Source organism: Pelodiscus sinensis, chromosome 17 (assembly GCF_052426305.1).
Source record: "Pelodiscus sinensis isolate ZL-2025 chromosome 17, ASM5242630v1, whole genome shotgun sequence".
Classification (NCBI taxonomy): Eukaryota; Metazoa; Chordata; order Testudines; family Trionychidae; genus Pelodiscus; species Pelodiscus sinensis.
Genome location: NC_143068.1, coordinates 27,297,722 through 27,441,596, shown reverse-complemented (window position 1 = coordinate 27,441,596; position 143,875 = coordinate 27,297,722). Strand labels below are relative to the sequence as shown.

At 46.5% G+C, this 143,875-nt stretch overlaps 1 protein-coding gene across 2 annotated transcripts; it reads left to right on the top strand.

Annotated features, from left to right (window-relative positions):
- The first annotated feature begins 50,694 nt into the window (after positions 1-50,694).
- On the top strand, positions 50,695-142,854 carry TOP1 (DNA topoisomerase I). Of its 2 annotated transcripts, XM_006121884.5 has the most exons (21): positions 50,695-50,871; positions 51,599-51,623; positions 87,196-87,298; positions 102,680-102,806; positions 103,688-103,743; positions 108,746-108,841; positions 110,273-110,348; positions 112,631-112,731; positions 117,449-117,564; positions 121,032-121,153; positions 122,777-122,899; positions 124,645-124,832; positions 125,510-125,654; positions 126,723-126,866; positions 130,843-131,028; positions 133,642-133,710; positions 134,549-134,663; positions 135,815-135,942; positions 138,385-138,479; positions 139,550-139,699; positions 141,432-142,854. In XM_006121884.5, exons 1-21 carry the CDS (start codon positions 50,839-50,841, stop codon positions 141,532-141,534), a joined length of 2,301 nt encoding a protein of 766 aa, XP_006121946.1. In that variant the 5' UTR covers positions 50,695-50,838; the 3' UTR covers positions 141,535-142,854. The 2 variants fall into 2 exon arrangements, with proteins under 2 accessions (XP_006121946.1, XP_075757442.2); XM_075901327.2 differs by lacking the exons at positions 50,695-50,871; positions 51,599-51,623; positions 87,196-87,298; positions 102,680-102,806; positions 117,449-117,564 and having other exon boundaries at positions 103,692-103,743.
- Positions 142,855-143,875: the final 1,021 nt, after the last annotated feature.

Here is a 143,875-nt window from a genome sequence, read left to right as displayed (position 1 = left end):
TATCCTTTAAATCGGCTTCCGTACCTAATGACTGGAAGGTAGCCAATGTGACACCAATATTTAAAAAGGGCTCTAGAGGCGATCCTGGCAATTACAGACCGGTAAGTCTAACTTCAGTACTGGGCAAATTAGTTGAAACAATAGTAAAGAATAAAATTGTGAAGCATGTAGAAGAACATAATTTGTTGGACAAAAGTCAACATGGTTTCTGTAAAGGGAAATCCTATCTTACTAATCTATTAGAGTTCTTTGAAGGGGTTAACAAACATGCAGACAAGGGGGATCCAGTAGATATAGTATACTTGGATTTTCAGAAAGCCTTTGACAAGGTCCCTCACCAAAGGCTCTTGTGTAAATTACATGGCCATGGGATAAGAGGGAAGGTCCTTTCTTGGATTGAGAACTGGTTAAAAGACAGGAAACAAAGGGTAGGAATAAATGGTAAATTTTCAGATTGGAGAGGGGTAACTAGTGGTGTACCCCAAGGGTCAGTCCTGGGACCAATCCTTTTCAACTTATTCATAAATGATCTGGAGAAAGGGGTAAGCAGTGTGGTAGTAAAGTTTGCAGATGATACCAAACTGTTTAGGATAGTCAAGACAGAAGCAGACTGTGAGGGACTCCAAGAAGATCTCACCAAACTGAGTGATTGGGCAACAAAATGGCAAATGAAATTTAATGTGGATAAGTGTAAAGTAATGCACATTGGGAAAAATAACCCCAACTATACGTACAGTATGATGGGGGCTAATTTGGCTACGACAAATCAGGAAAGATCTTGGCGTTATCGTGGACAGTTCTCTGAAAACTTCCACGCAGTGTGCAGCGGCGGTCAAAAAGGCAAATAGGATGCTAGGAATTATTAGGAAAGGGATAGAAAATAAGACCCAGAATATCTTACTGCCCCTGTATAAAACTATGGTATGCCCACATCTTGAATACTGTGTACAGATGTGGTCTCCTCACCTCAAAAAAGATATTTTGGCCTTGGAAAGGGTTCAGAAAAGGGCAACTAAAATGATTAGGGGTTTGGAACAGGTCCCATATGAGGAGAGGCTAAAGAGACTGGGACTAGTCAGTTTAGAAAAGAGGAGACTGAGGGGGGATATGATAGAGGTCTATAAAATCATGAGTGGTGTGGAGAGGGCTGATAAAGAAAAGTTATTTATTAGTTCCCATAATAGAAGAACTAGAGGACACCAAATGAAATTAATGGGTAGCAGGTTTAAAACTAATAAAAGGAAGTTCTTCTTCACACAGCGTGTTGTCAACCTGTGGAACTCCTTGCCAGAGGAGGCTGTGAAGGCTAGGACTATAATAGAGTTTAAAGAGAAGCTGGATAAATTCATGGAGGTTAGGTCCATAAAAGGCTATTAGCCAGGGGATAAAATGGTGTCCTTGGCCTCTGTTTGTCAGAGGCTGGAGAGGGATGGCAGGAGACAAATCGCTTGATCATTGTCTTCGGTCCACCCTCTCTGGGGCACCTGGTGCTGGCCACTGTCGGTAGACAGGATACTGGGCTAGATGGACCTTTGGTCTGACCCAGTACGGCCGTTCTTATGTTCTTAATAAATTTTGCTACATTGACCAAGGCATGTGTGGATGTGCAACACCAGTAGAAACACATGCTGCCAGCTGTGGTGCTCTGCTAATCTGTTAGGAGGCACCCGAATCTCTCCTGCACTCAGCTTACAGGGAAGATTTAATGGCACACCTCCGTGTGGCTCACGTGGAGCTTGGTTCAACACTGGTTAGATGCCCATTCCTGCATCGCTCACCCCATTGGCTAAATCTCACCATTTTGGACTCCAGGCAGCCTTCTTCGGGACTTCCCTGCTCCCTCCTCATGACCTAGCTCTCTCACCAGATCACAATAGCCCTCTCCTTCTAGGGCAGGAGTGGGCAATAATTTTTGACCAGGGGACACTTTAGATATTTTTGAAGTGGCTCTGGGTCACCCTGGAAGGGGCGGGGCCTCAGGCACAAGGGGCTGGGCCAGGACACTTCCCTGATTCCCCACCTACAGACCCTGATTAGTCTGGGGTGGGAGAGCAGGGATTAGGGGTCTGGAGCATATGACCTACGAGGAGAGGCTGAGGGACTTGGGTCTGTTTAGTCTGCAGAAGCGAAGAGTGAGGGGAGACTTGATAGCAGCCTTCAACTTCCTGAAGGGAGGTTCCAAAGAGGATGGAGAGAGGCTGTTCTCAGTAGTGACAGATGGCAGAACAAGGAGCAATGGTCTCAAGTTGTGGTGGGAGAGGTCCAGATTGGATATTAGGAACAACTATTTCACTAGGAGGGTAGTGAAACACTGGAATGGGTTACCTAGGGAAGTAGTGGAGTCTCCATCCCTAGAGGTGTTTAAGTCTCGGCTTGACAAAGCCCTGGCCGGGTTGATTTAGATGGGATTGGTCCTGCCTAGAGTGGGGGGCTGGACTTGACGACCTTCTGGGGTCTCTTCCAGTTCTATGATTCTATGATAAGGGGATGGTTGGATGAAATAACATGATCATGGTAACTAATTGACCATTCATTATCAGTTGGAAATAGGTCAATGGAGGGATGATAGGAGTTGCTATAGGGAACTTTCTGGGTGTCTGGCTGGTGAGTCTTGCCCACATGCTCAGGGTTTAGCTGATCGCCATATTTGGGGTCAGGAAGGAATTTTCCTCCAGGGTAGATTGGCAGAGGCCCTGGAGGTTTTTTGCCTTCCTCTGTAGCATTGGGCACAGATCACAGCTGAAGGACTCTCTGCATGTTGGGGCCTTCAAAGTATTTGAAGGCTTCAATATCTGAGACACAGGTGAGTGGATTATTCTAAGGGGGTGGTTGAGATTCTGTGGCCTGCACTGTGCAGGGGGTCAGACTAGATGATCATAATGGTCCCTTCTGACCTTAAACTCTATGAGCACGTGAAGTCTTTGCCCCCGCCCTCCTCCAGAGGGAACCACCAGCTGTTGTGAACAGCTGGTGGTTCCCTATAGGTGCCCATGCCCCTGGCGGTGGGAGGAGACTCCATGCACTGCCCACCTGCCCTCAGGTCGGTCATGGCCTGGGAGAGGTGGAGCACATGAAATATCTTGCTCCTTGCCCCCACCCTGCAAGGGAGCACCACACTTAGTCAACCACCAGCTGAGTATGCAAAGTCACTCGCTCCCTGCTCTCCAGTACACAGTGCTTAGTCAACTGCCAGGGTTGACGCTAAGCCCCACACGCTCCCCTGTCCCTAGGCCCTGATTGGCCTTGGAGAGAAGGAGCAGCAGGACCTCCACAGGCCGGATCAACCCGCTTGGTGGGCTGGATCCAGCCCATGAAGGCCCTTTTGGCCACCCTTGTTCTAGGCTCTATTAAAGGATCTCGGGATGAGTTGTCCTCTGTACATGGGCTGTGCTACTAGCCTAGTGGCTTGTAGGGAAACTCAGGCCCACCCTCTGCTCCAGGTTCCAGCCCAGGGACCCCAAGCACCATAATCACAGTCTGCTTACTCTCAGAGCTAGTTGCTATTTTCCTGAGTGCTAGCTTACTCCCTCTTTCTTTCCCCTAGGTCCGTGGTCACCAACCAGTTGATCGTGATCAATTGGTTGATCATGGAGGCATGGCCAGTCAATCGTGAGGCAGTTTTCCCAGTCCCCCGTTGGCCCACTCCCACCCCCAATAAGGAGCTGGTGCTACAGCCTCCTGCAAAAATAGAGCTAGTCCCGGCTTCCTGCAGTGTGAGGGGGAAGTCCCATGGCTCTGCGCCAAATCTGGCTCCAGATCTGGCACGGAGCCTCAGGACTTCCTTCCCCCCCCCCCCCCTCCCCCCATGCCACAGGAAGGAAGGCAGGCAGCACAGGGAAGGAAGGGAAGACAAGAAAACACGTGTACAACCCCTGCCGACAACAGCACGCATGCTTTCTTGTCTTCCCTTCCTTTCCCATGCTCCGGGAAGATAGCAGGGAGGGGGAGATAGTTAAGATGGAGGTGCAGGATCCAGAGTGGCTGGATTTCCTAAAGGAGCCACGCGTGCATGTCTTCAGCGCTACCTGCAGATCCTGCCCCAGAGATCCTCACCCCTGGAGAGCTCCAGATAGTGGCTGATCTATTCCTGCCCACTCTCCCCCTGGCCAGACCCCCACCAGTACCCTGGCCAGACCCCCACTAGCACCCGGGCCACAAGCCAGATACCCACCAGCACCTTGCTCCTGCCCCCTCCCTCCTGACCAGACACCTACCCCTATCTTGCTTCTGTACCCTACTTTCCACCATGATTCAGTGGCCCCTGACCCAAAACAGGTTCCCGCACTTCCCATAAATAAAGACAATTCTGCAATGTTTTGTGTTGGACATAATATTTTATTTAAAAATGAAGCCTGGACAACAAGCCCCCAATCGGGGCCAAGCCCACATCTGGCCACAGCGTCATAACACTCCTGCACCCCGCGCACACCCAAAACCTGAGCCTATCATATACCTGAACCCCCTTTCCTGAGTCCCTCACATCCCCAAACTCCTGCACCACCCACATCTGCACCCTTGTGCCACAACTCTCCTGCACCATCCACACACTGCAAACTGGTGCCCTGAACCCATCATACACCCAAACCCCCAGCCCCGAGCCCCTCATATACCCAAACTCCTGTACCCACACATCCACAAGCCTGTGGATTGCTCCAGTGCCCCAACCCTCCACCTGACCCCAACATTGTCCATCCTGGAGCCCTCTCCCTGATCCTGCATCCCCTTCTCCACCTCCTCCTGCACCCAAATTCCTTCCCAGAGCTTGCACTTCTCACCCCTTCCCACACCCAAATCCCTCATTCCCACCCCAGAGCCTGCACCTCCTGTCTCAACCCAGTGAGAGTGAGTAAGAGCTGGGGAGAGAGGAAGGGAAGGGGGAGTGCTGGGCCTCAAGGAAAAGGTGGGAACTTAGGGAAGGGATGGGGTAGATCTTGGCTTGCCCTGACATTTAAAAGGTGATCTTGAGTATAAAAAGGTTGGAGACCACTAGTCTAGCTGGACTGGGAGCCTATACATTTGTACTCCAACATTGCTTAGCAATTGGACTCCTGCTGACGTTAATGCAAATTTCAGGGGTTTATTGCAAAACAGATTGGCCCTTTACCATGAATTACAATATGTCACCACCACTGAAAAGCAGCCACATTTGGGGGAGAATGCAGCAGCTGTATAACAGTACAGTGACCACAAAACATATTTCTCTAGGAAGTGATGAATTCCTTAGCCAGTTGAAAATACAGGAAGAAGCTGGAGACAAGGCAAAATAGAATTAACCAAATTATATCATTTACACAAAGCAAGTTAGTTCCCACTACTGCTTTGGTCTTCGAGGCTAGGACAGATGCCACTCTGACCCAGGGAGTAAGAGACTAGAACCAGACATCAACTCCAGTTATCCTGCTCTCCTGTACAGATGTCTCTGAGGGGTAGCCGTGATGGTCTGTATCTGTAAATACGAGGAATCCTGTGCCACCTTACAAACTAACTGATTTATTAGGGAATTCGTGGGTAAAACCCACATCATCAGGTGAATTGGGAGTGGAGTTTACAGAGGCATAGAGGGTTATTTCAGTAGGAGCTTGGTTGCTTTCAGGTTGGTTTAGCGTTGTGATTCATAATTTTGTCCACTAGATGTCTCATTTCCCAACTTAATAAAGGTGCATTTGATCGTTGCCAATCTATCAGGCAGGCTATGGGTGTCATAGAATCATAGAACACTAGAACTGGAAGGGACCTTGAGAAGACATCAAGTCCAGTCCTCTGCCCTCACGGCAGGACCAGTATTGTCAATTCGCTTGCACGTTTCAGGAAGGGGAGAAGCTAAGATCCACCTAACCACCGGGATTTGGGGAGATGTCTCAGGGCTGCCTCAAATCATTGGATATTTGCTGCCGTATTTAGTGGATGTGGCTAGTGCTGTAACCCTGAAAACGGCGTTGGACACCAGGCGACAGTGGGCCAGATCCTCAGCTGATGTAGATCAGCTTAGCACCTTTGAAGAAATGGTCCAGAGAGTCTGTTCAGGCTGCAAGAGGGTAGGTGCTCAGTTCTGAAGCCCCACCACAGCCCGTATTTGTTTCACTTCAGGGATAGACTATTCCTCATTAAAAAAAATAATTCTGGGGAGGTTTTGCCAAGAGGCGACTTTCAGTCGTGATGGCTGTAGACAGAGTTCATCCAAATGACGGGTGTTTTGTGCCTCATTCACTGGCAGGTATTCCACCCCCCTCACTCTGTCCCCAATTTATAGTGAAGAGGAGAGTGCACAGGGAGAGGACACCAAACAGTTGGTGAGTAGGAGGGCTCAGTTGGCACCAGCCACAGTGAGAATTTGCAGGTAGGGAGCTAATGTTCAGCAGCAGCAACTCGTTCCAACACAAAGGATGGGTAGGGCGAGATTATGAGCAGACGCCATCCATGTCTGTTTTGAGCCACCATCTGAATGTTGAGCAAGTGAATGCACTGTTATCTCACCGTCTCCTTGGCCGTTTAGAGCCTCTCCCTCCATGCACTCTTCCGCAGAGAACAGCGTTAGGCAGTCAGTATTCTAGTGACATGGCCAAAACACTGTAATTGGCATGTTCTGATGATAGTAGGCTTGCACTGTTCTTTCAGTCATCTATCAATGTTGTCCTTTCCTAATCTGTGCAGCCTTGTTGCCCCTAGGATACAAGTGCAGACACCTCCGTTCAAATGTTTGCAGCTTTTGCTCCTGATGTTGTGTTGGTACCCACATTTCCCGACCTTCAAGTAATGTGGGGGCAATGAGCGTTGTATAGAATCTGGTTTTAGCTGTCATTGATGCTGCTTTAAGGCTTCAAATGCTTCTGTTCAGGTACGCAAACTTTCTGCTGGCCGAAGCTATCTGCCTGTCAGTGGCACCTTCGTGGCAGTTGTTGTATGTTATGGTGGAACCTAAGTAGCAGAAGCAGACTACTTGTTTGGGGTCTGCATCACTAGTTATTGGTTATTATTGGTCTGGGCTTGTGGTCATTCATTTTTGTCTGTTGTGCACAGGTTGTATCCCCCCATAGTGGATGATATCGAAACAATAACCTAAGTCAAGGTAATTGGTAATTTGTCCCAATATCCTGCAGCCTCCACCAATGTGATTAAGGGAGTTGAAAAAGATCTTGCTAAAGATAAATCAAGACATATTGGAGTGAGTACACATCCTTGATGACTCCACTTTGCACTTCAAACCTCTCTCAGATCACAACTGACTCATACCACACATCAAGCTATGCTATCTGCTCTGCAATATTGGAATCAACTTGCTGCTAAAATAGTACCACTTGAGCATCTTCCACCAAGTCTCTCTGTTAATGGAGCCAAATGCCATCTTAAAATCAACACAGACACAACACAGAATTGTGGAGGTCTGTCTCTAGGATTTGATGAGAAACACATGTCAAGGCTGTTTCCCACTCTGGCACAATGAATGCAGAAGTGGGGGCCCACGAGAGCACTCCAAAATCTTACCTCTATAGGCTCTAGTATAAAAACTTCCCCCCAAAATCCTAATACCCAGATTTTGGGGAATCCGCTGCCACCCCCAATTCCAAGAAAACCAGAGAAGAGATCACTTGAGAAATCTCCCTAAGGTAAAACTCTTCGCCTGCCCCAACCTCCGTTTTGCTTTGAGTTGGAAAAAACAGGGGGTATTCACAGAGAACAATGGACTCTGCCTTTGTAACTAGGCGCTGAGTCCTAAGGACACAACAATTAACCAATCCTGGTTAATTAGAAAAGAAAACAATCCTTTATTATAAAAAAAAAAAAACTACAGCTGCAAGCATAGTAAAGTGGCTAGATAGGAAGAGCCACCAATGGATATAGATACTCAGGGAAACCCCCAGGGCTAAAATTTAGGGTATATCTACACAGCAAAGTTATTTCGAAATAACAGCCGTTATTTTGAAATAGCAGTTGGCTTGTGTAGATGCTAGGAAAGTTATTTCGAAATTAATTTGAAATAGTGCAGGGCTTATTTCGAATTTGGTAAACCTCATTCCACTAGGAATAGCACCAATTTCAAAACTGCTATTTCAAAATAAGCGCTGTGTAGACAATTATTTCTAAATAGGGGGCCTCCAGCCCTTCCCAGGGTGCCCTGCTGGCCACCCTTGCCACAAGGTAACTTCTGACCTGATGCCCTGCTGGAACCAGTTCCAGCTGGCCTTAAATGTGATTCAGCGTCCAATCAGTGTGGATGCGCTATTTCAAAATAGCAAAAACCTATTTCAAAATGCATTTTGTGTGTAGACGTGTTATTTCAAAATAAGATATTTTGAAATTACTATTTTGAAATTAGATATTTCGAAATAACGCTGTAGTGTAGACATACCCTTAGTTACAAAGATAAAAACCACAGTTAACACTCAGACATTATCTCCAAATCCCCAAACAAGGAAAACAACAAATCCTGATGAACTATCTAAACTTTTCCCTACTTACAACTTGTAAGAAGTCTGTTCTTGGAGAGAGAAATGTCTCTCCTCTCACTCAGTCTTGGAAGAAACTGCTCTGCCTCTCAAACACAGAAGAGAGAGATAAAACCCCTCTTTTCCAGTTTGAAATTCCTACCTGCAATGTTATTGGCTCACCACCTGATACCTGGCTAACTACAGGGTTAATTCCTTAGTCACCAGGTGCCGGTCAGCACTCCTGATTCTGACACCATATATCTGATTTATGGAGGAATATCCAGGTCTAAAGCCAGCTTGTGACCAGAAAGATTCCTCTGCTCTACTTTGAATTCAGCCAAGAACCAGTCTACAAAATAGGCAGCTAGGAATGTTCATCAGATTTATCAGGTAATCCTCGAGAGTTGCCATGATCTGCCAGGTCACCTTGCTTGAAGAGTGGTATAATAACAGAGGGTATGTCTACACTACCCTCCTAGTTCGAAGTAGGAGGGTAATGTAGGCATACCACACTTGCAAATGAAGCCCAGGATTTGAATTTCCTGGGCTTCATTTGCATAAGCCGGGCGCCGCCATTTTTAAATCCCGGCTTGTTCAAACCCCGTGCCGCGCGGCTACATGCGGCACAGACTAGGTAGTTCAGACTAGGCTTCCTAGTCCGAACTACCGTTACTCCTCGTGGAATTCAAATCCTGGGCTTCATTTGCAAGTGTGGTATGCCTACATTACCCTCCTACTTCGAACTAGGAGGGTAGTGTAGACATACCCTGAGTTCTGGCAGATTTCAGGAACTTTGTCCTTTGTCCAAATGAGGTTAAATAGTTTGAGACATTTCAGCTGGCGTGTCATCTGGGCCAAGCACCGTGTTGTTTTTCAGGGATTTGTGGTTTCAATTACTTTGTTGCCTTTGCAGATAATAGGCTCAAAGACAACTGGGTCCACTTGATGATTCACATCTAATAGCTGATACGAATATTCTTTCCATCTTTCAGTCTTTCTCCTGGAGAGTTCCCCAGAGTGCTGTGTCGCTGGCTGGTGACAGGGGTTAGGTTCTAAGCTAGGACAGGCAGTACCCAACTTACGTGGATCCGACTTATGTTGGATCCCTACATACGAAGAGGGCTTTTCTCGCCGCGAGGACGCGGGCGGTGGGACCGCCCACATGCGCAGCTGTCGCGCCACCCGCATCCTCCGCGGCAAGAAAAGCTGCTCCACGTCTCCCTGGTCTGCTGGGGAGGGGGCGCAGCTAGTGCGTCCCCCCCCCCCCCCCAGCAGACAAGGCTTTTCTCGCCATGGAAGACGCAGGCAGTCCCACTGCCCGCGTCCTCTGTGGCGAGAAAACCCGCTCCGCGTCTCCCTGGTCTGCTGGGGGGGGCTACCAGCAGACCAGGGAGACGAGGAGCAAAGCCGCAGTGAGAAAAGCCACTCCGCGTCTCCCTGCTCTGCTAGCGGGGGGGCGCAGCTAGCCCCGCTCGCAGGTCCGACGCCCCGCCCCGCAGGCAGGAGCAGCACATTTGAATGGGGCTCGTCAACAGCTCACTGGCAAAGCCGACGCCCCGCAGACTGCTTGGCCGCAGTCTTTCTGCCTCTGCCTCTGCCCTTCCGAGCACTCATTCCCTTTCTTGATTTAAAAAAAAATAAACATAAAATTAAAATGAAAAAAAGCAGCGGCTTGCCAACACTGCCTTTGAAAAAACCTCCCACAGGAGACAACGGAGACGGGGAGCAAAGCCGCGGTGAGAAAAGCCGCTCCGTGTCTCCCTGGTCTGCTGGGCCCCCCCCCAGCAGACCGGGGGGGGGGCCCCAGCTGACCAGGGAGATGTGGAGCAATGCCGCGGCGATGGCTACGGTAAAGGAGAAGGAAAGAAGCCTACCCTGAAGTCGGGACAGCTCACCGCCCGCTGCCCTCTCCTCGCTCACGGCGACCGCACCGAGACCGACCGACTCACCCACCCCGCGTGCCTCCTCCAGCCTCCCCTCCCTCGCAGCAGCGAGGCCCGGGTGGTGGTGGGGCGCCGGGCGCCCTCTGGGCGGCGCCCCGCTCGCCTCCCTCCCTCGTTCCTCCCTTCCCGGCAGCCTCCGCCAGGCCCCGGGCTCATCTGCATGCGGGCTCCTCCCTCTCTCCCCCTCGCTTACCCGGCCTGCTGGCTGGCTTGCCCGCTCGCTCGCTCCGACCAGTCTCGCCTCGCCTCTCCTGTAGAAGCGGCTAGTCTAGTGTTCAATGGGGCTCGTCAACTGCTCTCTGACAGCCCCGCTTGCGGGTCAGACGCCCCGCCCCGCAGGCAGTAGCGGCAGGTGTGAATGGGGCTCGTTAACAGCTCGCTGGCAGGGCGGACGCCCCGCAGACTGCTTGCCCGCAGTCTTTCTGCCTCTGCCTCTGCTCTTCTGCGCGCACACTCCCTTTCTTGATTTAAAAAAAATAAACATAAAATTAAAATGAAAAAAAGCGGCGGCTTGCCAACACTGCCTTTGAAAAAACCTCCCCCAGGAGACCAGGGAGACACGGAGCAAAGCCGCGGCGAGCAGGGAGCAGTTGACGAGCCCCATTGAACACTAGACTAGCTGCTTCTGCAGGCGAGGCAAGGCGAGGCCTGTCGGAGCGAGCGAGCGGGCGGGCTAGCCAGCAGGCCGGGTGTCACGTTACTGGATGTTGAGGGGAGCAGCCAGATTGCTGCTGCACCCATAGGTGGGGGTGTTGGCCCCAGAAAATGGTATAAAGGGGGGCCATGTGGGGTGTTGAATAGAAGCTCACTGTCTGCTAATCCTATGTACGCTGTTTATGTGTTTGTATAATGTCTGTGTGTGCAATTATAAGCATGTGCTAGTATGGATACTGAGTATTTCCCTGCATGTGGTTGAGCAGTGGGCAGAGCCCGGCCTATGGACATGCTAATCAGCAAGGCCCTGTGAGACAATGGCACTCAATGGGCCAAGGACACACCTAAAGAATGAGTGGTGACTCATACCTAAAGACTACCAGCAGTGAACATAGGAATAAGCCGGGGACCAGATCACCTGCGATAGCCAAGAAGAGACGAGGAAGGAGGGATAAATAGGCCATGCAGTGGTCTCCATCTTGTTCTCAGATCAGCATTTCATCCCAGAGGCAGCAATGCAGGGATCGAAGAGCCGGAAAGACCTGTGAACCCATCCTGATTCTAGGGTGTGCAACAAGGACTTTTAAACCAGCAGCTGACACATCTCTGCTAGAGCCTGCATCGAGGACTGGGAGATTCGATGCATGTAATGTACTATTCTTTAACAACCTTACTCTCATGCTTTTCTTTATTATAATAATAAACTTTTAGATGTTATGCTAAAGGATTGGCCCAGCGTGATTTGTGGGTATGGTCCAAAGGGTAAATTGACCAGGGATCTGTGGCTGGTTTCTTGGAACCGGACAGAACTTGTTCGGGGTAGGTGGGATTGGGTGCTAGGACCCCCCACCTGTGTATGAGGCCCGGGGCCATCTGGGGCACGGATATTGCTGGGGTGTCAGAGGGGTTTTGCTCGTGAGGCTTCAGGCAGGCAGCTGAAGCGCTCTGTGGGACTGGTTTGTGGCCTGTTTGGAGAGGTCACCAGTCTGGGGGCTGTAAGGAGCCCCGGATTTGAGTAATTTGCCCTGAGCGGATGCCCTCAGCTGTGCCCAGACATGGCCCAGTCCGTCACAGTGGCGTAGTGGTACTGAGAGTGCGGTTGGGTAAAGGGCAGCTGAAATGAGTCAGCACCAGTATGAGAGCCTAAGTAGAGAGGCTCTGAAGGATTTGTGCTTGGGGAGAGGCATTGCCTTTAGGAAGAGGGCCTCTAAACTAAATCTGCATGTGTTGTTACTAGCCAGAGATGTGGCTGAAAGGGAGCAGATTGCTTGCCCACAGTCTTTCTGCCTCTGCCCTTCCAAGCACTCACTCCCTTTCTTGATTTAAAAAAAAAAACAAAATTAAAATTAAAAAAGCGGTGGCTTGCCAACGCTGCCTTTGAAAAAACCTCCCCCAGCAGACCAGGGAGAAATGGAGCAAAGCCGTGGCGAGAAAAGCCGCTCCGCTTCTGCCTGGTCTGCTGGGCCCCCGCCCACGGAGCCCCCTACGAAGTCTGATGGTGGCGGGGAGACAACAGACCGGGGAGACGCGGAGCAATGCCGCGGCAACGGCGATGGTAACGGAGAAGGAAAGAAGCCTATCCTGAAGCCGGGACAGACCGACTATATACTACACTCCATCCCAGCCAAAAGGCTAAGAAACGGGGCCGTAGCCGGGGCCGAGGCCGGGGCCGTGGCCTCCCTCCCCTCCCCTGGAAAAAGGCCTACCTTGCCTCACTCCCGGCGCACACAGACGTACTCTCCCGCTCCCAAGGCGTCCTCCAGCGTCGGGGAATAGAAATTTTCTAAGTCCCGCCCACTCGCTCACCGCCCGCCGCCCTGTCCTCGCTCACGGCGACCGCACCGAGACCGACCGACTCACCCACCCCGCGCACCTCCTCCGGCTTCTCCTCCCTCGCAGCAGGCGCCAGCCCCCGGGCTCATCTGCATGCGGGCTCCGCCCCCTCTCCCTCTCGCTTACCCGGCCTGCTGGTTGGCTGGATCGCCCACCCACCTGCCCGCTCCGACCAGCTCTGCCTCGCCTCGCTTCGCCTGCATAAGCGGTTAGGCTAGTGTTCAACGGGGCTGGTCAACTGTTCCCTGACAGCCCCGCTTGCAGGTCCGACTCCGTGCCCCACCCCAACCCGCAGGCAGAAGCGGCAGGTGTGAATAGGGCTCTTCAACAGCTCAGTAGCAAGGCCGACGCCCCGCAGACTGCTTGCCCGCAGTCTTTCTGCCTCTGCCTCTGCCTCTGCCTCTGCCTCTGCTCTTCCGTGCACTCAGTCCCTTTCTTGATTTAAAAAAAAATAAACATAAAATTAAAGCGAAAAAAAGCGGCGGCTTGCCAACGCTGCCTTTGAAAAAACCTCCCCCAGCAGACCAGGGAGAAGAGGAGTAGCTTTTCTACACTCCATCCCAGCCAAAAGTCTAAGAAACGGGAACGGGAAAAGGGCCGGGACCGGTGCCGGGCCGGGGCCTCCCTACCCTCCCCTGGAAAAAGGCCTACCTTGCCTCACCTCACGGCGCACACAGACGTACTCTCCCCCTCCCAAGATGTCCCCCAGCGCGGGGGAATAGAAATTTTCTTAAATCAACAGCTGCTCTCTCCTTTTTGCTACACTGGATCCTCTGCTATCGGCTGTGCATCTGCTCCGCTGGATCTGGATCTGGATCTGGACCTGGACTTGGACCTTCCTGCTGCCTTTGGACCTGCCCCTGCCTCCTGCTCCTACCTCCTGAGACCTGCTCCTGCAACCTGCTCCAGCCTCCTGGAACCCGCCCCTACCTCCTACCTTTTCTCCGCGTCTGCCTGGTCTGCTGACCCTCCGCCCCCCCCCCCCCGGTCCACTGCCCCCCCAGCAGACCAGAGAGACGTGGAGCAAAGCCGCGGGGAGCAAAGCCACTCCGCGTCTACCTGGTCCGCTGGGGGGAACCCCCAGTGGACCAGGGAGACACAGAGCGGCTTTTCTCGCCGCAGCCTTGCTCCGCCTCTCCCTGGTCCCCTGGGGGAGGTTTTTTCAAAGGCAGCGTTGGCAAGCCGCCGCTTTTTTCATTTTAATTTTCTGTTTATTTTTTTTTTTTTAAACCAAGAAATTGAGTCAGGGCTCGGAAGAGCAGAGGCAGAGGCAGAAAGACTGCAGGGAGAGGGGGCGGAGCCCGCATACAGATGAGCCCGGGGGCTGGTGGAGGCTGCCAGGAAGGGAGGAAGGAAGGCGGGAGGGAGGGAGGCGAGCAGGGCGCCGCCTAGAGGGCCTCCGGCACCCCACCACCACCCGGGCCTCCCTGCTGCGAGGGAGGGGAAGCCAGAGGAGGCGCGCGGGGTCGGTGAGTAGGTCGGTCTCGGTGCGGTCGCCGTGAGCGAGGACAGGGCGGCGGGCGGTGAGCAAGCAGGCAGGACTTAGAAAATTTCTATTCCCCCGCGCTGGGGGACGTCTTGGGAGGGGGAGAGTACGTGTGTGTGTGCCCTGAGGTGAGGTGAGCTCGAGTGTAGTATCCGGACCGGGTTCCTGTTTGAAGATCGCCTGATTAAGCAACGCCATGGGATCAAATCCTTTGCTCCGTGGGACCCGATTGGATCCAGCCCTTTTTAGGGCTTCTGATACCAATACTCTGCAATCAACAGCCTGGCGAAGACCCATAGTCTCCTATAGACAACCACCTAACCTCAAGATGATTCTTACCAACCACCACAGGACATACCACACTAATACCAACCCTGGTACCTTCCCTTGCAACAAACCCCGTTGCCAGCTTTGTCCACATATTCATTCTGCTGATACCATTATTGGACCTAACCAAGTGAGTTATAAGATCAAGAACACATATTCCTGCGCATCCAGAAATATAATCTATGCTATCATGTGCCGAAAGTGTCAGTCTGCTATGTACATTGGACAAACATCTCAGACACTTCGCCAAAGGATTAATGCCCACAAAACAGATATCAGACAAGATCACAAAGAGAAAACAGTTTCTTGCCATTTTAACCAGAAAGGACACTCTCTAAATGACTTAACCACCTGCATTCTGCTACAAAGACCTTTTACATCTGCACTTGAAAGGGAATCCTCTGAACTGTCATTCATGTTAAAATTCAACACTTTCCAACAAGGACTTAACAAACATTTGAACTATCTCACCCATTACCAAGATAGTTTCCCCAATTATCACCTCTAATACCATTAACTCACAAACATCCCACTCTCCCTACCTCTAATATCATCAATTCCCAGACACTTACCTTCCTTCCTCCCCCGCCCCTCCCGCATCCCCCTCCTGTTCTGCAATGTGATTTGTCCTTTTCATATTTGTTCATTTTTTTTAATGGTATCCTTTGGTATATATGGTTGTGACTACTTTCTTCCACTATTTGATCTGAGGAAGTGGGTCTGGCCCACGAAAGCTCATCATCTAATAAACCATCTTGTTAGTCTTTAAAGTGCTACATTGTCCTGCATTTTGCTTCAACTTCTCTAGTGTAGCTGAGAGACGTTGGTGAAAATTCCAGTGAGAAAATGGAATTCTCTTGCCCGTGTGTCTTTTTCTTTCTGGTAGAATTCACTCGTGGTTAAGGTGCAGGCGTAAAGCCTCTGCGATGGGCGAGCGTTTGGGACTGCCCGCCCCTGTGCCGGGAGGAAGGGGAGACTTCACGACCGAAGACACCGGCCCTTTCTTACTTTTGCTCTCTGTGACTTTTTGAGTCAAGGCTCTGGTGATAGACCCAAAACGTTGTGCTGCTTCTGATCACTGAATCCAGTTGTAGGAGAGACTCTGCTGGATTGAAATTGCTGTTCAAGTGGTTGCAAAGAGTTGGGATTTTCTAAGCGTCAAGCGTGTTTGGAGCTGAGAGCCCTGCACGGTGCGTGCGGGTGCTTTCTGTGTTTCTTGTGCCGTTGTCATTAAACGCTTCGTTGCCTCAGCATTCCTGGCGTGGTGTGGTTCCCCCTTTGCTGTAAGACACGGGGTGTCAGAAAACGCTTCTGCTCCCCTCACAGCAAATCCAGAAATGTGCCTCTGACAATACACTCCGGGCGTCGGATGGGAAACGGCAGCCATCACTGAGAGTCCCCTACGTGGCTGGCTACAAAAGGTCGCATTTCTGAAGCTCTGCACAATACACAAGCCACCCCAGAGGCAGGCCTGTGATGGGTCGTTCCCCCCACCTCCATCCATGAACTCAGCCAGCTCTGTGCCTTTGTGCTCGTTAACGCGACTGGGGAGTTTATTTCCAGTGTTTTAATCCCTCCCCAAATGCGGCAGTGCCTGCACTCCCTCCACACAGCCCGAACCCCTTCTCCAAAAGGGGGTGTGGGGCAGGGCCGTAACAAGGGCAAGGCGAGTGAGGCACTTGCCTCAGGTGTAGAGCTGAGGGGGCGCAGAACAGACCGTGACTGCACTGCCTTCGCTCGTGCCTCATCAGCACCCTTGTCCGCGCCGAGGACGGTCTTGCCTCAGCTGCCAAATTAGCTAGTTAGGACTCTGGTGTGGGGTGAGGGAGGGTTTAAAATTCACCTCAGAGGCCTGCCTTTCCCAGCCTTCGGTGTCTCCCCTACCCCTGAGCCAGCCTTCCTGTGCCCTGGGGTACTAGCCCCAATTTGGCCTGGTGATCAGGTACAGCTCTGTACAGTGGGGGTCTCTCAGTGGGGGGAAGGGGGTCCAATTAGTGCAATGACCAGCCCCCACAACCCTGTCACAACACCCTTGCCCACCCAGCAGGCAACGCCCTACGTGTCCATGCATCAGTCACACATGCCACGGCATCCTTGGGAAGGTTTCAGTCCCCACCCCACCGGCTCTAGGTAATGCTCCGTCTTTCCAATGCTTGTCCCCTTTCAGCTCCTACGGTGCAGGGGCTACCCCCATGCCCCTGGAGTGGAGCCTTTCCACTCATGTGGCCCTCTTGTTGTCAGGTCTATGCACCTCAGTGAGCCTTATCCCCATTTTACAGACAGGGAGCTTAGGCAGAGAGTGCATCCTGTGATTTACTCAAGGACACAGGGAGTCTGGGGTGAATCAGGAATCGAACACGGGTCTCTTGAGCGTTCATCAAGTGCTATTTCCAACTAGACCAGCCTTCCTCGCTGGGGCCTCTCTCCTGCATTGGAACAGCTGAGCAAGGGAATGGGGGGGGGGGTTCCTTGCTCACCCCATGCCCAGCTGAGCAGGCCCCCTTTGCTGCATCCTCCCCACCCACCCCTGGGGAGCAGGGCCCAACGTGCCAGAAACGGCTGAGGAGTTCCACCGCCAACGGCCGGATTTTCGAGGACCCCGTTGACTTCTGGGGGGAACCGCACATGCCTCGCACCTCCGAAACGTCAGCCATTGACCAATTAGGAACGGTCCCTTGAATCACTCCCTGGTGACCTGGACGCTTTGTTCCTTGGGCCTCAGGTCGCTGCATTGCTATGGTGATCTCTCCGTGGCTGTTCACACGGGCCAGGTTCAGATCAGCATCTGGGTTGGTGGAGTCGCTCCACGTATACGGGGGGTGCCCCCGTCCCTCGGGCATGTCCTGCCCAGTACATTGAGCCAAGCCCTATTCAAACATCCCTCTCACACACCGGGTGCCACGGGCCCTGCTGAATGTGCAAACTGTCCATGCAGGCAGCTTCTAGCTGGCCTGACAGCTCTTACAGGGAGCTGCTGGGGAGATACCAGGCCGGCCCCTCAGCTGCCGCACATCAACACAGAGCCACTGAAATCAATGGCGACACCCTGACGTCCACCAGGCAATGCTTCGGCGAGCACAACTACTTTGCGAAGTCCAGCCGTGGTACCTCGCGTGTGGCTTCTGCCCAACCTGGGCCATGGCTGTGGCAAGCCACACTAGGCACCCAAGGAAGGGCTCTTTGGAGATGTGCAGAAGAAGGCCGGCGCCTCAGCTAGGGCGTATGGCCTAGTGCTGCTGGAGTGTCTCACGCGCAGGCCAATTTACGCCAGCAGAGGAGTCGGCCCGAAATCATTCCTGTCTGTGTTGCCATGGAGACCACTAAAACGGGGAGGGAGGGGTGGCAGTGCAAAGTGCGGTCAGGCCGCTGTTCTGTCGGGTTTCGGAGGAGAACGGCCCATTTACTAACCCTGAGGGGATGGATAAAGCATCTCTGAAAGCAGCAGGGCTGCAGTATCTCCCCCCCCCCCCCCACCCGAATGGTTGGGTCTCTGGACCATATGTTGGACTAGCGGCCACTGCCACCATGTTTCCTTCCACAGCGAGTCAGGCATGTGCACAACCATCCTTCTGTGTCATCCCTGAACCTGTCTGGCTCCCTTCCCGCCTGTGCCGGGCAAAACCCAGTCACACCAACGGGTATGGGGAAGCCACACCAGCAAAAGGAGCCCTAGCGACTCTGAAGTGAATTAGGGACAACCATTCTGGCAAGTCATTTTCTCTCTGCTTGCCCAGTGCTGGCTGGCAATTTGCACGTACTATCGCCTGCTTTGCACACGCAGCGGTGGCAGTCGTGTGCGTAAATTCAGAGCCCCCGGTGAACCTCAATTTGGAAAATCTGCCTGGGATTCACACACATAGTCTGAAAGCGGCCCGGAGTGGAGCAGTGAAGAGACGGGTGCCCTAGGGGAAGATGGCACATTTTAAAAAATGTTTGCTCTTGTAACCATATTTCCCAGAGCTGCACGTACTGGCAGCCCATGAAAACAGTTATTAGAGGCAAAAGCCTCAGCTATGGGCCTGGCTATGCTGATCTGACGGCCGGATAGCTTTGTTTGGAAACGTGTTTCCCCGTGTTGCGCGATGCACCTGCACGCTAACAAAAGGCTTCATCTCAGCAGGTAGCAACCGTTCAGGTGGATGAGGACAAAAGCACCATTCTGAGTGGATGGCAGCGTAAGCTGGGAGCTGAGACTCGGTGCCAGTTTCTGAGTGGGTAGGAGCTGCCTGTAGAAAAGGCTTTGGTTCTATCAGTGACCCGATGGAGGCTGCGGAAACTGCAGATAAGCTTCAGGAAACACGTCTCAGGTTGAAAGTTTAAGAACATAAACCTCCCTCAGAGCTTTCCCTGAGCCCATCCTGCCCCCTCACCCCCCGGCCGCGGGAGGGCCCCGGGCAGCCTGCAGACGCTGTGGTTCTGCACATCAGAGCTGGCTTTCAGCCGTGTGCTGCTGGGCTCGTCATGGGCAGGTTACCGGGGGACTTAGCGTCTTGTGTGGGGGCCATTTCGTTTGGTTCTCTGACATGGCCTGTGCAGAACAGACAAGACAGGAGCGAAAAGCAGCTGCCAGAGCCGTTTGCATGAGAGGACGGTTTGCATGAGCTGCTTTGGGAGCTCAGGGTGTGTCTACATGGCAATTGGGCTTCCGCATCGGGCCCATGCCGGCTGCCTCAGGCTCGCGGGGCTTGGGCTGAGTTGTCGAACTGCAGGGTGGCTATTCTGGGACCCTCACACCTTGTAATGTGCGAGGTCCTGGGGTCTAGCCCATGCCCAGTGTCTACAGCACAGGGAAACAGCCCCTCAGCCCGACTGCACCTACAACTACAGTGTAGACACACCTTGAGAGCACGTTAGCTTTGATCTGGCTCTGCCGTTCTCTCTGAGCCTCTGAAATCCACATGGGCAAAATCGAATGTGCAGTTGCTGCTGCAGTTCACGGAGGGGTTACAAATGCGGTTTGGGACGACGGGATGTTTCATGCAACTTGGTGTCTTAGCAGCCAGCCCACAGGCCAGGCGCGGATCGTCAGAGAGGGGAATAAATGTAAAGACATAAACAATTGCCGCAGCTGCACCCAAGCGTGGAGTATGCGCACACATGGCGCCGTCTATGGGGCAGTCACAAAAGCAAGGCGCCGAAATCTACATTTTGGGTCCGATTGTTCCAAGGAGCTGCCAACACGCAGCATCTATGAGAGTCAGGCCGCGCCTCTATGGCTGCAAATACGGCATGAGCCAGGGCCTTGTTCTCCGCCGTCACAGCGGAACGATTTGGCCCCTCGGGAGCACTAAGCTGAGCCAGGTGAGTCGCCTGCAGCACAGATCACAGTGACAAGCGTGCGTTTGCATGCCCAAGGGCTGGCCGGCCGAGCGGTCCGTAACCCTTTTCTGGGCTATGCACATGAGCAAGAGGATGGGGCTGGCGGGAACAGGAAACCAGTCCTATTCGGAACTGACCCTGTGTGCTTGGAGAAGCTCTTGGAATGCTGCGTAGCTGCACTGGCTGATTAACCTGGGGTGTATCCGATACCTCTTGCTCAACAGCTCTCCCTGATTTACAAACAATTATTTATATTGGAATATGTCAAAACCACAAACATCCTATTTAGACTCAAGCCCTGATCCCAGCGTTTACCGTGTAGGCCCCGTTCCCACAGCAGCGTTTTGCTATATAAGACCTGCCTTCGCTTTATTTTCAAACACATTGGACTGGGTGCACAAGCTGCTTTGGGCAGCGACTGACCCTCGGGCGGACCACGAGCTGAGCAAATCAAGAACAGCGCCTTTCCCACTCAGGATAAAGTCAGGTAAAGAAAGAAGTGAGCCCGGCGCAGGGTGCTTTTCGTGTGTGGCTAGCGTGGTTTTGACGATTTCATTGTTCTCGTGGTCCCTGCAACGACTGTTATTGAGCTTCCAATGTCTTGGGTAATCCTGGTATGTGTGCCTCATTTGGGTAAAAAAACAAACATCAGAAAACGACGGTTACGGCTATCGTCCCATTGAGGTGAATGAGATTTGGATCAGGTCCAATCAGATGAGACATCAGCCCCTTTATTCCTTTCTCTTTTCCAGCTCACGGGGAGGATGTATTTATTTCTCACTTTCCTGTCCTCAGTTTCCTTGGGACTCCTTGTTCTCGTCACAGCGCAGCTCCCCAGAAGCCTCCCCAGGAATTGAAATTGGGGGGGTGTCCGACTATACAAGGGGGGTGTCAGGGCCAATGAGGGGTGAGACTGTGAGGGTGAAGGTGGGTTGTATGGAACCATAGTTCACAAAACTGGGGGGGGGTTGGAGAAATTCAGGGGGGTATACAACCCCATGCGGGGTGGAGGGTAGGGAAATCCTTGCAGCTCTCCCTCTTCCCCTTTTACAATGTGGCATGGTGCTAACCAGAAATGTTCTCAGCAGGGAGCAGACGCCAAGATGCTGAGGGGTCGGGCCGTCGTCCTCGTCTGTGACCTGCTCACGCTTGTGCTCAGCCAGCTCCCCCACAATGCTGTCCTCAGGGTTCGTGGAACCCGGGTAAGTCAGCTCCCCGTTATCAGCGGGGTACAGATGGAAATGGCCATTGCCAGGGCGCTGAAGCCACTGTGCGGACGAGTAGCACGTGGCCTGTTAGAGTGGGGAAAATGCCTGGCCAGGGAAAACCACGAGGCTAGCGGGGCAGGGAATCCGTGCAAAAACGAGACGTGAGTTCAGCAGACAGATATGTCAGAAAAGCTTCGTGCCTGCACCCTGACTCATGTGCTGTTGGCAGGACAGCACCAGTCAGGCATTTTATTCCGCTTCCCCGAGCAGTAGGCAAATCGCCTGCTCTGCTTCCCCAGAGGGGCCTGGCTGCCCCTCCCCGGAGCGTGGAAAGGTCCCGAATTCCCTTTGCTGGCAGGGCGAAGACAGCGGCTAGGAATTCAAATGTGTCAGAGCCATGGCTAGCACGACGCTTCTGGGATCTACTCACAAGTTAGGGCGAAGTTTCCCTCCTGGGATTCTCCCCGGGCTTGAGCGCAGGGGAGTTTCGGTGGCCTGACGTCCCCCTTTTCAGAATGAAGTCGCCGGAAGGAACAAGGGGAAGCCAGCGTGCCCCCTGCGGAATGCTCACCACGTGCCGTGTTTCCAGCTGTCACAGGCTCGCTGACACGAGGCAATGCCTTCCGGCACGAACTCGGAGGCGCACCGCCCAGCGATGGAGGAGGAGACCTGCCCAGTGCAGGTCTCCTTGGTGGCGGTGGCGGTGGCGGTGGCGGTCTCCTTCGGGGCGGAGGTGGTGACACGCATGGCGGAGGCCCGATACGTGGTGCTGGTGGAGACATCCCGGTGGCTCGAAGGCGTCTCCCCAGAGGCACTGCTGAAGGATTGCTTGGGAATGGGGGCCTGCTTGGGGGCATTACCGGGGGGTTACTTGGTGGAGGTGATGGAGGTGGGCTGCTCAATGGGATCACCGGTGGTTTGCTCGGTGGGGGTGGGCTGCTTGGCGGGATTACAGGGGGCTTGCTTGGTGGTGGTGGAGGTGGCGCACATGCCGGAGGCCCGATAAACGGTGCTGCTGGAGGCCTACCCGTGGCTGCTGGAGGGACACTCCCCGGTGGTGCTGTGGGAGGATTGCTCGGGGATGGAGGCCTGCTCGGTGTCCTTGGAGGAGGAGGCCTGCTCGGTGTCCTTGGGGAAAGAGGTCTGCTCAGCACAGTCCAGGGGCTCACAGGGTAAGGACCACGTCGCTGCACAGTCACGGGCGGGAATGGAGTCGGCTCCGGAGCAGGAGGGAAAATCCGGGAGGTCCTTAGTTAAAACTCATTGGCTTAGAAACCTGCCTGTCCGGGTGGTGAAACACTGGAATAAATTGCCCAGGGGGGTTGTGGAATCCCCATCCCTGGAGATATTTCAGAGCTGGCTGGAGAGACGCCTGTCAGAGAGGATCTGGACTGTGCTTGGCCCTGCCGTGAGGGCAGGGGTCTGGACTCGAGGGCCCTTCCGGTTCTAATGTGCTATGATTCTGCTGCTTCTGGAAGCTCCCAAAATCCAGCAGGAACGTCATGTGCCCAGGGTAGCATCTGGAATGGCATTTCATGGCTTCGGTGATCCTGCCCTGCCGAAAGCAGGCAGCAGAGATATACGCCCAGAAATACGCTGCAGTGAACTAGGGGGGATAATATTCATCCCCTTGTCTGCCAGGTTCCTGCGGTAGGGGCGTGCCTGTTGGGAGCCAGGGGTGCAGAGAATTTGGTCCCTTAAAGCTCTGTCTCTGTCGGGAGTCACATTCCCTCGGGAGAGGCATTTTTAACTGATCGGGGTTACCTGGTTTTGCTCTGCCCTGGAGGCATCACTGACAACCTAGTGTAAGCATTTGAAGAGCCTGGTTTTAGAGGGTGCACCAGCAGAACCCGGAGCCACGTGTCTTGAAACGGTGTTGCCTCCGGTGCCAGGCTCTGAGCAGAAGGGCCGCGGGTTCCGTGTGCCTGCGCCGGTGCTCAGCCGTGTCTCCAGACTCACCCCGCCCCGGGAGTCACTCATTCACGGTCACTCTTTGCACCCCGCAGGTTGAGGATTGTGGAGCTAACCCTCCCCAAAGTATCCGTGCGGCTCCTGCCCGGGGTTGGACTCCGCCTGGACTTGTACACCCGCGTGGCGCTCAACGGGAAGAGGTGAGTCGGATGCGCGTGGGACCACCAGTAAAACCGTCCCTCCCGCTGGGCGTGGCCGGGGGGCAAGGCTCCTGGGGAAAGCCTCGGCTTCCAGGGCAGCAAAATGTGAGTCCCTGAATAACACGAGGAGCTCGGAGTCTCACTCGGTAATGGGCAACCTGCGGCTCACTGGGGTTCCCTCTGCACCCCCCTGTCTGCTCCCTTCCCCATGTGTCTCTTACGCACGGGGGCACCCAAGCCCCACACTTCCTGCACCTCCCCTCCCTCCCAGAGTATGAACAGCCACAAGCACAGCTCTGGAAGCGGGTGAGGAGCAGGGACGGAGCACAAATCAGGGGATTTGTGGCTCCACCAAACAGATGATTGCTAACAGGGAGTTTTGAGAGGGAGTTCTCCAGGTGAAGGAGAAGCAGATACAGGACTCTTGAGGGAATTGTGTGTTTTTATTGGGGCTTTCTTACTGTGTGCAGAGCTTGTGTTGGTTTGGTGTGTGGTGGTGTTGGGTGTTTTTTTTTTTTTTCCTTTCCCTGTTTGAGTGAGGCTTTAGAGGGGGAGTTCTCCAGGTAGAGGAGAAGTAGATACAGGAGTCTTGAGGGAAGTGGGTGTTGTGCTTGGGGCTTTCTTGCTGTATGCTGAGCTTGTGTTTGTGAGTGAGGGTTGGTGTTTGTTTGTTTATTTATTTATTTATTTATTTATTTATTTTCCCCTGTGTTTGAGAGTGAGGCTTTTTTTTTCTGCTCCCCCCTCCCCTTGATTGGCTGTGATGGGCAGGTGGAAACTGTTGGCTTCTAATTAAAGTTTGAATTCTAGAAGCCTCTGCTGATTGGCTGAGCCTTGGTAGGGGGAGGGGCTTTATAAGGCAGTGGGCAAGCTTGCAAACAGGTGATTGCTAACAGGGAGTTTTGAGAGGGAGTTTGGAAGGGGATAGGGAAGGGCGGGAGGTTCTCTTGCCTTTCTTTTTAAATCCCTTTTCCAGGACAGCAGTGATGGTTGGTGATGCGTCTGCTGTTGTTACCTGCACAGCGTGTGCCATGTTTGTCTTCCTCCTGGAAGAAAGAACGGATTTCATCTGCACCAAGTGCAAGCTGGTCGACATTTTGGAAGAGAAAATTAGAGGACTGGAGGCCCACGTGTCGACCCTACGCTTGATCAGAGAGGATGAAGACTTCCTCTATAGAAGGCAGCATTTAATCCTTCAAGCACGGCAGGCAGAAGAGCCAGAGAGGGCAGTACGCGACCAAGAAGAGAATTGGCAGCATGTAACTTCTAGAAGGGGGAAAAGGCCAGCACAGGAATCCCCCGATGCTATAGAGGTAAGCAATCGCTTTCAAGCTCTCTCCACAGGCTCTGCAGTGCTGAAAGCTCTGGAAGGAACCTCACAAGGAAGAAACCAGAAGGGAACACCATCTACTGGAAGGCATCGGATGCGTAGTCCTACGGATGGGGGTTCCACGGCCACCACGCCCAGAAGGAAACAACGGGTGGTGGTGGTCGGGGACTCCCTTCTAAGAGGGACTGAGCCATCCCTCTGTTGTCCGGACCTGGAATCTCGAGAGGTGTGCTGCTTACTGGGAGCTCGCATTCGGGATGTCACTGAGAGGCTTACCAAGCTGATCAAACCTTCGGATCGCTACCCCTTCCTGCTTCTCCACGTGGGAACTAATGATATGGCCAAGAATGATCTTGAGCGTGTTACTGCAGATTATGTAGCGCTAGGAAGCAGGATCCAAGAATTTGGAGCGCAAGTGGTATTCTCCTCCATCCTCCCTGTTGAAGGGAAAGGACTGGGCAGGGATCGTCGAATTGAGGACGTAAATGTGTGGTTGCGCAGATGGTGTCGCAGAGAGGGCTTTGGTTTCTTCGACCACGGGACTGTGTTCCGGGCGCAAGGATTGTTAGGAAGAGATGGGATCCACCTAACGAAGAGAGGAAGGAGCATCTTCGCAGGCAGGCTTGTAAACCTAGTGAGGAGGGCTTTAAACTGGGTTAGTCGGGGGACGGTGACCAAAACCCTGAGGGGAGTGGGAAAGTCCGATACCAGGAAGAAATGCAGAGAGGAAGGGGCAAGAAAGGAGGACCCATGTTTTGAATGGAGAAGATAGGACGATCAACTGGTTACCTGAAGTGTTTGTACACTAATGCGAGAAGCCTGGGCAACAAACAGGAAGAACTTGAGGCCCTGGCCCAGACCAAGAAATATGATTTAACTGGGATAACAGACTTGGTGGGATGACTCGCATGACTGGAGCGCTGTCATGGAAGGGTATAGACTGTTCAGGAACAACAGGCAGGGGAGAAAAGGAGGAGGAGTTACACTATATGTAAGAGAGCACTACGATTGCTCTGAACTCCAGTATAAAGAGGGAGAAAAACCTGTTGAGAGTCTATGGGTTAAGTTTAAAGGAGCAAACAACAGCAGTGATGTTGTGGTTGGTGTTTGCTACAGGCCACCGAATCAGGTGGATGAGGTAGATGAGGCTTTCTTCAGACAATTGAGCGAAGCTTCCAGATCGCAGGCCCTGGTTCTCGTGGGGGACTTTAATCACCCTGACATCTGCTCGGAAACCAATACGGCAGTACACAGGCAATCAAGGAAGTTTTTGGAGAATGTTGGGGATAACTTCTTGGCACAGGTGCTGAAGGATCCGACCAGGGGCCGTGCTCAGCTTGACCTTCTGCTCACAAACAGGGAGGAACTAATAGGGGAAGTGGAGGTGGGTGACAACCTGGGAAGCAGTGATCATGAGATGGTAGATTTCAGGATCCTGACCAAAGGAAGAGAAAAGAGTAGTAAAATACACCCCTTGGACTTCAAAAAAGCAGATTTTGACTCCCTCCGAGATCTGATGGGCAGAATCCCCTGGGATGTTAACATGAAAGGAAAAGGAGTCCAGGACAGCTGGCAGTATTTTAAAGAAGCCTTATTGAAGGTACAGAAAGAAAGTATCCTGACGCGTAGCAAGAGAGGCAAACATGGTAGGAGACCGGACTGGCTTACAGGGGAAATCCTTGGTGAACTTAAGCACAAAAAGGAAGCTTACAAAGAGTGGAAACTTGGACAAATGACCTGGGAGGAGTTTAAAGGTATAGCTCGACAATGCCGGGGGGTTATCAGGAAGGCGAAAGTGCAAATGGAATTGCGATTGGCTAAGGATGTGAAGGATAACAAGAGACGTTTCTACAGGCATGTTAACAAGAAGGTGATCAGAGAGGGTGTGCGGCCCCTAATGGATGAAGGTGGTAACCTAGTGACAGATGATGTGGGGAAAGCTGAAGTACTCGATGCTTTCTTTGCCTCTGTATTCACGGACAAGGTCGGCTCCTGGACTTCTGCGCCAAGTGACGCAAGATGGGATGAAGATGGACAGCCCATGGTGGGTAAATAACAGGTTAGGAACTATTTAGAAAAGCTAAACGTACATAAATCCATGGGTCCGGACTTAGTGCATCCGAGGGTACTGAAGGAGTTGGCAAATGTCATTGTGGAGCCTTTGGCTATTATCTTTGAAAAGTCATGGAGATTGGGAGAAATCCTGGATGACTGGAAAAAGGCAAATGTAGTGCCCATCTTCAAAAAAGGGAAGAAGGATGATCCAGGAAACTATAGGTCGGTCAGTCTTATCTCGGTTCCTGGAAAAATCATGGAAGGGATCCTTAAGGAATCCATATTGAGGCACTTGGATGAGAGGAAAGTGATTAGGAATAGTCAGCATGGATTCACAAAGGGCAAGTCATGCCTGACCAATCTGATTAGCTTCTATGATGAGGTAACTGGCTCAGTGGACATGGGGAAGTCAGTGGATGTTATATACCTTGACTTAGGAAGGCTTTTGATACGGTCTCCCACAATATTCTTGCCAGCAAGTTAAGGGATTGTGGATTGGATAAATGGACGGTAAGATGGATAGAAAGATGGCTAGAAGGCCGGGCTCAGCGGGTAGTGATCAATGGCTCGATGTCAGGCGGTCGGTTTCTAGCGGAGTGCCCCAAGGTTCGGTTCTAGGACCGGTTTTGTTCAATATCTTTATTAATGATCTGGATGAGGGGATGGATTGCACCCTCAGCAAGTTTGCGGATGACACTAAACTGGGGGGGGGAGGTAGATATGCTTAAGGGCGCAGAGAGGGTACAGAATGACTTAGACAAATTGGAGGATTGGGCCACAAGAAATCTGATGAGGTTCAACAAGGACAAGAATGAATGTTGTAGTGTAGACATACCCTAATACTCTGCTGCTACTGCACGGATGTCCATGTCTGTTGCTCTAGCTCAGGGTTGAGATCTATTGAAAGGGCAGGCTGAGTGCCCCGTGGCTAAACACAGAATCACTCCCTGGGGCCATCAGTCCAGTCGCTGTTACCAAACACAACATCCATGCGGTTCTGAGTGCCCTTAAGCATGTGCCAAGGCTGCCAGCACCAGGGGAGGTTTAAGTAAATCCTCAGAAATACCAAAAGGGCATTATTTTCAACTGCCTTCCTCCTGAGCTGCAATCTGCAAACTGTGTATTGTGCATTCTTCCCCACCACTGCATTTGTGGATGCAAAGAAAATTTCCTCGGTTATTCAGGGGAACCCCACACCACTCAGCTAAATAACAATAATAATATACTGAAATTAATACATTAATCCTTTGCCTTTCTATACCGCCCAGTGGAAGCTGGTGGCATATGGAACCAGCGAGGCAAACCCAATGTTGTGTCATTAATTTCTCTGGATTTGAGATCCTTCCTTTCTGCTCCTGTTTTTATTTTCTTACTCCCTGACTGGCACAATCCTGCATGAATTGGAGCAGGATATGCCCAGCCTGATTTCTCTGTACTGGCCGCTTCTAATGTCCCCTTTCATGAACATCTTGTGAGGGGTCCATCATGCTGATATTTTGCTGTCTTAGGGTTAGTGCATGGCTCACACACTGTGTTTATCAGGATCACCACCTCAAAACTTTTCTCACTTATGCACTAATCCTGCATAAGTACAGCATGTGAGATCCTGGCAGAGGCCCACTCCAGGAAGCAATTTGCAGGACTGGAGCCTTAGTATCTTAAGCTGAACCTGCGCTAACAATTTTCAGATCTCCTTAGGATTGCCAGGAGTCCAGTTTTCTACCACACAGTCCAGTATTTGCGCCCTCTGCCTGGTAGAAAAATTCAGAAAATACTGGACATGTGCAATGTCCAGTATTTTCTGAATTTCTGGCTGGACACCGGATGGAAGCCTGGTGGGGGCGGGGGAGTGACTGGAAGGCAGGGCCACGATTGGCACTGGGAGCCCTGTGGTCGTGTGCAAAAGCAGGGCGGGGCGGGGTGGGAGCAGTGGCTGGGAGCCACTCCCCCCACCCGGCTTCTGCACACAACCAGAGGCTCCCAGCGCCAATCGCGGCCCTGCCTCCTGCCCCACTTCCTCCCGACCAGCCTCGCAGCCCCCGACACTCCCCCCCCTGCCAGCCCTGCCTACTGTCCCCCTTCCTCCCGGCCAGCCTCGCGGCCCCCGACACTCCCCCCCCCAATCCTGCCTCTTGCCCCCCTTCCTTCTGGCTAGCCCCACCCCTCTCCCAGCTGGTCCCTCCCTCCCCCACCCACAATCAAGTGTGTCCGGTATTTTGGGAGAGGTCTACCTGGTAACCCTACTTGCAGCTCCACTGGGCACATGAACCAACACAAGCAGCAGGTGTTTTTATCACCATGCTGCCAACATCAAGGGTTAAAAAAAGCCCCACAAACGTGGGTGGCTCCAAAATCCAGGACATTGGCTTAAGAAGAATGAAAGGTAAAGAAATCACACAGCTGGGTTCTCTTTAGTTGCGTTCTGCGGTTTGAGCCTATAGAGCAGGGGCGGGGAACCCAAGGTCCAGGGGCGGGATACGGCCTCTGCTTGCTTGGATCCAGCCTCCAAGGCTCAGGTCCCCCCAGCAATGGGGAGCCCATATTGGTGCTCCAGCCCTCCCCTCCACACCATCCCACCATGGGGCTGGAGCATACAAAATCTACTAGCCTGGGCCCCCCCAGGCTCTGGTGCAGAAGGGGATATAGGGTGTGTCTTTCTTCTCAGTCATGGGCCACGTCAGTGAGGGTTTGTTTTTTTGTTTTTGTTTGCTTCTCATTTGTGTGTGGCCCCTGTGGCGGGTTTTAAGGGTGCGAGCCTCGCACCCCCGAATCCCCCCGGACTGAGCCGGCGGGCTGGGGTGGGGCTCCGCGAACCCACCGCCTTCCAAATGCCCAGTTGTCCCGCCCCCGGGGGTTCGCGGGCAAGTCCGGCCCCGGGTGCGATCACCCCTCGCCCCAAGTAGGGCCGAGGGGGTTCAGCGGACCCGGACCTGTAACGTCCCGGGCGGCCCCCGGCCGGGGGCCCGACCGGGGCTCTTGAGCCGTCCCTCTACTCTTTGTCCCCTTGCTTTGTTGCCCCTCTCCGCGGGGGAGGGGAGGGGTGTTGCGTTCGACCGTCGCTGCCTTTTTGGGGCTTGCGCCGCGGTCGGGGTGTGGGGGGGGGAGTGGGGGACCCGGGCCCGCCCTCACCACCGGGTCCCAGCCCGAGGCCCTAAGTGAGATGGGTGCTTTAAGGCGCTCCCCTCACGGCAGGCGGGGCAGCCGCCCGAAACTCGCCTGCCCACGGGCGCCAAAACGGCCCCGCCTCGGACTCCTTCCACCCCCGATGCTCCGGCCCACTGGGCCGGGGCAGAGTCGGGTCACTTACCCCGTCGTAGCCGCCGGGTTCGTCCCAAAGCGAGCCTCCAACTGCCGGGGTCGTCTCCCTTGGTCGCCCGGAAGGCCGGGTGCTTGGGGTGCCGGGAAGCCAGGGTGGCTGCCCGCTCGCTTCCCACGTCTTGGGCGTCCCGGTGCCCTTGTTATGGGCGCAGCCGGGTGACGTCGGAGCCGTCAGCCCCGCCCCCTCCGGCGGATCCCCGCGCGGCTCCGGCCGGAGCGTGCCTGCGGCTCCTGCCCGGGGTGCGAACCGGGGCGCCCGCGCCGGACGTCTCCCGGGCCCCCGGTGCTTCCCCCGTCCCCTCCGGCGCGCGCCCGCCCCCGCCTTTAGCCGCGGCGGGGCCGGCGGCGCCGCGCCGAGCGGCTTCTGGCCGTCCTTGGCCGCCGCTTCCTGTCGGAGCGGGGGGGCCTCCCCCGCCCCTAGTGCGGACCCTGCCGGGTCCGTCACACACCTCCCCCCTTTGGAAGGGTCGCCGTCCGGGGGGGGTCCTCCTATCCGGGAAAAGAAGTCTGCGTTAAGGTGGGTGGCCCCGGGTCGGTGCACTATTTCAAAGCAATAGGGCTGCAGGGCCAGGTACCACCGCATAATCCGCGCATTGGTCTCTTTCATGGAGTTAAGCCAGACCAGTGGAGCGTGGTCCGTCACCAATTTGAATTTATTCCCCCACAAATAGTATCGCAAGGAGTCCACCGCCCATTTTACCGCCAATGCCTCCTTCTCAATGGTTGCGTAAGCTCGCTCCCGGGGCAGCAACTTGCGGCTAAGGTATAAGATGGGGTGGTCCCCATCTGGTCCCTCCTGCGTCAGTACGGCGCCAAGTCCCACCTCGGAGGCATCTGTATAGAGAATGAAGGGTTCATCAAAGTCTGGCTGCCTTAACACGGGGGCGGCGGCTAGTTTTTCTTTTAGCGTATAAAAAGCCCGCTCCGCCTGCGGGTTCCAACGTACTTTGGTGGGCTCTGAATTTCGTATCAGTTCAGTTAGGGGGGTCGCCACCGACGCGAACTGAGGTACGAACTTTCTGTAATACCCCGCGAGTCCCAAGAACTGGCGGACCTGTTTCTTGGTCGCCGGGATGGGGTATTCCCTCAGTGCCTGCACTTTGCTGAAGATAGGTTTTAGCCTCCCCCTCCCCACCGTGTACCCCAGGTAAGAAACCTCATGCTGCGCGAAGCGGCATTTTTTTGGGTTGGCAGTGAGGCCGGCCTTCTGTAAGGCTGACAATACCGTTCGTAAATGTCCCAGGTGCTCTTCCCATGTCCGACTATAGATGACGATATCGTCGATGTAGGCGGCGGTGAACTCGGCGTAGGGGGCCAACACCCGGTCCATCACTCTTTGGAAGGTCGCCGCTGCCCCGTGGAGTCCGAACGGCATCGTCCGGAACTGGAACAAGCCGAACGGAGTCGAAAAGGCGGTCTTCTCTTGGGCCTGGGGGTCTAACGGAATTTGCCAATATCCCTTAGACAAGTCCAGTGTCGATATGTAGACCGCTTGTCCCAGCCGTTCTAACAGTTCGTCCACCCTTGGCATGGGGTACGCGTCGAACCGGGATATAGCGTTGACCTTCCGGAAGTCTATGCAGAAGCGTGTGGAGCCGTCCGCCTTGGGGACTAATACGATGGGACTGCGCCACTCGCTCACCGATTCCTCTATAACCCCCCATTGCCGCATCAACTGAATTTCCCGCCTTACGGTGTCCCACGCCTTTCGGGGGAGAGGGCGCAGAGGTTCCCGCACGGTTCGGCCTACCTCTGTGACGATCTGATGGACCCCCATCATGGTTCGGCCCGGGCGCGACGTGAGCGTCTCCTGGTACTGGTGGAGGAGGCTCCGCAGTTGCCCCTGCTGGGCAGGAGTCAGTTCGGGGTTCAGGCTAGCCTCTACGGGCCCCGTCTCGGCTCCTCCCCATGGTCCTAGGTCCTCCTCCTCGGACGGGGGTGCGATCAGTAGGGTGTCCCGGGGTACCCATTTCTTCAATAGATTAACGTGAAAGAGTTGGGTCCCCTGGCGTCGGCCCGACAGTCTGATCTCGTAATCGACCTCCCCCACTTTCTTGATAACCTCAAAGGGGCCTTGCCATTGCGCCAGGAGCTTCGACTCTTTTGTGGGTAAGAGTAGCATAACCCGGTCCCCCGGTTGGAACTCCCGACGTCGCGCGTTAGCGTCGTAGTACCTGGCTTGGCGATGTTGGGCGTCTTCCAGGTTCCGTCGGGCGTACTCCCCCAGCCGGCTCAGCTTCTCCCGGAGCTGCGTAATGTACTGCACTGTCCCTCGTCCGGTAGAAGCTTGGTTCTCCCATCCTTCCTTCAGGAGGTCCAGAATCCCGCGGCACCGGCGGCCGTACAGCAGCTCAAAGGGGGAGAAACCCGTGGAGGCTTGCGGGACCTCCCGCACTGCAAACATCAGGCTAGGTAACATCAAATCCCACCCCCGGGGGTCTTCCAGCACGAATCGGCGTAGCATTTCCTTGAGCGTTTTGTTGAACCGCTCAACTAATCCATCGGTTTGGGGGTGGTAGACTGAGGTCCGCAGCCGGTGGATTTTTAACATCTTGCACAACTCCTTAATGACCCTGGAGGTTACATTCGGGCCCTGGTCCGTAAGGATGGCCTGGGGTAGCCCTACCCTAGAGAAGATCCGGAGCAGTTCCCGCGCTAACGTCGGGGCTTTTGTGTTTCTTAACGGGATCGCCTCGGGGTACCGGGTGGCGTAATCGACAACTACCATAATGTAACGGTGCCCCCGCCCCGAGGGTTCCAGTGGCCCTATCAGGTCCATGGCAATCCGTTCAAACGGTACCGCCACTATTGGCATGGGGACAAGGGGGGCTTTTGATACTCTGGCTGGGGCCGTCCTCTGGCATTCCGGGCAGGAGTCACAAAAGTCTCGCACAGCCCTGAAAATGCCGGGCCAGAAAAACCGCTGCAGGACCCGGTCTAAGGTTTTCTCCCGGCCGAGATGCCCTGCCCATGGGACGGCATGCCCCAATTCCAGGACTTCCCGACGGAAGCGGGTGGGGACCACGAGTTGTTTCCGTACCCCCCCTGCGGCCTCCCTCGTGACCCGGTATAGGCGGTCACCCCATACCTGGAACTGTGGTCCCTGCGGTGCCCTCTCTTCGCCCTGCCTTTGCTCGTCGGGGGTGTCCGCTTGGTCCCAGGCATGTTGGAGGGTGGGGTCCATCCGTTGCTCGGTCAGGAAGTCCGGCGCTGTCTCGAGCTCCAGGCAGATCGCTCTCTCCTTCTCTGCTGCTGCCGGCGTCAAGTCGCCAGCCGCCCCCTCTCGGCCTCCTTCCTCCGCCGGAGGGTCCTGTCCTTTTAGGAACAGCTCGAACCCGGGCCAGTCGCGGCCGATGAGGACGGGGTACGGCAAGGTTTTGGCCTTCCCTATCGGCCAAACCCGGTCCTGTCCCCCCCCGGTCAGGCGGAGTTGGACCGTGGGGTACGCCTTCACGTCCCCGTGGACGCACCTCATCCACACGGGCTCGCCTTCTGGGTGTCCAGGGGGGACGAGGTCAGCCCTCACGAGTGTGACGGTGGAGCCCGAATCCACCAATGCCTGAACGGGGCGGCCCTCGAGCCACACTCGATGGACCAAGGGACCCCCTCTGGTTCCCCCGTCCCCTCGGGGCTCGGCCGCCGTCCCCTGGCTTAGGGTGCAGTCCATTAGGGGACATTCCCGCTTAAAATGCCCCTCCTGCCCGCACTGGAAGCAGGGCCCTCTTCCTCCTGGACGGACCTCCCGTGGCCCCCCTTCGGGTCGCCGCTCCGCATCTGTTCTCTCGGGTGGGGGCCGGGGCCAGACCGGGGCCAACCGGGGGGGGGTATCGCGTCCCCTGCGCCCCCCTGGTGAGGGTTCTCCCCCTGGAGGCTTCCCCTGGGGCCGGGACCCCCCTACCTTCGGGGTGGGCGGGTTGGCCCGTCCGGCGCCGCCCTCTTCCCTCTCCGCGAGGAGATGGGCTTCCATCAGCGTGACGGCCTCATTGAGCATTGCGGGCTGGTTCCGGCGGACCCACCTTTGTCCGTCCCTCGGTAAGATGTGGATGAATTGCTCCATCACCACCATTTCTGAGACCTGGCTGCCCGTCTTGTGCTCGGGCTCTAGCCACCGGTTGGCCCATTCTTTTAGTCGCTGGGCTACCGCCCGAGGCCGGTCGCCACCTCTAAACACCTCCTGCCGAAACTTCTGCCTGCAAGTCTCGGGAGAGTGCCCCACCTGATCTAGAATCGCCTCGCGGACCTTCGGATAGTTCAAGGCGTCCGCTATGGCCAGGCTGCGGTAGGCGAGTTGGGCGGGCCCGCTTAAGTAGGGGGCCAGCAGCGTCGCCCATTGGTCCGGCGGCCACCGAGCGGCCGTCGCCACCCTTTCAAAAGTCGTTAAGAATGCTTCTGGGTCGTCCTGAGGTCCCAACTTCGTCAGGCGCAGGGGCAAGTTGGGTCCTTCGCCCGATGTCCCCGGGGCTCCGGCCGGAGTTCCCCATCGCCTCTCCACTGTCTGCCGCCACCGCTCCTGTTGGGCTGCTAATTCTTGGATCAGCAGCCTCTGATGTTCCTGGAACTGCGTGGTCAGCTGTTGGACTAGTTGGGCCTGTTGTTCTTGCTGGGCCTGGCGTTGCTGCTGCTGGTTCTCACTGAACCATTCGAGGAACGGTCGAGGCTCCATCGGGTCGCCCGTTCCTTCTTCGCCCCACGCGGGCTCTGTCGGCCGGTTGGCCTGTTCACGTTCGTCTATGGGGAGGGAACTACCTCGATGCCCACATTCTCCACCAGTGTGGCGGGTTTTAAGGGTGCGTGCCTCGCACCCCCGAATCCCCCCCGGACTGAGCCGGCGGGCTGGGGTGGGGCTCCGCGAACCCACCGCCTTCCAAATGCCCAGTTGTCCCGCCCCCGGGGGTTCGCGGGCAAGTCCGGCCCCGGGTGCGATCACCCCTCGCCCCAAGTAGGGCCGAGGGGGTTCAGCGGACCCGGACCTGTAACGTCCCGGGCGGCCCCCGGCCGGGGGCCCGACCGGGGCTCTTGAGCCGTCCCTCTACTCTTTGTCCCCTTGCTTTGTTGCCCCTCTCCGCGGGGGAGGGGAGGGGTGTTGCGTTCGACCGTCGCTGCCTTTTTGGGGCTTGCGCCGCGGTCGGGGTGTGGGGGGGGGAGTGGGGGACCCGGGCCCGCCCTCACCACCGGGTCCCAGCCCGAGGCCCTAAGTGAGATGGGTGCTTTAAGGCGCTCCCCTCACGGCAGGCGGGGCAGCCGCCCGAAACTCGCCTGCCCACGGGCGCCAAAACGGCCCCGCCTCGGACTCCTTCCACCCCCGATGCTCCGGCCCACTGGGCCGGGGCAGAGTCGGGTCACTTACCCCGTCGTAGCCGCCGGGTTCGTCCCAAAGCGAGCCTCCAACTGCCGGGGTCGTCTCCCTTGGTCGCCCGGAAGGCCGGGTGCTTGGGGTGCCGGGAAGCCAGGGTGGCTGCCCGCTCGCTTCCCACGTCTTGGGCGTCCCGGTGCCCTTGTTATGGGCGCAGCCGGGTGACGTCGGAGCCGTCAGCCCCGCCCCCTCCGGCGGATCCCCGCGCGGCTCCGGCCGGAGCGTGCCTGCGGCTCCTGCCCGGGGTGCGAACCGGGGCGCCCGCGCCGGACGTCTCCCGGGCCCCCGGTGCTTCCCCCGTCCCCTCCGGCGCGCGCCCGCCCCCGCCTTTAGCCGCGGCGGGGCCGGCGGCGCCGCGCCGAGCGGCTTCTGGCCGTCCTTGGCCGCCGCTTCCTGTCGGAGCGGGGGGGCCTCCCCCGCCCCTAGTGCGGACCCTGCCGGGTCCGTCACAGCCCCCAACTGATTTTTCTGTGGGTCAGCGGCCCCTGACCCAAAAAAGGTTCCCCACCCGTCCTTCACAGGTCACATTTTTCAGCTTTCCTCTGCAACCAAGAAAAAAAAAGGAAGAAGAAGAAGCTGAGTGTCACAATTCAAGGAGCTTGAAGAAAAACACCCCTTATCTTGAGACTGGAAAGAAAGTCATAAGAGTCAGCAACCTGCCAAGAGCTGCAGCCCAACCCCCAAAATGCTCCTGCCCATATGCAACTCCAGTCATGGCTCTGTTCACACGAGTCTTGCTCGGCATGTGAGTGTTGGCTGCATGGAGCCCGACCATGGTCACCTGTTGTTTGTGAAGAGGAGCACTGTCTTTTTTCTAAGTGGGAGATTGTAACAGCACAACTGGTGGGCGACTCAGGAACAGGGCCTACCCCCCTGAGATTACTACTCACTTAGGTTTTCTTTATTGACTAGATTGCATGTTGAACTGCATGGCACTTTAAATTTTACTTATGCTCAGTGAAGGCTGCCAGAAATAGAATCCAGGTCTCCTCAGTCCCAGACCAGTGCTCAGTCCAATTGGTCACAGTGACATAAACAGTCTTAAAAACATAAGAACAGCCATACTGGGTCAGACCAACAGTCCATCTAGCCCAGTATCCTGTCTGCCGACAGTGGCCAATACCAGATATCCCAGAGGGAGTGAACACAACAGATAATCCACAGGTGATCCCTCCCCTGTCACACACCTCTAGACAAACAGAGGCTAGGGACACCATTCCTACCCATCCTGGCTAATAGCCATTGATGGACCTAACCTCCATGAATCTATCTAGCTCTTTTTTGAACCCTGTTAAAGTCCTAGCCTTCACCACATCCTCTGGCAAGGAGTTCCCCAGGTTGACTGTGCACTGAGTGATGAAAAACTTCCTTTTGTTTGTTTTAAACCTGCTGCTTATTAATTTCATTTGGTGACCCCCTAGTTCTTATATTATAAATAACTTTTCCTTATTTACTTTTTCCACACCAGACATGATTTTATAGACCTCTATCATATCCCCCCTTAGCCTCCTCTTTTCTAAGCTGAAAAGTCCCAGTCTTTTTAATCTCTCTTCATATGGGACACGTTCCAAACCCCTAATCATTTTGTTGCCCTTTCCTGAACCTTTTCCAGTGCTTCTTGTCCCTCTATCCCTAAGTTGTATTAACCTCCACCTGTATGAAAAGCAGCTCCCATTATGGATTCACCTTGGTAACAGGCTGTCCTGTCAGCACAGAGGATGGGTTGTTTTTCTATTCCTCACCTTTGCCTTCAGCTTCTTGGAGGAGGTCTGGTTGTATAAGAGGCATCTGGAATGAACAGCAAGGTGAGAGGCAGAAGGGGGTGGTGTGCAGCACTAACGTGAGGCAGTGAGCTGAGAGTGCTGGGGTCAGGCTTGTAGCCTGCAGCTGTAATCACAAGTGGGTAGGGCCCTTGAAGCACAGAAATGCACAGAGGTTTCTGACTCAGAGGTTTAGATCATTCAAACAAACTGTGGTGGGAAGAGGGCATCAGAGATGCATATTTAATAAGAGGAACTTTTCTTCCCCTCCTATTCTCCTTCTTCCTACATGGTACTCAATGCTGTACTTCCCTGTAACAACGTAACCAATGTTCCCCTTCTTCCATCCCAACTCCCCCTCAATTCCAGCCCTTGGCCAGCAGCAGTTTTATGAATGAACCCTGCCCCCGCTGTACACTGGGACAAGGTCCCAGAGATCGGGTGTTGCTAATTTCTGCAACGCAGAAGGATCCTTTTATTCTTAAACTGCAGCTAAATGAAGTTTTGGGGTCAGATTCTGCGCTGCAGCTGAGAAGGTTCATAATTCATAGATTCCAGTAGGATCATTTCATCTGACCTCAGTATCAACACTGCACTGAGCAGCTCTGAGGACTGAGGGGGGCACATGCTGTGGTCTGGGCAGCACTCAAGGCTTGTTGCCCCGGACTTGCCCCTTCTGTCTAAGGCTTTGTCCCTTCTATCTAAGGCCTTGCCCCTTCCAGGAGCACAGAGCCGGGGTCCCCATACACTTTGCCCAGGGGCCCAATGCAGCTATCGGCTCTCTTGAATATCCCCCTCTTACATGTCCCAGCGTCCTGTACATACCTCTGTGATGGGGACTGCACGTAGGAGGATGGCACAGCATTGTTCAGCCAGCCCTATTTGAGGGGGGTGGGGGAGGAGAGACCCTTACGGTGTATCTAGACTACAGGGTTTTGTCGACAAAAGTGGACTTTTGTCAACAAAACTATACGTGCATCTACGCTGCTGCTGAGTTCTGTCAACATAACATCGACAGGACTCAGCAGTTTTGTTGACGGCTGTAAACCTCATTCTACGAGGAATAACATCTTTTGTCGACAGAGTTCTGTCGACAGAAGGCATTATTGCATCTACACTGTCCTTTGCATCTACACTGTCATGTCGACAAAGCGGCTTGCTTTGTCGACAGAACTGGATGATGTCTAGACGCTCTTTGTCAACAGAACCTTTGTCGATAGTTTCTGTCAACAAAACTTCTGTCAACAAAAGCCTGTAGTCTAGATGTACCCTTACATAAGGAATGTATCCTAAGGACCATTTATACCCCGTTTACTCCACTAAAGGGCTATAAAGGGGCAGTAGTAGGGGACAGAATCAGGCCTTTCATTTGTCTCTCTTCCTCATCCTCTGTCACTAAATCATAAGAAGCATTCACCCTAACATTCTAGAACAGCTGGTATTTCCTGGCTGGGCTCTAGGTCACCTTAGTAGGGAATATTTCCATGAACTTTTTTCACAGAGAAATGTCAATATATTGAAACTGAAACTGTTCATGCAACAGTCATTTTGACAAATCTCCCAGTTCAAACAAAAGTTGGAAACAACTGTTTTGAAACCATTGAAACAACCTGTTTCCATATTTTCAAATAGGAATGTTTTGTTGTTTAAAGTTAAAATGACTTGTTTCAAAATGTAGTACATTTACACTAAATTTTAAGCAAAAAAAAAATGTAGTGGAGAATGACATGTTTAAAAATTAAACAATATTTTTTACCTCAAATGAGTTTTGTTTTGGTATTTTTTTGTTTTTGTTTGGCATTTGTGGTTGGTGAATTCTTTTTTAAATTTCAAATTTTCATCACAATTAAGGACAGAAAATTTTTCAATGTCTTAAATTTTTTCACAGGGTGGGAAAACTGTTACCTGCCCAGATCTCTTGTTATAGTTCGCCTTGGCTAGCATACACTGATTATAGTTGCTAAATGACTTCAGGTCTAATAACTAGGGCTATGTCTAGACTGCAAGCCTCTTTCGAAAAAGGCTTTTTCGAAAGATACTTTCGAAAAAGCCTCTTTCGAAAAAGAGCGTCTAGACTTCAAGCGGAACTTTCAAAAAAGCAAGCCGCTTTTTCGAAAGGCAGTCTGGATGCTCTCTTTGGAAAAACCCGTTTGCATTCAAGGACGCCTTTTTTCGAAAGAGCACTTTCGAAAAAAGGCGTTCTTCCTCGTAAAATGAGGTTTACCACCGTCGAAAGAAAAGCCGCGTTCTTTCAATTTAATTTCGAAAGAACGCGGCTGCAGTCTAGACGCAGGTGACGTTTTTTCGGAAAAAGGCTCCTTTTTCCGAAAAAACCCTGAGTCTGGACACAGCCTAGGTGAGCACAAACAATAAAAGTCACATGCAGATTTCAAACACCTGAAAGTTGTGTGTTTGGAGTTGGGGTTTCGGTTCAGTCCATTGTAGTGATGGAGACGCAAATCAGGGTGGGTTTTGATTTAGACCATCCCAAATGTAGGGTATGGAAAACTGCCTCTTCAGTTCTAGCCAGTCCTTAATTAACTGTTTTCTTTCACCTGCCAATTATTTTCTGATGAGTTCTCCTTTGGGGCTGAAATTTTCCTGCTTTGGCCTTTAATGGTAGGGTGAATTTTTCTGGAAAGTTTAAAGGAAAACCCCCTCAGTTATTTTTGCGTTGTGCAGATAAGAAAAAAAATTAACCTGAAGACTTGAAGGATTCCAGTAACAATAATCATCACAACTTCATTATTGTAAAAGTGCCTCTCAAAGCATGTGGGGTGCACTGCTGAACACAATATTTAAAAACTAATAAAAATAGGTCCTCCACATCATTAACATTTATTCGGCCCTTGATAGTCTGAAAGCTCTGCGTACACATTAACACCACGGCTACGTCTACACTGGCCACAATTTCCGGAAAAGGGATGCAAATCGGTAAGTCAGGATAGGGAAATCCGCGGGGAATTTAAATATCCTCCTCGGATTTAAATAAACATGGCCGCCGCTTTTTTTCCGGCTTGGGGAAAAGCCGGAAAAAAAGCATCTAGACTGGCGCGATTCTCCGGAATAAAGCCCTTTTCCAGAGGATCTCTTATTCCTACTTTGAAGTCAGGGACAGGCAGCAAACCTGCGTTCCCAGGGCATCAAAGGCTGACTGCCTTTCTCTTGCTCTTTGCGGGGCGGGGGGAACAAGATGGGGTTCATGTCTGGCTACAGCATTTCTTAAAGGGTTCGTGCTGGGTTTTTTTATTTTATTTTTTTGCTTAACAACTCTTGGGGTCCTTTTTTTTATTCTCAACAACTTTGGTCTCCCCCTTTTTTCTTTCTCAACAGAATTTTTTCCCCGGTGTTTTTGTTTGTTTGTTTTGGTTTTGTTTGGGGGGGTTTTTTGGGGGAGGGGGAGATATTTTGGTTAAACCATCTGGCAACCCTAGTAAAGATGGGATTTTGAAACTGACCTAAACTGCTACAAGAACTTTCGCAGACATTGTTAATTAAATTTAAGCCCAGCATCATAAGTCAGTTAGGAATTCACTGAAACTAAACTGTATTAAGAGTGTACAAACAAGAAATTATACTGTTTTAATCAAAGTGATTTAAACAACAATTAAAATTAAATCAGTGCAACTGTGTTAGGCCTTGTCTACATTAAGGGTATGGCTACACTGTGAGGGGGGGAGGTTGAAAGAAGGTATGCAAATTGCGCTCACATTTGCATATCTTCTTCCTATTCTTTTTCTGGAAGAGGATTTTCTGATATTTGGCCCATTTACATGGGGCCAAATGTCGGGAAAAAACCCTCTTTCGGAAGCCCTTGTAAACCTTATTTTATGAGGAATAAGGGGACTTCAGAAAGGGCATTTTTTTTTCAACATTTAGCCCCATGTAGAGGGGCCAAATATCTGAAAAGCCTCTTCTGGCAAAGGAATCAGAAGAAGATATGCAAATGCGAGAGCAATTTGCATACCTTTTTCCAAAAAAAAACCCACAGTGTAGACATACCGTAAGTGTCATTCAATCATGTTTGCAAAAAATAAAAAAAGATGTAAAACATTAGTCTTAAAAATTCTATAAAAATTCTATAACCAAAAGGATAATAAGTTTAAGTTTTTAAATCTCATTTGGGGACCTAACTTACCTAACATATTCTGGAAGAAATACTCCAAAATAGTTTATTTCAAAATAGCACATCTACACTATAGGGAAGCCTCAAAATTAGTCTGAAGCAGACTTCCCTAATGTGGACACGCTACCTCAATTTAGAGCCCCAGGAGGCACTGGAAAGTAATTACTTTGAATGGGCCCAGGGAGGAGCTATTTCAAAATAGCAGCAGTGGAATGTCCATACTACTGCTATTCCGAAATAGCTATTTTGGAAGAGGCATTATTCCTCGTGGAATGAGGTTTACAGAAGTCAGAATAAGCCGTCAGTTATTTCAAAATTATTTTGAAATAACGGAATTGCTGTGTGGAAGCTCGTATTGTTATTTCGGCTTAATAGCCATTATTCCGAAATAATGGTGCTGTGTAGATGCACCCTTGGTGAGCCTCTGGGGCAGAGGATTATGGGGAAAATTTTCCAGTGATCACATGACTTTCAATGAGACTTAGGCTCCTAAGTGCCTAAACCACTTTCAAAAATAGATCAGTAAAGAACGCCCCATTTATTATGTTTAAAACTCTCATGGTTTTATGTCAGTCTCCTGACAAAATGGGGTTTCTGAGGTGGGCAGTATTTTTTTTTCTATTTCTTTAACTTTTGTACATTACTTTCTCTTTGGAAAACAAATCAAGGTTAATCGGTTTCACATGTTTATAATCCGTTTCACTTTTGGGATTTAAAATTCTGTGTACAGGCAGTCCCCGGGTTACGTACAAGATAGGGACTGTAGGTTTGTTCTTAAGTTGAATCTGTATGTTGAATCTGTATGTAAGTCGGAACTTGCGTCAGCCGCTGCTGAAACTGATCAGTTTCAACCGCGGCTGAATCTGGATGCCAGTTCTGACTTACATACAGATTCAACTTAAGAAACCCAGGCGTCCCCAAGTCAGCTGCTGCTGAAACTGAGCAACTCTGCCTCGGGCTTCCTATAGTCAGCCGCTGGTCAGTTTCAGCAGCGGCTGACTTGGGGACGCCTGGGGCAGAGCAGCTGGGGTGCTGCTGGGTTGCTCCAGTAGCGCGGCTCCTCGGCGCTACTGGAGCAACCCAGCAGCACCCCAGCTGCTCTGCCCCAGGTGTCCTGATTCAGTCGCTGCTGAAACTGACCAGCAGCGGCTGAATCAGGACGCCTGGGGCAGAGCAGCTGGGGTGCTGCCGGGTTGGTCTGGAGCGGTGCTGCGGGACCAACCTGGCAGCCCCCAGCTGCTCTACCCCAGGGGTAGGCAAGAAAAGCCTGGTCTGCTGGGGGGGGGGCACTAGCTGAACCCCTCCCCCCAGCAGACCAGGGAGACAGGGGTGGCGGGACCGCCCAAGTCCTCCACGGCTTTGCTCCGTCTCCCTGGTCTGCTGACCTGGGAGACGCAGAGCAAAGCTGCAGAGCACGCGGGCAGCGGGACAGTCCAGGCGCGCCCCGGCTGTCCCACTGCTGGTGTGCTCCGAGGCTTTGCTCCCCATCTCCCTGGTCTGCTGGTCAGACCAGGGAGACGGGGAGCAAAGCCGCGGAGCATGCCCGCAGCGAGACAGCCCGGGCGCGCTTGAGCTGTCCCCTGCGGGCGTGCTCCGCGGCTTTGCTCCTGTCCCTCTGGTCTGCTGGGGGGGTCCAGTAAAGCCGCTGGACCCCCCCAGCAGACCAGGGACACCCAAGCAAAGCCGCCGCTTGGGTGTCCCTGGTCTGCTGGGGGGGGTCCAGCGGCTTTGCTGGACCCCCCCCCCCAGCAGACCAGGGACACCAGGAGAAGCTTTTCTCGGCCCAGAGGACACGGGTGGCAACCCGCCGCCCGTGAGCTCCGGGGCGAGAAAAGCCCCGTTCGTAAGTCGGATCCGCGTAAGTCGGGGACTGCCTGTAGTAATATTTGGGGCACAAGCTCTGCTGGGGAACATTTATATCCCAACTAAAATGGTTTTCATTGGATTTTAACAATTGATGGAAATGCTTCCTTCTATTCATTTGCGGTTTTGTAAAGTTATCTCCTTTAATAAAAAATATAAATACTGGGCCTGAATCAACCTGACAACGGCCTATTAAATGCTCTGATGGGATTTTTTTAAAGGCTTCCTGTAAATATTACTATCATTGAATTTTGGCAGAATCATTACCCTTTTACTAATAATGGGCAGGATCAGTTTTTAAGAACATAAGAATGGCCATACTGGGTCAGATCAAAGGTCCATGTAGAGGAGGGCGAGCTGGGAGGTTGCCTGGGGCTGCCATTTTCAAGGGGCCGCCGACAGAGCCCACTCAGCGACTTTCCCCAGCAGTTGCCCAGGGTCGCCAATTGGTTAGGACCATCCCTGACTTCGGCCAATGCCAGGTGCCCCAGAGGGAATGAACAGGACAGGGAATCCTCAAGCGATCCATGCCCTGTTGCCCATTCCCAGCTTCTGTCAAACAAAGGCTAGGCACACCATCCCTACCCATCCTGACTGATAGTCCTACCCTCCAGGAATTTATCTAGGACCATCCCATACTGTGGAGGGTAAGCTCACAAATACTACTAGCGTGTCCTGAAAAATCTTTTGGAACTGGCACTACATTGTCCTGTTTGGACACTACATTTCAACATGGCAACGTCATGACTAAGCCAGTAGTCCCAAGCCTCAGCTCTGACCTTGGTGTAGGATTCAAGAAAGGGGTAAAAAGATGGCATCTACCTCTTGAAGCCATTTGATACCAGAAGCTGCCATGGGCTTGTTTGGCTCTGTACCCATCTGCAATGACCCCAAGGGGAGCCATGCTCCCTTCTTCAAGACCCCCCTTGATATGCCTGGAGCAGGGGTGGAAATAGTCTGCAGAGCTAGTTGTGGCACCTACGACTTGCTCCTTACCAGTGGTATCAGTGGACCAATTAGCTCCTTTGCCCCAAGGGTGCATTATTAAGGGCCATAGTATCAACTTAATTGTGGCCCATTAAGTCACGAGGCCACTGTGGGACAATGCAAACATTGTGACTCTATTGACAAGTCTCTCCTGCAGAATTAATGGTGGCAACCCAGTAAACAGGCCTTTACATTAATTTACCCTGATGCCCATTTCATCCCAGAAGACAGATAGGAACATTCTGTTAATGCCAGTGGCTCTCCAGCCACACACACTTCATAAGTAACAGCATTTCCTAGGACTCTGACAGTGACCGACAGGATTCCCTCTATTTTTTTTCCATCCATGGGTGGAATAAATGTTGATATGTGCACTGAGGCATGTGCAGATTTGCACTTGTGATGAATGGGGTCTCCCACCTTCTGCACTCAAAGTGCCAGAATGGGGAACAGCCTTGACAGCACCCCCAGTAAAAACACATGCTGCCGGCTATGGATGCTGTGGGCACTCTGCCAATCAGCTGGGCAGCACCTGAGTCTCTTCTGTGCAGCCACCCAAGTGCTCAGCTTACAGGGAACACTGATGACCAGCGTGTACATCATGTGATCAGGGTGAGTTACATCAGGTGTAAAACTGGAGTCAGGAATCAGACCCAGGGTTTTAAACCTGACAATGGGTCTGACGCTCTCTCTGGTTCTTGCCTCGCCCTCCTCAGCTACTATCTGAGCACTACAAAAACTTGTAATGGTTTATATTCACAACAGACATGAGAGGTAGAGGAGTGCTAAATGAGGAATTGCTGCATTGTGTCTCAAACCTTGTCCAGACGTTTTACAGACTGAGCTGCAACTGTTGCGGGTGTTGGGATTTTTTTTCTGCCTATTGTAGATGCAGTTATGCAGCGTAAAAGTGCATATGCCGATGTATCTTAAGTTATACTGATATAAACACTTTTATTCCAGACTGTGTCTAAAGTAGGTAGTGTGGAGGTTTTTTGTTTGTTTTTTGTTATACTAGCATATTTAAAGTGACAAGACCTGAGTAACTTGCACAACTTGAAGTCTCTGGCAAAGCAAAGACATTGATTTAGCACAAGGACACTCCAACTTCTGCCCTAATAACTGGACCAGTCTTCCACTGAACACCTGACTTCCCAGAGCAGTCTTTACTTATTGTGTGATCCCACTGAAGTCAATGTAACTGTTAAATGGGTCAAGAGGCACTTCCTGATTAAGGGCTGCAGGAATAGAGCTCTGTAGCCACTTGAAATGTGAATACCACTATATTCAATCAATTCACAGAACCCTGGCCAGTGAAGGACTGTTCCCTTCAGGTTAACTCCCTCCTTATTGGATGGATTGACCTACAGGCCAACCTGGACATATTTCAAAGCCACAACTTGAAGGAGGTCTTCAGTATGAGTCTGAACTCCATCCCGTTTCTCAAGGCTTACACAGATTTGGCATGCTGACCTCAAGATGTCACAACACGATGACAAACTATAAGAAACAGCCTGTAACTATTTTGGAAGGAGGCTCGTGGTCACAGTTGACTATGGGAAAACCTGTGGGTAAACCAGCCTATCAAATTGCAGATGTTGTCTGTCTGATGTGAGGAGGCTCCAAAGAGCCAGGGCCGGCTTTAGGAAGTGTGGGACCCAATTCGCGGAGGCGGGACCCGATTTGGGGGAATCGGGGGAATCGGCCTAAAGCCGGCCTTGCACAGGGCTAACAGGAAAAGCTGTTCTGTGGACAAAGCATAGGTCTGGAAGCTGGGCCAAATCCCCAGTGTAAAGAAGACCTGTGTCGCCCAATGGTAGTCAACTACTGCTGTAGTCACCTAGAGCAGGCAGACAAGACTGCTATAAACTGCCATTTGCATGGATTAGCATCTTCTATTTTCAAACTGGGGCAAATGACCTTAGTTGGAAAGTTTATCTGTTAAAGGCTTTGTACTGATGCAGCTGCACCAGTAGCTAAAATCCCAGCATAAACCTAGGTTCTATTTTCAGTTCTGACTTGCTGTGTGACCTTGACCAAGTTATTTAAAGCCACGTTTTTGAAAGTGCTCTCTTATTTGAGGTTTTTTTTCTTTTTTTTCTTTTTTGCAGGGAAGTGCCCAGATTGAGACACCTGGACCTACTTTTCAGAATGCTGAGCACCCACAATCCTCCTGGACTTCAGCTGGAGTTTGGCGTTTACAGCACTCTTGAAAATTAGGCCCAAGGTTTCTCACGTTGTGCACTTCAAAATAGAGGCACTCAGATGTACAGGTTTTACCTCCAAAAACTGGCACTCTCTGGTCTGGCAACATCTGTGGTCCAGCAGATGTTTATGAACCAGAGAGCCCAGAAGCCTCAGGACAGGAGTGCCAGCCCGGCTGGGGACAGCGCAGGACTGAGTTCAGAGCCCTGTGGCAGCTTCCAGCAGTCCGTGGCAGTGTGGGGTTAGGGCCCAAGTCCCGCAGCAATGCAGAGTGGAGTCTCTTGGCAGCCCCTTAGAGCATGTAGCTGGGGCACCACAGCACGCTCCTGGGAGCATGAGGTTGAAGTCAGAGCCCCGCAGCAGCCTCCTGGAACAAGGGGCAGGGACCAGGAGCCAGACCCTGTGCCTTCCAGGGAGCCAGCAGTAGCTGGGTGAGCAACCCAACCAGGTTGGGAGAGGGGGGATGAGGCAGGGTGCCTGCTGGGACAGCCTGCCAGCAGCAGGCAATAGGCTTGGGAGCCAGTGGCAGGAACCCCCCCCCCCCTTAGTCCAGGAAATCCTCTCATTCAGGACTGGTCAGGTCCCAATGGTTCTGGGACCATTAGTTTCTCTGATTTAGTTCTCCTAGGTTCAAAATAGGGATATTATGCCCTTCCACAGCATTTTTCACCTAAGGGGGAAATATTAGTCATTGTACTTGGAAGGGACACTGTCCTTAAATAGAGGTACCAAATTTAGGCTTAGGGATTGATAAAAAAATTCATATAAAACCTAATGTAAAAAGAATCTTTAGATAAACATTTCCCTGCAGTGTTGTGAATGTCACAGCAATAGGTGTTACTGCATGAGAAACAGAATGTGAAATTGACTAGGGGGGAAAAAATGAAGTGAAACTGACTAACTCAATTTCAGCCATAAAGCGAGGGAACCATTCTAGGGACACTGATTCAATGAAATGGTTTCCTTGTATTTGTAACATTTCAGCATCGTAATGGAGCCATCTTGTTGCACCACATACATACCATGCAAGAGCAGTTTTTCCAGAGCATTCTGGGATCCCTGAAGTGCCTATTTCATAATGCCCAGTACTGTACTACTGCTGATAGATAGCAGGACCTATGGTGTAGTTTCCAAATATGAGGCTCTGCACTAGGAGATGGAGTTAGGAAGAGTGGCTGTGTCAGCTCATGTTAGGGAGAATCATTTTTATAGGTTAGCAGTAAAGAGCTTGTGACTCTGAAGAGTTTGGATTTTAACCAGTAGAAGGCAGTGTTAATACACACGCACCACCCAGTTCATTACCAAACTACTGAATGTATTTCACAATGTGCAATGCATTTGAAGAGATTCATGACAAATAGCTGAAGATATAATTTTCCCCTCATAATATGATTTAAAAATGTTTGGTTTCATTCCTTTCCTATGTATCCTCTTTCTTTCCATATAGACTCTTGACTCCAATAATAATGGCAACTATGACAGCAAATGCAAGCTTTCGTGTAATAAAGCAAGCCAATATCAGCTATTATTCCCTAACTAGTAATTACCCATGATTGCTCCAAACCTCTCCCTTCCCAGGTGCAACTCAGTAATTAAAACTAGCCTTTGGAAGTTCCAACTCACAATGACATCTGCTAGTTCTGCTGTATTTTGCTTCTGCCCCTACATGTAAACTGTGAATTATTGCAGTGATTTATCAAGGCGGAAAACAAGCAGTGCTTTTGAAAGCACTGTGCTCATTTAGTTTCAAAGCATAATAGGTATGGATATTTCTGAGCAGGTTATTCTAATAATGAATGATGGCAGTTATGTATGTGATTGTTCATCTTTTGTCCAACTCTTTTCTTCTGGTGACAAGCTCACAAGACTAGCTCTGATATGGAATCCAGGAAACCCTGTTAGGGATCTCTAAGCATTATTTTAATGGACGTTGGCAATAGGTACTTGCAGCTTTGACAAATCCAAGCATTCAAAAAATCATGGGTCAGACTCTCCCAGCCCCCTCAAAATTATAAGATTTAATTTTTAAACAAGAAATGCTGGGTTATTTCTCTTTGGCATCTGGTTTCTGTGCTTTTAAGATGCACTTACTTCTCCCTTACAAGCTTTTCACTACAACCACGAGGGTTGGAGCCTTACTTTTTCTTTTAAAACAAAATTGAGATTCTCAAGCAGTCTTTTGATTCTAGTAGCCCAGGCTTTAAGAAAATACACCAAGGCTGAGTCTAGACTGGCAAGTTTTTCCGCAAAAACAAGTGCTTTTGCGGAAAAACTTGCCAGCTATCTACACTGGCCGCTTGAGTTTCCGCAAGAACACTGACGATCTCATGTAAGATTGTCAGTGTTCTTGAGGAAATGCTATGCTGCTCCCGTTCAGGCAAAAGCCCTCTTGCGCAAATGCTTTTGCACAAGAGGGCCAGTGTAGACAACGCGGTATTGTTTTGCGCAAAAAAGCCCCGATGGCGAAAATGGTGATCAGGGTTTTCTTGTGCAAAACCACATCTAGATTGGCACAGACGCTTTTCCACAAAAAGTGCTTTTGTGGAAAAGCGTCCGTGCCGATCTAGACGCTCTTTTCTGCAAATGCTTTTAATGGAAAAACTTTTCCATTAAAAGCATTTGCGGAAAATCATGCCAGTCTAGACGTAGCCCAAAAGTTCTGAGACTTACAGTATAATCAGGAAAGGAGGCAGTTTTATACATATGTATTGTCTCACATGCTTTTTTGCACTATGGAAGCAGGTCAAAGATCTGGATCTGTGGTTTTTTAAATCTAGATTGGATAGAACTTGAGTATTGTGTTCTATTTCATACAATAGATAGAACACAATACTTTTTGCTAAGGCTTTGCTAGAAGATAAGCCTTGTCTCAGGCTCCTTTAAAACCTTTGTGTTGATCTTCTTGCAGTGGTGGTTTTTTGTTTTGTTTTTTAAACTTAAAAAACAACGAATAGTCTAGTCACTTTAAAGACTAACAAGACAACATGAGTTTTGCCCACGAAAGCTCATGATACCATCTACATGTTTGGTTAGTCTTTAAGTTGCTACTAGACTATTCGTTGTTTTTTATGTTTTTTGAGTTACAGACTAAGTTGGCTGTAACTAACCAACTTGACTAACCCTAACCCCCCCTCTGATTTTGAGGGGGAGGGTGTTTGTGTGAGAACATACCTTGGTGCTAGTTTGAGCGACATCACAGAATGTATTAGTTGGTGGTTGGTCCAGCAGTCACCAGCATCGATCATAGCACAAATAATGCATACATCAATATGGTCCTGAGACTGGACAATGACATAATCAAGCAAGTGCCAGTGTCCCGATCGTGGGTATCACCAGGAGAACTTGAAACAATTCTTCTGCCAGAACAGGGTGTTCATTATAACACCCTGTGTTCGTCTTGTTATAACGAACAATCTTAAATAAAGCATAACACAGCAGCAAGCAAAGACAAACAGCTGAAGTGGTGGGCTACGTGTGATACAAACACTCAATTAGTCACAGTCCCTGTCCCAGAGAGTTTACAATCTAATTTATAAACTATGACTTTGGAAATGAGCAATTAAAATTACACTTGAACCCTTCCTGTGCCAGGGAATAGGCACATTGGGAGGGAAAGTTGTGGGATGGGAGATTCCCTGGGCTTCCTTAGGGGATGCAACCCTATATACTCTCATCCACTTCTTGCTATTGTCTCAGCCTGCTTGAAGGGCTCTAATATATTGTCCATCCTGATCTCCCAGCAGATGTGCATCCATGTACTGGGAGCACCCAGCATCTCTCCAACAGCTGTTTGATCTCTGTTCTGTGTACTGGGGGTCAGAGGCAGCTGAGGAGAGCTGTATAGGAAGCAGGTCAGAAAATAAAGCTGTGGCTGCTCTCCAGCTTTGATACCTTGCTCCTCTGCCCTTCTAGTGCAACCCTTTAGTTGTAGCTGACAGTCAGCAATTGGTGATGCTTGCAAAGAAAGGGGCGGGGCTTCAGATGCAAATAAAGCCTCCCTGCAGGAGCGTTTTTGCGCATGAGCGTTACGTGCACCTTGGGACAGGCTTTCATCCTATCCGCCGTGGGAGGTCCGGAGCATTCCCTCCGAGGAGGCGTGGTCGGATATGCAAATCAAAGAGGGACTTCTTGACTAATGGGGCGGGACCGGATATGTAAATTTCCCGGCGTTCTGAAAGGAGGGAAAAGAGCAGAGTACGCAAATAGCTAACCGGCGTTTTTCGTAAATGGCAGAGAGGGGGGGAAAAGGGGCGTGGCTCTCCATACAAATCTAACCTAGAGTTCTGAGAGCAGGGCGGAGGAGGCGTGGTCGAGCAATGCAAATACTGGAATTCACTCCTCTGTTCCACCTCCCTGTCCCAGCCCCTCCTCTGGGTTAAAAGCAGCGGCGCCTGCGCAGTGAGGGGAAATGAGGACTTAGTCTGTTACACAACTGGCTGCCGAGCTGAGTGAGGGGGTTGCAATCTCCCTTCGGCCACAGACTCCGCTGCTCCCAGGCGCCTCTGCTCCTGTGTAGGCCTCCCCACCAGCCGGCATGAGCGGGGACCAGCTGCACAACGACTCCCAGGTGAGGGACCCGTGCGCCCCCCTATGCCCCAGACATTTGGGGCCCTCCAGCCCCCCAATAATCCCTCAGGCAGTTGGAGATGCCCCGGATCCCCCTTGTATCCTGTGGGGCCACGGGGTGCCCCGTCCTCCGTATCACCTTAGTGGGAGAACCCCTCCCCCACCGAGAGCTCTGGATCCCTTCTCCCCTTGGTTCCCCCTCCCCATTTGCCCTCGGACACTCAGGGTGGGATGCCTTGATCCCTGCCCTGGGGCACCTCCGGCCTCTCTGTGATTGGCGATTTCCCTATAAAGGGTCTGTAACTCCCCCGCCCCCCCATGAAAAATCCCACCCAAGCCACATAGTGGGGGAAGGGAATTTTTTTACCCTGTCTTCCCTTTAAAAGCGCGCTCCAGAGAGGGTGGGAAGCTTCCCCCTTTACGTGGGGGGGGGAGGGTGTCGGGTTGAAGGGAGACCCGGAGAATGGGTGCAGAAGCATGAGGGGGGGGGTCTCGAAATAGGTGGGGGGAAGGTTGAAACTTTGGGGCGCTAGGGAGTCTGAATTTCGCCCCCTGCCCTTGGGATGGGGGATACGCGTCTCGATACCAATCGGGGGCTGCTGAGTCGATTTCCTCCTCCTTCGCCTAAAACTGTCCCTGGATCGGGCTCCTGCTGGTTTTGAAAATATCCGTATTCTGGTGTGTGTGTGTGTGTGGTTTTTTTTACTCGCTTCCCCTTGTCCTTACAGATCGAGGCGGATTTCCGAGCGAACGGTGAGTGTGTGCCCCCCACCCCCGTCTTTTGGGGGCGATTTACCCCACTTTGCCTCCGCTTTCGCTCCCCCCTTCTGTGTTCCTGAGGATGGTAAAGGACAGACATGGCGTCCCAGAGACTAAGTCCCGTCTCCTCGCTCACCGGCCCCATTGTTCCCATCGAGCTGCTAAATGCTCCCGCTTCCGAGGGGCTTAGGTCCTACCTGACCCCCTCTTCCCCTAGTGGGGGCAACGCAGGCCCCAGATCCGACCCCTCCGGGGTCCCTGGAGTCCCCTTTGGGCCCCGATTCCTCCCTAGAAAGTCGCCTTATCGACGGTCGGGACTTAGTCTCTGCGCCATTTTCTTTTTCTCTCTCCTCTCTCTTCTGTGTGTGTCTCTTTCTCTCCTTCTCCTCCTCCCCTGACTGCTGAGCAAGAGCCTCCTTCCGAGAAACACGGGAGAAATCGCCACTTCCCGACCCCCATACCCTCCCAGAGAGGGGGAAGGCAAAGTTTTTTTTTTTTTGGTTTTTTTTTAGGTTTAATAAATCACCAAGCTGCTTTTATTCAACCCTCTCCTGCTCAGTTTTATTTCTTTCAGTCAATCCCTCTCATCCTCTAAAATGAAAGGTGGTTGCAACATGTTGCTCTTTAAAAGATTCTGCTGCATCCATTTTAAAATCAATCTTATTTCTTTCTGTGCTGTTTAATTGATTTAACTTTACCTTGTTAGGTAGAGAATTTTAATTGTGGTTTTTTTAACATTTTTTTTTTTAAAAAGCAGTGTAAGCAATTCCAGAACAGTAGACAGCATCACTTCAGAAAGTTTGCAAGTTGGCTGTTCATTTTTGGGGAATAGGTTGTAGGAGCCCTGTAGGTGATTGCATTTTAGGAAGAGGATGATTACTAATTTTTACATACTGTTAGATGGCATATTGGTTTCATTTTTTTCCAGAGCTGGTGGGTGGTATACTTAAAGGTGGGGGGAGGGGTAGTTTACAGCTTGCTTCTGCATGCATATGTCACTGTCAAGCCACTGGCTTTATGTGAAGAACTCTGTCCCCTAAGCAATGGGGGTGGAAGGCTGGGGGAGGATGATGTGCTTGTTACCTGGCTTGAAATATGTAAAAGTGTTTTGAGTTCACTCCACTTATTTATAAATGTGGTTTCATCTTGCCTCCCAGTCCCATTGCAAATACTGTTTTTAGAATACTACAATCTTGATGTTTGTAATCATTGCAGTAGCGTTCTGGACAATATGTTTGATGCCTATTTACTTGTCTAAATGCTATAAAATATTTGTGAATATTTACATGTTATATTTGTGTATGCACATCATTGGTACTTGTGCATATCAATGTATTTTATAGATAATATATATGAATGTACATTTGTGTAACGGTAGTGTGTGTATATGTACAAATATACTATTTATAAACATTCTTTCCCCTACAAAATAATGCTAAGTAAATCATTATTTAAAGGGGGAAGGGAAGAGCCTTCTTTCCCTGGAACTGCAATAAGCATTTTTAGAATTCAGTATAAATTTGTCTATAAATATTTGTAACCTCTTTGTGCTGGAAATATTTGCTTAAAGGTTAGTTTTGCTAGTGGGAAAAAAACTTGCTGATTTTAGATGTGGAATAATTGACTCCTCCAGTCCTACTTCCAGTGGACAGTCTTAACAGGGTTTTCCCCCCCAGATATTAAGGCTAGCTGTACATTGTTTTTATTGTTCCCAATAAGGAGTGGTTTAGGAAAATAGACATTTAATACCTCTTTGACTTTGTGGGTTTTTCTTGTCTTTTCACAACTGCTGATGGGATTCTAGTACACACATCTCAAGCAATATCTGGAGAATCAGATGTGCCTGAAATTCATCAGTCACATGAAGGTGTCATAGAACTCTTCCTCCCCATCTTGATTCCAAGTTTTCCTTTGACTATCATCATTGTCGTTTGTCTTAGGCAACAGAAAGGCAAAGTCCTCTTCTTTGCTCAGTGCTTCATTTGCTAGTCTTTTTAAAGGAGTAGTGCTGTTGATAGTTCATGTCCTTTCTGACCTTGCTACCAAAGCTGAACCTACTTTGGGACCCAGATGTCTCTCTTCACTAAAAGGTCCTTTCATTCTTGCTTCCACTGATCAGTAGGACCTCTCACTTCTGTCAGCCATTGTTATGTGGTGTTCTTCAATAGAGCAGTTTTAATTTTAGGCATGACTATGGGAGTCTAGGGTGTATATCCTTTTTGTCTGGATCCTAGTTGGTTGCAAGAATCAGATATACATTATTCTGAACACTTTAAAATTGATTTGTCCTTTAATGAGCTTGTATGGAGCCATCTAATACTGTTGTAAGGAGGCAGGGCTTGAATAGAAGCTTAGGGCCCCAACTGTTTACACTTAAGATTCTAAGGAAGTATTTAGCTCAGAAAATGTCAATGCCTACATTGACTACTCAATCCACATAATATATCAGCATTAAGCAGAGATACAGTTGGGACAAAGAACTCTTTGTTATTCTATGGCAATTGTCAGTAGTACAGTAGCTACACACTTCTAATATTTTTTATTAGGACAGGAAACTATACTATATGCCTATATTATTGTAATATAATCAATTCAGACGGCACAACCTAAGCAAGGTGGATGTGGATCCTCTAGTAAGGGAGATACCTATGTCCCAGAAATTGGTGGTTCTATTTTTGTCACTGTCTTTTGGTAGGGGCTAAACTAATGAAGCTGAATAATGATAGCATCAAGGGGTTCTAAAATTGAGGTGAAGTGTAAAATGGAAGTGCTGACCATTTCAGGCCCCTAAATATCCATGCCCCTAACAAGTGTATCCCGGACAAATCCTAACACTAGTAATTGCATTTTGTGTAACTACCCAACTTCTGCCTGTTAATTAGGATATGGTATTTTTTTCATCACCCAAAGTGTCTTCTGTTGTTACTGTGCCACTGAAGAATTAGCCATCTTTGATCCTAGAAGCAAGTGAAGTGATTCCTGTCTGTATATCATTTTAATCTGACAGTTGTGTACATGGTGTGCTGTTTAAAACACCAACCTGAAGTGCATAGGTTATCTATAAATGGGATAATCATGTCCTTCTTTGTAAAATGCTTTGAGATCTAAAGATGAGTAGTGCTATAAAAGAGCTAAACATCATTCTCAAGATCTGAATGCAGTGTAAAGATAATTCATTTCTAGTTTTTGAAATATCTTACAGTACATTTATGATCACTTTATGAAAATGGCACCTTCTTTCTCAAAAGCTGTGTACTCTGAATCATATCTCTCTATTTGAGCACAAAGGTATATGTAGTTGTTTTTTAGACTTATTAGCCTATAGAGACAGTCTAAGTATGTGAGCACTAGCTGGATTCATTTCTGGCTTTAAATTCAACAGCAACATTGTTAACAAAGTTCCAGTTGAAGAACCTCTTATTGCTAATGGGCTAGAAGCAACACATCTTGACTTTCAAGTCTCCTGTTGTGTTGGTAGAACATACATTTTGTAAAAGGAACAAACTGGATGTGGAACTTCTAAGATGTTCAGGACACAGTATTTTATTTTTGCAGTATAAAGCCTGCCTCTTATTCTGTGTTCAAAACGTTTATTAAAATTTAATGGAGGTTTTGCATAACAATTGTTAATAAGATGTACTCCCTCTGAATTTCCCCTTTTGTTGATTTAACTAAATACCTTAAGATGGGATTTAAGTCCAACATCATTAGATTAATCAGTGAAATATTAACTGTTCTCCAACAAATTTTGATTGTCTGACTTTGTGGAAGCTGAACGTGCTTGAGTGAGAGATGCTTCTTTTTAATAGCTAACTTTTAAAATGTCAAAAGTGTGGAAAAGCAAGCATCTTATCAGAAATTGGCAGTTTTGTAGTGCTGTCATGAGCATTAATATGACATCTTCAAGGCAGCTTTGTGTTGTGGCGGGAGCACTTGAAGAAGGGTGAGGCATGGAAAAGGGAAATTTAAATTAAATGGCATTGGAGCTGAGCAAATGCTTTGTGAATGATGGAAATTCAAAGGCTTCTTCATGTGTTCTTCCATCTTCCATGAAATGCACATTTCATTTAATCTGAAAAATGTCACTCAACAGAAAGGTAAATTTAACTTTTTTTTTTAAAGAAAAACAACATACTTTATCTTTTTTTTTTCTTAAATCTCTTCTAGTCTTGTGAATAACAAGCATGTTCAAATTAAATATAATCTAGTCTAAACTACACTGGGGAATAATTGTGGCTGGTTAAGAGGAGTAGACTAACACTCAGGACTCCTGCTTGCTAAATCACTAGCAAAGCCAGGAGTAGAAAGTGACCTTTGCAAGTAACTTCATCTCTCTGCCTCTGTTTCTTCATTTGTAAATATGTAGGTGTTAACACTTACCTAGCTTAATCTTAACTTTAAGAATATGGAACAACTCCAAGATTCTCAAGGCCTTATAGGTATCCCATTGACTGAAAATTGTAAGGTACTTCATAGTTATTTAAAAGAATAAGTTTGTACATGACTCTGCTTAGCTGAATGTCTTGCAAGTGTAGGTTTTTTTTTTTTTTTTTTTTTTTTTTGGTTGGCTGGTTTTTTTTAAGAAGAGCAGAACTGCTTATGGAATTTAGTTCTATATATTCCTTAGCAATGCTACTGCGGGCACTATATAGCAGTAAATAAACCTTTAAAAACTAGTAAACTTGAAACCAGGTCTCATACTGGAGTTTGTCTTCCACTCACTGGAGTTAAATTTGCTTTGGTTCCCAAGACAGCATGATGTAGTCCACTGTGTTTTAATGTCAGATGTTCTGGATGGTGATCCAAAAGTCACAATTTTAATGGCATTTTAAAAACAAGTTGTCTTGCTTGTCGGCAGATGCTCTCCTCTCTTCTTTAGGATAAATAATGCACGTTCTGAGTCCTAAAAGTGTAGTGCCATCGCTTCCTAACAGGTGTCTTCACAATGCAGGCACTTATAAGGGCCACACAGATCTTCTATTCAGTCTTGCAGCAGCTAGGGTTGCTTGCAACACTTGAACTGCTCTTTTTTATTATTTTTTTAAAAGCATTTTTAAATGTTTTTGTTTTCCACATCATTGGTTCTTAACACAGTTGCTTAGGATAGCATTATTAGAGTGTTTGGCACTAATAACTAGCATAGCTTTATAAGGAATGCTGTAGCCTTTGTTACAAAATGAAACATAAATGTAGCAAGCTGGTAGTTCACAGCATATGTCTCAGAAATATCAACTGCAAATTAAACTAGTGAAATGTAAATTTTTAAAACTTACTCCTGGTAACATTCTTTTAACCTCATTATGCAGAGTAAAACTGGTGTTTCATTAGAGAGGTTGAAATCTGTTAATTGTTCTGGTGTATAAGTGGGCAGCTTTTTGGCTAAAACTTGGTGCAAGTCTTGGAAGAGAAGAGATTAGCAGAAACATGTATTTCTCAATCGTGTTTCTATTATGTCCCAGCAAATCTCCCAAAACCATTAAAAGTCTGTGTCATGGACTAATGGGTCTGCAGACTTTTTGCTTTGATACAGTGTTAAAAGATTTATTTTTATCAATGGGGGAGACACTGTAAGGTAACTTATTGATCTACAGTATTGACCGTCCCCTTTTTTAATGTCCCAAAATAAACTCGTTGTGCAGCTGAGAAGTCTTTTATGCAAAATTTCAGGTCTGTGCATGACTTCACATTTGAAGTAGACACACAGTTTATCAGGGATTTATAACATACATTCTGATTTAACTTTAGCAAGCCAAACAGCACAACTGTGTCTTCAATTATTTGTTGGGTAGGCCACTGAATTCCAACCTCCTCCTGAGCTGCGCTGTTGCTGTCGGTAGAAATGGCAATCATATGTAATTATAGCAAGTACTTCACATCTCATTGACTCAACTCCTTCTGTCAGTGGCTTCACAGAATACTTGTTAAAGCATTACCTGCTGAAATAACACACACTTCTTGCATCAAGCCACTATTAATGAAAGAGATGTTGAGGCAGATCCTCAGCTGGTGTAAATTATCACTTCTCTGTTCCTTGACTAATGGGGGTGGTCTGTGATGAGATATGGGTGTCTTCATTCTTTATGAAAGGGACAGTTTCAAATGAGAAATATCAGCAAAGATTTGTTCTCAATATTTTGCAGGGTGGGATTATGTCTTGTCTTTCAATTCTGTTTGAGCTCGCTCTGCTCATTTAAAACTAGATATTCTTAATGACTTCATATCTAACAAGAAATATTTTTTGGCTTGAACTACCTTTGTTTTATAAGAACTAGCCCAGATTTTACAGAAAGTCTCACAATTCACATGATGGGAATAGAATACTGTTCAGAGTTATGGCTTTATATATATTCTTAGCTACACTTTTTAAAGAACTTTATGTTGTTTCTTAGTTACCCAAACATGAAAGAGAATATTAATTTCATGTTTACAGCCTTCCTCTTCTGGAGTGTCCTTTTGATTAGATTAACAAAGCAAGCAGTACATAACAAATATGTCCAACTTTCCTTCTCCCCCACATCTCCTGCATGATTTATCAGTTATAACCTGTTCAGCAATGCCAGCATTCATTAGACTTCACAATGAATCCCCCCCCCCCCCTTCCCCGCATTAAGGTAATTTCAGGAGGGGTTTTCAGTTAGTGTTCTTTCAATTTGACTAGCGAGTCAAAAGACGACAGCATTCTGGGTTTTATTGTAAAGTTGGTTTACAGCAAGAAGGACCAGAAAATGACAAATAAAAAGGTAGAATGTTAGTTCTGTCAACGACAATTAAATTTGTGACCGTAAATAGTATTAATGGTTTGCTGTTGTCCTTGGACTCTTACTGACTGTCTGCTCTAGGGAACTTTTAATAAAAAATAATTTACACTATCCATGCCTCTGGTATCTTCCAGCATTTATAGCTGTTAATTAAACTGCTGAAAAGCATGCTCAATTGATACAGTAGTAAAAAACCTCTTTTGGCCAGATCTAGGGAGACTGGCCTCTCTTATGGCTTCAACCACTGGTTCAACTAAACTAGTTGTAGCTCTGGTAAGAAAATTTTGTTTCAATTTCCGGGGTGTGACTAAGTCTATCATATCTAAAGCATTCCCAGTATAATGTTCATAAAACTCCCTGGGCTGGTGTAAATTCAAAATAATGCCTTTGACTGTAGCCCAGTTCAGGTTTATGATACTTGGAGGACAGACTCTGGTCTACACATTGTTCTTTGTGTGCATATATTTTTAAATAGCAAATAATTGCAACTGCTCCTATTCACTGGTAGGGTCATGTGTCCTTTAAGAGGTGACTTGCAAAAGGGGGAGAAAATTGTGATTGGGTCCTCTTGTTGCACTGTGATGTATAAAGAACGGCTGGAAGTCATTGATTGGCTTTGATGTGTGTGCATGCATGCTCATGTTCTTAAATGGAGAAATTCAGCTCTTTTTGGAACTACAGAGATACCACAGTGACTGAGAAACTTCAAATTGTGGCATCAGATCCAAAAGTGAATGTTGAGTAATTAAGAAGAGAAGGGAATTTAACCAAACTCTTTGTTTGTTTTTTGCCAATACCTGCGAAACTGCAGTGACTAAAATTTGGGCTACAAATATTTTAAGCCGCCTTTTGAGTCGTCTATTGCTTATAACATTAATATAAAACAATTGTGTTAGCTCTAACAATAAACATCCTTCTTGGAGATCACCAAAACCAGTGGAGGCCAGACTGGACTCTCCTGATTACTGGCAAGGTGGCCGCAAGTGGCATTGGGGGAGCAGCCTTTTAGACCTTTATACACCAAAGAAGCAAAAAAGGACACAGTCCAAATTCTTTTTCCTTTGTAAACCCTGTTGCAGGTCACCTTTTAACAACTAATATTAGAGATGAAGTGGGGAAGACAAGATCTGGAATGAGGAAAGATGATCAGGGAAGGGACAGTCCTTAAATGAATAGCATTGCCACTGAGAGCTTACAGGTTTCTTTCAAAGACGTGGTGAGAATATTTTGCCATCATATTTCAACACTGATATTAACGTATTGCATTTCTTGTTATCCCCTGTCAAAGAGCAAATTGCAGAACAACAGTACCCCTTAATGTTGTGTTTCAGCGGGGAGCTTCTTTTGGAGAAACTTTGATTTAATCTGTTGCTTAAATTTTGATGGCTTTTTCAGTTGAAAGCAGCCTCTATAGTGGTTCAGTTTGGCTGGGGAAAATTTAGCCTGTCCTGGCAACTGCTGTGAAGTTGGAAACAGCTAGTTTCCAACATGAAGGAATTACAAGGTCAGACAGTACTCGGAGTGCGCTTTACTTTTGCCGTTGGAAAGCTTTGGGGGAAACACAAACTGTTTGAAATACTTAAACTGATGGGATGAGGGCAGTGCAGGCTTGGATATGGGTAGGGAAGTAGTGAAGCCAGTGATTGTTGCTTGTTGTCATTGGGCTTCAGTATACAGCTCTTATTCATGAAAAACAAATCTGAGCATCTAGTTAAACTGTATAAATACTTTTTTGAAGTTGAAGGCAATAATCTATGGAAAACATGATAATTGCAGTGTAGAGAGGAATGCACCAAGTCAATAGAAAGTTGTTGTATTAGACCTGTGGTGTCCAACACACTGGCCACGTGGCTATTTGGCTGCTTGAGTGTGGTTAGTTCACTATATTAGTGGCCACTATAGTGGCTGCTGCTTCAGAACTGGTTGGACAGCATGGTATTAAAGGGTTCCTTTCAGTCTTTTTTGGGGCCAATGATTGCTCCCCAAGCAGATCCTAGTCAGAATCGTTTTGGATTCCTAGTTATTTTTTGGTCATCCCAATCATAAACCCATTTGTGCATTCTCATAATCTGCTCCCATTATTGCTTGTGTGTGGTTTTGTATGCATGCTTTTTAAACTGTCATGTCTACTAGGGATGTTAGCATGTAGCTATTTAAATGATTAACTGATAAGCCTGGGTTTATCAGTTAATCCAGATGACTACATGTAGGGTCCCCATCCCCTGCTGCCTCCCATAGAGGCAGCATCACAGGGGCAGGAGAGAGCCAGTGCTCAGGGGGAGCCGGCTTAAAAGCTGGCTTCCCCATGAGCATTGGATTCTGCAGAGCTGCCTCCCCCTCACCGCCATGCTATTGCCTCAGGCCCCCTGCAGACGGGGTGGCAGGCGGGAACCTGTCTCCTTGGGGAGTTGATTTTTAAACTGGCTCCCCTTGCAGACCAGCTTCACTTGCTAGCCTGGGCTGCTTCCTCTAATACAGAGGCAGCAATGTGGGATGGAAGAGGTCTCCCCAGCAGGGAGCACACTGGCTGTCGGCTTTGACCCCAGGGAGCATTTTAGTAACCGTGTAACCACTAAAAGTTGTTGAGTCCACACAATTGCTAAAATATGCTATCTAACATCCCTAATGTCTACATCAGTTTGATGTAAAAATGATATTCAGCCTTCTTGTCTCTGAGAACCGAAAGTAATATTTCAATGACTTGTTAATCTTCATGGTGCCCTCTGAAGGAGTGAATCTGCATTTTATCGCAATCCATGTAGAGGTTGTGTTAAAGATAGGAGTTTTGTCATACGAATAATTTCATAAGTAGAGCAGTTCTGCTTTTAGCAAATTTCTTTAATATAGTAAATAAAGATCATTTTCTGCTTCAAGGAAGCCACAGTGTACACCCAACTCAACTAAATTCTGTTGCACATCCTGGTCATAACATCTCCTAGAGTCAGATTTCAAGGCCAGAAAGATCATCTAGCTCACACATCAGTCCTCTCAAAAGATATTCTGCATAGTCAGGGTTTATTAGTTAAGTGTGTGTGTTATGTCTTGACAGCTGCAATGTTTAGTGTTGTTTAAAACATGTCAATGTTTAAAGAGTACCTAAAATTTCAGGAAAAACCTAGGGATGGTTTTTCAACATAGATATAGTTCTACAGCTCTTATTTTCTGTACTACTTTTCCCTTACTTTAACGTATTTATATAGAAATAGGATCTCTGTCTCTAGCAAGCACAATACACAGCAGTAGGGGGTGAAGTATTTAAAGTCCTAATCCTTGATTTGCAGCATTTTATAAACTTCCACAGCAATGATTTGGGAATTTCATCAGTGGAGGATTATTCAGTTTGCAGTAGGGAATGAACCATAGGAGTAAATTAATTCTTAGGCCTCATCTACAATGTGAATAAAGCTGTGTATTACACCAGTTACTCTAAAGGTGTCTAAGACCCAGTCAGACTACTTGTATGGGCCCTGCTTGCTAGGCCACCAGGACTAACTATTTAAGACTTCCCAATGTACAGTATAGGAGATCTACTCCCTTTTCTGTAGATGTGGGACTTTTAACCTCTCACTTCCGTGCACATGTTCATAGTAAAGCAACACAAAGAAAGAGCTATAGAATATTTTAATTTTTTCATTAGACATGAACTGTACATTAAAGTGACAGCTGCATGGTAAAAGTTAGCAAAATAATTAATGGGAATTACACAGTCCCTAAGTACATTATGGATAGCTTTTTATGTTTGTTGGCATTTGTCACTTGCTGTGTTCAACAGCCCAATGCTGCTCCTGACATAGGAAAAGTGAAGTTGCTGAGCGGAGACTGTTTGGGGGCTGGTTTTGTCCCTGTCCTGCTACTTTTGTAGGTCTTAATTTAACAATCCCTTTTAAAATTCTGCTTTAATATATAATGTGGAGCTAAATTCTCTTCTTGTCCCCTTCTAAATACTGGCAGGGTTTATATTGAAGATTTCTTTCATAGACATGCATTCTTGGTTGGGCTTTATATTTCAATATTTGAATAAGGGCCAAACTAATTGTAACTGCTGTTCATCTTACTCTAAGACTACAGTTTCTGGTTTGATATATATTTAAGAGCTGGCCTAAATAACCTGCTGCAGGTGGAGATGAGACACCTCTTCAGTATACATTCCTGTTAGAGATGAGTGTGCGCTTTGATTTTTAGATAATTAAAGAAATAATGGAATAACGTTGTGGTCTTTTAATTGGAAGTGCAAGGAATCTGTGGACTTGAACTATTTTTGGTGTTGCATAATAAGTAGCAGCAGAAGGACTTTTGTATTTTTTCTTGTTTGCAAGCAGAAATGGAGGACACAGAAGTACACGTACTCTTGATTATTTGCAATAATCAAAAGCTGACACTGCATAAATACCAAGTAGAATGTAATAGAATATTAACCTGCTTGGGAGGTGGGATGGTTTAGAAGTTGTATGTTCAATTACGAAGTTGCTATTTGGGATTGTCTGATGCTGATTCATGTCAGTTAAAGCTACTCTCATGTCAGATAAAACGACTCCCATTGAACGAAGAATAATAGCCTATATGAAACAAGTCCTGTATCTTCAGTCCAAGTCCAGTTTGTGTGACACTGTTCAGATCACACCATGCCACCGTAGTTTATAGTAGTTGGCCTCTTGTAGACAATATTAGAGTATGTCTCTGCCTACATAGCAAGCAGAAACCTGAAGCAGTGAGTCTTTGAATCTGGGTCTACAGACTTGTACTCATGCTGCAGTTCTAACAATTAGCTGTATAGAGGCTTGGACCCTGAAGTCTAGGGAGGGGAGTGGGTCTCAGAGCCTGAACTAGTATCTACCCAACATACTTTCTACCGGTTCTGTTGCAGAGCCATAACAAGTGAGAGTAGGATTCCATATTAGAGAGCTTAAGTGAAATAGTCAGGGTGGGCACGTTCCAGTTCCAGCTTGCCTGGGAAGATATGTTTACAGGTTAGACAGGTGCAGGCTCCTGGGAAACTGGAAGCATGAGCAATTTGGAGAAATCCATGTGACGCCACTATGATTCATTACAACATGAGCAGCGTACACAAAATGGAGGAATTGAGCAATACTAATGACCCATTCCAAGGTTTGTACGGCAGAGTTAACGACCACCAGATGGGGAGTAAAAAGCCACCTGCTCCTTTGCTGCAGACTCAACATTATCATTTTTAATAGCTTTAAAGATATCTCTTATTGGAGCATTTCCTTATTCACTTTAAGCGTCTTACACATGAAACTGAATCGCTTTTTTACTAGTATTTCTCCTGTTAATATGCAGCTCTGTTGTAGGATTGTACATGAATGACTGTGCAAGCTGAGGGTAGCAGTTAAAATACTCAAGCATTTTGTTTCAGCAGCAGCAGAAGTGGGGGGCAAATCCTTTTCTAATATTTGCATATGCTCGGCAAACAGCTCTAGAGCTAATAAGTCCATGTACTCTTGTGCATGTGCTGCAAGTGGTGAATTTTTTTTTATCAACTTCTCTAAGTGTTGCCCTCCCCTGGACCAGCTAAGTGAGTCTCTCTCCAGCTGGGGGGAGACAGATACATTCAGAGTTGGGATGGCATTACTCCTCTGTGGATGGCACTTACTGGCTGTCATCTTTGAATTGGTTTGGTCCAGCCCAGGAAAGCAACCTCCCCAACTGTTTGTCTGGGATGATTTTGCTAACGAGAGCTGAGTTGCATGAAATTCTCATAATGCATGTATTCTTTTTCATAGAATTGTGGCATTGCAAAGGACCTTGAGGTCCTCTAATCCAGTCCCCTGCACTGATGGCAACACAAAGTAATAGCTAGACCATCCCTGTGAGATGTTTTTCCAACTTGCTTTTAAAAATCTCTAATGATGGAAGTTCCACAGCCTTCAGGATACTTAAGAAGTGTGCCCTAATGCCCAACCCTAGCTGCAATTTAAGCCCATTTGCTTTTTGTCCTATCCTCAGAGGTCAAAGAGAACAATTTCCCTCCCCTTTGTAATAACTTTTTATGTACTTATAAACTGTTATCGTGTGCCCTCTGAGTCATCTCTTCTTCTGACTTGTCTATCTTCCACCACCGCTCAGGAATCTCTTCAAAGGACATAGACGCACATCTTAGTCATATTCCCTGTTGCTTGTGCTGAGTGGCCTTTTATGAGGGACAGCTTGCTATGCTTTATCAAAATACATTCAAATTGGAGGTACCATCTTTTGCTTTTATAGCTACAGAAATGTTTTTAAAATATTCTAGTTATAAAAAAAATTAACTGGTGTCTGACTGTCTCAGGATGCAGATAACATACTTGCATATAGACACTAATCTTAAATGTACATGTTGGTTTATACGGTCTGTTTAATTCAGTGCTGAAGAAGAAATGTGCAAATGCAAATATAAAAAGTGCCAATTACTGAAATACTTGGGTATGTTAACTGTTTTTTACTGGAGGAGAGTGGCCAACAGGGGTGTGACTTAAATTGGCCCCTGTCTGTAGTTGCCACCTCTTGCTGGTGTGCAGAACTGGATCTACTATTAGGTTCTCTCCTTGCTCTGGATCCTGCTGTTGCAAACTGAAGCACTTGAATTTAGGTATGTAAAATCCTGGTTAATCAGTTAATTGGTTTAAATGTTAGGCTAGCCGAACATTTAACTGGTTAAGTGATTAACTGGGATCTCTCTGCTTCAGCCACAACCTGTGGGGCTCCCACACCCAGCCTTGTGTGGGGCAGGCTCCCGGCTCCCAGCCCCCATGTTGGGGCTGGCTCTGGCTCTGGCTCTGTCGCTGGTTCTCGGCTCTTATGCTAGGGTTGGAGTTGGCTCTGCCACTGGCTTCTGCATTGGGGCAGGGGCTGCTGTTGGCACTGGCTGCTGGGGCTGCAGCAGCCCTCCACCCATGGCAGGAATTGGAGGGGGTGTGCGACTATCATTTAACCATTCAAATCCCTACTTGAATTGCTATCTATCCATGTGTGGTTGAAGGCGGAGGTGACAGCTCTACCACCTCATCAGTTGTGCCTCTTATGTCCAACGTCTGTTGTTCCACTCATTTCCTTCATGTAGAATAGTAATAGAGATGTAGTTGTGTTAGTCTGATCTTGCTGAAACAAAAGAGAGGACTACGCAGCACTTTAAAGACTTACAAGATGGGTCTTGTTAGTCTTTAAAGTGCTGCATAGTCCTCTCTTGTGTGTGTGTGTGTGTGTGTGTGTGTGTGTGTGTGTGTTCTCATGGGTTCCTATATATATATATATATATATATATATATATATATATATATATATAAAAAACACATCCTGAAGCAAACACACTCAGAAACACTTATCTTTCTCATGAGCCAATCACATTTTTCTCAGTGCTGTCTTCACACTGAAACTGACCTGTTCAGAGCACGATGCCTTGGAGCATAAGACTGGCCATACTAAGTCAGGCCAGTGGTCCATCTAACCTAGTATCCTATTTTCCAGCAGTAGCTGGTATTAGATGATTCAGACAGAATTACTGAGAACTTCTTATCATATAGTCCCAGCTTCTGGCTGGCAGAGGTTTAGGGACACCCAGCTCTTAGCCATTGATGAGTCTCCTCCCTTTCCTGCCGCCCTCTCCTCCCCCCCATTGATGATTTGGATGTCCCTAAACTTCTGACAGCCAGAAGCTGGGCTATATAAGTCCATAAATGGCTATCATCCATAAACTTCTATACATCTTTTTTTTAACCTAGTTATACTTGTGTTCTTTACAACCTCCTCTGGCAATGCAAACACAGGTTTACAGTGTGTTGTGTGAAGAAGTACTTGTTTGTTTTTAAATCTGTTGCCTATGAAATAACACTCTTTCACTACACCAATCACAATTTTGTAGTCCTGTCATATACTTTCTTAGCTGTGTTAGTGTGTCAATATAGCCTTGTTGGTAAAAGTTGGCACGTGTGAATTCTTTTTGTCACCACTTTTGCTGACAAAATACTTCCACCCCCATCTAGCTCATTTTATTTTGTTGTCAGGAGGCTGCCGACAAAGCAGCATTCACAAGTGCACTTGGCTTGTCATTTGGGGGAGGGAAGATTTAAGCACCTGTGAAGGACAAGAGTTTTGTCCAGCAAGTGTAGGCGTAATCTAAGTCATGTCTTTTCTAATCTTTAGCAGTCTCGGTCTTCTTCATTTCTCCTCCTATGGAAGCTGTTCCATATCCTCAATTATTTTTGTTCATTTTCCTTCTGTATGTCGTATTCTAGGTAAGGGCATACCATGGATTTATGTAGTGGCATTTTTGTTCTTTCCTTCTCTGTACTTTTCTTCAATGCTTTTTGAGATGTGGCGATGAATGCTGTAAGTCAGTGGTTCCCAAACTTTTTGGCATCATGCCCCCTTTTTGATTTTTGAGAGAGCTCACGCCTCCCCCTCCCCCCAATAGCAGCAAAAATTGTTAAGGACTAAAAAAAGGAACTGCCTGGGGCCAAAAAACAAAAATAGCAGCAAAACTTACGGGAGGGAGAGATTAGTGGGATGGGGGGGTCTGGGTTGCCTCGCTTCCCTCCCCGCCCCCTGGAATTTCTTAAAGCCCTCCCAGGGAGGCACCCCCCCCAATTTGGGGACCTATGCTATAAGTAGTAGTCAAGGTATGGGCACAGCATGGATTTATACAGTGATATTTTGATACTTTCTGTCTTCTGTATCTATGCCTTTTATCTGTTCTTATGTGATTGCTGCCGCACAAGGAGTAAATACTTAGCACTCAAAGTTCTTAGTCATCCTGGATAGTTAGAAACTAACTCTAAGAACTTTGAGTGCTAACAATTAATTTAGACCCATCAGTTTGTATGTATAATTGGATTATATTTTCCAGTGGCTTCAGTTTGCACTTAACAATAAATGTCATTTGCAGTTTTGTTGCCCAATAACTGATTTGTGAGTTTGGCTGAGTATCCATAGGATGGACTGTATCAGCAATGAATTCATCAGGTTTTGGATTTAGCCCATAGCTCATCTCTTTACTTTGGTAGAATGGCTAAGGATAATAATTGGGCATTAAGGAAGAACATTTACAAGATCTAGAGCAGTGTTTTTCAACCTTTTTTATGAAGTACCCTCTTAAAAAAATACCACCAGTATCTACAGTTTTCAGACACTCACAAAATTTCTACCATTGCAACACATTTGTTTAAACAACTTAATCGTAGCTGGGCAGGTAATTAAATTTTTGGGCATAAAAAGTACAAAAATAAGAAAGCACTGTAAACCTAACAAATTCAGTTTTCTCCAAATTTCAGTTGTGTTGACATACTCCTTCCCCCCCCCCCCCCCACCTCCTTCCCCTCTCCGACCGGACTTCTCTCGAGTGCCCCTGAGGGTACTCGTGCCACTGGTTGAGAAACACTGGTCTAGAGCTAATGTAGAGATCCAAATAGGGCTTGTATTTCACATTGCTTTTGAGAGAATAAATTAGCTGAACTTGTTCTTATAAAATGTTTTTTTGTCCTTGAGAAATTTATCTTCGTGTAACTGTGTTCAAGATGAAGAAATCCCATTCTTTGCTAAATTCAAGGCTAGTTTTATTCTTTTGGTTTTCCCTTTGTAAATGCAGTAAAACCTGTGCTATCTGGAACTTAAGCATCCGGAAAACTGTAGAAACTAGCAAATTTCTTATCCTGGAAAAAGCAAAAAAAACCCAAAAAAACCAGCCCTTTAAGTGCTCCTCAGACGAATGTGTAGCATGTACCTAGGGGAGGGGCGAACGGCAGCTGGAAGCAAGCATCTCCGCTCCCCCCCCTTGGCTGCTGGCACCCCCGGCAGGCCAGCCCCCCTGCGGCAGGCTGCCCCCGCCATCTCCGCCGCCCAGCTTCCACCCCCCCTCACCAGGCTGCATCTCTTCTGCTTTCTCCCCCCCCCCCCCCCCCCCCTTTGCAGGCCACATCCCAGTCCCTGCACAGCTCCCTTTCCCAAACCACAATTGTTAGGTTACTGGCATGCCCTTATCCCCATGTGTGCCTGATAACACAGGTTTTACTATATGGAGTTTTCTTTATCTTGTTACACTTCTCTACACTGGATTCTAGAGGGCTAGAGGTATTCCAGTGCCCAAGAATCCATTGTTTTAACCACAACCAAAGACAGCAAGCCCCAAGTTAAGCCTGTCCATATCAAATTTGAGGAGGTTTTTTTAAGTTCCTCTAGATTTTTTTTTTTTCCCTCTGATCCTGTGTTTTCAAGTCAAAGTACAGCTCAGGAATTTGAAAATGTCACATACCAGGAATCTGAAGACTGAGCAGTTTAAAAAAAAATTGGGGAGGGGAAGGGAATCTGAAAAATCAAAAGATCACATTGAACAGTGCTGCTGCTATTGGAATTAATGCAATGGGATCTTCTAAATCATGGGTTCCCAAACTGGGGGGCATGAAGAAATTCCGGGGGGGGGAGGGCACGAGGCAACCCAACCCTCCCCCTGCCTCACCCCTCCCCTCCCCCCCCCACACACACTAGCAAGTTGTGCTGCTATTTTTGTTTTTCGGCCCCGGTCAGTTCCCTTTTTTCTCCTCCTCAACAATTTTTGCTGCTATTGTGGGGACGAGGAAGGGTGAGGGTTTCTCAAAAATCAAAAAGGGGGCATGATGCCAAAAAGTTTGGGAACCACTGTTCTAAATCCCTTGGTCTGAATCTCAACTTGTGATGATTGTTCTGATTAATTGAAAAAAGTTGCTGAAAGCAGGTTGATGTTTCTAATAAACATCCATCTGGAAATTGTCAAACATTTCCTTGTTTTGTTTACTCTGAATCAGATGATATAGTGGGAGAAGGTATCAGGAAATGCAGTAAGCTTAGTTTATTGACGTTTCTGCATAGTTTCGGATTCAAAATTAATTTTGTGGTGTGTATATATAGCTCATTGACCGATATACCTTTAGGGAACTCCTAGCTGTCATGAATGCAGCGTTATTTAATATAAATACACTTTTTTTGTATTTAGTCTTGGTGTGTTAGTCTCTTTCTATTTTTTTCCCCTTAGGAAAGTGAGGAATTAATATTGTTTAGCTTTAGAAAACTGTCAGCGGCTATGTTTTCCCTTCATGAAAGTGCATTTTCATATCAAGATACCTATCTTGAGTTAAAAACCACCATTTTTTGTTCTGAAGACAAAAGCCTGCATTTCACCCTTGATTTGCCACTCCAGTCATTAATATTTCTCTTGAGCAGAGACAAGCTCAGATGCTGCAGAATTTGGTGCTGAAATACTATGGTGATGAGCATGCAATAAAAACTGGATGTCTAGTCTACATTAAGGATGTTAAGGACTAATTGACTATTGACTAGTCGATTTCCCCTCACCTTACTGCATCTATCAGAGGCAGCAAAGGGGGGGAAGAAGGGGTACTTCTAAGCAGCAGTGCTGCACAGCTGAGCCGGGGATCAGCTGTGTGACGCTGCTGCTTTGAAACCCCAAGGCAGCGTTTCAGAGAGGCAGCCGCCGCACAGCTGATCCGTGGCTCAGCTGTTCAGTGCTGCCCCTTTAAAATGCTGGAGCACTGTGGAGCCTGGGGTCAACTAGGGACTCCCCAGCTAACCCTGGGTTCCGAGATGCATTTCCCCAGAACCTGGGATCAGCTGTGCTGCTGCTGCCCCTTTAAAATGCTGCCTCAGCGTTTCAAAGAGACAGAGCTGTGGAGCCTGGGGTCAGCTGAGGACTCCCCAGATGATTCGGGGCTCCATGCTGCATTTCAGCGGAACCCAGGATTAGCTGGGGAGTCCCCAGCTGACCCCGGGCTCTGCATGGCATGCAGCACAGCATGGAGCCCGGGATCAATGGGGGACTCTTGAGTCCCCTGCTGACCCTGGGCTCCATGGCTTTGAAATGCACAAGAGCCCTCACTGGGGACTCTTGTACATTTCAAAGCAGGCACCCACGTGTGCAGCCTCATCAGCTGGACTTCCCTCTGGCCCTGGGCTGCATGCGGAGTTCCACATTCCTCCTTTGAAATGTATATCGACTAGTCCGAGTAGTCAGTTAACCGCAATTTAACATCCTTAGTCTGCATTAATTATGTGGTGTAGACAAATGTCCTTTAGAAATGAAGTTTAGCACACTGGACTCTCATTTTTGACCAAAGGGGGATGAACTGAAATCTTCAGAAGTCAAAAAGTTAGTGTTATGCTCTGTGCTGTCACACAGTCTCCTATTTGTCTCTTATTCGGGGAAAACTTTATCTATTCCACTGGGCGGCTTTAGGGATGGGATGTTAAGATAAAAGTTTCAAAGGAGTAGCCATGTTAGTCTATTTCAGCAAAAACAATGAGAAGGTCTGTGGCACTTTAAAGACTAACACATTTACTTGGGTATAAGCTTTTGTGGACTGGAACCCACTTTGTCAGATTTATAACAAAAGTGCTTAACAAAATTAATTTTTCACTTACTGATATTCTAAGAATGTATAAAAAATCCTTTTTATTGTACCCAAATCTCACAAATCACTCCTTCCTGGACCCCTAATATTTGATGTCTATTCCAAAACAATGATCTGAAATTAAGAAACAAGCAGTTACGCTCCACCCATGTACTGGCTCCCACCTGCTGGCCTGCTCCCAGGGAGCCGGTGTGTGCTGGGAGCCCGCCTTAAGCTGGCGCCTGGGACATATAGACTCCTGCCTGCCACCCTGTGCTGCTGCCCTTGATATAAAGATGTTAAGGAGTGGGTATGTGGCTAACTTTGTAGTCAATACAATTTGTATCAACTACATGATCAATTGTTAAGAGGAGGTGCTCTGCAGAGCCACAGTGGGGTAGGTCTGGGCACAAGCTGGGACCGTGGATCCTGGATCACTGTGGCTCTGCATTTTCAATGTAGTAAGAGCTGGGCGCCTATTACTATATTTAAAAGGTAGAGCCGCAGCAGTTCTGGACCCGCATGAGCCGGAACTGCTTAGTCCTGGCTCACACCAGGTCCAGCAGCCTCTGTTCATGGCAACCTCCACAACACCTTCTCTCCCCACCCGCCCCCCGGTGCTGCCTCTGATAGAGGTAGTAGCGGGGAGGCAGCACCACAGAGATGATGCTGGGGGAAACCTGACAACCCTACGACACACTCAGCAACTGGCCCAGCCCCTGGACCCCCTGCTTACCTGAATCCACAGAGAAGCTCTCTTCTGACTTGACCAAGAAAACAAGATAGCTGCTGGCAAAAAGCCTAAAGATCTGAGCAAGGGGAAGCAATGCTTTCCCTGGGTCTTAGTGCTTGACCTTTCCTCTTCCTATCCCTAATCTGACTCTGCACCCATTTAAAGGGGCGGTGCTGTTTTAATGCTGTTTTATTTTAGTTTGTTTGTTTATTTTTGCATAATAAGTCTAGGGGCTTTTTTTGTTTGCTCAACAGCTTTGGTCTCTTCCCCCCCCCCCCCGCCCCAACAGACTTTTTTCCCTGGTGTCTTTTTTTGGGGGAGGGGGGGTGTTCAGTATTTTTGGTTAAACCATCTGGCAACCCTAATCAGGACACTACTTCCCACAGCTCCCATTGGCCGGGAACGGTGATCCCCTGCCAATGGGAGCTGCAAATGGCCAGACCTTCCAATGTACTGGTAAGTAAAGCGCTGGCAGGCAGCCAGCCAGGGGGATAACCCTGGAGAATTGCCTCCCTCTTATTATCTGGCCCAGGGTTAGCAGCTCAAGTGTTGAGTACCCCCTGAAACAGCTAGTACAGGTGTTAAGCACCATCACATAAGTGAGAGGGGCTTTAATGTGTGGCAGTATGGGACTCTGGTTAGGGGCAGTAAGAACAAAAGAAGTCCTGAGTGAAATAGCTTGAGCACTTATTTCCATTACAGAGTTAACTCAGGTTTCGCTTTGTAGGGCTGTCTAGCTCTTCTGGAACAAATGTAAACAAACTTTGGCTCCAGTCAGATCAGCATGTGTGGGTGGCTCCTCTTGTCTGGAGAGTGCCATTGATGTCAGCAGGTTTCTTCATGGATGCAGAGGTCTGCACTAGTAGATTTGGTTGCAGGATCCGAGTGCAAGCTTATATTTCTGGTAGAGAGCAGGATTGACCTGCAAAAAGAAATAAACTTGAATTTGTACTAAACCCATCCTGATCTTTTCACCTCAATTCATAGTTCGATAATGCTCAGCAATGAAGCGATAAGCAATATCCAGTAGAACATCTCCTTGCACCTCTTGAACAAAGCATGTAGGAGACCAGTAATGTCTGAAGCTAAGTCATGCTTACCACGGCCCCTCTGCAGAGAGAGATTAAAAAATAATTACCAGCCCACTATAACCTCTTCACTGGGAATGCTGAAGATATTTCAGCCTGCAGGCTCCCCTATATACATCACTCGTGAAATCCTGACTAATGATTTTCCACTGACTACACTGCTCTGGATTTTACCCTGTGCTTCCTGGTTCACCAGTGAAATTCTTGCTTGGAGGAGAGACTGTTCTGGATCAAGCCCAAGCAATCCAGATGTACCTGATGTATCCTTGTGTTGTGTTGGTAGGAATACAAGCAATATTTGAAGCGATGTTGAGACTCTGCTGCCAACATGGCTTAATGAAAGCGTTACAAACATCTTTTTAATGTGTTCAAAAATGTTAGCGATGTAAGATATTTGTGCTGTGCTGCCAGCAAGTGAAAATATTTTTCTAGTTTAATACAAACATTGTTACAGTGTAACTATTCTTGACAATACAGCAGTTTTTCTGTTGGCTGAAGTAGCGTTAAAACGAAAACTTTCTTCAGATTCTCAGCCAGTTTTGGAAATTAGACTGTATGCTAGGAACTGTGCTGTTTCGCGCTTTTCTAGAGATGTGGTGTGCAGACAGTTACATTACAATGGATAGAAACGGAAAACTCCTGGTAGGTTGAATTTCAGTCTCTGAAACAATAGGGTACACAGTCAGTTCTGGCTGCTTCTTACTATGTTTATGCAGTACCAAATACTCAGTAGTCAATGAATAGTAATAGTCCCTGACATAGGTTGTCAGCTGACACTTCATTAAATCTTAGGTGTGTGGCCAAGAAGCAGTTCTCTTCATCTACTGACCATTTAGTTGCACTAGACTTGCAAAAGTTTTGGGCAAGGGCTCCAGTTTAAAAAATAAAGGACTTTACCTAGTCATTCAGGAACCAAAGGGTTAACTGGGCCATTTTGCTTTTGAACATGATGAAGTAAGGGACACATTATCTCCTGTGGTTGGCTGATTACTCTGAAGTCTAAACACGTCTGTGATGTTGCAATAGCTTCTGCGTAAGGAACACTTCTGGAAAACTAACGAGCAGAATTTTCGTAGATGAGGAAGTGTTTGTAATTATTGCTTGTCATTCTTGCTATGAATGTAATTCCAAATGACTCCTGGCAGTGGCTTTGTATTCCTATTTGCATTTGTATCTTTCTTCCCCTTTCTGTGTTTGAGCTGTATGGAGAAGAATATCACTAGCATGTATTGGGATGTTTTGTCAATGTACGATGTAATAAAGGTTCTTTGCTAAAGCTTTGGCTTTATATTGAGGGCAAATTGCCAAGTCTGTCTGGTCCAATATTGTACTAGCTTGAAATTGAATAACTCTTTCATATTGTTCCACTAATCCCCCAAATTCTATTTTCCTTCAGAATTTAAACTAAAATTCCATTATGTGTGTGACCCTTTAGATCAGTGATTCCCAACTGCCAGTCTACGGACCAGTGCTGGGCTGCGAACTGCTGGCTGCTGGTCTACGGCATCTGCAGGAGCTGAAGCTGGCTGTTCATGGCGGCTCTGAGGCCTGGGGTACATATTTTGGCAGGCAGGCAACACGTTATCTGCATGTTCGTTATTTTCATAATGAATATGCAAATAAAATGACACCAGTCTGCCAAAAGTTTGTAAAAGAGTTTGCCGGTCCGCGGTATAAAAAAGGTTATTAACCACTGCTTGACCCTTGGTTTCTCAGTAGGTATGATTGGTTTTTGCTATGCTTGTTTGCTGCATTTAGCACTTCTGTGAGGGATATAACTTAAGGGGTGAGGCAGGAATTAAATATTCTGGAAAAGATCTGACATTGTGCATTTAAAAAGAAAATTGCCCCCAGAAAGCAAACCTTTAACTTCTGTTATATTCTAGTTGAGCGTGGTTGCTGTGGGTGGTTTTCTTAATACACCTTATTCTTGAGGTAACATTACTGTTCTTGTCCTGGGTTTCAACTGAGCAGAGAACTATGGAACTTACTTCTGCAGGATTTTACAAATAAAGCCAAAAAAGCATGCCTTCATTTTAGCTTTTCTCTTTCATGATGTACACACAGTACGTACGTACGTACGTACGTACATACATACATACATACATACATACTTTCTCATATACAGATACACTGCACAGTCACTTAGATGCAAATAAACTCCAGCTGGGGAAAATAGCTAATCAAGATGTTTTTCCTATAGGCTCAAAAAGAAGGGAAAGAGTTCTTAAAATGAGTATTATAGGTTGAACCTCTCTAGTCAGGCACCCTCAGGAACTGACCGGTGCCAAACCAGTGAATTTGTGGAACCACTGGAGGTCAGTATTGTCTCAAGCATTACCGACACTTCCACTGCTTACTGGGCTCTTAGAGACATTTAGGGTGTGTCTAGACTACAGGGTTTTGTCAACAAAAGTGGACTTTTGTCGACAAAACTAAACCTGCGTCTACACTACCACCAAGTTCTGTCGACATAACGTTGACAGAACTCAGCAGTTTTGTCGACGCTGGTAAACCTCTTTTTACGAGGAATAATGCCTTTTGTCGACAGAGTTCTGTCGACAGAAGGCATTATTGCATCTAAACTGTCCTTTGCGTTTACACTGCCATGTCGACAAAACTGAATGTAGTCTAGATGCTCTTTGTTGACAGAAGCTTTGTCGACAATATCTGCCGACAAAACTTTTGTTGACAAATGCCTGTAGTCTAGACGTACCCATAGGGGTAAACTAGAGCTAATTAATACAGAACACTGAGAGCCAGGACTGGTGACTATAAAACTTTGTGGGACCATGGGAAACTTGGCTATACCCATGATCAGGGCTTGACAAATAATACAATCTACTCGCTCTTGGTGAGTAGATTGTAACCCGGAAGAGCCAAGTTTGGGCGATCTGCGCATGCACAGAACGATCTGCGCATGTGCAGATCGCTGGACAGCGTGGCTGCCGAGCGGGGCTCGCCAAACCGCGGTGAGCCCTGCCCATGATAAGTGGACATCCAGCTAACTAAAATCGTGCCAGACTAGAGAGGTTCAACCTGTAGTGTGTGGTGTGAGGAGTGGTGTGAGGAGTGTGTGTGTAAGTTAGGGATGTTAGTAATCGAATGGAGTATCAACTACTCACTCTTTTTTCTCCCATCCCCACCATGACAGACAGCAAGCGGGGGAGGAACAGGAGCCAGCACTGTGGGGACCTGTCTTAAAAGCTAGTTCCCCCCAGTACTGTCTCCACAGTGCCACCTGCTGCCTCTGTCAGAGTTGGGGAGGGGGATAGTGGAGGCTGCTGCAAAGCAGCCCCTGTCCACAGAGGTTCCAGTGGGGAGCTGCCCCCTCCTCACCCCTTCACAGATGGGTTGCTGCCACCAAGCAGCCCCTGTTCACAGGGACTGCTCCAGCAGCAGCTCCTGTGCGTCGCCAGCCCTGGCTGCTGCAAACAGATTGCTGGACTCAGTGCAAACTGGGTCTGAGCAGTTCTAGCTCGTGCTGGTCCAGAACACTGCATCTCTTCATTTTAAATGTAAGAGCCCGGTGGATCTTACTGCATTTAAAATGCAGAGCCACAGCGCGGGTGGCTCTTGGAACTGGCACGACCCAGAACTGCTCAGCCCTGGTTCGAGCTAGAAGCTGGAGCTACCCCTGCTGCAGCTCTGCAGAGCGGTCCTTATCGACTGATCGTGTAGCCAATACAATTTGAATCAACTACATGATTAGCCAGATAACTACAATTTAACATCCTTAGTGTAAGGACTAACATATTGTGTGGTTTCTTATCATATAGACACATAGGAAGAAGCTTTTCTGAAAAATCTCACTTGCTTCTCGCAATTTATAGCCATTTTATAGCCATTTTTTAGTTTGAACACCTCACAATTTTACTGCACCTCTGTTTACAATAACCATGTAAAGTAGTGAGGTATTTTTACCAATGGAGAACTGAAACACAGAGAAACTAAGTGACTTATCCAAGGTCACACAGAAAAGAAAGTCTGTGGTAGAGCAGGAACTTGAGCCCATATCTTCTAAGTCTTAGGCTAGTGACCTAACCACTTAGGTCATCCCTCCTTTCTATGGATTGGCTGCTCTCCCACTGCATTTTGCTTAAGATACCTGCCTCCTACCTGCTACAAAGTTGTTCAGGTTATTAAAACACCAACAGTAATGTAATGTAACTTCAGCCTTTGGCATCCTGGAGTCACATACAGGGTGAGTTAGTGATCGTTGTGGCTTCTTTATTTCTGGCCATTTAACCCAATCCATGTTAAATGGTAGGCATGTCATGTTCTACAAGACGCAAATAAATCTTTGAGTAACCAGACTTAGTTTGCAGAGCGAATTGACTGTGAATAACTTTGCTTTAACCATTTTGTTGAACGCTTGTCAAATGCTTCAATTCTCCTCTTACAACCATGCTACTGATGAACAGCTGCCATCAGATGAGAGTTCTTATAGAATGCAGAGGATATCAATACTGCATGGTACATTCTCTTTTTCACTTTAAGGTGCTGTATAAACACCCTTCTTTTTTGGTGTTCACTTTATTTAAATTTTCCTGCCAACGTGTTAGTGATTATTACAAAAATTTAAACAGATGAGTGTAAAAAATTTACTTCACTGTTTTTTGTTAATATTGGGGAATGGAAGGATCGGGGGGGGGGCGGGGAGCACCACACAGAGAAAAGTAAGCGTGCCTTTGACCCTACTTTCCTCTGGGGAAGGAAAGGAAACTTGGGAATACCACATTACTGAACCACTTTCTCTACTTTGAGAGAAGGTTGGGAAGCGGAGCCGTCTCCTTATGCTGCCTCTTCCGCTTCTGGGCTCGCTTCAGAAGGAGTGATGGTTGCTTATTTACTTGGAGTGCCCAGGTTACTGAGCTGTTAACTCCTTCTGGAGTGGACAGCCAGTCTGGGAATTTTTTTTTCCAGGCTCCCTCAATGACATACACATGTGCATGATTTTTTTTTTATTGTTCACTACTAGGGATGTAACTGATTAGTTGACTGTCTGATAAGTATATGCTTATCAGTTGACTAGTGACTTGACTATTCACTTTCTTGTTGCCCCTTCTCTCCCCTCCTTCCCCCCCATTGCTGCCTCTGTCAGAGAGAGGCGGCAAGGTGGGGAGCAGGAGCCAGTGCTGGGGAGAGCTGGTTTTAAAAACTGGTTCCAGTCTCCGGGGGGGAGGGAGGGTGGCAGGGGTGAGCAAGGAACTGGAGGTGCTTTCACCTTCGAAATGTAGCAAGCAGTCCCTCCCCCACCAGCCCTGTGCTTCCTGCTTTTGAAATGTACAGGAGGCTCTTATACATTTCAGAAGCAGGGAACACAGGGCGCTTATGCCTTTGAAATGTAGCAAGAGCTGGAGGTGCCCTTATCGACTAATTAAATTGATGCAAATTGCATTGACTATTCAATTAGTTGATTCATCTAAATTTAACATCCTTATTCGCTGTATTTCCTTACTTTACCAGACTGCATCAAATTTGCACTTAGACTAATTTAGCATTGTAATGGATTGAGTTTTCTTAAAATAATTGATGCATTTGTATATTGCATTATCTAAAATTTGGGTGAAAATTGGTAAAACCCCAAACCCCCCACTTTTATAAAACTTGGAATTTTTTGGTAGAATGTTTCGTTGCCTGGTTCATGTTAACATAGTCCTATTTGGAAAAGGACTTGAAGTCAAACTAGGTAACCTTTTGGTGCAGCAGAGTCCACACAGGGTAATTAGAGGTCAACTGGTTGCATCTGACGAAGTGGGTCTTTGCCCACGAAAGCTTATGCTCCTACACTTCAGTTAGTCTATAAGGTGCCACAGGACTCTTCGTCGCTTTTGCAGATTCAGACTAACACGGCTACCCCTCTGATACTCTTCTATGTTAATGAGCCTAGAAAATGGATGATTTGAGTTTCAAAAGAAACATCAGTTGTTCTGATTTTTGAGGCTTGTTAGCTCCTGCGTGGGATTTTCTGTATTCTCTTCTTACAGTTAATTCCAATGTTTATTTTGACTTTTAATTATTGCACAGTGAAGTGGAAATCTTCCATCTTATGAGTCAGTGTAAGGAAAGGAGAAGTGAGGTATCTGTCCCAACCATCACTTGGGGTATAGCAGATCCCCGTTAACGCATCTGAACTGGAGAAGACCACAAATAAATGGGTCCAGATAGATCCATGTTATGTTATTTTTTTTGTATTAGATGGCAAAGGAGTCTAAATCTCGCTCTAAAAAAAGTTTCTTGTGGGATGACAGTGTAATCAGCCACCCTGCTTCCTCCCTCACTATCTCTCTTTCCCCCTCCCCCCCTATGGGGAGGCAGAAGTCGCGTGTCCTCCCAACTCCGGGAGGAGGCTGGGAGCCAAGCACTCTCCATGCACCCCTAGCCCTGTCACATGTACCGTTGGCAAAGACACTGCACCCCAGCCCACTCACTCACCACCACCCCCAATCAGGGACCTTGCATCCCCAACCCCCTAACTCACCACCCTGCCAAGAGCCTGCATCTCCAGCCTGCTCCTGCCCCCTTCCCTTGGACAGACACCTTGCCCCCCGAGGGAGGAGGGTTGGTGAGCATAGCATAGCAAGTAGGGGACACATCCCCCTAGTGGGTTTTTAAAATAGTGTCTGCTCATTTCATTGAGGCCAGACTGTGCCTCCCTGATCCATGTATATGGACATGATTTTTATAAAATGTGGGCTAGAGGTCATCTGGAATAGTGCTCATTGTAGGGATACCTTGAACTCATGTGATTAAGTATGACATCTCAGGCTGCCCATGAAAGAAAAAGCTTTTTAAGCATGTTGCGTCTCACTGAGAAAGTAGGAGCCTAGCAAATTTGTTTGAACAGCACAAAATCCATCTTCTTCTTTAGGACATCATAGTACTTGAAAATATAAAATCCCTTTTTTTCAGTCTAGTTTTTCCTTCTTATGGAGCAAACGTTCCCATCTGTTTCTAATACAGTAAAAATTGGCATGGTTCCCCACTTAAAATCCAGAGAACAATTCAGTCCCAGATGCTGTTTCCTTAATTATAATACTTCTGTGGTACCTTTCATTTGGGGATCTCAAACATTTTACAATGAGCTGCACCTTAGAACACCTCTCTAAGATAGGAATTATTGTGCCTATTCCACAATTGGGGAAATTAATGCACTGGGATCCTAAGTGACTTAACCAGAGTCCCACAGGAAGCTTATCTCAGTCCAGTTTGTTATCCACAAATCCATATTTCATCTTCTAGAAGTGCCATGTGGGTGTATCAATTCCTGTTATGCTTCCAATCACATGCAGAGATCTGGAAAACAGCTTCATCTTCCACCTCCTTCTGGTGCTGTTGTTTTCTTCTGATTACCCTCTTCTCTGGCCTCACTCCTGCCTTTTGATCGGCCTGTCCGGTCCATGATACCTGCATGCAATTCTGTTGTCACTTGTAAAATCATCTCCTTTCCCTCTAGAGCAGCAATCACTCTCATCTCTTCCCTTGTGTCATAATCCCACGTAATTGAAATCCAAAAACATGGTTCAGTCTTGTAAGTCCTTAAACTGCATGATCGTTCTTTGTGTTTCTATAGTATTTTTACCTGAAGAACTCAGTCTTAGAAATACCTCTCAAAATGCCTGCAAGTACAGAAGCATTATTGCCATTTTAAAGCTGGTTACACTGAAGTATGTAACGTTTTGGAGACTTTGTGGTTGCAGAAAGACTCAACCAATTTGGAGTTCTAGATGCCGCTGCCCGTCTTACTTCCTCCTTACATGTCTGGTCTTCCCAAGATGCATGGTGGAGGGGACCCTTCTACTGCCTTTCCGCTCCTTCTCACTTTGTAGGAAGCTATTTAAATCTCTTCTTTGTAACATACACTTCTTAACCGTTAAAAGCAGCCAGAACCTCCCCAGAGTAAAATTTATAAATGGAGTTACAGTTAGATGGGTAGATAATCTCCCTTTGTAACCAAGTCACTTTGTTCACTGTAAAGGTCTTGAATAACTGCTAAATGTTATGGTCTAGGTTTTCTTTCTGATGGAATCTGTATATGTCTAACTTTCTGCTACAGTAAACCCTCGTAATCTGATGCCTATTATGGTAAAGTAGTTTTGTCTTTTTTCCCAGTGGTACAATGACTGTTACAAAAGGCTACACTGCCACAGTTCCTTGAGTTGTAACATGTATGTGGTGACGGTTTTCAGTGTAACCTCCTGGGATCCTTTCAGCAACTGAGCCAAAATCTATTTGCTTCAAGTCATTCTTAGAATAATGCTGTACGGTAGTGTTACCAGCCTTTTCTGCCTCTCCCTGATAATGAAAAATGGGATCGGGAGAAGACCAACAACTGCAAAAACCATTGTGAATCAAGAAGAATGCCTTACTCCAAGGGATCTGAAGGGAAGATGGATTTATCAAGTCTGTCCAGTTGGGAAATTTGTATATGAGCTATTTTGGAAAATATGTTTTCCCTGTGCTAATAAGTGCCAGAACTTAAAGGAACTGGAGTCTAAAACCAGTCCGATAACACATGCAAACAGTTGTGTACACTTCCAGGATGGATTGATTTAAATCAAGTTTTCCACTGATATTACATCACATCAAACAATGGTGCAGATCTGATCACTAAAACATGTTAATTCACAACTCATAACAGCATTTTACCAAGAAGGCATATTTTGTGTACTTTTTTAGAAAACTTGATTTTATTCATGTAGTGAAAAGTACATAACACTCATTACGCCTGTCAAGCTTCAGGTGCAGCAGTAGTAAATTAGGAATGGTAAGAACTAAATCATACACACAAACACAATAGCACTTATTTTATTAAATTAAATCTTACATGTTTCATGCTTGCAATTGCAGCAGTCTCCTGAGTTGCTGGCTGACAAACTTTTTTTCTTTAATTTTTTAAATTTTATTAACTCTAACAGACAAGCCCTTGGAACACTGATGTTCAATGCCCTTGAAACTTTTACAACTAGTTCTCATCTTTCTCATTCCCATTGGAATCAGATTTGCATCAAAATAACAAGCTAACAAAAAAGGTGAGAATGACTATGCTTAGAGTGCACTCAATTTTTAAGTAAGCCCCACTGAAAACAAATATAGGATGGGGTTCCTTTGGGAAAGCTGAGTTATGCTCTTACTAGAGCTTTCTGTAGTGTATACTTGGATGATAGATTCTAAACCTAATTAGTTAATTAAACAAGCCATAACGATTAGCTAAGCTAAACCTTTTTTCTAGCAACATTCAACATAGCAAACTGCTTGAGAATTTACTTATTAAATCACACTTGTACTAAAAGGCATAGAGAGAGTCTTAAAGAATGATGCGTTAGAGAGTTGATCCGCATTGTTCTTCAGACATAGAATGAGCTGGAAGAGACCTCACGAGGTCATCAAGTCCAGGCCCCTGCCCAAGGAAGGATCAATCCCAACTAAGAGAATATCCACATCTTGATCTGCACACTTTTCTCCCAATGAGCAGTTTTCCTTATGATGTTTCATTCTTGTAGCTAGGCCCCGCATCATCAGCTTGTACTGTTTACATGTGGCATGTCTTCCTGTTTTACCTAGGGAATGAATTTCTTCAGAATATTCCCAGAAGGGGGGGGGGGGTCTCTTACACCCAGAAGCTATGACAGGTTTTTTTTATGGCAAAAGTGTAGGGGAATATAGAAAGCTATATGTGTTGGCAGGGCTTGACAAATTATACAATTTGCTCGCCCATGGCAAGTAGATTGTAACCCGGAAGAGCCAGGTTTGGGCGATCTGCGTGGCTGGCGAGCAGGGCTCGCTGCGGTTCGGCGAGCCCTGTGTGTTGAACAACGTTTTCCCTTTCCCTTTCCAGTCTGCTCCAGTGTTTCTTTCTGTGCTGTCTCCACCCTTTCCTATATATTATCTCTGTCTTTAGACAATGTCTTAACTAACTGCTATACTTGGCCCAGGGCCACCACTACATAAAAGCACCGAACGAAAACAATCCTATTCAGCTTGCGTCTGTACACATGTCAGTCTGCTGACAGACAGAAATGGAAGACCGAGAACTTGAAAGAAGCAAGAGCTTGTGGTTAGGCTGGATAGACTAGAACAGTGTTTCTTAAACTGTGTTCCACCGAGGCAGTCGGAGGTGTGTCACGGAGAACAACAGAGTTCAAAATGGCTGCCCTTAACTTTTTGCTCAGTAACATTCCCCTGACCTTTGTTTGTTTGTTTGTTTGAACAAACAAATTCTGGGTGTGCCTCATAAAAAAAATGTTGTTTGGTTTTCCTCAGTCTTAAAAAGTTTAAGAAACACTGGACTAGAACCATTAATTCATTGTTATGAGACTAAGTGTAGGTGTAGCACATTTTGACAAGATTACATTGTTATTTTTAAATGAGAAATTAAGTAATTTATTTAAACAAAAAAATCAGATTTAATTTAAATCTGATTTTAAAAAAATCATTTCCCTCCCATCCCCCACTCCTCCTCCCCCCCTCCTGTTTCTGTGTACTTTCCTAAAGTTACCTCCAAGAAGTTGGATAGGGTAAGTGGAAATCATACCTAGAAATGAGTGGAATTCAGTTTCCATGGTCTTTCTGCCTACACTGGTTTCTGTGATGTGGGTACCTGAGCTGGGATGAGATGACTGAGCTCACTTTAAGTAAACCAACAAATAGCAATCAGCAATGATGCTGCTGGTCTGAAGCTGCATTGAGTTTATGACCATAAGCAAAAGGCTCCTTTATCCTGCTACTTCTGAGTAATCCCATCTCCAGTGCTCTAGCTTTTATAGCATGAATGAGTTTGAGATTTGATTTTGTCTTTTGATGGAATTAATACTTCAGTGAAATATTCATTGAGAACAAAGATTATTAAGGGGGGGGGCAGTTCCTATCCTAATCTAATTGTTAGTAGAGATCATTCATCAGCATTTATTTAATCTAACTGCAGGTGTGTAAATTCTGCCACTTAGTAAAGACTATCTTCAGAATCAAGGCTACTTTGTGTGCCTCTCCTTCATCCAGTACCTCCAACATGAGTGTACTCCATCCTAATAATCCCTTTTTCCACCTCTGTAGGGAGATACTTGCCATCTCTGGGTGAGTTTGGCTAAAGATCTCTTGCCACTTTAATTGCTACAGAACAGCATCCTGCTTCCTCCTTGTTTCCATCTGCCAACTGATCTTAGTCACATGGCAGTATTCTGGTCTTCCCCTTTAAGCTCCCTCCCCTCCACTCTTAAGTATCAGGAAGTGACAAAGTGGGAGGGACTTAATGGTTCAGAGGTAGAATTAGTCCCACTGGCCAGAGACACCACTATTGTGCCTGAAAATCAGTCAGTCATGTCTTCACATCCAGCTGCAGACTAGCTCCCTAGGAAAGAGTTAAGGAGTTAGGACTATAGCTGCTTCTTTCTTTTTTTTCCCTGTGTCCTGGGGTGGAAGAGTTGGATGGTGTTATCTCTCTTTCAGTAAACTTTTATAATGAAATCCCATCTTCTTCGGAGTGTGTTCTGCGGTGTTTGCATCCCATAATAGGGTCACAGAGTTAATTCTAAATTACACACAGAGCGTTCCTGTCTAAGCTTGACTCAGGTGTTTACTGGTTGTGGCCCTGCCAATAATTCCAGCAGGAGCTTGCCAAATAATAAATGTCAGTTTCAAATGGAAAGCTGATACACTTGGTGGGAATGGAGTCCCACTGTGATGATAGAGAATAGTTCCTTCCCCCATTCCCTTGCCACTCAAAAAAATAAGTAACTGTCCAGCTTGTGTCTGTGCACATGTAACTGTGCTTCTGTCTGGGTAAAAGAATAATTTCAATAGCATAGCCACATACACCTATTTTCCCACTTTGAAATCAAGGGAACTAGCAGCCAGTTGATATAAACTGTTTGTCACTACATCCGTGTAAAAAATCAAATGCAGTATAAAATGAGTGAGTTCCTGCAATTTTATGTATAGCATTCTTGTGAGTTCGTCCATTTGCCAAAGGTAAACTGATGGTGGTTTGCTTCAGCCATTGGTTTAAGAATGCTGAGAAAAGTCCTGTGTAATAAAACCACAGCAGTCTGCAGATTGCTTGGGCTTCCAGTTAGCGACCAAACTGTAGAATTACAAAGATTGTCATGTACTGCCATGTAACAAGAAATCCCTGCTTGGCAGTCCTGAGACTGTAAATGGACCTGCCTAGAATTCACTGAAAGATTGCAGTAAGGCGTTAGCATGCTGGGATTTCGGAATGCTCTGCTGCGTGTGTGGCTAAAAATTCTTACACGGTTAAAGCTGCAGCACTAAAATCCACAAATGCCCTGTCACTCTGGGCAACAAAAATGATTAGGGGGTTTGGAACTGGTCCCATATGAGGAGAGATTAAAAATACTGGGACTTTTTAGCTCAGAAAAGAGGAGGGGGGAAAATGATAAGTCTATAAAATCATGACTTGTGTGGAGAAAGTGAATAGGGAGAAATTATTTACTTGTTCCCATAACATAAGAACTAGGGGTCACCAAATGAAAGTAATAGGTAGCATGTAATAAAAACAGTGGATTAAATTGAACTTTTATTGACTTATTATTTTGTTAGTATTGTGCTAAAACTAAATGAATGGCTCAAAGATCCTTAGAACAAGTTTGGACAAAGAAAAGAATGAGGGTTGTCTAAAGCATAAGACTAGAGATGTGTCTATGCTACAAACTAAGTCAGCTTCCAATTAGGTTGACTTACAGCCTTCACAGTAATTACTGTGGTGACTCATGTCCATACTACCCTCCTTGGGTTGGTAATGCACATCCTCAGCAGGAGCGCTTCTGCTGACCTAAGATGGGCAGTTATGGGGAGCTGAGAGCCTGGTCTCTCAGCTCTGCTGGCAGCTTCCTGCTGGGATCCTGCCTGCACTACAGGTCCCAGACAGGTTAGCACTTTTCTCCCCTATCAATTCCTCTCCAGGAGCAAGAGGCAAACTGCCTGGGGCTTCCTGGACCCCCTGCGCTTCCTCCCCACTGTGAGCCAGGCAGTTTTCTCAACTTCATGGCTCCAGGAGCCCTGAAAAGCCCTGACAAGACAGCCAACCTTCCCAGCTGGGAGTGCAGTGAAGCTCTCCATAGAAACACAAGGCAGCTGCCCAGCTTTCTTGTCAATTTTGTGGCTCTTGCTGTGAAATTGACAAGACAGTCAAAAGCCCATCTAAGTAAGGCAGTATCTACACAGATGCTGCATCACTCTAACTAAACTGACATAAACCCTATACCTCTCATGCAAGTGAAGCTATTACATAAGTGTAGCAGGATGCTTATATTGGTGGGAGCAAGGCAGGAACATAATTAAATCGACTTAAGTTGCTTAACTGTGTAGCATAGACAAAACTTAGGTTCTATGCAAAAGGCTTTCTATCTGATTATGAAAAAGTCACTACTCTGTCGTGCTTCAGTGGCCTCATGTTTAAGTATAATAGCTGCTTTAAGGGGAGTTGTAAAGAGTTCTGAGACCCTGGGACACAGGGCACTGTGGAAATGCTGCTATTATCAAAACTCAAATGAAGTTACTAAACATTTTATTAGGTTTGGTGTTGTGGTCTGGTGTATTCTATCTATTCTGAATCAAAGCCAGCATAATTGCATTCTAGTTAACAAATAGATGTCTAGAAGAAAGCTACTTCACATGTTAGTGGAATTAAGAAGAATGCACCTAGAATGAGAGAGAGAGGGGTTTCTTGTGGATGCATTATGGGGTGCGGGTATGGGGGGAGGCTTCATGTGACTGTGAGTGTTAACCAATGAGCACAGGCATTCGCATCCCTAATTTGGACTAACCCCAATCTACATAGCATGGCTTCTGCCTGGGACCTACCGTATACATATCACAAAGAATAGTGATAGAAATGTAGCCGTGTTAGTCTGGGGTAGTTGAAGCAAAATGCAGGACAATATAGCACTTTAAAGACTAACAAGATGGTTTATTAGATGATGAGCTTTCGTGGGCCAGACCCACTTCCTCAGATCAAATAGTGGAAGAAAGTAGTCACAACCATATATACCAAAGGATAGAATTTAAAAAAATGAACAAATATGAAAAGGACAAATCACATATCACAAAGAGTTATCAGAGGCAGCTTTATTGATTAATCTCTTCTTGAAGGCAGTTGCAAGATTTTTGGGGTGTTTGGGCTCTAAAAGAAGCTGTTTCCTACTGCAGAAAACTGAGAAAGTAAGTTCATAGCCTTCTATTGTGAGCTGCTTTTGCCTTATTCTGTGCCATTCAACCCACTTAACATGTGAATAGGGGTAATATACTGCAATTCCTTAAAGGCCTCTTCTCCAGTATTAAATACTGTTGGAGGTAGCATGGCCTAATTGTTAGATCCAGGAGACCAGACATGACAACGTTTGTAAAGCATTGCAGAATTGTTGGTGCATAGACTCTATAAAGTGCAGCTGCTGCTAACTTGAGTTAATTTGTCCCAACACAGTGGCGTACTAAATTAATACCATAGAGCCTTTCAGTGCAGAGATTTTGTTCCTGTGTTGTTTTGTGATGGATACTTTAACAGCAAAATAAAAACAAAGCTGGATGAGGGAGCTCATGATTTGACACTGAGTTCACTCCTGATTTTATTTCTTAATTCCTTTCCTCTTCTGCTTACAGATTCTCACAAACACAAAGATAAACACAAAGACCGAGAACACCGTCATAAAGAGCACAAGAAAGACAAGGAAAAAGACCGGGAAAAGTCTAAGCACAGCAATAGGTGAGGAAAATTGACAGGTCGCTGTTGCCAAAACCTTTGCTTACCCACAGTCAAGGCTTAATGAGTTAATATGGCAATTACAAATAGCAATACTGTGCATATTAAGTGTTTAAAAGCATGCTCACAAATAAGTGCATGCATTTCTAAATGTATAGCTTAATTCATGTCATCTTAAAAAGTGGAGATCTGTGTTAATGAAGATTAGTGTAATTAAAAATCCATTGAGGAAACTACTATTAACTGCCAAACTGTGGAAACTTTAGCTCAGCCCTGTTGCTACATTTGTGTTTTTGTGGTACTGAGTATTCATTATTAACAATAATGTTAAATTATGCATATTAAACTATCAGAAATAGCAGATGCTTATGTGTTTTGCAAGCAAGTTAATATTTCTAACTTACTACTTGATCTTCTTGTAATTATTTTTATTATTAAATCAGATATTAGTGTTCTGTAGTTTTGTTTACCTACTTTATAGTAAATATCATACTACTTAATCTTCCTGTGATTTTTAAAGATGTTTGCAAGACAAATAGTTTACAGCACTTACCAGCTTAAACAGAAAAGATTGTAAAAGTCTTTGGACATTCTACTTCGTTTTCCTCATTGCTCATAATTGCACACACAGAAATTTGTGTTATTCTTCGCTTCCCATTTCTAAATATCTTTCACTTCATTTTAAAACCATAGAAAATAAGACGACGAATATCTTGCTGCCTGTATATAAAACTATAGTATGCCCACATCTTGAATACTGTGTACAGATGTGGTCTCATCTCAAAAAAGATATTTTGGCATTAGAAAAGGTTCAGAAAAGAGCAACTAAAATGATTAGGGGTTTGAAACGGGTCCCATATGAGGAGAAGCTAAAGAGACTGGGACTTTTCAGTTTAGAAAAGAGGAGACCGGGGGGCGAGAGGGGTATGATAGAGGTATATAAAATCATGAGTGGTGTGGAGAGGGTGAATAAAGAAAAGTAGTTTACTTGTTCCCATAATATAAGAACTAGAGGACACCGAATGAAATTAATGGGTAGCAGGTTTAAAACTAATAAAAGAAAGTTGTTCTTCACACAGTCAACCTGTGGAACTTCTTGCCAGAGGAGGCTGTGAAGGCTAGAACTATAACAGAGTTTAAAAAAGAGCTAGATAAATTCATGGAGGTTAGGTCCATAAAAGACTATTAACCAGGGGTTAAGGAATGCACCCCCTGGACTCTATTTGTCAAAGACTGGAGAAGGATGGCAGAAAACAAATTGCTTGATCATTGTCTTCAGCCCACCTCCTCTAGGGCACCTGGTATTGGCCACTGTCGGCAGATAGGATACTGGGCTAGGTGGACCTTTGGTCTGACCCAGTATGGCCATTCTTATGTGAAAGTGCTCGTATGCATTTTCATCCTTTTCAAAATGTGTCCCTAAAGGCCTGCTCTATCAGTCCATCATAACTGCAGACTGATATTTCTGGGATAATAACATTACACGCACGTTAAGAACACTTCTGTAAGACTTTTTTCTTGAGGAGCAATGGAAAAACACTTCACTCTACCCCTATCCACACTCAGTTGTGAGTAGCATAGCAGCTGGTCGCTCTGTCAAATAATATTTTTAAAGCAGATATGACTTATTCATGGGAACAACTGACTTTGGTATGCACACTGTTCTTTCCCAAATTTTCTTACTAGTATTCACCAGTTCAATTCCATAAATATATACTATGGCTATATAAGGCCTGGATTAAATCCTCACTGTCTATAAAATGTGCTCAAAATATGGGGCAGCAATTTAGAAGAAGGGACAAAGAGAGATCAGTGGTAAGGAAAACTATTGAGGAAAGATTCATGGAAACAGTGGTATTGTGGGTGTTTTTTTTTTCTTTTTAAGGCTATCTGAAAAAAGGTGCTTGGTGGATGAGAAGTGAGTAGACTTCCAAGTATATGCAGAAGTCATGAATATAATGGAAGGAGAAGAGGGAACTGAAAGTTCAGAGGACTGGGAGGACATTGAGAAGTAGAGAGAAACAAGAGCAGAGATGTAGAATTTCTTGGGTTAGGATGAGGAGTTACCTGAATAGATGTCAGCTGGGAAAGGGGATGCAAGGAAGACAACAATAAGGTGCGAGCAGAAGATACAAAAACTCTTAGAAGTTTGAAACTTTTTATCCCGAAACAAATATTCATTGGTTTTGGAATTGTCATAATTTACCTAGAACTGTGGTTATTTAAATGATATTGACAGTGTTGGTGATTTTCTTTATGATTTGGTTACCTGGATGTAGACTGGCTAGGACTTACTTTAAGTACTTTCATTGTCACTCTTACAGTTTTGAAGGTATCTGGGGCAACAGGTAGCTTATGAAAATACTATTTTTAGAATTAATAGTTTGTTTTCAGACTGGGGGGGGGAGAGGGATTATTCTCAGAAACTCATGAAGGAATGTCTTGCAAAATGGCCGCCACTTCCTATTTTAATACATGGGAGTAAAGCCAAACTGCCCGTAAGGAAGATGATAATCCTTCTGTTATCAGGATGTGGAGAAGAGCAGGTGTCCATTTCGGCCAAGGGAATCTTGTGACCTCAATCCTATTGAGAGTTCTGAAGCAAGACATTATGGCACAGGTGTCAGCCGACAGTCAGGGCAGTGTGTGCGTGTATGTTACACCCAAGTCTTCAACTGCTGAGACACAAAGTCTCGTTGCAGTGGGCAGCCTAGGAGGCTGGAGGGCGCCCCGAAAAATAGTTTAACGTCTGTGACTTTACTGCTAGGACCGGGGTCCCATCGCAGAGGGCAGCCAACAGGCTCTCAGACACCCCGAGTTTATAGGAAGAGCTTATTACACCTTAGATTTTAGCTGCTAGAATTCGTAATTCCTTCGCAGCGGGCAGCCTTGGGGAAAGACTGAAAGGTGCCCCAGTGGATTTTGCCACCTGGGTGTGACACAAATCCAAACTCCCAAGCTCTCTCTCTATCTGTCCCTAATGACCGGCTGAAGTTCTTTTAAATTGTGCTTGGTTCTGTTACAGCAACTGAAGGAGTCAGGTTAAAGCTTAAACAGTTACTATTTTATTGTTACAGGGTAAACTTAGTTGTTAAATGCTACTACTGTGTGACAGATAACACAGACACTACAAAGGACAGGATAGAAATTACACTAATAAGTCACTTACAGGTACCATGAAACCCTTTGGTTCTCTGAGCTCTTATTAAATGCATGCAAAATAGACACATAGCAGGTATATATTCTCACCCCTGCGTTCCAGACTTGGCTTGGCCAGCGTCTTTCTCTTAATCCCTCGGGAAGAAGTAGGGCGAGGTTGGGCGTCCCACAGACCTCGGGAGACAATCAATACCTGCCAGCAGGTATAGATGATTGGAGCTCAAATGGGGTGGGCTGCTGAACCTCTTTTTATACCCCTTGGGTCATGTAGGCTTCTTCCTGGTCTCAAGTGGCCAATTAGGAAAAATGGCTTTGAACACCAAGTTTCCCACGAAGGGTGCAAAGCATAACTTACACCTGGGAAAATGCAGACAATGGGCACCTCTGGTATGTGATGGGCGAAGATTCCTCTCTGGGACAGTGCAGGCGTGTCAATTACTGGTACTAGCCATCAGGGCGACGGGAGGCTCCGGGTCGTCAGCTAGCCCATTTACTGTCTGGTTTCTGTTTATGGTAGAGTCAGGAACAGGCAGCACACCTGCGTTCCCAGGGCATCAAACGCTGACTGCCTTTCTCTTGCTCTCTGGGGTGGGGGAGGAAACAAGATGGGGTTTGTGGAAAAACAAGATGGGGTTTGTGTCTGGCTACAACAGGTTATTTCAAAATAATAACTCCTGAAATAACTATTTCAAAATAAGTTTATTCCACTTCACAAGCAGGAGTTATTTCAAAATAACAAGACCCTTATTTGCAGGGCTTGACGAATGGCGGCGAAAGCCTCTTGCCAGCCCCGCATTGCGCATGCGCCAGCCCCGCATTGCGCATGCGCCAGCCCCGCATTGCGCATGCGCCAGCCCCGCATTGCGCATGCGCCAGCCCCGCATTGTGCATGCGCGCGCCACAAATAAATGGGGCGCCCGACTGAAATCTACTCGTCACGGGCGAGTAGATTCAATACTTTGTCGAGTCCTGCTTATTTGAAATAACGGACTTGGTAGTGTGGATGCTCTGCTTGTTGTTTCGAAATAAGGAGTTTTTTCAAAATAACTCCCCAGTGTAGACATGTCCTATTTGTCTGCCTCTGCTGAAGGAGAAACTTTACCTGTTAAGTATAACTGTGAAAAATAGCTATTGGTGCTTTGAAAAAATCAGGTTAGGTTAATGCATGAGATGTCAGTGAGTTTTAAGTATATAGGGTGTTTGAAAAGTGTTGCTCTTACGATCATTAGAGATCAAAAAAGTCTGACACCTAGTGCTAAAATTAAAAATGGGTTCTTGAAAAAATTTAATTCATACTAACGGAATTGCTTAAGTTTTCAGAAAATCCATTCTGTTCTCAGCTAAATGCTATAATCTTGTGGAGGATGTGCTGTACTTTTTATACATAAGAGGTGGAATATTTGCTTTAAGTGCAAAACTCAAGTCAGCCTTAACTATGGAGTTTCTTTTGGCATCTCTATAATATGTCATGCATTACACATTAATGTATGCTTTTTCTCACCAAAAAAAGAGGACTGTGGCAGTTCCCAGTTGCAGACCTGTGCTGTCCATGTCTGTGTGTAATAATTTGACAGCTCTATCATCTCTCTGAAACAAGGTTGTTTTGTAAACTTTTGTGGAGGACAAAAACATTCCCATGCACACAATAATTTCTATGTCTTGCCTTTCTGTGAGTGGGAGGTCATATCATGGCTCTGAGTTGCCAAGTGATAAGTGCTATAAAAATACCTAAAATAGATAATCATGATCTCATGTGGTAGAAGAGTATTGGCTTTGCATGCAGAACTCCTTAACTTCACTTTCTGGTTTCATCCTCTCCCACTCACTACATGACAGTTTTATATCTAACCACTCATGTACAGATGTAGTAAACTGGGAAAAATAGCACTCCTATATGTTTCAGTTTTTATTGTGTGTTTTTGCACCCTTTTAAAAATAAGTATAGCAAAACCTACTTAAGCAAATTCCATATAAAAAATAGACCTGAGTCAAAATATTGAGTAATACTCAGTCTTATTTTAAAATAAATAGTGGTTAAAAGAATAATATAAACATTAAATATAGACTTCTTTGCTTGGAAAGGTAAAATGTAATGTACTAATCTGTGGTGATTGATATTGTAAATACCTGGTTTCAGTGTATCAAACAAAAAAGCTGGAGTAAAATAATGGGCCTTTTTGAATCAAGAGACTTTTACAGAGGGTGTTTTTTAAAAAAGAATCTTGAAGTCACGAGATTCTTTCATGTATCTTGTTTCTTTTTTATGCATGGAATGCAGGCTGTCAGTAAACTGAAGTCAGCAGAAAACTGGTACTGTGGTGTGTGGAGTGAAGAGGCCCCCACCTCCGCATTGGCAGTACTGATCCATATTGTCAGTGTGACAGGTGTCTGAGAGCTTCAGAAAAATCCTCCTCCAGCTTGTATGTTCCCTCTAGTCACAAAATGTCTCTTTTTCTTATCTGTTGCATTTGAACAGATTTTGAGGGAGTAGTAGGGATGATAGGACCAGTTTCTTACTGGTGATTTCTTGATCTTGTTTTTGGCCACAAAAAAAAAAAAAAAAAAAAAGTGGAGGGGGGGGGAGATGTGGGAGAGGAGCTACTTGTAAGGTTTTTTTTTTTTTTTTCCGTTATAGACTAAGACGGTTACCCTCTAAGACTTGTATTTCATGTGTTATTCCCCAAGTCATTTATCTAAGTTGCAGAGGGAAGGAGGAGAGAAAGGAAATCTGGTTGGTCATCTTTAAATGTAGAGGGGCATTTGAAAATTTCCTTGTGCTTGCTTGCTGCATGTGTGTGAATGGAGCAGGGGATGGGGGAAAAGAGTTGGCTTCGTCTCTGTGTTCATATAATCTATCTTGGTCTACCATCTGATGGAAAAACTGACTTGTAATATTATTATTATTATTTTATTACTTTCTAATAGTGCCTCTAATATGCATACTATGTCCCAGCCCCAAAAAGCGCACACGCTCTCAAGATTTCATTTTCATCTGTCTCCAACTGATGTTTACAGCTCTGCCCTTCTGTTTTATTCCCACAATACTGTGTCTGCTAAGGAACTGATCCATTTTCTGTGGGAATTGCTTAAAACCCCCTCCCCATTTAGTTCAGCAGGCATAGGATCAGTTTCTTGTGAATTTGTAGCTCAGCTGTACAATTTGTGCTCACACTGGTTTGCACCCAGTACTGCTGTATGGTGGCATTCTTCTAAAAATGTGAATGCAAAAGTGCCAGCCAGCTGACAACTTTGCTAGTATATATTGGTCTGAAAGTAATCATAGATTTCTAACAGTATTGTAGTCCATCAAGCAAGGTAACTTCAGTTCTAAACCTGTTGGCTTAGGATTTCTATAAAATAAGAGCTGCCTATTACTCTAGGCTTCAGTTGACTTCTAACAAATACCCATTGTGACACCAAAGTGCTTGTTTGCAACTAGTTCTCATGCTTAATAGAAAATTTCCAGCCATGGTACAGCAAGCTAATCAGAGCTGAGCAAATGAGAGCGGGAAATAGAGATGCTTTAGATAAAGTATCTTTCCCTGCTTGTGATCTGAAGTTGGGATGGAAAAGGCATTTGAAGTGGAGGAAAAGGGTTGTTAATGTACACAAATGGCACCTGGAGAATGCAGTGTTAAAGTACTCAGAGCTGCTGTGGTTTGAAGAAGGAAGCTGCGTATATGCACATCTGCCATCCTTAGGAAACACTTTCCACTTCTGGCTTTCCATCTGATCAATGTATAAGCAGCTACTGCCAGGTGCACATTCTCCCCTCCATCCCCAATTTAAAAAAAAAAATCCTCCATCAGATTTTCCCCTTGGCAGCTCAATGAGCGTGTACTGCTGGAGATTTCAAGAAGACTAATTCCTTTTGTAGCTCTTCATTTCCATTGTTTTTCCGTGGCCTTCCCAAAACCCTCTGAGAAATTGTATTATACAAGCCTTCTAAAAAGAGAGATGGGAAACAGAGTTCCTGTACGCTGTGGGTCGCTGGCTGATGAGTGCCATTATGTGAGTGTTAAATTAATTGAACTTATTTCCTTTAAGATTCCTGACCAATTCCTGCTGCATTCCAATGTAACTTTGTAGCAGCAAGCGTATTATTATTTTAACAGGTCTATAATTTAATCAGTATTTATTTGGTCTAATCACAAATGTTTGGCCTGTATAACTTATCTATTTAGAGGGGTGAACTTTTTTACTGAAATAATTACTCTGATACAGCCTTGAGATGGTCTAATGTATTCTTGAACAGGAAAGTGGGTTTAAGACCTTGTACTTCATATTGATCCTTTTCAGTGGGTTTCATGGTCTGACTTTTGGGTTTTAATCTGACAAGCTTCATAGGGAAGGGTGCAACTGAAGTAACAAAAGCACGGGTACAGCGGGCTGTAAGGCAATAGAAAACATGTCAAAATCCTTTGGCTGCACCACATGACATCTTTATAGAAAGAGGGAGACATGCAATGTATAAAGTCTGAAATGGCCAGAAAAAGATTCTCAGGTCTTCAAAATGTGATACATCAATCCTAATTGCAGCTTTAGGCATCCTTATGAGCAGTGTTCCTATGGAAGGCTGAGACCTATTCTTCAGGTTAAGGATGGTGCCTTGGAAGAGATACCATGTTGCCCTCTTCTGTTACAGTTACCAAACTTGAAGTGTTCCCCCTGCAGGTGTCCCTAGATACACCAGATCAGAGGTTCTCACTTCATTACACCACAATCTGGTCTACAGTACAGTCAAATGAAGATAATGTAATTCCAGCTGCCTGAATACTGTAGCTCGAATTGATGTAGCTCAACTTACCGTGGCGTCCTCACTGCGGGAGGTTGACAGGAGAAATTCTCCCGTTGACTTCCCTTACTCCTCTCGACCCAGTGGACTACCAGGATTGACGGGCATCATGCGCAGTCGATTTAGTGGGTCCTTATTGGATGTAGTAAATTGAACCCAAGGAGATGGATCTCCAAAGCATCGATCTCCAGGTAAATGAAGTAAGCTCTCATTCTGACAACAACGTTACTACATGACCCGGGGTGAGGAGAGGGGGCCAGCGCCCGAGCCCCACTGCCCTAGGTGGAGGAGGAGCGTGGGCTTCAGCCCTGGGTCCCAGCACGTCTAATGCTGTCCCTGGTGACCACATTAGAACTGCTGTTCCAACTGCACATATGTGCCAGGTCAAAGCTGGTCTGTTCGCTTGCTGAAGTGGGTACATTTGGGGAAGCTACGTGCTTCTTGGAAAAATGACTGTTGCCAGGATTACTGTCTCAAGTCTGCAACATCAGCATGTTCCCAAGCGACAGGCATCGCTCATTGGCACTGGCATAAGTCAGGCTCTTCCAGGTAGGTTGGATAGCATGAGCCTGCTTTTGCTATTCAGTGTATCCAGTTTCAGACCTACATGTCTGTCTATAAAATCAGAGCAGTGTTTTGGTGCCCAGCAAATGTGTAGGTGTGGCAAGCAATCTGTTTATGAATGGGAGAGAGAAATACATTTCTCTGTTTGCCTCAGAGCAAGTAGCAGATGGAATTTTATTTTTGGGGGGATGCTTTTGTTACAGTATAACAGGAGGAAACAGGAGGGAGGTGGGGGACCTCTCAGATTTCACAGTCTATATTACTGTTACTTTGACACAGGCTTTCCAGGCTAACATCCAGGACACTTAGGGCTTGTACAATCTTTGAGCCTTCTCTCCCCATGCTGCTTCACACTCTGATAGGCAGTGAAAGATGACTGAATATATTGGAAAGTGAGAAGTAAGTTACCTTGCCAAAAAGCAAAGGCACAAAGCATAGTCTTTGCCCTGCTGCAGACCTTGGGCAAAACAGAAGTGGAAGCCAGGGTGTCCATGCAGCACTTCTGAAAACAGGGTCTACAGTTCTGGAGTCTTGAGTTTGACACCTAGAAGCAATATATACTCTTGAATATACTGCAATCCTTCGTCGCTTGTGAAATAGAGACAATTGTATTTTCCTGTCTCACGGAATTGAATTCACTGTTATTCAGAGTACATTGAGAATCAGAGGTGCAAACTGCTGTAAAAGCTGGTGTAATATTTGTATGAATTTTGTGAGCCATACAGTTGCAGGTAGTATTTTAGAAACACACCCATTGCAAAATGCAGGGTGACAAAAATCTGCTAGTCAGAAAATTAAATCTAGGTTTAAGCTCTACTATGGGAGGTAAATAACTCTCACCTTTCTCTCCCGAGTGGCACATGCAAATGTCTCCTAAATCCACAAGGCACCTGTTGTAATAGTTTTCATCTGTTTTCTCTGGGCTGTTCCTTATTCTTGTACTTTTACAGTTATGAAACGGAGGCTCACGAACACAAATTTTCCCTCTAGGATATACAGTTCTATTTCTCCTTCTGTCAAAAAAGGGGGAGGGGGAGTGTCAGTGAATGTTCTCTTTTTCTCATTCAGTTGGTAAAGTCTCAGAGGGGTAGCCATGTTAATCTGTGTCTCAAAAAGCAAGAGTCCCGTGGCACCTTAAAGACAAACAGATTTATTTGGGCATAAGCTTTCGTGGGGTAAAAACCACTTTATCAGATACATGCATTATGTCAGTTGGTAAAGTGTATCTGACTCAATCCAACTCCTTAGCTTTAGGAAAGTCATTGGTCTCAGAAATTTGCCATTGTTGTAGTAATATTAATTTGCATAAAAAATGCTTTGCCTGTCTTGTAATTGTTCCTTTTCGATATGGCTATCTGAATGTGACTAGTATTTTAATCTCCATAGATCAGATACATGTATAAAACATCCATCCAAACGTAACAGATCAAGATATTTAAGTCCATTTCCAAGCTTTTGTGAGATCAATATTAGATTCTTAGTAACACAGATTTGTATGTCAAAGGAACACAGCTTGTTAAAGCAATGGAAGATGGACGCAGGTGTTGTCCTGAGTTTCAGGGGCACCAAGGGAGAGGATGGGGAGAAGATACTGAATCTGAGAAATGTATCCGAGGTAACAAAACAAGTGTCACAGTAGCAGGCATCCAGTTGACTTCTCAAATCCAGTGTCAAGTTTTTGTATGTACTGCTGAACTGATCACACAGCTTAAACATGATCTGTAGTACGTGATCTTTAAATCTGTGCCAACAAACAATCCATGGTATGGCATGCCTATCTGTGGCACTCCAGAAATGCTTAATCTTGTTCAGTATGTAGGCCCTCTTGTACACTGTTCCACTAGTCTAAGCCTGTCACCGGAGAGTTTATCTGGAGACTTTTTATTAGGAGATGCTCGTATTAAATTAGTGAAATGACCACCTCCGGCCAATGTGAAATAAGCTTTATATTCTTACTGTTCTGGACCAGCAATAAGAGAGACTGCCCAATGAATCATAGAACACTAGAACTGGAAGGGACCTCAAGAGGTCATCGAGTCCAGTCCCCTGCCCTCGTGGCAGGACCAAGCACTGTCTAGAGTAGACCATCCCTGTTAGATGTCTAACCTGCTCTTAAATATCTCCAGAGGTGGAGATTCCACTACCTCCCTAGGCAATTTATTCCAGTGTTTAACCACCCTGACAGAAGTTTTTTTCCTAATGTCCAATCTAACTCCCCCACCACCTTGGCTGCAGTTTAAGCCCATTGCTTCTTGCCTTATCAGAGGCCAAGGAGAATAATTTTTCTCCCTCCTCCTTGTGACACCCTTTTAGATACTTGAAAACAGCTATCATGTCCGCTCTCAGTCTTTTCCTTTCTAATCTAAACAAGCCATCTTTCTTGAAATGTATTTCCCAGAACTGGACACAATACTTCAATTGAGGCCTAATCAACGGAAAGTAGAGTGTAAGAATGAATTCTCATGTCTTGCTCACTCACAACACTCCTGTTAATGCGTCTGAGAATCATGTTTGCTTTTTTTGCAACAGTGTCGCACTGTTGACTCATATTTAGCTTGTGGTCCGCTATAACCCCTAGATCGCTTTCTGCCGTACTCCTTCCTAGACAGTCGCTTCCCATTCTGTAGGTGTGAAACAGATTGTTCCTTCCTAAGTGGAGCACTTTGCATTTGTCCTTATTACATTTCATCCTATTTACCTCAGACCATTTCTCCAGTTTGTCTGGAGAATGCACTGACAATTTTCCAGCACTCTGCACTGTACTGGGTGTGCAGTAGAGTCAAAATCCATTTAGATGTTGCTTGACATAAAGTGCCATCAGAACTGGAATCTTCCTCCTTAACTGCTTGGATTTTGGAGAGAGATGTAGATACTACATTATGGCACTTGGCGCATGGGCCTTTAGCTAGACCGTTAGCAAGTGCAACTCCTGTCCTGAGTAGGGTTGCCAGGTGTTTGGTTTTCTACTGGACAATCCTGCATTTGCACCATCTTTCAGGTAGAAAAATTCAGAAAATACAGGACATGTGCAATGTCCAGAATTTTCTGAATTTCCGGCTGGGCGCCGGATGGAAGCCTGACAGGGGCGGAGGAGCAACTGGGAGGCGGGGCCACAATTGGCACTGGGAGCCCTGTGGTTGTGTGCAAAAGCCGGGCGGGGCGGGCGCCGGGACTCCCAGCCACTCCCCCCGCCCAGCTTCTGCATGCGACCAGAGGCTCCCAGCGCCATTTGCGACCCTGCCTCAGAACTGGGAGCCTCTGGTTGCGTGCAAAAGCCATGCGGGGGGAGTGGCTCCCAGCCCCTCCGCTGCCTGGCTTCTGCTCGCAACTAAAGGGAGTGCCTGCCGGGGGTGCGGCCCAAAGGGCTGTGGCCAGTGGCTGCACCCCATCCCCACCCCGGCCAGGTCTGCTTCCCATCCTCCGGGCCCCCCCTCCTCCTGTCCAGCCCTGCAGCCGCCCCCCCCCCCCCCCCCCCCGCTCTGCTTCCCAGGAGCCTCCCCCTTCCTCCCAGCCAATCCCGTGGCCCCTGGACGGACGGACGGACGGACACACACACACACACACACACACACACACACACACACACACACACACACACACACACCCTGCGAGCTCTGCTTCCCGCCCCCCCTCCTCTTCTTATCTCAACCCTCTTCCTCCCGTCTAGCCCCGCGACACCTACCCCCCCCCCCCCCCTGCAACTCTGCTTCCCGCCCCATCCACCTCCTGGCCAGTCCTGCCCCCCTTCTGGCCGGTTCTCCTCCTCTTTCCCCCTCCCTCCCTTGCCCCCCCTCCGATCAAGTGTGTCTGGGTTTGTTTGTTTTTTGGCGGGGTCTACCTGGCAACCCTAGTCCTGAGGAGTTCAGGGGAGTGGTATGCATACAGGTATGATGAGGTTCAAGTAAGGTTTTTCTCTGCAATCCAACAAGTGTGAATAAATCTGTATTGTAACTTTAGTTGCCTCTTTCTTTATATCACACAACCTTTCTGGGTGATGAATAACACTGATTTCTTTCAGTAGTGTTTAGACTTGCAGACTATCTGGCACCATCCAAAGTATTTTTACTTGCAGTTGAGTGCTAAATGGCTGAAATAAGGAAGCGGCATACATTTTCATAAAGCTGTGTATTATTTATTGTATTGTTTGTATTATTGCAACACCCAAGAGCCCCAGGTGTTGTGGCCGAGGGCTGTCACTGGTTAGGCTCTGGGGTTTGTCTGATACATAGGTTGGGCCCAAGGAGTGATGGAAAATATTTCAGTAAGGACTAAGCAAGGATCTTTCTGAGTTGAACAGTGAAGGATAACCGGGTTAAAAGAGAATACATTATGGGAGTTAGAATTGGGCCTGCAAACTGTCAGGACAAACAAGGCAGTTCAGTTGGTGTTTCACCATCCCTAGCCTGAGCCTAGTCATTTCCTCCCGTTTCTGTCTTGCAGTGAACCATGGCTTTTTCCTTCGATCTTAATGGGACTGTGTATAGTCCTGTAAACAAGTATATCTGGGTATGTCTACACTACCCTCCTAATTCGAACTAGGAGGGTAATGTAGGCATACCGCACTTGCAAATGAAGCCCGGGATTTGAATTTCCCGGGCTTCATTTGCATGAAGCCGGTCGGCGCCATTTTTAAATGCCGGCAGTTCGAACCCCGTGCCGCGCGGCTACACGCGGCACGGAGTAGCTAGTTCGGATTAGGCTTCCTAATGGAATGAGGAGTACAGCTAGTTCGGATTAGGAAGCCTAATCCGAACTAGCTACTCCGTGCCGCATGTAGCCGCGCGGCACGGGGTTCGAACTGCCGGCATTTAAAAATGGCGCCAGCCGGCTTCGTGCAAATGAAGCCCGGGAAATTCAAATCCCGGGCTTCATTTGCAAGTGCGGTATGCCTACATTACCCTCCTAGTTCGAATTAGGAGGGTAGTGTAGACATACCCTCTGAGACCTGTTCAACTAGAGTTGCTGCTTAGCTTCAAGAACAGTGTTGCTAATCTCTGTGTAGGCAACTCTTATGACTTTTTTTTAAAAAAACCTGAGTCTTGAGATGTTTGTGTTTCATAAAACTACAACTCTTGGGATCAAGTAACTATATGAGACTCTCGGCTTACTCCCGCCCCCCCTTAAATGGAAGCTTCTAGCCCTCATAATTGCAATGAAAAAACTTGAGAATGTGATCAGACTATATCCCATGGCAGGGGTGGACAGTAATTTTTGATGGGGGGGGGGGGGGAGGCACTCCCAAAATTTGGAAAGTGGTCAGGAGCTGCACTCTTCCATGATATTAATGGAGGAGGAGCAGGACCTGGGATGGAGGCTAGGTGCAGAAGGGAGCTTGGGGTGAGGGCCAGAGTGGGGAGTTTGGGTGAAGGAGACAGTTGTGACCTGGAGCACTGGACTGGAGTTGAGTGGATTGGCTTATGAGCTAGGGCTGGGAATTGGGGTGCAGGGGTTTGGGTTGTGAGCTAGGGCAGGAGAGGACTGTGATCTGGGGCAGGGGACTAGGGTGCTGGATCTAGGAGGGGGTGCAGGGGGGGGGCAGAGGGTTGGGGAAGGGAGGGGCTGGGGTGCCTGAGGCAGGCTCTGGCCAGAAGACTACCAGCCAGCAGCCCGCTCTTGAATCAGCCTCCCTGACTGCTCCACTCCTGCACAGGCTGCAGCCATGTGATCTGTGAATAACTACCAGCTCCTAGTGCTTTGTGGCTGCCTGTTACTGAAACAGGCAGCTCCCATTGGCCAGTTTCTGGCCAGAAGCCAGCCAATGGGATTGTGCTGGGGGCAGGAGCAGCTCCTAAAGTTTTTCCCCCCTTCCCTTGGGGCTCAATTTTTAAAGTGAAACCGCCCTGCATCTGCGCTTCTGAGCAGCACGTGGGTGAGGGGAGACAAGCAGGGAGCCTGTCTGGGGCTCCCCACAAGGTTTGCAGCCTGGATCCGGCCCGCGGGGCCGTATTTTGCTGAGGCCTGTCCTACAGACTCAGAAACCAAAATGGGGAATTAAAATGAACCTTGATTTTTTTTTTTTTTTTAAATTCCTTTTTAAATCCTGACTTTGCAGTCTCATTCATTATTTTTGGACACTTGATTGGTAATGCTGTGGCACTTGAGTCTAAGCAGCAATGAATTAATAGCATGTGCTTAAACTAGGCGCAGTAACATCTCTGTCCGTACGCTCCTGTCCTGACTTGTAATTGTTGTTTCAACCTGAGCTTCTCCAGAGCAGAGCACCAACCGGGCTGAGCTACTTAGTGGTTTTGAGAAGGGTTCAGTGAGGCCTTGTTAGAGCAAGCAGCTAGGAATTGGGGCTGCTGAGCTTATTTGATTTAGTGTAACCTGAGTCATGTCGCTAACTTTTCTCTGCCTCAGTTTCTTCTTTGTTGATAGACGAATAATCACATCACCTACCAAATGTTTATAAAGTAAATTTAGCTCCCTGGATGAAAATGTAAAAACTACAGAACTTGTATTACTTGCTATCTAAACAAATGTCACAGAGGACTGGAATATGCCTATCAATATTGCTTCACTTGTGACCTTTCAGAATTTAATTGGAAACAGAACAGTGAAGAGCCAAACTGGAGACTCAGCCTTGGTAAATGCATCATGTTGTGATTTTTCTCTGGCAATGACGGACGGATGCTGTTATCCTGATTTGAAACATTTAGCAGCTACAGTTTTACCCCATGTACATTCTTCCCCTTCTGAAGAAAGTAAATACTATGCATCTGACTGTCTTCTTGTGTCTTCCTGCTATTGTGACTAATCCTTATTTCATCGGATTGTAAGTTTCATGCCTCAGGGGTTCATTAAGCACTGTAAGTTGTTCAAACCTCTTGAGGGCCCTTCATTGAACTGACTCTTCTATCTTGCAGTGAGCACAAAGATTCCTCGGAGAAAAAACATAAAGAGAAGGAGAAAACCAAACACAAAGATGGCAGCTCAGAGAAACACAAAGACAAACACAAAGATCGAGACAAGGAGAAACGAAAGGAAGAAAAGGTACATAGATCTTTCAATGAGTGTGGGAAAGAGGAAGTTCTTTAACTGGTGTAATACATGAAGACCACGTTCCTTCTGGTTTTTAGTTATCTGGTAGTGAGAACTAACCTCTGGGACTTAAAGCTCAATATCGCATAAGCCACAAACGCAGAGGGCACATCTACACAGTAGAGCTAAATTCAAATTAAGCTACACAACTTGAGCTACCTCAATTGTATAGCTTAAGTCGAAATAGCTTGGCTTTAGGCACTGTCTGCACAGCAGGAAGTCGAAGGAAGAACTCTCTCCTTTCAACTTCGCTTACTCCTTGTTAAATGAGGGTTACAGGAGTAGGAGTAAGAAGTCCTCCAATTTGCTGTTATTTCAAAATAATGGCTCGCAGTGTAGACATGCTCTTTGTTATTCAGAAATAATGCTGCTGTGTAGACATAGCCTAAGGGCCACATTCTCAATTGCTGTAAATGGACATAGTTCCACTGATAGCAGTGGAACTGTGCCTCCTTACACCAGCTAAGGATCTCGCTTTATATCTTTCCTACTGTAATTCCACTCTGAACTCCGTGTCCAGTTTAGATCCATAATAGTCAAAGATCAATTTAGATTAAGTTCATACAACAGCAGGATGCAGTTGCCTAGTATAAGATGTAGCAGATACTGTAGTGATAACTACGCTTCACCTCTGCCAACTGACACTAATGGAAGACCAGGACATAGCTGATAACAAAAATGTGGGCATCCTGGGTGTGCTCAATCAGTGCTGAAAGGGCAAAGTTGCAAGTAATCCTGCACGAATTTCCTGCTGAAGGGTCTCTCTCCCGTTTGGTTTGGAGGCTGAATTGACCTGTCACGATCTTATATTGACCTGTCACTTTTTCTTTCAGAGCAAATCGTCTGGTGAGGTTAAAATAAAGAAGGAAAAGGAAAATGGTTTTTCCAGGTAAGAGAGTGAGTCTTGGGTCTGTAATCTGATGCAGCAGCTTGTCGTGATTTTGTTTGTTTCCTCCTTCTCTTTCTCTCTCTTCCCCCAATCCTCAGTGTTATGTCTCCTCCCATCTGGTTTGTGGCAGCAGAAGCACTGTTATTTCAGTAACCTCCCCCTCCCATAAAGATCCTCCCCTCTCAAGCAAATGGATGAACTCTTGGGTAATTGACTGGGATCCCAGAAACAGTAATAGACCTGTTAGGGCATCTAGTCTATTCTGTGCATGCAGGAGTGTTGCCTACAGTGGATTCTTGCATGCTTTTGTCCAGTTATCTGGAAATGAGGTTGAACCATGGGCAGAATAAACTCCTATAAATGGTGTTATGTGGCTAGTAGAAGTCCTTGCATCAACTTTATAGTGGGATCTTAGCAAGCATTTGGCTCTCATTATGCATTTTGTCTTTTGGAGTTGGAATTGATATTGCTAAACTAAAGCAAGACCAATGGACTAGAAGCCCTACTTTGTAAATTGCAGATAGGTCACTTATTAAAATTAAGCAACCAAAAAAAACCCAAGAAAATTTGTCACTTATTCTATTCTACACATTGACCTTCTAATCCTTAAAGGTCATCTAGACTCCATGAATATTGCTTCAATTCAGTTGCCACAAGATTTACCTGTAGTGCTGTTACTTTTGAATATTTAATGGAAGTACAATTTATTTTTTAACATCTGACAAACAAAGATTTCCTTGTTTACTCCTATAAATCTAGTTCTCAGATCACACATCTGAGCCCAGTGACTTTGTATGTTTTTCAGTTCGGGGTGTGTGACCATCTGCTATGCATTAAAATAGATCTGCTGCTTTGGAAGCAGATTAGATCAAGGGCCGGGAAACACCCCCTCTCCCCTTTTGTGCATGTCTCTTTAGTTTTATTACTGAGAATTCATCCCCGTTTCACCTTGGTCTGAAGTGGAATTGTGGGAGGGAGAGTCATGAGAGGAGCCTGCCTGTGGTGTGGTCTAACTGATTAGAATCATGTGCTTACTTTGAATGTCCCTTGTACAGAGAGCTTTCAAATACTGCTGCTTGGAAACTGAATGTGCAGATTCTGCATTTAACCATTTTCTGACTTGGTAGAGGAAAGAGAAATGCCCCTCTCCAATCACCTTTTGAAACTACTATCTTGGAAGTATAAAAAGTAATTATAAGACAGTAAAAACTGCCATAAGTATCTAATATGGGCCATGGTATCTGTTCCATCAGAAGGGGTTAATGTACTGCCTACAGAGTTTAGGGAAGCTCTTCACCTGAGGTTTTCAAAAGGAAGCTGGATAGCCATCTGTCATAGATGGTTTAGACCATTGGTCACCAACCAGTAGATCCTGATCTACTGGTAGATCTTGGAGCCTCTGACTGGTGATCTTAGCTTCCTGGCCAAGTCAGTCATCAAGCACTGGCAATTCAGTTGCCCCTCATCCACTGTCCTACTGCTCCTGCCCTCTGCTTTGGAGCTTCCCCGCCCCCCCGGGAGCCTCCTGTTCGCTGTGCACCATATGGGAGGGAGAAGTGGGGATGCCGATGTCAGGGTGTCCCTCTCCCCACCCACTCCTGTACCTTATCTCTCCACAGAGAGATGGAGATAGAGGGAGCTTGGCAATGCAAATCTGACTCACTCACTCTCTCTCTGTGTGTTTGTCATTCTCACAAACACACACTGTCCTTCCCTCTCATTTCCCGAGCCAACACACAGGTGGGTTGTTGTTACTCCTTTTACTGCTTGCAAAGTGGATTATTTTTTGTTTTTGACTGTTCTGTGCATTTCATAATTTTCATTTATCTTGCGCTTATATTTAATTCTATGAGGTAGTGAGTTCTAACATGCCTAACCTGTCATGGCTGGAGTCATTATCCCTGTGGTAATTGCTGCTCCTGGAGGTGGCTGGCATGTCCCTGCAGCCCCTGAGAGAGGCAGAACAGAGGGTCTCCATATGCTGTCCATGCCTGCAGACACCACTTCTGCAGCTCTCATCGATCTGTAATGGGGAATCATAGCTAATAAAAGCTGAGGGCTCAGTGCCAGTAGATATGGGACAGCACCATGGAGCCATGCAGGGCCAGGGCAGGAGTACGCCTGCCTTAACTCCACTGCTCCACCACCTGGAAGCCATCTCAGTTAAATGGTGCCCAGCCAGAGCCTGCTTCCTGAACCCCTATCCCATCCCTACATCCAACCTCCTGCCCCAGACGTGAGTTCTCCCCCCTCCCCGGACCCAAACTCCTTCCCACAGCTTGCACCGTGAAACCCCTCCTGGACCCCAATCCCCCACCCTGGGCTAAGCCCCAAGCCCCTCCCACACACCAAACCCCTTGGCCCAAGACCAAAGCCTGAACCCCCTTTTCCAGCCTGGTGCAAGTGAGTGAGGATGGAGGAGGAAGGGGAATAGAGTGAGCAAGGTGAGGCCTCGGAGAGGGGTTGGAGATGGGGCAGGGCCTCGAAGGGGGCAGGAAGGAAGTGGGGCAAGGGTATTTGTGCTTGAGGTGGATCTTACATTGCACTTAAATTGAAAAAGTGATCTTGTGGTTAAAAAGGTTGGAGACCCCTGGTTTAGACACCATAAATCCTGCCTCTTGGCAGGGGGTTCGAGTAGATCAGTGGTCCCCAACCTTTCGTGGCTGCTGCGCTTCCAGGGGCGGGGCTGCTCACGTGCCCGGGGCTGGCACTGCGCATGTGCTGCGCACCCGGGGCAGGGGCCGCCCATGTGCCACACACCTGGGATTGGCACCACGCATGTGCCACATGCTGGGGGTGGGACCAGCCCAGATGTTTCGACGGCACACATAAATGCCCCGGCAGGTGCCATGTCGCCCGCAGGCACCATGTTGGGGACCACGAGTAAATGACTCTTGGCGTCCCTTCTAACACTATAACTTTAGTCAGACACATTGAGCATTGTCATGGTTTCACTAAACATGCATTTTAGGTCAGGTCTGCAGTAAAAAAGTAGGCTGACCCAGCTTTATTGCTGAGAGCTGTGAAAAGTCCATGTTTCTGAGCACTGTAGTTAATCTGACTTAAATTCTTCCATCAACCGAGCTGCCATCTCTCTGGGATGTGGATTATCTATGCTTAGCGGGGAACCCCTCCTGTCAGTATAGTGTCCTTAGTGCACAACTTTACCTTGGCTGGGGGCACTTGGCCCTCCCACGCAAATGTAATTAGCTCAGCATAGGTTCCTACTGCAGCACTCTGGAACCTGGACATTATTCCCTCCTCATGCCTGTCCCCCAAGCCTTTTTTTCCCTGTTTCTCACTGTTGATAAGAGAATGCACTGATGTTGCATTGCCAAGCTCACTAGAGGTATGTCACCTTTTAAAAAAAAAAATCAAAACTACCCAAAATAAGATTTGGAGGATGTGGGGGGATATTACAGCCTGGGCGGGGTAGATGTGTATTCAGGAACACTGTGGTTACTGTGTTTGTTCAGATTGTACTGTCTGTCTCCAGTGTAATTTCCTCTTGTTGCCAAGTGCTTGGAGATCTTTCTACATTAAGTTTCCTTATATTAGGCAGACAACATTTTACTAATTAGTGATGATTATTGTAATAATAAAAAGCCAGAGAGCTTTAACTTCCAGGGAGAATAAATTGTACAGGGAAAATGAATACTTTTTTCTCCATGGTGATATTTAAGCTTGCAGAGACGTTTGAAAAATCTTGTTAGTTATAAGAAATGCCATAAAAATGGCTCCTTGCTAAAGCAGGTATCTGTTCTCTGTCTTGTGAGTTACATCTGCTAGCGCCACAGAAGCTATACAGCTGTGAAAGAGCAAACTGTCCTGTTCTGCCTCATCAACACAATTGCCAGCTAAATAAAGATTCCAGAATGTCTCTTTCTGGGGGTGATGTACAATGCAGACTGCTGCTTGATTTTCTCTTTTCCCATCCCGCCCAATAATGAAATCTGAGTGTTGACTTGGAAACTGAGTTAATTTGGTACAGAAATCCTTTGAGGGAATGTGAATAGGGAAGCTCAAGATGGTGCTCTTAGAGTTGCCTACCTGACCAGAATTGCATTTAGGGCGTTTCAGAAATAGATTTCTGATTCCTTTTGCAGTGCATGTGTTTTATAAAGATACGTGAAATGCTATTTACAAAAGCAAAGGCTGAAAATTAGACACAAGTTAATTAAAAAGACAGTCTCTCTTTTAAAATCAGGTCTTAACATTATTCCTACTGCTACCATCATGAAACATTATGAAAATGTTATGCCTAATTTAATATACATGTTGTCTGTCTGAAAGCGGGAGGGGGGAGCAGGCACAGGTTAGTTTCTTGCAGCTTAGGTATTGAAAATAAAGTTACAGTAATTAGTTATTTCCTATCTAGATGAAATAAATGTAATGTTATGCTGCATGTTTGAAGCCTCAGAGTAATGTGGAATCCTAATCTTAACAACTAAGGGTGTGTCTAGACTGTTGCTATTTCGGGATACCAAATTATCCCAAAATAGCAATGCCGCATCTTTAAGTGTCCACTATTTCCCAAAATAGCAGGCATGCTAGTCCGGTGTCCCTGTAACCTTCTTTCTGTGAGGGTTAAGGGATTTGTTGGAATAGTGTCTTATTTTGAAATTTAGCACTCTGTAGACACTGCCAAATTTCGAATTAAGCTCTTTCAACTTAGACTCGGAGTAAGCTATGCAATTTGCATAGCTTATTCCAACAGAAGGGTGCTGTCTAGATGGACCCTAAAATATTGCCATATTCCTTGCACTGCTTTAGGCCTTTTTGATGGTGTCAGCAGTTGTGTGGGAAGTTGTGTACCCAGAGTGCATAAGGGGGGTAGCTTCCTTTACTGGTGCAGTGAAAGGAAAAATACAGAACTCTGCTCTCCAAGACCATCCAGCAGTGTCTCTTTACAGTTTTCTTTTTAAACCGAATAGGTTCAGTTTTCAAAAAACGATTGGACTCTGTGGGTTTTATTTAAACAGTTTTCTGACTCTTTCCTTAGTCCACCGCGTATTAAAGATGAACCTGATGATGATGGCTATTATGCTTCTCCCAAGGAGGACTCCAAACCTCTAAAGAGACCTCGGGAAGATGATGAGTAAGTAGCGTGTACACTGCATCTGTGGTGGAAATAATGGTGTAGAGGGGCCTTGGGTTTTTCAGAATGAACAATTTGGATATGGGTCTGGGGACCTGGTTCCAGTTTATTTTTTATTGGAAAATATTTTGGTTTCTGAATGATCTAAGTGTATTTTTTTTCTATTGTACCCATGTACCCTATTGGAAAAAGTATCCTACAATGTGCTCTGTGTGTAAAAGGAAAAGGTGCTGTTAGGCATTGCAGAACTAGTGAATCCAAAATCAGAAGACAGAGGAAGGGGACATGGGCATTAAGAATGTAAAATGTGAATCTGAGCATGAGGGGCATAACTGCTCACTAAGTGGCTGCAGTAATGTGTGCTGTGTGGTGAAATGACTGCACAGGAGAAGAAAAAGCTTTGTCAGCTCAAATTTTGTCTGTGCTGCTTGGCATGGATTCTTCTTTTTAAAGGGTCTAAATATGTTATTAATTATCCCAGTGATTTGGTCTTTAAATCAAAAGCGAAACATACACATAAGACTTACAGGCCATGTGAAATTGCACAGTAAAATGGGCTTTTTTTGCAGAGCACAGCTGTATAATGTGAGTCATCTGAGTAAATCACTGCTGCTACTTATCACTACTAGTGCGTTAAGGAGCACAGTCATGTTTCCATACTCTGGCCATAACCACAGTCTAATTTTTCTTTTGTTGTTGCATAGTATTTGTCAGTTACCAAAAAGAGATGGATGTGACATTAAAAGTTTGTTCTGTAGAGTCAGCCACTGCTTTCTGCTTGATAAGTTTTCGTGACCTTCCAGTCCCGTGTCTGTCATGGAAGGATTATGAGGTCACTAACACTGGGCCATGGCATTGTTGAACTAACTGCCACACAAGAAGTGAGCTGACTGGAGTGATCTGACATACGGATTGTTAGCAGTCACAAGAAAAAATGAGTGAGATGGACTTTTTTTTCCTCAAAAATCTCTTGTAAAGTGTTCCACTCTTTGCCTGGCATTCCTCTCACTGGGTGGCCAATAATGCCTGTTAATTGACTCCTTATCTTCAAAAACCCATGCACTTGGAGTTAGTAAGGTTTGCTGAACCTTTGCACAAACTAAGGATTGGTCACATCACTGTTTCAGATTGCTTTGTATTTAAACAAACAGTCCTCTGTCTCTTTCCTTAGTCCTCTACATATTAAAGATGAATCCGAAAGCTTTTCAGATGTGTCCAGACCTCCCGGCTGCACAGTGTAGGGTAGAGCTTCTGAATCCATTTCAGCAAAAATGTGCTCTTTTTATTTAGAAGAATGTAGTGGGGACCCCACTATGTTTGGAGGCTCGGGAGAATGAGTATGTGAATTTGCATGTGGTAGCCGTCCTGCTTATGTAAGTGCACTTCAGAAAGCAAAGGGATGATTTGTGTCAACTGGTCCATCTCTTACAGTGACGAGTATAAACCCAAGAAAATCAAAACCGAAGACCTCAAGAAATCAAAAAAGAGGAAACAGGCCGAGGAGGAGGTAAATTTGAGAGCCCAAAGTTGTTATATCTTGTAGAACAATGAAAGTTAATGTGTTCTGTTTGTTAGCCCATAGGAATTTAAGGACTGTTTCTACCCTTGAAATAAACTGGTGATTATTTTAGGACTTATTCAAAAAGAAAACTTTCTGTGGCCATGTCTACACTGTGAGGAATTGTGCTGGTATAATGCCTTAGTGTGCATGCAGCCTACCGCAGGTCGGCAGGCTCCAATCCCTGACTGGGGCAGCATAGTTCCTGTCCCCAGCTCTGGTCTCTGGCTGTGGGCAATGAGCCCCAGTCCTGGTGTAACCCACACACCTAGTGTGGTTACTGAGCAATGCAAGTGGTACCTAGACTACAGCAACAGTTAAGAGCAAGAGACCTCTACAGCATGGGCTGGGAGCCAGCTGGCTTTTAGCTCAGAGGATAGAGACTCCTATACTCTGCTTCAGAGATCCTAGGTTCAAATCCGCCTGGTGGTGGTTAAACTGGCACCAGACATCAGGCCCTCGTGCTGGCCACAAAACAATGAGGCTTTTCACTCACCTCCTTTGCCCGGGCCCCCCATTACCTCCTATGGTCTTGTCTGCATCCATCCATCCCCCATTGCCTTGGGTCTCTGCTGCCTCCCCCTTTGGCCCTCCCATCTAGGCCTTAATAGATCCTGGGACTTGCTGAGAAAAGTGCTATTAACGAACATGCAAACATCATTTTTCACAGCAGGCTTACTAGCTATCTGTGAAAAGTAATACTTGTATGTCTGTTACTATCACTTACCATTTTTCATAGCCTTCCATGTAACACTAAATGTGCTGTGATACTAACAAATGTACAAATAGCACTTTTCACAGCAAGTCCTAAGGCCCATTAAGACGTGGATGGAGGACTGAAGGGGGAGGCAGCATTATTTTTATTACAGAGCCTGCCAAAAAACTTTACCAATATAAATCACAATAATTTGGTTGGGTCTGTGCATATTTAATTGTTTTACCAAGGTATGGGCCAACTGGGCTACCGCCCGGGGTGCCCCATTGTAGGGGGCGCCACACGGGGCTGCCAGGCCGGGTGGGGGCGGGGCCACACATTCACCTCATGCCCAGAGGCAAGGCCACGCATGCGCAGGGCGGGGGGAGTGCAGCACGCCCGGGGGCGGAGCAACACGTGTCACACTCCCAGGGGCAGGGCCGCGCTCCCGGGGCCCGGGGTGTACCCATGGCTCGGGCCGGCCCTGCCCTAATGCTCATTCAGTATTTTTGGGAAAAGTATCAGTACAGCCACCAGGGAGAGTTGGTGGCCGCACTATGAGGCCTCTAAAACATTTGTTGTGAGAACCCCTGGCCTAGAGTAACGTAAGGGGTTTTACTCTCACTGTAGGAGCTTCACCTCCCTGAGCAACTGTAGCTAGGGTGACAGAAATATTCTTCTGTTGACCTCACTTGTCTTCAGGGGATTATGATGGCATAGCAGTGGTGTCCCTGGGTATAGATTTTTCGCCCCCGTGAACACTGTAGCTAAGTTGACTTAAGTTTTAAGTGTAGATCAGATCTAACATTCCCAGACTAATCCATGTAGCACACCCTCCATCTTTTCAGATGCCTTTATCAATGGATAAAGGAGCTTTTATTAATTTTTGGTATTGGCAAAGGTGATGTGATGCATTTAAAGGTAAAGAAGTCAGTACATGGTTTAGCTGTAACAGTGTCAATGGAGTGTAAATGCAGCTGCTGAGTGCTTTTTAAAAGCCATTATAGATAGGCCCTTACACTGTGCCCTGGTTGGAAAGGAAATTGAAGCTCCTAAAATGACAAGAGATTATAGCTGCTTGCTGGGCTGGAACAGAGCTCCAGGGTCTCAATCTGCTGGCAGAGGAAGGCTGGTGAGAAATATACTTTTAGCAGTCCCAGTTGGCGTGCTGAGCTCTTAAGGCTCAGTCTGCACTGAAAAGCTGTACTGAAATTGCTGTACTTGCAAAAAGCCCTTAATGTATATGGAACTCTACCAGAAGAAAAGTGCTTTTGCCAGTATGGCTTGTACTGATTTGGTGTGCAAAATAAAAAACACCAGCAGAATCATTCTTTATCCAGTATCCCTATGTAGCACTCGGACTTTTACCAGAACAAAAGTGTCTCAGAAGTTCATACCCCTATGATTTGCTTTACCTGCATATTTTCTAGTGTAGACCTACTGTAAGAGCCTTTTTATTTTCTACGTACCTTGTTGACTAAATCATAGTTATAGTCTAGTAATCATTCTGCCTTTCCTACTCATGCTCTCTTTGTAGGACAGCAAAGCCAAGAAAACTAAGAGCAAAGATAAGAAGGCCCCTGAAGGAGACAACAAGAAGAAGAAGCAGAAGAAAGAGGAAGAGCAAAAGTGGAAATGGTAATATCTCTGTGATCAATTTACGTTTACCCTCCAATCCATTGTACTGTGCTCTGACTAGAGATTAAAGAAACAGGCACTATCTTTTACTGTTGTTGACACTCAAGGTTTGCATTCTGAATGTGTTGTTTCAATAACATTTTTTTAAATCTCATTTCAGAAAATTAATTCTTTGTTTTAAAATTGGAAATTTGACTCTAAAATACTCATTTTTCAGCTTTTCTGAGCTGCCTTAAAATAACTCGTTTCCTTCCTATCCTGGAGCAAGTAATCCAGAAGCTGCTGGGTCGATCCTCTGCTGGCTGTAAAACAGAGACTACCCATAGCGATCGGCCCTGGTGCTCCTGTGCTAAGAGCTCACCCATGGGGTTTCTGCTATCATGAGGCAATAAAAAAGCTCCTCTGTTTATTGGAGATATATTAATTGGAGACTAAGTACTGTGTCACTTCATCCTGGGGCTGAACTGTAGAGGGATACAGTTGAATAAATTTTGGCTTTCACCCCCTTTTATTACAGTCTGATCTCAGCTGCATCACATTGCCCCTTCACAAAATGAATCTTACCAAAAAGACACATGAATGAAAGCTGATCAAGGGAGACATTCTATTTGAGGGGTTTTTTTAAGCATTTTAAGGTGTAATTTGTCCAATCTGGAAATACAATTGGAATGGGAAGCATTTTTTTAACCTGTGCAGAATCCAAAAAATAGCATAACTAGAGTGACTGAAATTCAACTTTCACCGACTTTGTAGATCTATATTTTTAAATGTCAAATAAATTACCGTTTGAATTCTCCAGTTTGAATGCAAAAGGGAGAAAATTATCTGGCCCAGGACATGAAATGCACCTGTGTCACTCTCCCCTGAAGTATGTGTCCGTTCAATCACTCAGCAGATTAATTTTTCTTTAAAAGTTGCTGTGTACTGGCATCTCTCATTCAGTCCAGTGCTGGCCCCCAGAGTACTTGTAAGGTAATGAATATTCATGTATTTGAGGACTGGCCCTCATCACTTGCTACAGTTTAATACAGCTTGGCATCAAATTCAAATATTTTTCCGGACACCTATCATCTCTGCACTCTGTAAAGTTTTTGAGTGACTCAACTTGGGAACTTCTGTCCACCTCTTTTTATCTTGGGTTAGTCTGCTCTTTTATAGACCTGCTTGTTGGAAACCCCTCTTGGTACTCACCCTGCATTCTTCCTTGCTCAATTTCCCCCCCATTAAGCCTTGTATCACCCTAGAATAACTTGTCTTCCTTATAGAGTTTTCAGCCATCAAATATTTGACTCAAATTGTCATGGTTTCAAATGAAACCCTGCCCACCAAATGTCCTTGTATGTTTGGGTTTTACTCTTTTTAATGTCCTGGTGCTCTTCTTTGAATTTCCTCCTGATTTTCTGACCTCTTTCTGGGCTCTTGCTTTCATCTATTTCAGTTTTAATGTAAAGAATTGGTGATCAAGAAAAGATCATTTGTCCCAACAAGCCTCTCTCCCCCCCGGCTTTATCTCAAGCAAACCTTCCTGTTTTTGTCTCTGTATCCTAATATTTCATTACACCCCCCCCCCCTTTCTTTCATACTTTCTTTGTTGGAAGACCACGGAACTTTCTCCTTGCCTGTCTTGGCAGCATAATTCCAGTTAGCTGTGCCAGAACTGTGCAAATTTTGCTGACTGCTGAGCAATACTGCATTTGAAAGTGCAAAACCCGGCAGTTAGTAAGAATGTTCTTCTGCTGGTGTTCACATAGTCCATCTGCAACTTTTTATAGCACGTCTTTTCTGAAATGGGTTTCATCTCCTTGTGCAGTTCCAGCCTCATCTCTTCAAGAGATTTCCTGTTCCATGTCAGTCTGTTTTCTGAAGAGCTGAATTTGTGTTTTTTCTGTAGTGCTTGGTCCTGGTGGTGATAGCATTGAGTAGAGCGTTGCGCAGATGAAAAATTTGTATCCGCGGCCACAAAAATGAGCTGCATACATCCACATTGACATCTATGGGTGTGGATACCCAAGGGTATAAAGTGGGTGTATGCAAATTTACAGGTCTCTGGATAAAATATTTGTGTCTGCATCCACAGCCGCAAAAATGGACTGCGGATATCCACATCCTGTGGATATAAAGCAGATATTTGCAGACTCTAGTAATGGTGTGACCATTTTCCAGCTGGGGAATCTGAAACACAGAGGTGAAATAACTTGTCCAGAGTCACTCAGTTGATTAGTGGCAGAGCTGCAAATAGAACGCAGTTTCCTGGGTTCCAGTCAAGTTGTTGTGTCCACTAGCTTAAAGAGCAATTTCTGTCCAGCCTAGTACATCCCTAATTGGAACATGAATTGAATAGTCTTGCTGCTGTCATTATTACACTCAGAGGAAGCCCAGTCTTTAAAGATGAGTTTGATTCTAAAGCATAGAATTGTGGTCTGAAGTTGTCTAGCCTGGAGTGGGCTATTGCATGGCACACCCACTTGGCAGGCAACTCAATTTCCAAACCAGAGGAGTCTGCCTACAAAACAATGACTCTAAACTCAACATCACACTTCAGACATACAGAATCTCTGCAAGGAAATGTCAGGAGGAGTGTTGGGGAGGGGCTAGTGAGGGAAACAAATGTTAAAAGGAACAGTAGCAAATCGATCCTGAAAAACTGCACCAATAACAGCGGATGGTCTCCTGTCCTCTTCACCATCACAGCTCTCTGCCAAATAGTCACTATGCAGCAGTCAACCTTTTCTCTTTGCTGGAGTGGAGTTTGGAGGGGTGGAAACTTCAGGTTAGAAATCGCCGTTGTTCTTGCAATCTGGATCTATGTCTCCATTGCATTGCAGTACAGGCTACAGGGGGTGAGAAGTTCAGTTCTTACCAAAGTGCCTCACTGTAACTGCCCCAGGTGGAGACCACTGGCTAGAACTAAGAAGTATTTAATTTGCATGAACAGAGCCCAAAAGGGCGGAGTTGGTACTAACTAAAATGCACCTTTTTGGTTCGTGCCAGTAGCATACATGTGGCAGTAACAACATAGCACTTTTGTCTGTGCTGCAGTTCACACTTGCGTAGTCTAAACTGCAAAGTTGTGAAAGCAAACCTTTAGTTTGTTGGTGTCTTTACTCTGAGACGTGTCACAACTGAGCTTCTGTCTGCTCTGCTTGACACGGATTATCTCACTGCATGCCTTTAAAAGAACGGATCAATCCAGGTACTTTGACCAAAAGCAATGCCCTCCTACCATAACAGGGTGTGATGCCCCAGTTGATTCCTGGTCTCCTCTCTGGCTGCTGCTGTATTTCAGCATTGTCTGCGTGTACTAGGTTAATAAGCACTTTGGCTGCTTTAGGGAGAAGCCCTATTATGTTTATATGGTACCTGTCTCTTGTACAGTGATCCTGTTATCTAATTAGGGCTGCAGTAACCAGCACTTGTGCACAGCATTTCCTGTGTTGCTGCCAGTATATGTAAGTCTTCTCCCAGCTGATGACTCAACACAGTGTGAAACTGGCTAGGAGGCTGGGATCACAGGAATCAGGAGCAGTACAGAGAAACCTGGCACTGTTTGTTCAGCAAGTTGGCTCAGTGATTAAGAGATCGAATGCCGTGACAGGATAATGGGGTCCCCCTGCTGCATAAATGCTTAGGTGAAATAGTCTATTTTCTCAGCAGGAGATCCTGCACCAGTGGTATGTAAATGATTACCTTATTGTCACAATAACAAAAGATCATTGCAGATGTATGGAAGGAGGGTGGGGTGGGGGTTTGAGCAAAGGACTAGTAAGTAGGGATGTAAGAGTTTAACTGGTTAACTGATAACCAGAATCAATAAGCATCAGCTTAACAGTTAAGCTCCCGCACGGCTGGGAGCTCATTTAACCATTGTAACCAATTGCATTTTAATCATTGCAGCTACTATTTTTTAGAAGTTTTTACATCTCTACCTGGAAGCCAGGACTTGGGGCTCTTCAGTTTGTTATTGGAGGTGTCATTGACCATTGCATGACCACAGGAAAAAAAAATCTTGCCTCAGTTTCCCTAGCTGGAAAGAAATGCCTCATGATTGTTATGGGACCTAATTGATTCTTGCAATAAGTGCCAAAGGGTACCTTTGTCCTTATCATTTGTTTTTTTTGCTTGCTTGGAGAATGTGTTCTTTTTATTATGCAAAAAGGGAAATGAGCTCTAGGTGGCAAAGTGGATTAATTTATTCTCCAAACACCCGAGTGTGCTTAGGTTGCAAGCGAGAATCAGGTTCTCTTTGTCATCTCTCTCATTAATGGGACATGTGTCCACATCAGAAAGTGATCACATAATTTGCGGCTGTTGTCCATCATTGTTCTGGAGAGATCTTGGACTAGAAGTAAGAGGAGGGCTTTGTAAAACTGACAGTTTGTGGTAAAGAAGCTTGAACTATACCTGGCAATCAGTCCCTGATTTTTCTTAAGGATGCATGCATGTATGTATTTGTTTGGTGAAGAACATGATGGATTAGCCTCATCCCTGCTGCCGCTCAATTGACTATAACTCTGGCATAAGAGCAGTGTGAAATTTGGTGCAAAATGTAAATTTGCATCTAGAGACTGTTCAGCGTTTTTCAAAAAGATGGCAGTTGGTATTTTAGCTTTTCCTCATACTGCTTGTTGTGAACTCTGAAATGCAAAGCAGCGTCACCTGGTCTATGAAGACTGACTGTAGAGCGAGTTTGTATCAGCTTGTTGGTCTCTCTTTAAAGGTGGGAAGAAGAGCGCTATCCTGAAGGCATTAAATGGAAATTCCTAGAGCACAAAGGCCCTGTGTTTGCTCCGCCATATGAACCTCTGCCTGAAAACGTGAAGTTTTACTTTGATGGTAAGGTTGTTAAGGTTTCACGCTTACTGGGTTAGAAGGTGGCGTTCTTAATAGTAGGTGAATGTTCTCTTGCGAAGTGGTGAGGTGGTGGTCCAGTCTAATTATTTCCTGAATAAGCAACTTCCAGAAATCATAAGAGGAATACACTTTGTAGAAACAAGGAAACCTCTGGTAGACTCTGTTTGGATTGAATAAGGAGTTGTATTTATTCTCCCGTTATCACATGGGCACATATCACAGCTCATGTGATAATATTTTACACCATAAGTAACAATGGCTGACCTATGTAGCATGTAGTTGTAGTTCTGTTTCTTCATTGCTGGTCTTCATTGAGTTCCTAGTACATATGTCCTTACTGCTGTGATTTCCATTCCGTGCATCCGATGAAGTGTTTTTCATCCACGAAAGCTGATGCCCAAATAAACCTGTTAGTCTTTAAGGTGCCACAGGACTCCTCGTTGTTTTTGCAGATACAGACTGACATGGCCACCCCTCCGAGACTATACAAAGAGGGTATTTTTGTGGTACAGTTAAATGAACAGCAATCCTGTTGGGTATCTTAATCTAGTGTGATGTATTCAATCATCTTTGACCTAAGTGAGCCTTGCCTTGCTATGATTTGTTGATGTAAATTCTTTAGCCTGGGCAGATAGTTCCCTCACTTAAATTTTTGCATGTGATCTCAAATTTGCATGCAGTGAATCAAGAGGGCCAGGTTTTCCTTTCCCAGTAGTTTACTAAACAGGTGACAGTAGCCATTCTGGCACTGACTTTTGTAAGGTAAGAGTCAATGAAAAATAACCATGGTGCTGACTCTTCAATAAGCTAATGGGATTTAAAATATTCCTCACTATTAGCTGTTTTCATGAGATGCATGCAAAATATTTCCCAGCGAGCACTGGAGTATAATGTAATCTCAAGAATGAGATCTGGCACTAAAGAGGCAGAAAAGTAGACCTTGAATGTGCAGCTCTGATGCAGCCATTTCTTCTTCCTCGCTCTCAAAAGAGCTCCTTTTCACAGCAATTTTACTTAGAAGAAGGGCTCTATTGTGATCCTGCAACCCAACTTAAATACGACATCACCAGTCACTGAAAAGAACTTACTGTGACTCTATTTTGCATCTGAGGAGTTGGGAACATTGGAATGGGTTCCCATGATACCTGAATCCCTAATTTCATTGGTTGGTGGGTTCACACATACAGGCAGTCCCCAGGTTACGTACAAGATAGGGACTGTAGGTTTGTTCTTAAGTTGAATCTGTATGTAAGTCGGAACTGGCGTCCAGATTCAGCCGCTGCTGAAACTGACCAGCGGCTGACTACAGGAAGCCCGAGGCAGAGTTGCTCTGCCCTGGGCTTCCTGGAATCAGCCACTGATCAGTTTCAACAGGCTGAATCTGGACGCCAGTTCCAACTTACATACAGATTCAACTTACGAACCCCAGACGTCCCCAAGTCAGCTGCTGCTGAAACTGATCAGCAGCTGATTCCAGGAAGCCGGGGCAGAGCAACTCTGCCTCGGACTTCCTGTAGTCAGCCGCAGGTCAGTTTCAGCAGCAGCTGACTTGGGGACGCCTGGGGCAGAGCAGCTGGGGTGCTGCTGGGTTGCTCCAGTAGCGCCGCTCCTCGGCGCCATTGGACCAACCCAGCAGCACCCAAGCTGCTCTGCCCCAGGCATCCTGATTCAGCCACTGCTGAAACTGACCAGCAGCGGATGAATCAGGACGCCTGGGGCAGAGCAGCTGGGGTGCTGCCGGGTTGGTCCAGTTAGCGCCCAGAGCGGCGCTGCGCGACCAACCGGCAGCGCCCCAGCTGCTGTACCACAGGCGCCCGGAGAAAAGCCTGGTCTGCTGGCGGGGGGGGTGGGGGAGGGGCGCACTAACTGCGCCCCCGCCCTCCTCCAGCAGACCAGGGAGACGCGGGCGGCGGGATCGAGACGCGCCGTGGTCCCGCCGCCCGGGTCCTCCGCGGCTTTGCTCCCCGTCTCCCTGGTCTGCTGGGGGGAGCCCCCCCCCCCAGCAGACCAGGGAGACGGGGAGCAAAGCCTCAGGGGACGCCGGCAGCGGGACTGCTGCGGCGCGTCTGGGCTGTCCCGCTGCCCGCGTGCTCCGCACCTTTGCTCCGCGTCTCTGCTCCGCGTCTCCCTGGTCCCCCCAGCAAACCAGGGAGATGCGGAGCAGCTTTTCTCGCCCCAGAGGACGCGGGCAGTGGGACCGTGGCGCATCTGGGCGTCCCGCCGCTCCCATCCTCCGGGGCGAGAAAAGCCCCATTCGTAACTGCGGAGAAGTCGGATCCGCGTAACTTGGGGACTGCCTGTACTTACCTTCATTTGGGAGGGAAGATGAGTGATTGGCACCACTTGTGTGCATTGGCAGCAGAGGTTTGCCACTTCTAGCCAGGAGCAAGCTGCTGATACATAAACAGGAAGTGGAGGTGTTACAAAACAGTGTGTGTGAGGAGACTAGGAAGGCTAAATGACTGTCTCCTAGCTTAGTAAAGATGTCTGAGAAGCAGAAGCTGGAATTGAATAGAAGCCAATATGGCTCCCTTGACTCCTTCACTTTGTGCCCCAGCATTATTCTCAGCAGGGATATCTCTTGATCAGTGGTTGCTGTAGAGGTTGTTTTTCGTTCCTACTCCTATATATCTTACATACCTATCTGACATCAGACTGGTGGGTGTTCTGATTTTTTTTTTTTTTTAAAGGGCTCTCAGTTGACCTGCGTTAATGCCTGCGATTAAAGCAGGATAGGATTAACGCGTTAAAAAATTAACACGTTAATCGCAAGCGTTAATGCTGTGCTGCCCCTTTGAAGTGCCACTCCGGCGCTTCAAAGGGGCGACGCATTAGGAGCCGGGGATCAGCTGGGCACTCCAGCTGATTCCTGGTTCCGCTGTTGCCAGAGCGGCACTTCAAAGGGGCTTTGCAACGTGAAGCCAGGGATCAGCTGGTTCCCCAGCTGATGCCAGTCTCCTAATGCGCTGTCCCATTGAAACGCCACCACAGCATTTCAAAGGGGGAGGTGCACACGATTAATCATGATTAAATTTTTTAATCGTGTGATTAATCACAATTAAATTTTTTAATCTCTTGACAACCCTAGTTTTTATATATAATTGGATTCCAGGGAAATTTCTTGATCACACTAGAGTTTAATGCAAGTCAAATTTTAGGCTTCATTATCTGATGGTTCTTCTCTGTTGCGTTTGCATCCCATACGTAGTGTCAAGGGATACTAGTTTGTGGTGCCATATAGCACACTACACAAGGCCTCACTGAAACACAAGGACAAACCATACACTTCCATAGGGTAATTAATCTGGCTGTGTACTGTATGACCCCAGAGATCCCAATTTTCTGGAAGGGTTCCTGGATTTCTTGAAGCATCAAAGTGTAAAAAGCAGAAGGGTTTAAGGAATGAACATCTTGGGCTAACCTTTTTTTTTAAATCTCTTATCTCATAGGTAAAGTTATGAAGCTGAGCCCCAAAGCAGAAGAAGTTGCTACTTTCTTTGCAAAAATGCTTGATCATGAGTACACTACAAAGGATATCTTCAGGAAAAACTTTTTTAAAGACTGGAGAAAGGTACAGACCCCTGGATTGGGAAGACAGCCGACACTGCCATTTTCTCCTGAGCGCTAGAGAGAGAACAGGGGCTACTCTGACTTGGTGCACAAAATGCTAGTGTGAGAGAGCAAAGGGCTGCCTCATATTAGCACTGAAGATTTCTGTTTATGCTGTAGTTTTCCAGGAAGGGCCTCATGGTAAATATTTCTTAAAAGAAGGATCGACCTTTTGCTTGTGTTACATGGTAGGTATGGCTGAGCTGATCATTACATCTGGAAGAAAATTTATAATCATCACTGATAAAGTTGCAAATGAAACAAAAAGTAGCGAAATAATGACGAGGCCAGGGTCCCTGATACAGAGCAATTAGGATTGGTTAGTAAACTAGGTGCAAGCAAACAGTTTGCATGTGAATACTGCGAAATATATCCATGTAGAAACAAAGAATGTAGGCCCTATGTACCGATGAGGGCTTCTATCCTGGAAAGCCATGACTCTGATAAAGATTGGGGTCGGGTCATGGTGGATAGTCAGCTGAACATGAGCTCCCACTGTGATGCTGCGGCCAAAAGGCAATCCTGAGATGCATCAACAGGGAGATATCGAGCAGAGGCAGAGAGGTTATTTTACTTCTGTCAGTCACCGGTGTGTCTAGATCTGGAATCTTCTGCCCAGTTCTAGTGTCCACAATACAAGAAGGATGTTGATAAATTGGAGACGGTTCAGAAAAGAGCTAGGAGAATGATTAAAGGATTATAAAGTCTGCCACAGGTCGAAGGAGCTCAGTCTGTTTAGTTTACCAGAGAAGGTTAAGGGGTGACTTGATTATAATTTATAAGTACTAACATGTGGAACAAGTATTTCCTAATGAGCCTTCTGGCTAGCAGAGACAGTTCTAACAGGATCCAGTGGCTGGAAGTTGTAGCTAGATAAAGTCGGGCTGGGCATAAGGCGCACGTTTTTACCAGTGAGAGGAAGTAACCATTGGAACAACTTACCAAGAGTGTATTCTCCATCCCTGATGGTCTTAAATCAAGACTGAGTGTTTTTGTAAAAGCTCTGCCCTAGGATTTATTTAGAGAAGTCAGTGGCCTGCTATACAGGAGGTCAGAGTAGACAATCACAGCTGCCCATTCTGGTCTTGAAATTTTATAAATCTGCCCCACTGAAACTGTGGAAATGAAGAGCCATCACTACTTGCATATCAGAGGTTAGCCTCTTTCTGAGTCTTGCAAAGCAGGAGCATCACCACCTCAACCGATATAACCATGCAAAGAGATCAAGCATATTCAATCAGCTGGCCCTGATTCCTTAGGTGGCTTCTCCTTCCCCTGTACCTTCAACAGTTCTTGAATAGCTAAATTGTGTGAGAGGCTACTGTGTAATAGAATATGCCCTCATAATGCTTGCAAAGATGGGACACAGTCTTAATGTTCTGTGTCCCACAGACAATCTCTTCATCCTTTTCTCATTGGTCCTGGCTAAGTTGAGTACTTGAAGTTGGCAGCTCTTTGACTGACAGATGGCAGCTGTGTGTATTAGGAGCACTTGCCCTTTGATGCCTTCAAAGGACCGGGAGGGGCAATTAAATATCCTTATTCTAACTATAAAAAGGTTCAAGCTCTACTTTCATCCTCCCAGGAAATGACTTCAGAAGAAAAGAGCACCATCACCAGCCTCAGCAAGTGTGACTTCACCCAGATGAGCCAATATTTCAAAGCTCAGTCAGAAGCTAGGAAACAGATGTCCAAGGAAGAGAAACAGGTACTCTAGGGAATTGTAGACAACGTTTTTGGCCATTGGGGTGGCTTTTGATCAAAATTCTTTACTCGTTCCTCTGGCCATAGCATCTGTGTAGAGTCTGTCACTCCTCTCACATTGAAGAGGTTTGTTGGAACCTTTGCCACTCAGTGTGGGCAGACAGAAGTATTGTGCCTACACCGAAAAGTCTGTGTGTCTACTGATCTTACTGTGGTGATTGAGGGCACGTCTACGATAAGAAATCATTTTGAAAGAACTAAATTCCAAAATAACTCCTGAAATAACGTCTCCCCACCCTGGGGTTACCTTGAAATTAGTCTAAGGAAGGCTCCATTATTGTGGATGTATTACCTTGACTTAGAGCACTAGGGAGTAATTATTTCGAATGACTCTGGGGAGCAGTTATTTTGAAATAGCAGCAGTCGAGCATCCTCACTACCGCTATTTTGAAATAAGTGTTATTCCCCGAGGAAAGCAGGAGTACAGATTTCAAAATAACCAGCCTGTTATATCGAAATAACAAGCGTGATAATGTGGAAGCGCCACTTATTATTTCAAAATAAGGGGGGTGATTTTGAAATAACTCCCTAGTGTAGACCAGGACTAAGAGGCCAGCAGCTTTTTCTCTAGGAACATCCCTGAGATTCTGTATAGCACTTATGTTCCTCTAACAGGTTTGCACAGGTTCTAGCTCGAGCAGTTTTGAGTAAGAAACCTCCGCCTATTGATGATACAACAGTTCTGTAGTGCCTTTGGTAATGAACTTATAGTCTAACAGTCCTAAGTGCTGGGCTTCAGAGCTCCTCTAATTGGAGCGGTGATGGTTTTCCAAATACAATTGAACCCCGTGGTGTCAGGATTCAAAGGCTCCCAATATGGAAGAGAGACTATACCTGATTCCGCTGGCTTTTAACCTTTTATTTAATAAATGAGGATTGACATACACCCCACCCTGCATAACTAATAGAGATGGGGCTTCTTTTATCTGCTTCTCGGTTGGTACAACTGCCTCTAAGGATTCATTGATTTCATCATACCTTTCAACTTTGTGGTATTAGGTCTCAAAGTGAGAAGCTTTTTTTTTTTTTTTTTTTTTTTTTTTAAACAACATAATGATAAATGCAGTGGATCAAAAGCCCTTCATCTTGATGTCTGCGGCACTTGGGAAGAGGGCAATGGAGAGGCAGTTGGTTTGAGGAAATAGGACAGACAAGAGAAATGTAATGACAATTTTAAAAAATAGTACATGATACATATATAACATTTGGCTATTAATAAGAGTAAGATTTTGTCACGGATATTTTAAATACAAGTCGCAGCCAATAAAGAATAATTCACAGAAGCCTGTGACCTGCCTGACTTTTACTAAAATTATTCCTGAAAAAATGGAGAGCTGTGGGGTCCCCACCCTGCTCTCAGTGGCTGAGCATCTACTGGGGTCTCAGATCAGAGGTCCAAGGTCTCAGCCATTGTGGACTGAAATCGTTAAGTCCATGACTTCGGCGACCTCTGTGACAAAATTGTAGCCTTAGCTATTCGTTCCTGACTTTTAATTCCTGTTTGTCTCACCATTTGAATTGCGTGTCCTGGGCAAGACTGCCATGTTCGTACAGCACCTACTACAGTGGGGCCCCAATCCTGATTGGGCTTGTAGGTACTACTGCAATACAGATACTAAATACATTTTGATGCTGAGCTACGCGTGTCTTTGGGTACACTGCAGTCTCCCTGTTTTAATGTCTTTCTAGAAAATCAAAGAAGAGAATGAGCGGTTACTAAAAGAATATGGCTTTTGTATCATGGATAATCACAAGGAAAGGATCGCCAACTTCAAGATTGAACCTCCAGGCCTCTTCAGAGGGCGTGGCAACCATCCCAAAATGGGCATGCTGAAGAGACGGATCATGCCAGAAGACATCATCATTAATTGCAGCAAGTGAGCATGGGATGCTTTGCACCTTGCTTTGCTTACTAGTTAGGATAACTTTTTTATCATATATTATATAAATTGATGTAGCATCTAAGAATTTAAAAGCACCTGCAGTGAGTTTTAGTCATTTTAGGGGTGTTGAGGTGAGAAATATGTAGAGAGAGGCTTGTACACAACTGATGGTTTCATTGTAAGCTCACACAGAGATCTCTGTCAACACACCTCCGTGTTGATCAACACCAGCATCTGCTGTTACAGTGCAGGACAGCTCCTATTAATTCTTGCTCCAAAGGGCACTTCTCATATCTGAATGTCCCACCTGACTTTTTCATGTGTCCTAAGAGGCAGCAGGCCTTGTGAAGGGTCTGCAGCCTTCTCCATGTAGACTAGCGAAACTGCAAAAACATTCCCAAATCAAAGCAAAGAGCTTCCCAACAATGGTACATATCACAGTAACTAACAAAAAGGAACAGTTCCATAAGACACTGAACATGGCTATGAATCTCTGACTTGCAGTTTGATTTAACTTCTATCCCGCTCCAAAATGCAATTGCCCAGACCAGAATAGGGAGAGAGACTTGCTTAATATTTACATTTTACTCCTTGCTAGTCATCTGTATTTTGTCATCTAGGGTCTATTAACACCATTTGTTTCTTCTTGCTGCTTCTGTCACCTTGTGCAGGGATTCCAAAGTTCCCCCACCTCCTCCAGGTCACAAATGGAAAGAGGTCCGGCATGACAACAAAGTGACCTGGTTGGTGTCATGGACTGAAAACATCCAAGGATCTATTAAATACATTATGTTGAATCCCAGCTCTAGGATCAAGGTAATTGTTTTTCTGGATGGTTGCTTGGCCATGTTAAATCTTAACTGGCTCTCTTTGGAGCATGGGAAGCAGGGGGGAAGTAGCCACCAAGCAGTTAAGGTAGGAGGCAGTGAAGCAAGACTGACTTTTTTCTTAGTTGCTTGGCCTTCGTTTTCCCCCTCTGCCAAATAAGGGGTAATAACTATTCTGCAGGAGTATGGAAGTATCTGTGAAGGATGTTCGGATTTCTAAATGGAAGCCTTTTGTGGTGTTGAATAAGTTTAAAAGAAAGTTTATACCCCAAAACCAGTATTGATTGACCTTTTCCTGTTTTAAGTATTTGTCTCTTAAGTTTGGCCCCCAGTGTTTCCTGCCTGATCATGCAGTGAAGTCCTAACCACATGCTGGGCATCAAACTATTGAAAAAGCATAAATCCCAGCTATGTTAATTCACTGCAAGATGGAGGAAGAGGAGAACAACAAACCTCGCTGTGAGCTTGGATAACTAGTTATTGTCAAATCATGTAAAACAAATGATGAGCCTTGGAGGTACTCAACTTCCCTTTTTAGTAGGACAGGTTTTTGGGAAGGCCTTCTAAGCAGGAAAATTGTCTGTTTAAAAAAAAAAAAAAAAAAAAAAAAAAAGGTCACCACGTTTACGGGATGGCTCCCCTGGAGCGAAAATAAGAGTCTTGTCCCATACCACATGCAGGAGATCATTCCTGATGACCAACAGTGAGTGTGTCGTCACATGCATCTAATGTGCTATCCAAATTGCTTGAAAGTGAATTCACTCAGTTGTCTTTATGGCTTTATTGAGCGAGTCTCTGATTGTGAGAGGGGCATCTCGGAGAAAATAGCAATCTCCTTAATAGAGTAAGGGAGCACCTTTGTACATGGAGGGGTCTGGAAGACAGAGTTCCTCAGCTGTCTGTTTTCTTACTTCTGTGGAGGCACTTGACGTCGTGGCTACTGAACTGTGTGCAACTGCATGAATTCCCGGTGGTGTGCACATAGGCTTGAGCAGGAATGCTCTGCTTCTGCTGCTCATTTTCAGGTGTGTTAGCTTGCTCGTGACTGTCTCTGCAGGGCGAGAAGGACTGGCAGAAATACGAGACAGCTCGGAGGTTGAAGAAGTGTGTGGATAAAATACGGAATCAGTATCGAGAAGACTGGAAGTCCAAAGAGATGAAAGTGCGACAGAGAGCCGTGGCACTGTACTTCATTGATAAAGTGAGGGTTGATTTCTGGCAATTTTTTCTTCTTGCCTCTTTATGAATAAAGATACAAAGTTGTTGGGCACCTGTGCCTAAGCCCAAATAAAACTGATAGAAATGCTTACACGCTGGACAGTGTAAATAAGGGAGTTGAAGGGTTTTGAGAGAAACTACTGGTTATTCTATTAGAAGTCGAGTCCTCAGAGGTCTCCTTCTGGACTGATTCTGGCCTCCCATTCCTCCCAATTAACTGGAAATCCAGATCAATAGACTGCCATACCAAACACGGCTATGCTGGGCAGTATTGTATCAGCCAAAAGCCACAATTAGGTTAACTCCACATCCCCGAGTTGGCTCAGTGGGAGCTCTGCAGGTGGGGGTAGGCCCTTAGCTTCCAGTAATTTCCAACTCCTTCTGAAATGTTTTGCTTTTTATTACTACTTAGGTATGAACGTCACGACTCTCACATGAACTGTGATAATTGCTCTTGCCACACTTAAGAAAATTATAGTCAGTCACCATGTTTGTACAATTGTAGTATTTAAAGCTATGTCCCTAATAGTGATAGCACCGCTGTGTGGCTTCTGTGACCAGTTAATTATTCATTCTGATCAACATGGATTGCTTTAAATCACAGTAATTTTAGTCATGATTTAAATTAGCAAGCAGGAAACTGTATGTAAATAATTTCTTTTAATCTTGTTTTGAATGCATACTTCTTAGTTATTTTCCTAAAGGAAGGTTCATTCTCACTGGTAGATAATGTTAAAATATGTTTATTTCCCATTTATATATGGCCTCTAAATGGAGTACTACTTTTGGCCAACCAAGAGGGTACATTATATCTATATATGTTTATTTAAGCAGTTGTATAGCGTAATCTACACTTACATCGTTTGTTTTTTTGCCTTGACAATCCCTACTGGGGGCCTATCTGCATCTTTGAGCAATGAATTTCCACTTTATGATGTCTAAATATCTTTGAAAATCTGGCCCCATGTGAGATGGCAGTAATAGATTGCGTCATCTCCCACCTCTTCTCTCCCAAAAGTAACTAAGGGTATGTCTAGATTGCATTCCTCTTTCAAGAGAGGAATGCAAATGCAGAGGAATGAAATTGCAAATGAAGCGCGGATTTGAATGTTGCATACTTCATTTGCATAATCGCGTCCAGGCGCTATTTCGAATTACCCTATTTCGAAAAAAGAAACGCTGTCTAGACGCGGTTATTTTGAAAGAAAACCCTTCTTTCGAAATTACCCTTAAACTTCATTTTATAAGGAGTAAGGGTAATTTCGAAAGAAGGGTTTTCTTTCGTCTCGACAGCATCTCACCAGCGTTTCTTTTTTCGAAATAGAGTATTTCGAAATAGCGCCTGGACACGATTATGCAAATGAAGTGCAGGAAATTCAAATCTGTACTTCATGTGCAATTTAGTTCAGCTGCATTTGCATTCCTCTCTTGAAAGAGGAATGTAGTGTAGACATACCCTAAGGCTCTAGGTTTTCTGTAGAAGAGAAGCTGAAAGTATTTACATTTGGAAAAACGTATATTTCTCATTTGCCCCACTGAAAGGCGGAAGAGTGACATTTAGAAAACTTGAGCTGTTCTCAGACATTAGCTGTTTTCCCTTTGGTGTTGCATGCTAATTTAAAAAGTAGCAACATTTAACTTATTAGAATTTAAAGATTCATTAATCTTTTTATTAAGTAATTTTAATTACATTAAACTAGAAGATTTACCTGGCATTGCTTGGATGCTTTGTCACCCCAAAAATATTTTCACTGGAGACCACCCAGGGTTACACTAGTATGGGTTTATTTCCACTAGGTAAAACTAAAGAGGAGAAAGCAGCCACCAAAGGTTTAAGCTAAAGAAGATAGAACTCTCTCGCACTCATGCAAGCAAGCAAGCACACACCCCTCCATTCATTCACTCATTCACACCCATTCATTCCTGCCCTCAGGTAACCACACACTTACACAGACATATGGGTTGCAGAAGGAGCCAAGGCATGTCTGCTCATCATGGCTGGGGAAGCTGGTCAGGAGGGACACTGAAGAGGAGCTTCTCAGGATCAGTGGAAGGAAAAAGAGAGTCTCACATCTGCTCCTTCTCTTTATATAGTGTCTGAATGGGTCCTGTGACTCATTTACCTTGTCATCAGGGAGCATGCCCAGACTTCCCTTCCTCCAGCAGAGAGCATGCCCAGACTTCCCTTTATCCAGCAGGGAGCATGCCCATACTGTGATAACTCATTGCCATGTGGTCCATTGTTCCAAGCCTTCTTCAAACACACTCTCACTCTCTCTCCATTCACCCAGGGGAGAATGCAGCTTAGGGAAAGTTACAAGCAGGATGACTGAGAGTTACAAAGATTACAAAATTGCAGTTTACAGTAAGTTTGAGAGTTACGCAGATTACAAAGTTTGACAAAGATCGCAATGAGTTACAGTTTAAAACCTTAGACCTTACAGTTTGGTGTAGCTTCAGAAAATCCATTTATATAAATCTAGTGAGCTCAGGCAGAGGCTTTTTTTATGCAACATGCTTAACCCAATTTTTTTTCCCTTCCTTTAAATCAGTACCCAGGGGTAGTGCAGGGGCTGAAGGGTTCAGTATGCAAGCCCTCTCTCACTGCAGGAGTTTGTGGCCAGGTGAGAAGCGCCTCTTCATGGTCGCTGCAGCTCCAGCAAACACAGCTGGGGGAGGGGTACATGTTCCCTGGCTGTAGCAGGTCCAGGTTTGTCTGCACCCTGCATCTTTCCCCCCAACAGAAGTGAGGCAAACTTCACTTTCCCTTCGTCAGGGACTGAGGGGTAAACTGCTTAGATGTTCCCATATGAATCATGGCAGAAGGAACTCACCCCCCCTACACACACTGCATCCCCCCCACCACCACCATGGGCGCCTGGGGATGGAAGGCTCAGGGCTCGGGGCACTTCTGGACTGGGGGGGAGAGGTAAAGAAAGGTCAGCCCCTTTCACCTGCCTGGTGATTGGGTCTCTTTTCTGTGTGGTTTTCTGAGAAGTAATCCCATTCCAGGAACATCTCATTCTCCTGGCACAACCAAACCCTGACCTTGTTTTAAGTTAGGATAAGAGGAAGCTGCCTACCGATTGATGGTCATGGTCCTAGCTCTACGGCTATGTCTATACTATGAGTTTTCTGGGCAAAAAATGTGCAAATGGACTCATTTGCATGAGTCGCGATCTCATTTGCATATTTTCTGCTGATCCATTTTTGCACTGGGTTTTTGTGCAAAAACAAGTAGTGTGGACGTTTTCTTTTTGCGCAAAAACCCCTTTTCCCACAAGATTGGTATATCTCCTTTTTGGAGGCATAAAGATCTTGCAGAAAAATGGTTTTTTGTTTTTTTCACAAAAAGAAAACGTTCGCACCACTTGTTTTTGCACACAAACCCCAGCGCAAAAACGGATCAGCAGAAAATATGCGAATGAGATTGCGACTCATGCAATACTCATAGTGTAGACATAGCCTTAGTGTTTAGGAGGAGTTCTTGAACAAACAGATGAACTATCCCTCATATGTAGCTGATTAGACTTTAACATAGGTGGTCATGTCAAATGTAATTTGGTATATAAAAAAGTATATTAATGTAAATAAAAAAAACATTTAAAAACAGTTTTTATTTATCTTGATATTGATCTAATTTTTTTATATCTTCTCATTGGCTCTAGGCATATATCTTCCATTGCGCTTCATTGTGTCTCCATATTTTTATATTGTAGCGTCAATAACCTGAGTTTCATACCTAAGTTATTTCTTTTATCTTCTCTAAATATTCATGCTTCCCTTCTGTTCAAGGATCAGGCATGGGGTACCATGCCAAATCAGATATTCTGGTTTCTGGGCAGGACAAGTCTCCTTGGATGAACCCACAGTCAATAAATTATAATAGCAGTTTGAAATGCCAAACTTTTTATCTTGGTTCCATTTGCTCACCTCTCCTTCTCTTGCTTAATTTGTAGCTTGCCCTGAGAGCTGGTAACGAGAAGGAAGAAGGGGAGACAGCGGACACTGTGGGCTGCTGTTCTCTCCGTGTGGAACACATTAATTTGCACCCGGAGTTGGATGGCCAGGAATACATGGTTGAATTTGACTTCCTTGGTAAAGACTCCATCCGATACTACAACAAAGTCCCCGTTGAAAAGAGGGTGAGATGTTTCCCATTCGTGTCCCTGTGCAATATTACAAGGAGAGGAGGAACAGGCTGGTGGAAAGTCTCCAGAAGTGACAATTCCTGTACATCATGTGTTAGCGAAATGTGAAGGCAGAAAATAAATTAGCTTATCTTCTGATCTTCCTTTCTTGTGGAGTCGTAAGGCTGCCACCAGTGTGACTCTGATGTGAAGTAATCATACTGGGGCTTTTAATGAGGTTTATCCTTTTTCTAACATCTCTGTGCTCTGAGCGGGTATCTGTTTCATCCATTCTAAACCCATGTGACCAGCAATGGTTATTTTAAAACCATGATGTGGGAGTGTTGCTAGTCTGTATTTTTTTTTTCCTCTGTGGTAGACTTCTTAGAGATGCAGTCGTGTCCGCAACGTCCCCAGCAAAGCTAAACCAGCAGCGTGAAGGGCACAGGCTGGCCAGCACTGGGCTACATTGTTACTAGTGTAGCAATAAGTAAACTTGGAGTTATGCTCAAAGATCATGGAAATGTGCTGAGAGATTGTTTTTGTTGAAGCTCGTGTCTGAATGTTTGCCCTCGGTGGGCTAGGCCCTGCTCTCAGGTACTCTGGTGTAAATCAATGGAGCAGCTTCTCTGAAGTATGTCTGACCTGAGAACTATTGTACAAAGTACATATCTGCTGACTGAGACTTTTCTGTCCCTTGCAATATTGATTTGCTTTGTTTATATTAAGTCCACCTGTTCTATCTCCGTAGTTACTTGGAAAGCTCCAAAAGAAACCTCCATCCATTCAGTATAAGCAGAGACATTTTAAAAAGCCAAGAAGTTAACACTGTATTTATTCTTGTGTGAGAAGTAGGAATCTGGCCTGCTAACAATACATGTAGCGCAGTGTATAAAATACCGTGTCTGTAATGCTGTGATAGATTGAATGACACAGAGCAGTAAATGTTGACTGACTTTTTCACACTGCCATCATTCTAGAAATGAGGAGACGGGAGAGTTAAGAAAGAAAAATCTATTATTTTGTTTTTAAATTCATTGGCATTAGTCCTTCTCTGGGTGTGTTCTTAAGGAGTTAACAGTGGGGGAATGGATTGAAATAAAAATCCCTGGGTATTTGGTGTCTTGTTTTCAAATTCTGTTGCTGAAAGCTTGGAAGTTGAGTTTTAAAGGGATTTCAGAGCTCTGTAGAGCAGAGAAACCTGGTCTGTCTCCATACTCTAGGGCAGCGGTTCCCAACCACCGGTCTGCAAACCCCTGTCTGCTGGGCCGTGGCACTGCCAGGCCACACCCCAGCAGCAGAGGGAGTGGTCCACTGGGCAACCGCGTGTGTTGCGGCTGCCTTACTGGCTGCCTACTGGAGCAGCCTTACTGTGGCCCCAGCCTGGCTGGCGGGGCCATGTGATCGGCAGCTGCAGTGCTCAGCTGGGGCCAAGTGCCGCATGGAGCCCGGGCTGTGGTGCTCAACTGGGGCCAAGCGCCACACGGGGCCCGGCTGCTGCGGTGCTCAGGAGTCCAGTGCGGTGCAGGCTCCGTGCAGCCCTCCCGCCACGCAGGGAAGTGCTCTGCACTCAGCTGGCAGCTGGGAGGTAGTGGCAGGCTAGGTGAGGGCGGCAGAGCAGGCACGGGGGCTCTGGGTGCAGAGCTAAGGCTGGAGGGCTCAGAGGCGGGGAGGGGCTGACACCGAGGGGCATTGTGACATCCAGGATGAGGAGCTGGCATGGGGGACTCTGGGGGTAGGGCTAATAGTGAGGAAGCTGGGGCGGGGACAGAGTGGGGACAGAGCTAATATTGGGGCCCTAGGGGACTCTGAGGATGGGATGCTGGCACTATGGGGATTGGGTACAGTGAACTCAGGGGTCAGTGGCTGGCACTGAGAGATAGTGGAGGGGTAAGCAGCTCTAGGGGTTAGTGCTAGCTCTTGGGGCTGTGGCTTTTTATACTGTGAACTGGTAACATTGTATTTGCACGTTTGAATATTCATCGTTTGCATAATGAATATGCAAATACAATGTTGCTGGTCCGCTGAAAGTTTGTGAATGGGTTTTATACCGGTCTCCGATATAAAAAAGCTTGGGAGCCAAGATTGTTCTTCTGTGTAAGTGCTTGTAGTGTAGTTGTGTAAAACCTCCAACACAACAAGGGTTGTCACATTGGCTTGGGCCTGAGATGGCAACCCTTTCTGATGGGAGGAGGATCAGAGTGCACATTGGGCAGGAAGGGGGCTATGCGAGTAACCTTGTTGTACCAGGGAAAAGTGCCAGCTTGGCTTTCTTCATCCAGGGCACGTAATAGCAAAGGCAGCAGCAGAGTCTCCCTGAGCCTTGTCCTAGAGGGATGGCCTCAGAGGCGGGATGGGCCGTGCGTTCTTTGGCTGTTCTGCTGCCCGGGAGGAGACATAGCACAAGCTCTAGTGATGACGTGGGATGTGGACACCTGTCCAGTAGGAATGTGACCCAGTTCTTCTCAGATGAGTCACCAGGAGCCTTCAGAAGGGAATAACCTTCAGGCACTGCTGAACTGGGCCCCCAGAAGCGAAAGGCTCTCTATCCCCTTACCCAACCTCAGGGCCGCCAAGTCGCCTCACTTTGCCTTGTGATGTATATTTTTCCCTTCTCCTTTCTATTAGGTTTTTAAGAATCTTCAGCTGTTCATGGAGAACAAGCAGCCTGAGGATGACCTTTTCGACAGACTTAATGTAAGCAACAGCACTGCTCCAGAGCCCCGCCCCGAACCCTAGCAATTCTTACTGTGCTGTTAGTCTAACATAGTGTGACAGCTCTGTTGCTTGGGCCCGTCAATAGCAAATTGCCCTGCCACAGGGGAGGCCTAGATTTCATCTGACTGTGTTTCCAGGGGGGCTGGCAGAGACTGGCACAGCAGCAATGACCATCTGTCTCCAGTAGGGATGTGCACATTTCAGTGATGAGTCTAAACCCTTAGCCTTTAAGCAGGTAGGGTTGCTTTGAGTAGGAGCTTGTTGCCTTGCAGTGGCAGCCTGAGCATGGGGAGGAGGCGTGGGATGGCTGAGGGTAGCTTGGCTGTCCACCACGCACACATTCAGATCCAGTTGAACTCTATGAAGGCAGCTTCAGGGGGTAGTGCTGAGGGTCCCTTCTCAGTGAGAGAGACTCACCCCCACAAACTGGGGCCAAAAGTGTAACTGAAGGAAGACTAATCACTTTAACCACTTGAACGAATGGCATATCAGATGCTAGTTCCCCCTCCTCCCTAATCTCCGTCAATGCAGGTCTAAAGGCCAGTTCCATCCCAGCCCCTTGTTCACTTTGCCAATAGTTGTGGCTATTCCATGTTCCTTCTTTTTCCTATATTGGCCTAAGGAAGACAATGCAAGGTTCCAGGTATGGCTTGCATGTTCTGCTTGATTGGCTCATAGTATGTGCACCTAGAAATTCACAGCTAGCCCTCTGAGCCAATGGCAAGAATGTGAGTCCAGCAAGGGTACAAATGTTCAGAAGGATTCTAGTCCTAGTGCTGGAGAGACTGAAACCTTAAATTTTTTTCTGCTCCCTTAGACCAGTATCTTAAATAAACATCTTCAAGACCTTATGGAAGGCCTGACAGCCAAGGTATTCCGTACTTACAATGCCTCCATCACGCAGCAGCAGCAGCTGAAGGAACTCACTACCCGTAAGTGCTACTGTCTACCTACCCTCATTTATGGTGGTGATTTATGTGGTGGTAATGCCATGGGGTGGATCCCTGCTGTTCCTGGCCAATGAGGCCTAAAACCCTAGGAAGAGGATGAACAAGTTACTTAGAATGAAACATGACTTAGGATTTTCCACATAAATTCTGAAAGTTTGACCTCTCTTGAAGTGGTTAAGTTAGAGAGAGAGAGAGAGAGAGAGAGAGAGAGGGCTCTGGTCCCCCACAAGGCTGCATTATCCACTCCAGTGGCACAAGGCAACCTCAATGAGGACTTTGCCGGCTTCCTAAGGATACCAGATGGCATAGGGTTGGCTATTCTAGACCTAGGCTACTCCCCTTGCAGCCCCCAACATAAGAGACGTGGCTGAAGTGAGAGTTTGAGAGATCTGCAGCTGGTAGCCCGTCCACAGCTGCCAGAACAGCCCTGTGACTCCTGGCTTGCACTGGGGATGGGCCACTGACCCCAGGATTGGGGTGATGCAGAGTTGGCCTACAGCCATCCTGCTGCACTGTTACCATCATCTCCAGGAGTGCTGTAGTCAGCAGATAGGTGTCCAGAACCTGCCCCCTCACTGTCTTGAGAGGTGTTTAGCTTAAGAAACTTAAAATTCGAGAAGTAACCCTCTGAGGTGGTGAAAGGGGGAAGAGGGATTATGTCCTGGAAAACCCCTCCCTCTGTGCATCTGGGGCGTGCGGGCCAGCATTCCATCCAAATGCTGCACCACACACAAATGAGCTAACTCACCTTCGAAAGCCAGGAAAGACTTTTTCCTACAGAAGGGCGCCTGGAAACTCAGCACAGTTAAGGGTCGGGCCCAAGTTTGCATGCTACGAAGAATAGCCCTGGCTTACCCTACTTGGACTGATAGGTGTGCTGCCCTCTCCATTGTTGACTGTGCTTTGCTCTTCTCTGCTGAAATTACTCCCGACTGTGGTGCACAAAATGAAACATGGAATCTTTAACTTGGTACCAGAATAAAATTGGGCTTTGGGATTTCAGTGCACTGCTGAGGCGTACTAGAATACTAACTTAGCCTCATTTAGTGCCTATGAATCAATAAAAGCTGTGGCACACATCCATGGCTGCTTGACCTCTGAGAGCTGTTTCATCTGCTTTTCAACTTTTTCAGCGGATGACAACATCCCCGCAAAGCTCCTTTCCTATAACCGTGCCAATAGAGCTGTTGCTATTCTTTGTAACCACCAGAGGGCGCCACCAAAGACCTTTGAGAAATCCATGATGAATCTACAAACCAAGGTAATTTTTTAGTCTCCTTTGGATTAAAGACAGAGCTGGAAACCACTTTATTCCCTTTGTTTTGAGTATATCATTTGCATCTAGCTATGGTGTATCAAACTGCACTGAAAGGGACTCTGCTTTCCATTGCCTCAGAGTGCTGGTGTGGCTGAGCCTGAAACCACTGTCTCGAAAGCCGAGTCGTCTGGTTTTTAAAAGACAATCTCAGACTGAAGCTCCACCTTGAAGACCAACCATCTCATACGCATGCGCCCTTCTCCACATGAATAGAACAAAATCGGCCACTTCTCAGCTGACTTTCTGCCCCAGATCAATCAGGTGCCCGGGGCCTGAGCTGGCTTTCTAGGCCAGAAAAGTCCCTCGAACGTAGTTCTTTCAAGATGCTGTTTTCCCCTCAGCGGACTCTGATTGCACTCTGTGGACACTAGAGCTTAATTTAAAACCACAGGGCTTATCTCTGGCTTGTGGCCCTGAAAGGAAACCAGAGTTGTGTGTCTGCTCCCTTCCGAGTGGCCTGGGAGACCATTGTATCAATGCACTCTGTTCCTCTACCTCGACCTCTTCCTTTACAGATTTTCTGCTGAAGGCCATGAGGTCAAAATGTGGCTAGGTCTGTTTGCAGCATTACTTCCTTTAAAATAGCCTTCACCATAAGGTGGCCCTGTGTTAGCACTGGGATGTTCTCTTGCTTCTGAAACACTTACCCTGACTTCCCCTTCCCCTGAATTTTACAATTGAATTGAGAGTTCTTACCTTGGGAGGTTTTAAAATAGCAGTTAAGTGCCGAGGACCTGAGAATCTTTAAACCTTACTAGATCCCAAGCTTAAGGCTGACTGTCTAGATCAGTGTTTCCCAATTTTATTTGGCCACAGAACTCTTTTAAACTCAAAAGAATTTTGCGGAACCCCTAATAACAGTCTAATATATGGAGCTGAAAAAGTAGACCACAAGTAAGTAAGGATAATATTAAACAAATGCTTAACAAGGTCATGAGATCAACATTTAGTTTAATTGCACATATTTATAAACAAAAATCACATACTAATTATTATTATTATTTAAATCATAAAATGTTATTGTGATGGAACATTTCTCGCAGAACCCTTATTTTCACTTCACAGAACCCCAGGGTTCCGCAGAACACCATTTGGGAAACGCTGGTCTAGATTCAGTGTTTGCTATTTTTGGAAGGTTACAAGAGCATGGCATCCTTGTGCTTGTGGGCATAAACTGCTCACCAACTTGGGTCAGGAAATCTCCCTCCATGGGATTGTCTGGCACATTGAAATGCATTTTTATTGGGTTGCATCCAGCATACTTGGGAGAGGCTAGCTGACTAAATGGGCTGTTGGCCAGCTCCGCTTTGGCAAACCTTATTGTAGTTCCGCTCAGTTCCATTGCTCAGATGCCAATTCCTGGGCAGTAACCGGAGGCTTTCCCCTACCCTATTGCCTTCCGCACGGAACTGTCCATTCCGATGCCTCAAGAGCCCCTTTCTGGGGGAGAGATGATCCCCCTGCACCATCCCCAAGCTGGCCTCTGTGTGCAGCACATTTGAAAGGCCAATGGGCTAATTTTTGCAAATGTAATTAATGATGTAGAGTACGGATGTCAATGGATACTTGGGTAATGGATTGACCGATAAGTGATCGATTACCCAATAAGCAATTGCTCATTGGTTAACAGTCCTGATTAATCACAACAGCCTCCAGTCCCCCTTCCCCCCGCATGTTCTCTGCATTTAAAACTCAGACCAGCAGGCTGGCTCAGTCCTAGCTTGCTAATCCAAGTTTTAAATGAAGAATGTGTAGAGGAGCCTCCTACTACCCTGCGCTATTACCTCTGTATCAGAGACCGCGCAGGGTGGCAGCAGCAGCAGCCTCTGTCTGCAGGAGTCTAGAGTTCCCCATGGACAGAGGCTGCTCCTGCATCCCATGGAGCAGCCTCTGTCTGCAGCAAGCCCAGGCCTGCCGTAGACAGAGGCTGCCTGGGCCCCTGGTGAACAGGAGCTGCTGCCAGCCCTGTGCTGGGGGCCGAGTACAGAATTACTGTGTAACTGCTAAGAAACGTAGCAGTTAAATGATTATTAAAATAAATTCTATCTAACATCCCTAATGTGGAGTGACTCCATTTTCCAGTGTTCACCTGGAGGCATCTTGGATGGGCTTGATTGGCAGAGGGCAAGTGTATAGCAGATTAGGCACCTCGAAGGGATGCTAAGTCACTTTTGAAAGCATTGGCCCAGTGGTTGACAATTTAAAGTCTGCTCTGGGCTCATCCCCTACTCAGACATCCACTGCAGTGGTTGAATTCCAGGCCATTTGAGACAGATGGCTTTGTTCATAGGTTTGAGCAGTTCCCCTGGATATCGGCAAACTCCTGTTCTGTAGTAATGGGTGTGATTCCTAATTCCTTATTCTCTGGGGTTTTGCCTCTTCTAGATTGATGCCAAGAAGGACCAGTTAGCCGATGCCAGGAGAGAACTGAAAAGCGCCAAAGCTGATGCCAAGGTCCGGAGGGATGAAAAGTCTAAAAAGTAAGTCTGGCTTTGGAGTAGACAAGCTTGAAAGGTCTCATGTGGTAGCACAGTCGACAATGGGACTGTTACTGCAATAGCAGTGCTGCTTTAAATTGCACACACACAGCATCTACACATCCTCCTCTCCCAACTTATGGTCCTTAGTGAGGTTTTGTCGTGTTCTCCCCCTCCTCTCCCCTGCCCCCGCCTACGCCTTCAGGCCTGCATTATTGAATGGCCATTTTGCTGAGGCGCGCTGTGGAGTCTGTTGCTGCTTATGTGGTCAGTAGTGAGCTGCACGGAGCTCTGCTTTTTGCAACCTACTCCCCTCCAGTGCTTCCTTCAGCTCAGCATGTGACTGACAGTTTAGCAAGCTGGAAGCAAGTCTGAGAGGAGAGAGCAGAACATTCCTCGGTAACCCCAGGTCTGTCTTCAAAGAAAGCTGTGCGTGATGACTTGGCCAGACCCCTCTCTGGTCTGTTTCACCACATAGATCCTCCCCACTTACCTACCTACCTACCTCTCCCTGGAAAAAAGTGAGCAATGTGCTTTCCAAGCGTAGGCAGTGGATGGTATCTTAGCTTCTGCTCCAGTGGAGACTGCAAAGCAGCCTGGTGGGTGCTGAATTCAGAGACCAGATAGGAGTATACAGTTGTACTTAGACTTCCAAGAGGGCACTCTACAAACAGAATAGGAAAAGTGACCCCTTTCTGCTCAGACTTAATACAGTGGTCTTGTCCCATGCCACATCATGCAGGAGCAGCCTGCCTGGCTTTAGACTGGGGTTTCCCTTTTTTACAGGAATAGTAAAGAACCAACACTAGAGTCCTGAACAAATTCCCACTTGGGTAACCACACTCAGTCTCTTTAAAACCTCATCAAAGAGCTGCCGCTGCTACCACATTCTCAGTTTTGTTACTGAACTGTTTCAAGTGTTGTCACCTTTCACCTTGGTGATGGCTGTCCCACGGTGCTGATTGGCATTGCTTGCCAAGCACTGGATCTGCAAGTTGCCGGAGTCCCTTTGACTCCCTGACAAAGGCCTAGCTCCTTTCCAAACAATTCCCTGACAGTTGCCTCCCACGCAGGACAGTGGAGAGCAAGAAGAAAGCCGTGCAGAGGATTGAGGAGCAGCTGATGAAGCTGGAGGTTCAGGCCACAGACAGAGAGGAGAACAAGCAAATTGCCTTGGGCACCTCCAAACTCAACTACCTGGATCCCAGGATCTCAGTTGCCTGGTAAGCACCGCTCTGGAGAAGATTCCCTAGCCTCTGGGCTAGGCCAACTGCCCCACAGTGGGGGGAAACTTAGCACAGCTCTTGCTTGACCCTCCCTGAAATCTCAGCCTCTCTGAATCTCTCTTGTGTATTAGACTGAACTCAAGATTTTTTCCTAAGAGCATCTTCCAGCAGGAAGGAATAGCAGCGTCTCTGGGACCAAAAGGGCAGCAATTGTTAAACGGCGGTGTCTTAATTTAGCATCCGTGGAGCTAGACACAAGCATACTGGGCAGGCGTCCTTCCCCTTCTTCTCCACTTTCGTAGCACATCTCTTTTCTTACCTGCAATTGCCCTGCCCTGCTTATAGTTTCTGAGCTTTCTGAATCATGCCAGTTGTGTGTGGAAGTAACTTCTAACCTAGACGCTCTCAGCCTAATCTCTATCAGACGAAGTTGGGGATTCTGCACCACCAGTGGTGAATTTTAGCCTTTGTAAATTGCCTACAGAATTAGAAATTCCTAAGGCAAAGAGTTAGCAGATACCAAAAGGTTTCCTTTACTTTTTCATTGCATCCATACAGATAAGTGAAAAATATGTTTTGCAGCCTGAGTGATTCTTAGCAAAGACACACCTCTCCTGTGCTTGCCATTAGCCATCCTAATTAGCTTTGCTACTGGCAATTGCAGGATGGTGTGCAACTTGAATGCTAGCCTTGTGAATTCAATCCATCCAAAGTAGCCCCAGCGAGTGATTAAAACAGCTTGGACTTGCTAGCCACAGCGCCCGCCACATGGCATCAGAAAGGTGATGTTCACTAATGTCTGAAGCGTGACCGCTGATCAGAGATAGGGACACATGGGGCGTCCGCACCTCTGGATCTGGCATACTGGGTGATTCAAGGGCTATGCAAAGAAAGGTAAATGTGCCGCAGACAGGATAGGTGAGGTTGGGGGAAAAGGAGTTGCAGGTTGTAAGGGGTTTAACACAAGGATGGTGTCGTCATGCCCTTGTGTCATGCCAGCCACTCAGTGGAGAGCTGGCCCTGATTCTCCTCTCTGCAAATATTAGGGAGAGGGACAACTAGCAGTAAGCTGAGTTGGCTAGGAATTGTGAATGAGGGTCGGCAAGGCTAGTGGGAGGATCAGGCTGGCAGGGAGGCAGCTTTGTGTGAGCTAATGAATAGTAGGGATGTAATAGGGACTGGACTTGATGACCTCTCGAGGTCCCTTCCAGTCCTAGTATTCTATGAATAGTGTATTTGGTTAAATGATTAATCGATGCTCATCAGTTAATGCTACCGGCTACAGGCTACACGCAGCCCCTCTTCTTCCTCTTCCTCCTCTGTGGCTTTGCAAGTAAATTTTTTAGTGGGCTGGCTTGAGCCGGGACTGAGCCAGCCTGCCTGCCCACCGGCTCCTAAAATGCTTTTTGTGCAGATACGCAGCAGGGGTAGCTGCCGAGGCCCAGCACAAGCTGGGACTGAGCCAGCTGCCTGCCTGCCAGCTTGAGAGCTACTTTCAATGTAGAGCCATTTATTGGGTAACCTTTGTAACTGACAAAAGATTTGTTGGCTACACGGTTACCGGAGTAAACACAATTTAACATACCTAATGGATAGAGGGGCACAGAGAGAAAGAGGAGAAGTGTTGCATTGGAGCAAAAAGGCTAATGATCCTCTGACGGGTGTGTTCCTGTTGGAGAGCGTGTTTATATGCATGGGTGAGTAACTTCTGTCTCCTTCTCTCCTGCAGGTGTAAGAAGTGGGGGATTCCTGTAGAGAAGATTTATAACAAAACCCAACGAGAGAAATTTGCCTGGGCAATTGACATGGCAGATGAAGATTATGAGTTTTAACCTGTTTTTAATGAGTTGGATTTTATGGAAAAAGGGGTGGGGGGAAGCCTGGTTTTAGGGAGATTGATAAACTGTGAGCCTTACTTGTCCTAATTGTGGGGAGGGGGTAAGGAGGGGCAAGCAAGCATCCGACAAAGAAACCAACATCTTTGAGAAAAGATAACCCTGGAAATATTATAAAGGAGCTGAGCCAGTTGTCCTATGGACAACTTATATAAAAATGTTTCAGAGATCCAAATTCTAGCTGTATGGTTTTGGTTTTTTTTTGTTTTCTCTTGAGGCAGGGCAAGTGAATGGGAGATTTGTCAACCTTCCACCAGGCAAATTTACCATTACACTGAAAAGGTTGGGGAATCTTTAGCTACTGTATACATGATCCAATTATATTGGTGCGTTTTTACAGTTAGGGTTTTGCAATAACTTCTATATTTTAATAGAAAATGAACTCCTCAAACCCCTGCCCCTCCCTCTGCCCCATTTCAGGAATTTAACAAAATTTAAAAACCCAACGCACCTGACGCAGCTGTCACAATGGTCATGGAGGTACCTGCTGTTGGTTTTTTTTCAGTTCTACTCAAAGCAATCGTGGCATTGGAATATAAATTTAATAAAAACCCAAAACAACCCACCGCATCTGTTCAAAGCAAAGCATGATGGGAATATGCTCCTGACTTGAGTGTTCTCTTTTAAATGTGAATTTTTATTTCTTTTAATTATTTTAAAATATTTAAATGTTTTTCTTCTTGATCTTAAAGATCGTGTAGGTTTTGAGGGGAGGGTGGGGAGGGATGGATGAGTGGGAGGGGAAGGATGAGTGTGGAATTTGAGGAGAAATGAAATCAGTGACAAACAATTTTCCCATCATCCTTTGTGCTGAGCACGCTGTATACATTTAAATTATACCCACCTTTTAGGTTTGGCAGGCTGTTTTCTTTGCTTTCCCCCCTTTTTCTAGCCCCCCCTCCCCTCTTTTACTTGAAAGATTTTATTGTGTAAAAAGTTTCACACAGGTCAATAAATTTCGAGGGAAATGAGCATTGGTCCAAAAAAAAAAAAGGAAAAATAATCAAGATTTTAGGGCTTTTATTTTTTCTTTTGTAATTGTGTATAAAAATTTTAAAAAATAAAAAGCAGAACTTTTAATGTGAAACCTTTTTTTTTTTTGCTATAATCATTAGTTTTAGAGGCATTGTTAGCTTAGTGTGTGTGCGAAGACCATTTCCCACAGTCTTTCCTCAACAAGTATCTTCTATTTTTATCATGAATTCCCTTTTAATCAACTGTAGGTTATTTAAAATAAATTCCTACGATTTAACCGAACGTTGCCTTTTGTGTGTTCTTCCATCCAACTCTCCAGGGGGCCAACATCAGCCTCCAGCAGCGAAAGCATCACAAATGGGGTGTGGCTTAGGTGTGACAAGGCAACTTACTATCCCTTCTCCTCGATTATGCAAGCTGCCATAACATGGTCTGTTGGACTGGACACCAAGAGAATAGAAGGGTAGTCCTAGATCTGCCACTGATCTGATGGGCACCTGTACCTCTGACTTCCTGCCATTTGTCTGTCTCGATTGAGTGTTTCAGGACAGAAATGTTGTCATTGTATTTATACAGCACCTAGCACAATGGGCCAGTCGCCATAACACACAACACCTCACGCTGTAATGTCATTGCAGCTCGGTGGACTAGGCCTAGTTCTTCGGCTGGGTCAGTAGTTGGATATGGGAACGTCAAAGAGAACCAGGGGTTCCAAAAAGTGCTTTTGGTGATTGTCGGTAGCACACCTCTCTCTGAAGCTGTAACCTGGTATGGTGCTAGGGGCACTGGGTGACTGGCCATGCCAGCTTTTTGATGAGGTCTGACATTGAGTTTCTGACTGAGTGCTCTAAGGATCCTGTGGAATTTTCTACCCCAGTTGAGGGGGTTTTGTCCTGACATTCTGCTCTCATGCTGCCTTTCCAAATTCTTCCTTGTGCGTGGTGTTGGCTGACTAGTCATCACTGGTCTCCAAGCTGTTGTGTAGTGTTTGCCAGGCGCTGTTCAACAGCTGCTTTTCATCCCAGTGCTGGTGGAATGCACACTGCTCTGGGGTCCAGAGTAGTGCCTACTCCTCCAAGCTTTCCACGCACTGAGCTGCAGTTGATGGGCGTTCATTGTACAAGGCAAGGCTGTCCTTTGGAGATCCGTGCTGAAGAAGGGGCTTGTCTCTTGTGTGGAGCTATGCAGAGGGACTGGAGCAGCTACGTGGGAGTGTTGGAAAGCATTGAGCTGTGGAATGAGGAATACAGCACACTGCAGGGCTTAGCAATGGCTCATGCAGTCAGGGGAGCTATCCGCTGGT

Coding starts and splice junctions, on each gene's coding strand:
- TOP1 (XM_006121884.5), top strand. CDS start 50,839: ATGAGCGGGGACCAGCTGCACAACGACTCCCAG. Junction 50,872..51,598: donor AGCTGCACAACGACTCCCAG/GTGAGGGACCCG, acceptor TTGTCCTTACAG/ATCGAGGCGGATTTCCGAGC. Junction 103,744..108,745: donor AAGGAAAATGGTTTTTCCAG/GTAAGAGAGTGA, acceptor CTCTTTCCTTAG/TCCACCGCGTATTAAAGATG.